This window comes from Nerophis ophidion, linkage group LG22 (genome assembly GCF_033978795.1).
Source record: "Nerophis ophidion isolate RoL-2023_Sa linkage group LG22, RoL_Noph_v1.0, whole genome shotgun sequence".
NCBI classification, from domain to species: Eukaryota; Metazoa; Chordata; class Actinopteri; order Syngnathiformes; family Syngnathidae; genus Nerophis; species Nerophis ophidion.
This window is the reverse complement of record NC_084632.1, coordinates 32,184,569-32,328,747: the sequence shown is the minus strand read 5'-3', so window position 1 is coordinate 32,328,747 and position 144,179 is coordinate 32,184,569. Positions and strand designations below refer to the sequence as shown.

The following is a 144,179-nucleotide window of genomic DNA, read 5'->3' as shown; positions in this document are numbered from 1 at the left end:
GGATACGTCCAAGGTGACTGAGGTGTCCGACACCTGCTCACCCAGACAAGACACCGCAAAGCCTCTCCGTCCCAGCGCTCAGTGCTAGCTCCACAGTCCTGTCCCCTCATCCGCATCTCCTCCAGTACATCCAAACCGACTCCGGTGTGGCAGAGACCCAGCAGCTGGTCTCCATGGCCAAAAGGCTCCCGGGAGGCAGATCCAGAAGTCCACAAAAAAAGCACCACAGAGGTCACGAAAGTACCACCCCTTGTCACACAGTCCCAAAGGGTCCCGGACCAAAAGGCAGAAAAATATAATAACACATGAAAACAAGAGGGAAACACAAAAGGATGATACAAGAGCACAGAGCTCCTGCCTACAGCAGCCACTACAGCAGCGCCATCTTGGAAAAAAAAACATGTATGTATGTGTGTTGTGAAAACTGAGCCTTCATCATAATTTCTTTATGAGTGCGGTACAAACAGCAAATACACAGAGCTAACTTGCAGTTGGGTAAATATCGCGATGATTCGCCCGCTGATGGCATTATATAGCGTCAAAAATAAAATGCGTCCTCATCACTTCCCCTCAGGTTTTCACACATCACCATGTGGAACATGTTCAGTCACCACATTCTTGTTTTGGTGCCCCCTGTGAGAAATTCAACTTCCTCATCTGACAAGAAAATGCATCTGATTGGCTCTACTTCATAGATAACCCCCGCCCTCTCTCATGGTTATGGAAATGGTAAATGGGTTACACTTGTAAAGTGCTTTTCTATCTTTTTTTTAAGGAACTCAAAGCGCTTTGACACTATTTCCACATTCACCCATTCACACACTGATGGCGGGATCGGCCATGCAAGGCGCTAACCAGGACCCATCAGGAGCAAGGGTGAAGTGTCTTGCTCAAGGCCACGACGGACGTGACAAGTATGGTAGAAGGTGGGAATTGAACCAGGAACCCTCAGGTTGCTGGCACAGCCACTCTCCTGACTTCGCCACGCCGTCCTGGGTTGACGCTAATAGAGAACTGTGATTGGATATATACCCAACTTGACCCACCCATCTACAAGATGATATCAAATAAGATTGGATTTAGTTTCTCTCAAGAGTTTAGTCTCGTTTTCATTCGCCGACACAGGTTTACTGGGGGCCGAGGGAAGGAGCGTGTGTGTCCGTGTGTGCGCGGACTCGCAGAGTCCGACAGCCGAGGCCAGGGACAGAGATGAGGGAAGATGAAACTAGTGTGTCGTGTCATTCAAACCTGATACTTTGTGCTTCATTCAAGCAAACTGTAGTAACGAGCCACTTCACATCTCAGTAAGAACAACCGCGTTGCAACGATGGAAACAGTAATTCATTAGATTACTCGTTACTGAAAAAAATTACGCTGTTCGTAACGTCGTTATATATTTTTTCCAAGATGGCGCTGCTGTAGTGGCTGCTGTTGGCAGGAGCTCTGTGCTCTTGTGTCATCCTTTTGTGTTTCCCTCTTGTTTTCATGTGTTATTATATTTTTCTGCCTTTTGGTCCGGGACCCTTTGGGACTGTGTGACAAGGGGTGGTACTTTCGTGACCTCTGTGGTGCTTTTTTTGTGGACTTCTGGATCTGCCTCCCGGGAGCCTTTTGGCCATGGAGACCAGCTGCCGGGTTTCTGCCACACCGGAGTCGGTTTGGAGGGACTGGAGGAGATGCGGATGAGGGGACAGGGCTGCGGAGCTAGCACTGAGCGCTGGGACGAAGAGGCTTCGCGGTGTCTTGGCTGGGTGAGCAAATGTCGGACACCTCAGTCACCGTTGACGTATCCTCGCTCATCCATTCGGACTGGACACTGGCCGAGAGTGGTGTCGGCTCTCTTGGTTGCTTTGTTGGGTCTGCTCCTGTCTCTGGCCATGCTCCCTCCACCCCAGCGGACGATGGCGTGGAACACCGCAGAGGCCACCACAGTGGATATGTTTCTTTTACTTTTTATTCATAGCTGTATGTAGAAGTGTCTGCTTGTATCTGATGCTTTAATGTCTTTAATGTCCTCTGTGTTCTTTGATGTTTGATGTTTCCCTCTTACACACAGGTAAGAGGGATGTGTACTATGGCTATGAGTTGTTTTTTTCCCTTGGCCTCAGTCTGCACCCCCTCTCCAGGGCCCGGGCTTAGACCGATTTATTCATTTTATTTTAATCTTGTATTTTTTTCTCCCGTTCCCCCCACCCCCTTGTTTACCTGTATCTCATCTTAGGAGCATTTAAGTCTCACCTTAAAACTCATTTGTATACTCTAGCCTTTAAATAGACTCCATTTTTAGACCAGTTGATCTGCCGTTTCTTTTCTTTTTCTTCTATGTCCCACTCTCCCTTGTGGAGGGGGTCCGGTCCGATCCGATGGCCATGTACTGCTTGCCTGTGTATCAGCTGGGGACATCTCTGCGCTGCTGATCCGCCTCCGCTTGGGATGGTTTCCTGCTGGCTCCGCTGTGAACGGGACTCTCGCTGCTGTGTTGGACCCGCTTTGGACTGGATTCTCGCGACTGTGTTGGATCCATCATGGATTGAACTTTCACAGTATCATGTTAGACCCGCTCGACATCCATTGCTTTCCTCCTCTCCAAGGTTCTCATAGTCATCATTGTCACCGACATCCCACTGGGTGTGAGTTTTCCTTGCCCTTATGTGGGCCTACCGAGGATGTCGTAGTGGTTTGTGCAGCCTTTTGAGACACTAGTGATTTAGGGCTATATAAGTAAACATTGATTGATTGATTGATTTTTTTTGAAGGAGCGCTGGAAGCCGGCAGACCCGTCAGCGATCAAGTTCTGTCTCCCTGTAATGTTTGTCTGATCTTGAATGGGATTGTGCTGAAAATTTTAATTTTCCTGAAGGAACTCTCCTGACGGAATAAATAAAGTACAATCTAATCTAATTCAATCTAATCTATTAACGCTGTTATTACCAACACTGCTCTCTAAAACCTTATGAGCTTGCGCTGGAGTTGACAACAAGAACACACCGGGTTGAGACTAGTGGTATCCAAAATGGGTCCAAAATTGCCCGCTAAGTCGTTTCGTTTGGCTCTCCAAAGAGTGGCTTCCCAAATTTAATACACATTCAAGCTTCCACAATCATTGATGACAGATCCATAAAAATAACTACTGTAATTTCTGTACTACTCGCTAATGTTACCATATTTGAGTTATTGTGCAGAAATATGGGGAAAAAATACAAATGTGCGCTACATTCGTTAACCGTGTTACAAAAAAGATCAATTAGACGGATACATAATGTTTGATATAGAGAACATCCATCCATCCATCCATCCATCATCTTCCGCTTATCCGAGGTCGGGTCGCGGGGGCAACAGCCTAAGCAGGGAAACCCAGACTTCCCTCTCCCCAGCCACTTCGTCTAGCTCTTCCCGGGGGATCCCGAGGCGTTCCCAGGCCAGCCGGGAGACATAGTCTTCCCAACGTGTCCTGGGTCTTCCCCGTGGCCTCCTACCGGTCGGACGTGCCCTAAACACCTCCCTAGGGAGGCGTTCGGGTGGCATCCTGACCAGATGCCCGAACCACCTCATCTGGCTCCTCTCGATGTGAAGGAGCAGCGGCTTTACTTTGAGTTCCTCCCGGATGGCAGAGCTTCTCACCCTATCTCTAAGGGAGAGCCCCGCCACACGGCGGAGGAAACTCATTTCGGCCGCTTGTACCCGTGATCTTATCCGTTCGGTCATGACCCAAAGCTCATGACCATAGGTGAGGATGGGAACGTAGATCCACCGGTAAATTGAGAGCTTTGCCTTCTGGCTCAGCTCCTTCTTCACCACAACGGACCGGTACAACGTCCGCATTACTGAAGACGCCGCACCGATCCGCCTGTCGATCTCACGATCCACTCTTCCCTCACTCGTGAACAAGACTCCTAGGTATTTGAACTCCTCCACTTGGGGCAGGGTCTCCTCCCCAACCCGGAGATGGCATTTCACCCTTTTCCGGGCGAGAACCATGGACTCGGACTTGGAGGTGCTGATTCTCATTCCGGTCGCTTTACACTCGACTGCGAACCGATCCAGCGAGAGCTGAAGATCCCGGTCAGATGAAGCCATCAGGACCACATCATCTGCAAAAAGCAGAGACCTAATCCCGTGGTCACCAAACCGGAACCCCTCAACGCCTTGACTGCGCCTAGAAATTCTGTCCATAAAAGTTATGAACAGAATCGGTGACAAAGGACAGCCTTGGCGGAGTCCAACCCTCACTGGAAACGTGTCCGACTTACTGCCAGCAATGCGGACCAAGCTCTGGCACTGATCGTACAGGGAACGGACCGCCACAATAAGACAGTCCGATACCCCATACTCTCTGAGCACTCTCCACAGGACTTCCCGAGGGACACGGTCGAATGCCTTCTCCAAGTCCACAAAGCACATGTAGACTGGTTGGGCAAACTCCCATGCACCCCGAAGAACCCTGCCGAGAGTACAGAGCTGGTCCACAGTTCCACGACCAGGACGAAAACCACACTGTTCCTCCCGAATCCGAGGCTCGACCATCCGACGCAGCCTCCTCTCCAGTACACCTGAACAAACCATTGAGTCAAAAATATTAAAGTTTGAACAAGCTAAAATTATGTACAAAGCAAACTATAACCTGCTACCAATTAATGTACAATAATTCTTCTCAACTAAAAGGACAAATATAACCTTAGAGGAAAATCTAATTTAAAACATTTTTATGCATGTACAACACTTAGAACAGTGGTTCTTAACCTGGATTCGATCGAACCCTAGGGGTTTGCTGAGTCGGCCTCAGGGGTTCGGCGGACCCTCCGCCACAAAGGTAAAGACACATCCGACTTATTGTGTAAATAAAAACTTCTCCCTATCAGCGTATTATGGATACCCCCAAACAATGTTCCCTCTAATTTTCCATCTGATTTGCAGCTTGTTTGATTGATCGATTGAAACCTTTACTAGCATATTGCAAAGGAAGAGAATACATCATATGAAACAGTACATTTTGCACAGTACAGTACATATTGCGTACAATTGACCACTAAATGGTAACACCCCGATAAGTTTTTCAACTTGTTTAAGTTGGGGTGTACGTTAATCAAATCATGGTAATGTGTGTAAGGTGTGTAATTTGTTGTGAGTTCATGCACTGTTAGTTTTGTTCTTTGAACAAGGTGATGTTTATGCACGGTTAATTTTGTGAATCAGTAAAAAAACAGCCGGAGTGGGTCGCACTTGTTGTGGGAGTTGTTGGTTTACTTATGGGCGTCACCATTTCTGTGCTTATTTTCTATTTCGTGCTGCATCGGAAAAGACAAACTAAGAGAGCGGTAGAGTATGCGGTAGAAACAAAAACCGCAGCACTTTGAGACTTGTTTTTTTTATTTTTATTGATTTGAATGTTTTGTGTATTTTCTACAAAAAACACACACAATTTGGTTCAGTAAAAGGAAAAGAGCATTTGTTGCTATACGAGTTGTAAATGCAAAATGTTAAGTTATTTGATATCATAAATTTTCATACAAACATGATAAATTTATAGCATCCAGCAACGTTGATTATTACAATAGAGCCCATGACTTTCATAACAATAATAATAGATTTAATTTGTAAAAGCACTTAACATTGAAAAAACAACCTCAAAGTGCTACATTTAAAAAAAAAAAAATCCCAAAATTCCCCCCAAAACTCCAAATTCTAACCCTTGGCAACATTAAATGGTCCCTAGTGTGTGAATGTGAGTGTGAATGTTGTCTGGCTATCTGTGTTGGCCCTGTGATGAGGTGGCGACTTGTCCAGGGTGTACCCCGCCTTCCGCCTGATTGTAGCTGAGATAGGCACCAGCGCCCCCCGCCACCCCAAAAGGGAATAAGCGGAAGAAAATGGATAGATGGATGGACTTTTTCCTGAATTTGAAAGAACAGTTCTGTGAATGCGCATATAAAACTGGTGGGGTTTGTTACCTCCAACAAGGTTAAGAACCAATGACTTAGAACCTTTTCATATCAGTATGTGAAGTGAATTGAATTACATTTATATAGCGCTTTTCTCTAGTGACTCAAAGCGCTTTGCATAGTGAAACCCAATATCTAAGTTACATTTAAACCAGTGTGGGTGGCACTGGGAGCAGGTGGGTAAAGTGTCTTGCCCAAGGACACAACGGCAGTGACTAGGATGACGGAAGCGGGAATCAAACCTGCAACCCTCAAGTTGCTGGCACGGCCGCTCTACCAACCGAGCTATGCCGCCCCAGTTTGTGGAATTAAGTTATGGAATGGATTAAGTAGAGAAGTTAAACATTGTACTGATAAGATCCTGTTTAAGAGGTTGTTCAGATTAATAGTGCTTACAAAGTTCAAAGAAGAAGAACTATGAGAAATACTTTCAACCCTATTAAAAATAAGATATTGTTCACGTCAGACTGACCTAACTTATAACATTTTACAAAACTTTTGTATTGCTCATTCACGGATGTCATTTTACTATGAAATGGTCAGTAAATGAATGTATATATTTGTAAAGGCTCTGAAGTGGGAAAGTGTTAGGATTAAATCCGCCTTGCTTCTTCCTACTCCTTTTTGGACATGATGTAAATAGAAATGATATGAAATTGTGTGATGTATTATGCTGTAAGTGTGTTCATGTTCGAAATAAACTAAAGGAAACAAAAGAAAGAAAGAATTTCCGCACTATAGAGCGCACCTTAATATCAGCCGCACCACCTCATTTTGGGAGGAATTATATTTTGTACATAAACTAGTGTTTGAATGTGAGTGTGAATGTTGTCTGTCTATCTGTGTTGGCCCTGCGATGAGGTGGCGACTTGTCCAGGGTGTACCCCGCCTTCCGCCCGATTGTAGCTGAAATAGGCGCCAGCACCCCCCGCGACCCTAAAAGGGAATAAGCGGTAGGAAATGGATGGATGGATGGACATAAATAGGCCGCACACGTATTGAAACATGAAACTTTTTGCACAGGTACTTTTGTGTTCGTTCACTATTTTGACAAAAGACATCGCCTGTAACGCGGCATACAGTAGCGCTGTCTTCATTGGCTCCGGAGCCGCTGAGGTCGCCTTCTTCAGTATCGGAGATGAAAAGACTCAAAATTGCTTCGTCCGACATTTTCGCAGCCTCGTTCTCACTTTCGTCTCGAGGCGAATTTGCCTCTGAATTTGTGGCGTCTTCTTCACACGCAGCAGTCCAACTTTTCGAAACATACTGGTGATATTGTATGTCCGTTCTGTGCAACGACTATTTCTTTTTTCGATTGCCAGGCAAGTCACTTTCAACTTGAAAGCCGCATTCTTTGCATTTACAGTAGTCATGTCTGCTCCACCTCATCTGGCTCCTCTGAGGTGGTTCGGGCATCTGGTCAGGATGCCACCCGAACGCCTCCCTAGGGAGGTGTTTAGGGCACGTCCAACCGGTAGGAGGCCACGGGGAAGACCCAGGACACGTTGGGAAGACTATGTCTCCCGGCTGGCCTGGGAACGCCTCGGGATCCCCCGGGAAGAGCTAGACGAAGTGGCTGGGGAGAGGGCAGTCTGGGTTTCCCTGCTTAGGCTGTTGCCCCCGCGACCCGACCTCGGATAAGCGGAAGATGATGGATGGATGGATGGATGTCTGCTCCATGGTGAGGGTGAGTCCACAAAGCGCTATAGTCAATGGCTGACTAAATGATTGGGTAAGTGTGTTTGATATGTGAACAACTTCATTGGTCCACTGTGACACGTTAGGCAATTTCATTGGTCTGATGTGACAAAGCTAAAGTAATTGGCGGCATGTGAAGCTTGTAACTCGGAAAAATCCATATTTTAACCGCAGCATTGTACACACCACAGGGTTCAGAGCGGGGTTACAGTCCAGATATTAGAGTAGTTGCCATTAATCGAATGTGACAATATTCACTACCTTCTATATAGCCAATTTGTGCAGCTTGGCTTTTGGAGGCAAAAAGTGTGTGCAAAGATGGACAAAGTTGGTTTGCCTTGTTCCCTCTGTCGCATCTTTACATAAACAAAGATTCATCACTCAAGCATCTTTGAACAGTCATTGTTTAGTTCTGACGCATGCACAATTTGAATAAAGCCAAAAAGAGCCTTGAGATGTGACTACGGCAAACTCCCCCAACATTGAATGTTAAAGACAGACAAGAAGTTTGGATGGGAGCAAAATCATGATTTCAGAGGAGACTTGACAGTTCTACAAAAGGACGGAAAAGGTTGGCACGAAAAGATGTTTCCTCAAACAAACAAAGTAAACAACTATGGACGGCAACTTGACTATTGTTTAAAAAGTAAAGTTAGACAGGCTATTCAATTATAACAAGTTAGCAAGATGCACTCACCTGTTGTTCAGAAGCAGAGCGAGAAACATAAAGTTGTCCATCGGGTAGTAGTCCAGATCTGAAACTGTCAACATGAGTCCAACAGCCTGAACACTATAAGCAGAGTGTGTGTGTCTCTGGGTATAGTGAGCTATTTTTGTTCGACGGTGTTAGAATACGCACCAGTCGCCCCACAAATAGCACACCAACCATAATGTGCATTCGTGTGTTTGCACTGGTCTTTGTGTGTAGTTGGCACGGGCAGAAAGCTATTTTTCTATCATGCACACAGAGTGGATGTCACATTAACTAACAGCTGTGGGCACTGAACAGATAAATGACAGCTTAATGCAAAGCTCATCTTTTGTGCCAGTCACCTGTCTTTAGAGTTTTCCTTGTTTCTGAGTGTATTAGAAAGTGTGCACTAAATGTGCTTACTGATATTTGAGATGCACTCTGACTCACACCGAGAGGAGGTGCCTTTGACCTGCAATGCCAGGCAACTCGCTGCCCTCCCTCACCCCTGTTAATGCAGACCAGTGCAAGCATTGGAAGGTAAGGCAGCTGTCAGGCTTTGTGGAAAGATGGGCACAAATATAGAAGGGAGAAGGAAAAAGCACAGGCAGAAAACTCAAAATGTCTTGACGGAAAAACCAGATTGAATCGTTCAATGGGAGTGCAAAGAACAATGGGGTCCTGTGAAGAAGAATTTATTCATTGAAGTAATTTTAATATTCCTGCACTGACTGAGATGGCACGAGATTTGAGTAGTGACCAAAAAGGATAAGCATCCGAAATGAGCTGCTGCCACAAAAAATGTCTGGAGCAGGGGCGCTCACACTTTTTCTGCAGGCGAGCTACTTTTCAACCGACCAAGTCGAGGAGATCTACCTCATTCCTATTTATAATTTATATTTATTTATTTATGAAAGAGACATTTTTGTTAACAAGTTAATGGTGTTTAATGATAATACAAACATGTTTAACACACATAGATTCCTTTCTTTCATGAAGACAAGAATATAAGTTGGTGTATTTGATTCTGATGACTTGCATTGATTGGAATTAGACAGTGGTGCTGATAAAGTCCGCATTTTCAAATGGAGGAAAAAAAAGTCCTCCTTTCTGTCCAATACCACATGAAAGTGGTTGGATTTGGCATCTCATTTGTCCAACTTGCATACTCGTTTTTAAACACTTTGTTATGAGAGTAGCATATTTGTGTGGCCCTTTAATGTCTGGCAGCAGGTGAGTGACGTCAGTGACTGTGCGGGTGGGCAAGCAAGTGAGAAAGCGGTCGCTGAGGGCGGGGGAGAAATACATTAGCATCAAACTCCGTAGCTTGCTAGCTTGTGCACGCTAGCTTTCTGAGACTCTTATTTTGTTAGCACAGGCAGGATGAAACAGGTCTTTTATGGTGAAGACAGGAACTGTGCTGTCGGTCTTTAGAGTTTTGACAGTAGGTACAGAGTCTCTAGAAATAAAATGTGTTTCTCTGCGTCCGCCCTGTTAGTGATTTTCTTCTTAAATATGAGCTTGCAGCAGCCAGCGTCATCTCACAAGATCCTCGGGTGCCGAGAATGTCAAACAACTGACGAAAGTGAAGTCTTGGTATGATTGATGATTGCTCATTTTTATGTCTATTTTTTAATGCCTGGCTTGAGATCGACTGACACACCCTCCGAGATCGACCAGTCGATCGCGATCAACGTAATGGGCACCCCTGGTCTGGAGCATAAACCATGAATTGATTAACGTGAAAAACGTATTCGTGTGTTACCATTCAGTGGTCAATTGAACGGAATATGTACTGTACTGTGCAATGTACTAATAAAAGTTTCAATCAATCAATCAAAAAAAATTGTAAAATAATTGTTAACTGCACCAGAGGAAAAAGATGAATTTGGCTTACTCGCCTTCAAAACCTGAATAAAACCTCCAAAAGAACCAAAACTATCAAAAAAGAAAAACATGAATACAAAACAAAAATAAACTTGTCTGCCCAATGATGATGCTTCTTTCAGCTGGGCTGTAACACTCGCTCATGGGACCAAAGCTAAAGAAACAATAGCTCCTCCTTGGACTACCAATCTGCGGTAGATGTGTGCAAACCGTGAACGAGCCAGTTTAATTTTTTTTCGGAGTCAGGACTCTCGGGCATTTGTCTGCGTTTACACTAAAAATTGACCCTAGTGTGTGAATGTGAGTGTGAATGTTAGACTAGACTTAGACTTCCTTTTTATTGTCATTCAAATTTGAACTTTATAGTACAAATAAGAACTAAATTTTGTTGCATTAGCCCTTGGTAGTGCAGGATTTAAAAAAAAAAGCAATAAGGTGCCGATATAGATAGATGTATTACTGTACAGATAAATACATTGCACTTTTCCACATGCGTCCATGTTTATGGATGTATGTTTTATTGTCTTTTTTATTCCAGCGAGTTAATCCATTTTGGGGGGAGTTGAGGGGATAATTTAATTATGAAGCGTTCAAGAGTCTTACAGCCGGAGGGAAAAAGCTGTTACAGAACCTGGTGGTTCTGCTTCGGAGGCTCCGGAACCTCTTCCTAGAGTCCAGCAGTGAAAACAGTACTTGGTAGGGGTGAGTGGAGTCTTTGCAGATTTTCTGAGCCCTGGTCAGGCAGCGGCGTTTTGCGATCTCCTGGATAGGTGGAAGAGGAGTCCTGATAATCTTTTCTGCCGTCCTCACCACTCTCCGGAGAGACTTCCAGTCTGAGGCATTGCAGGCTCCAGTTCAGACAGAGATGTTCTCTATAGTGCCTCTGTAGAATGTGGTGAGAATGGGGGGGGGAGCTGTGCTCTTTTCATCCGACGCAAAAAGTGCATGCGCTGCTGAGCTCTTTTTACAAGTTGTCTGTCTACGTATCTGTGTTGGCCCTGCGGTGAGGTGGCGACTTGTCCAGGGTGTACCCCACCTTCCGCCCAAATGCAGCTGAGATAGGCTCCAGCACCCTAAAAGGAACAAGTGGTAGAAAATGGATGGATAGAACTTGTGCACTTACTCACGCCTGCTCCCGCTAGCTGAATTAAACAAAAAAACAGGTTGCATGTCAGTAATTATGCAACTGTTACTTTCAGTGTAGAAACATGAGCGCTCGGGGAAAAAAAGCCGCAAATGTGGTTCTTGCCTCAATGCTCAACATAACGAAAGATTTACTCACTTAGTCTACAAGTTTTGTTGACCACCGGTTGCTTTAAGATTCTAGTCTCGCGGGGGAACGTTGCGTGTGCGAATGTGCCACGTATACAATTCAGTGATAATTGTACAAACATTGGGTTGACAAAATGAATCCAGTTTGCCATCACTAACATGTGGAGGAAGAAGCTACCCCTGTGCACTGCGGCTCATGTTTGACATCATCATGCAGTTACGTGAAGTTAAGTGTAAAGTGTATCGGAGCAGACTGGGTGTCATGATCTGAGGCAGCCCAAAGCCTCGTTGGTGTCTCCTCTAGTTCCTGTTAAGTACTCCTGCCATGGAAACACATGACCTGTAGTTACACAACTCCAGCCCTTTCTTGGCCAAGTACCATTGGCAGTCTGTACTGCGCTGGCCTTGTCGTCCTGACTTTCCTAAAGTGTTCCCTCCTTGCTGTTTGTGGTTGGCAAAGATACTTTTTATATTGGCTCCAAGGCCTCCCTCCACCCACTGTTTTTTTTAAATTTTGGACATTATCTTGCTTCTGGACTTTGGGACGTCTGGAATCTGTCCCTTGGGGGGAGGATACTGTCATGATCTGTTTCTGGTTGTCTTGTGTTTTGTTACCTCTGACCATTGTTTTTTTTCTAATCTGTATTATCCTTCCTTTTGTGTCTATCCATCCATCCATATATTTGCTAACGCTTGTTCCTTCTTTGGGGTCGGGCGGAAGGCGGGGTACAGCCTGGACAAGTCGCCACCTCATCACAGGGCCAACAAAGATAGACAGACAACATTCACACTCACATTCACACACTAGGGCCCATTTAGTGTTGCCAATCAACCTATCCCCAGGTGCATGTCTTTGGAGGTGGGAGGAAACCGGAGTAGTCCAAATATATTTCATCCATCCATTTTTTACCGCTTGTCCCTTTTGGGGGATTGGGGGTCGCTGGAGCCTATCTCAGCTGCATTCAGGCGGATGCTCCCAGATATATTGAGTTGTCTAATTAGTCTATATATGTGTATTTAGTTGTCAGTTTGCTATCTTGTTTACAGTCATCAAATGTTGTTTGTGGTGAGTCCTACTCCAAGCTGGTCAATAGTTTCATGCTGTTACTTTCTCTCTTTTTTTTTTTTGGTATTTTAGACTTTCCTGTCACTTTATTTGTGGTACTCTGGAAGAAATGTTTCTCCCCATAGACTAGGGCTACAAAAACAGCCTTGAACCATTTGACCCGGACTAACCCCATGCTTACACCACGGGATAACCATTTGGCATTCAGCAAATTAAGAACAGCAGGTGGGAACAATTTGGCCGTTTAAGAACACGTCATGAATTTAACGGGACTCCTCTTAGGAAATCACTTAGGAAGAAAGATAAGAGGAAAAGTTAGGAACTTATTGCTGAATGGGGCCCATTGAGATTTGAGTACCTGTAGGATCCAACGTGTTTTAAGAGCATATAAACTGTAGTAAAACGCTTATTGTCAAAGTTTGTTGATGACGAACCCTAAGATGAAGAGACGGAAGCAGGCATTGAGCAGGAAAACATAATTTAATTTAAAACAATAAGACAAAAACAAACAAAGCGTACAAACAAAAAGCACGCAATTGGGCGGATAACAAAGTAAGGGAGCTAGCATGGGAGCTAGAAAACAAAAAGGAACTTAGCATGGAAACTAGAAAAAACAACACCGAGAACAGAAGTCGTTACATGAAATATGAAAACAAACTTGGAAGCAGGGAACAAAAGGCAGTAAGCTAAAAACCGCAATCAAACATAGCTTACCACAACGCTGCATAGACAAGACTAGATACGACAGGTAGCAACGACAAGAGCGACATGTGGCAACGACAATAATCCAGCACCTGACTGGAGGACAAAAACAGGCTCAAATAGAAGTGGGCTGATTGACATCAGGTGTGGCCAGGTGCCAATCAGCCGCAGCTGAGGGAAACCAGCGCACAGGGAAAAAAACAGGAAACAGACAAAATAAGAGCGCTGACAGGAACTAAAAACAGAAAATACTTAACACAGAGGAAACCAAGACAAATGCAGAGGAAAAAAACTAAGACACAAACAAACTGTTAGTGGCAAGCCTGACACTTATACAGCCATATTGAATATAATATTCATTGGCTGCTTACCCAAAACATTTGATGTAAAATACTTAGGAGTCAAGTTGCATGAAGCAGGTTCCATCAGATCCCATGTAAAAATGTTTAAAATGCTCGCAATTGTTATTATTAAGGTTCTATTGTTATTTTCCACCGCAGCTGCAGTTAGCTCGTAGCCACGAGAAATGGAACGTAAAAGGATTCCTATTTTTAAACTTCCAGTAACCTTCTCCTGACCACAGCACATATGACCTGCAAGCTGAGCTAAATAGTTGTAAATTTAGACTAAGTTGCTGTTATGATAACCTTAGAGCACAAGGCTTACTGTCAAATAAAAACAGATATCTGTATATTGTATGGATCATGCAGAGTTGTGGCATGCAGAATAACAACATCCATGCACAGAGACACTGAAAAAAGAAATGAACTTGTGTTTCATCGTAATATTCAGGTTTCTTCTCTTTTACTGTTCTGCATGAAGAGTTCAGATGTCAGTGCCTGTTCGTTGGGGAGTGTAAACAGAGCGCAATGTCATGAAGGCCATATCAGCCAAAAAGTACTTTTAGTACTACGTTCCTGTTTCCAAAATAGAACTGATAATCCCAATAAAAATAATTGCATGGGATACTTAAAGAGAAAACATTTTGATGCTTCATGGTGAACATTCATTCATGCAGTGTTTTTGTTTAGGTGAAATACTGTATGCAATAAAATCGTCCAACTGGTTTCTGGCCTGACCATAGGCAGCACTGTTGCCAATCTCAAAAAAAGAGAAGCTTTTTTTTTTTTTAAGTTGCTGGAAGTTCATCATCAGTCATTAGTGGTTGCTTCGCTTAGCTTGGCACTGCGGGAAACGCGGCAGTTGATGGCGACTCTCCAGCACCCACTGACCATGATTTGGTCAACCGTCGTAGATGTAGCGCATGTGTTGCAGTACCAGGTGGCGTGTTGGGATTTGAGTAACCTAGTGCTGTGGCAAGAAGTACAGCATAGCTTGCCATGCAAATGTGCAAAGAACAGAACACATCCTTGGATTGGTCATCTGTGACGTTCATGGGGCAATCGTTTCCAGGTGCTGCTGGAAGCCAAATGGGTATGGGTGCTCTGGATCAAAAAACTCACAGATCGGATAATTTTTCGAATGAGCAAAACAAAACAAAACAAAAAAAGACAAGACAAATAAACAGAAGTTTTTGTCACATGGGAAACACATTGTGATGCGCGTTTTGTTCAACCCCAGGATGCAACGGGCCAGTCGGACAGGACTTGCAGGTAAGAGCTAGATTTAATACAAAAATATAACCACACTGGGCTTCACGGTGGCAGAGGGGTTAGTGCGTCTGCCTCACAATACAAAGTTCCTGCAGTCCTGGGTTCAAATCCAGGCTCGGGATCTTTCTGTGTGGAGCTTGCATGTTCTCCCCGTGAATGCGTGGGTTCCCTCCGGGTACTCCGGCTTCCTCACACTTCCAAAGACATGCACCTGGGGATAGGTTGATTGGCAACACTAAATTGGCCCTAGTGTGTGAATGTGAGTGTGAATGTTGTCTGTCTATCTGTGTTGGCCCTGCGATGAGGTGGCGACTTGTCCAGGGTGTACCCCGCCTTCCGCCCGATTGTAGCTGAGATAGGCGCCAGCGCCCCCCGCGACCCCGTAAGGGACAAGCGGTAGAAAACGGATGGATGGATGGATAACCACACTGGTACAAAATTGACAAAAATAAACAAAAGAAAACACGTGCCCAACGCACGGGAAGCTAAAGCTAAAACTTAGCACGGAGTCGAGAAGTCCAAGGCCAACGTGCCGAGCGCACGGGAAGCTAAGGAGCTACTTAGCAAAGAGACAAGACTTAGGAAACATCGAAGTGAGTGTAGGTGCGCGTCAAAAGCAAGTAGCAGGTGGAACAAATCAGAAACCATGGTAACAGAACAAAACTAGGAAGTGCAACCAGGAACCCAAAGAGTCTAAGACAAACAGAAAACACAAAAGGACTCAAAAACCAAAATCAAAATGTGATCCGGGCAGCGGATCACAACAGTTTTGTATTTTTCCAATCGATCGATATTTACTTATATAGCCCTAAATCACTAGTGTCTCAAAGGGCTGCACAAGCCACAACGACATCCTCCTCTTAGATCCCACATCAGAGCAAGGAAAAACTCAACCCAATGGGACAATGAAACCACCTAAACCCCCCCTCCATCTCCAGAATTCGGAGGTCTCAAGGTTGGCAAGTCTGGTCGTAACGTGGCTCAAGCACTTTCAGCATGTGTTTCAAACCCTCGTTTTGCACAACGGAGTCTGCACCTATAAACACACCGATTATAGGCCTACTGAAATGAGATTTTCTTATTTAAACGGGAATAGCAGGTCCATTCTATGTGTCATACTTGATCATTTTGCGATATTGCCATATTTTTTGCTAAAAGGATTTAGTAGAGAACATCCACGATAAAGTTCGCAACTTTCGGTGCTAAGAGAAAAGCCCTGCCTTTACCGGAAGTCACAGACGATGACGTCACATGTTGATGGCTCCTCACATATTCACATTGATTTTAATGGGAGCCTCCAACAAAAACAGCTATTCGGACCAAGAAAACGACAATTTCCCCATTAATTTGAGCGAGGATGAAAGATTTGTGTTTGAGGATATTGATAGCGACGGACTAGAAAAAAGAAAAAAAAACGCGATTGCATTGGGACATATTCAGATGTTTGTAGACACATTTACTAGGATAATTCTGGGAAATCCCTTATCTTTCTATTGTGTTGCTAGTGTTTTAGTGAGTTTAACAGTACCTGATAGTCGGAGGGGTGTCTCCACGGGTGTCTTGACGCCAGTGTCTCAGGGAAGTCGACGACAGCTTTATGGGCGGCACAAGCTCAGCTAATCTCCAGTAAGAAACGACTTTTTACCACAATTTTCTCACCGAAACGCTGCTGGTTGGCATTTGGTCGGGATCCATGTTTGCTGTGATCCATAGTAAAGTTTCACTTCCGGAAATTTTAAACAAGGAATCACCGTGTGTTTGTGTGGCTAAAGGCTAAAGCTTCGCAACTCCATCTTTCTACTTCTTCAATATTAATTGAACAAATTGCAAAACATTCAGCAACACAGATGTCCAAAATACTGTGTAATTATGCGGTTAAGGCAGACGACTTTTAGCTGTGTGTGTGCGTAGCGCTCATATTTCCTTACAGCCCGTGACGTCACGCGTACACGTCATCATTACGCAACGTTTTCAAGAAAAAACTCAGGGGGAATTTAAAATTGCAATTTAGTAAACTAAAAAGGCCGTATTGGCATGTGTTGCAATGTTAATATTTCATCATTTATATATAAACTATCAGACTGCGTGGTGGGTAGTAGTGGGTTTCAGTAGGCCTTTAGATAGCGCGGGATGTTCAAGCCCCTCCATTACTCTGCTCGCCATGACCATGCTGTGTGTGGACTGAGCGTGCGAACAACTTTTTTTTTTTTTTTTCATAAATCAAACCGTGGACCACGTGTGTGCTGAACCGAAGATACTGATCTGAACGGATCAATGTTCGGATCAGGGGCGGTTTAGCTCGGTTGGTAGAGTGGCCGTGCCAGCAACTTGAGGGTTGCAGGTTCAATTCCCGCTTCTGCCATCCTAGTCACTGCCGTTGTGTCCTTGGGCAAGACACTTTACCCACCTGCACCGAGTGCCACCCACGCTGGTTTGAATGTAACTTGGATATTGGGTTTCACTATGTAAAGCGCTTTGAGTCACTAGAGAAAAAGCGCTATATATATATAATTCACTTCACAATGTTGATCTGTTGCACCACTACACACGGGTGTGGTGGACATTGTTGCTTTCACATGATGTCGTAGTCGCCCATCGTAAGAATGATGGCAATATATACAGTGGGGCAAAAAAGTATTTAGTCGGCCACCAATTGTGCAAGTTCTCCCACTTAAAATGATGAAAGAGGTCTGTAATTTTCATCATAGGTACACTTCAACTGTGAGAGACAGAATGGGAAAAAAAAATCCAGGAACTCACATTGTAGGAATTTTAAAGAATATATTTGTAAATTATGGTGGAAAATAAGTATTTGGTCAACCATTCAAAGCTCTCACTGATGGAAGGAGGTTTTGGCTCAAACTCTCACGATACATGGCCCCATTCATTCTTTCCTTAACACGGATCAATCGTCCTGTCCCCTTAGCAGAAAAACAGCCCCAAAGCATGATGTTTCCACCCCCATGCTTCACAGTAGGTATGGTGTTCTTGGGATGCAACTCAGTATTCTTCTTCCTCCAAACACGACGAGTTGAGTTTATACCAAAAAGTTCCAATATTGGTTTCATCTGACCACAAGACATTCTCCCAATCCTCTGCTGTATCATCCATGTGCATTCTGGCAAACTTCAAATGGGCGTGGACATGCACTGGCTTAAGCATGGGGACACGTCTGGCACTGCAGGATTTGGTTCCCTGTTGGCGTAGTGTGTTACTGATGGTAACCTTTGTTACTTTGGTCCCAGCTCTCTGCAGGTCCCAGCTGTCTGAGGTCATTCACCAGGTCTATTGTAGATTCACTCTTCCCAGTCTGGTGCAGGTTTTCAATTCTTTTCCTGGTGTCCTTCGACAGCTCTTTGGTCTTGGCCATAGTGGAGTTTGGAGTCCGACCATTTGAGGCGGTGGACAGGTGTCTTTTATACAGATAACGAGTTCAAACAAGTAACGAGGTAACGAGTGGAGGACAGAAAAGCTTCTTAAAGAAGTTACAGGTCTGTGAGAGCCAGACATCTTCCTTGTTTGAAGTGACCAAATACTTATTTTCCACCATAATTTACAAATAAATTCTTTAAAATTCCTACAATGTGAATTCCTGGATTTTTTTTTTTCACATTCTGTCTCTCACAGTTGAAGTGTACCTATGATGAAAATTACAGACCTCTGTCATCATTTTAAGAGGGAGAACTTTCACAATCGGTGGCTGACTAAATACTTTTTTGCCCCACTGTGTATGAAGAGTCTGTGTTGATTTAAAACCAATATTTTCCAGGTGTCGACTACTGAATATTGTGAGATGCTTGCTCCAGGCGGAATGCTTTATAATCTGTTGACGACCAACTGGAATTATGAAAATGAACCAAAACAAACCATGTTGTTGTGCACAGAGGAGTTGTGTGTAATGGTGTATAGTGCAATGAAAACAAAAAAAACATCCTCTACTACTGCTTTTCATCCATCATCACTTCTAAGGAAGTGCGTCAGCAGTGTTTTGCTCTGGGAAAAAACAGAAAATGGCTTGCAGAAAGCCTGTGATTCATCGATTGACAAGGTGGTATTGACGATTACCCCAAATTTCCTTTTGGATGCTCAGCACTGCCTTGATTGCACACACTTTTGCCCCGAAGGCAAATGTGATGCGCCCTCGTCTTAAGTGGACCCACATGAGGACACACGGACAACATCAGTGCTCCATCTTGGAGTCTCACTGGTTGACGTCAATTCAGCAAACAAGGTTGGCAATACGTGTGGCGGGTCAACGTGGTTCACATGGAAAATGTTCCGATGCTAGGACTGTTCAATATGCTGCATGCAATATTGGACCACCTGGTCACATTTCAAGTGGTTTCCAGGACCCAGTCAGCAATATTTTACTGAAGAGTATTCAGTCCCAAATGTGTTCACAAGTCAATCAATCAATCAAAGTTTACTTGTATAGCCCTAAATCATGAGTGTCTCAAAGGGCTGCACAAGCCACAACGACATTCTCGGCTCAGATCCCACATCAGGGCCAGAAAAAACTCAACACAATGGGATGACAATGAGAAACCTTGGAGGGTACCGCAGATGTGGGGGACCCCACCTTGGGTGACCGGTGCAATGGACTTCGAGTGGATTTAGCATATTATTGTGAGAGTCCAGTCCATAGTGGATCTAACATAATAGTGTGAGAGTCCAGTCCATAGTGGATCTAACATAATAGTGTGAGAGTCCAGTCCATAGTGGTACTAACATAATAGTGTGGGACTCCAGTCCATGGTGGATCTAACATAATAGTGTGAGTCTAGTCCATAGTGGATCCAAAACATAGTAGTGTGAGAGTCCAGTCAATAGTGGATCTAAAACATAATAGTGTGAGTCCAGTCCATAGTGGATCCAACATAATGTGAGAGTTCAATCCATAGTGGATCTAACATAATATTGTGAGAGTTCAGTCCATAGTGGATCTAACATAATAGTGTGAGAGTCCAGTCCATAGTGGATCTAACATAATAGTGTGAGAGTCCAGTCCATAGTGGATATAACATAGTAGTGTGAGAGTCCAGTCCATAGTGGATCTAACATAATATTGTGAGAGTTCAGTCCATAGTGGATCTAACATAATATTGTGAGAGTCCAGTCCATAGTGGATCTAACATAATATTGTGAGAGTTCAGTCCATAGTGGATCTAACATAATATTGTGAGAGTTCAGTCCATAGTGGATCTAACATAATATTGTGAGAGTTCAGTCCATAGTGGATCTAACATAATATTGTGAGAGTTCAGTCCATAGTGGATCTAACATAATATTGTGAGAGTCCAGTCCATAGTGGATCTAACATAATATTGTGAGAGTTCAGTCCATAGTGGATCTAATTTAATAGTGTGAGAGTCCAGTCCATAGAGGATCTAACATAATAGTGTGGGACTCCAGTCCATAGTGGATCTAACATAATAGTGTGAGTCTAGTCCATAGTGGATCTAAAACATAGTAGTGTGAGAGTCCAGTCAATAGTGGATCTAAAACATAATAGTGTGAGTCCAGTCCATAGTGGATCTAACATAATGTGAGAGTTCAATCCATAGTGGATCTAACATAATATTGTGAGAGTTCAGTCCATAGTGGATCTAACATAATAGTGTGAGAGTCCAGTCCATAGTGGATCTAACATAATAGTGTGAGAGTCCAGTCCATAGTGGATATAACATAGTAGTGTGAGAGTCCAGTCCATAGTGGATCTAACATAATATTGTGAGAGTTCAGTCCATAGTGGATCTAACATAATAGTGTGAGAGTCCAGTCCATAGTGGATCTAACATAATAGTGTGAGAGTCCAGTCCATAGTGGATATAACATAGTAGTGTGAGAGTCCAGTCCATAGTGGATCTAACATAATATTGTGAGAGTTCAGTCCATAGTGGATCTAACATAATATTGTGAGAGTCCAGTCCATAGTGGATCTAACATAATATTGTGAGAGTTCAGTCCATAGTGGATCTAACATAATATTGTGAGAGTTCAGTCCATAGTGGATCTAACATAATATTGTGAGAGTTCAGTCCATAGTGGATCTAACATAATATTGTGAGAGTTCAGTCCATAGTGGATCTAACATAATATTGTGAGAGTCCAGTCCATAGTGGATCTAACATAATATTGTGAGAGTTCAGTCCATAGTGGATCTAATTTAATAGTGTGAGAGTCCAGTCCATAGAGGATCTAACATAATAGTGTGGGACTCCAGTCCATAGTGGATCTAACATAATAGTGTGAGTCTAGTCCATAGTGGATCTAAAACATAGTAGTGTGAGAGTCCAGTCCATAGTGGATCTAAAACATAATAGTGTGAGTCCAGTCCATAGTGGATCTAACATAATGTGAGAGTTCAATCCATAGTGGATCTAACATAATATTGTGAGAGTTCAGTCCATAGTGGAACTAACATAATATTGTGAGAGTCCAGTCCATAGTGGATCTAACATAATGTGAGAGTTCAGTCCATAGTGGATCTAACATAATATTGTGAGAGTCCAGTCCATAGTGGATCTAACATAATATTGTGAGAGTCCAGTCCATAGTGGATCTAAAATAATAGTGTGAGAGTCCAGTCCATAGTGGATATAACATAATATTGTGAGAGTCCAGTCCATAGTGGATCTAACATAATATTGTGTGAGTCCAGTCCATAGTGGATCTAAAATAATAGTGTGAGAGTCCAGTCCATAGGGGATCTAACATAATATTGTGAGAGTCCAGTCCATAGTGGATCTAACATAATATTGTGAGAGTCCAGTCCATAGTGGATCTAAAATAATATTGTGAGAGTCCAGTCCATAGTGGATATAACATAAGAGTGTGAGAGTCCAGTCCATAGTGGATCTAACATAATAGTGTGAGTCTAGTCCATAGTGGATCTAAAACATAGTAGTGTGAGAGTCCAGTCCATAGTGGAACTAACATAATATTGTGAGAGTCCAGTCCATAGTGGATCTAACATAATAGTGTGAGAGTCTTGTCCATAGTGGATCTAACATAATGTGAGAGTTCAGTCCATAGTGGATCTAACATAATATTGTGAGAGTTCAGTCCATAGTGGATCTAACATAATATTGTGAGAGTTCAGTCCATAGTGGAACTAACATAATATTGTGAGAGTCCAGTCCATAGTGGATCTAACATAATAGTGTGAGATTCCAGTCCATAGTGGATCTAACATAATAGTGTGAGAGTCCAGTCCATAGTGGATCTAACATAATAGTGTGAGTCTAGTCCATAGTGGATCTAAAAGATAGTAGTTTGAGAGTCCAGTCCATAGTGGATCTAACATAATGTGAGAGTTCAGTCCATAGTGGATCTAACATAATAGTGTGAGTCTAGTCCATAGTGGATCTAAAACATAGTAGTGTGAGAGTCCAGTCCATAGTGGATCCAAAACATAGTAGTGTGAGAGTCCAGTCCATAGTGGATCTAACATAATATTGTGAGAGTTCAGTCCATAGTGGATCTAACATAATAGTGTGAGATTCCAGTCCATAGTGGATCTAAAACATAATAGTGTGAGTCCAGTCCATAGTGGATCTAACATAATAGTGTGAGAGTCCAGTCCATAGTGGATCTAACATAATATTGTGAGAGTCCAGTCCATAGTGGATCTAACATAATAGTGTGAGAGTCCAGTCCATAGTGGATCCAACATAATAGTGTGAGTCTAGTCCATAGTGGATCTAAAACATAGTAGTGTGAGAGTCCAGTCCATAGTGGATCTAAAACATAATAGTGTGAGTCCAGTCCATAGTGGATCTAACATAATGTGAGAGTTCAGTCCATAGTGGATCTAACATAATAGTGTGAGAGTCCAGTCCATAGTGGATTTAACATAATAGTGTGAGTCTAGTCCATAGTGGATCTAAAACATAGTAGTGTGAGAGTCCAGTCCATAGTGGATCTAAAACATAATAGTGTAAGTCCAGTCCATAGTGGATCTAACATAATGTGAGAGTTCAGTCCATAGTGGATCTAACATAATATTGTGAGAGTTCAGTCCATAGTGGATCTAACATAATATTGTGAGAGTCCAGTCCATAGTGGATCTAACATAATATTGTGACAGTCCAGTCCATAGTGGATCTAACATAATATTGTGACAGTCCAGTCCACAGTGGATCTAACATAATAGTGTGGGACTCCAGTCCATAGTGGATCTAACATAATAGTGTGAGTCTAGTCCATAGTGGATCTAAAACATAGTAGTGTGAGAGTCCAGTCAATAGTGGATCTAAAACATAATAGTGTGAGTCCAGTCCATAGTGGATCTAACATAATGTCAGAGTTCAGTCCATAGTGGATCTAACATAATATTGTGAGATTTCAGTCCATAGTGGATCTAACATAATAGTGTGAGAGTCCAGTCCATAGTGGATCTAACATAATATTGTGAGAGTCCAGTCCATAGTGGATCTAACATAATAGTGTGAGAGTCCAGTCCATAGTGGATCTAACATAATAGTGAGAGTCTAGTCCATAGTGGATCAGACATAATAGTGTGAGTCCAGTCCATAGTGGATCTAAAACATAATAGTGTGAGAGTCCAGTCCATAGTATATCGTACATAATAGTGTGAGAGTCCAGTCCATAGTGGATTTAACATAATAGTGTGAGTCTAGTCCATAGTGGATCTAAAACATAGTAGTGTGAGAGTCCAGTCCATAGTGGATTTAAAACATAATAGTGTGAGTCCAGTCCATAGTGGATCTAACATAATGTGAGAGTTCAGTCCATAGTGGATCTAACATAATATTGTGAGAGTTCAGTCCATAGTGGATCTAACATAATATTGTGAGAGTCCAGTCCATAGTGGATCTAACATAATATTGTGACAGTCCAGTCCATAGTGGATCTAACATAATATTGTGACAGTCCAGTCCATAGTGGATCTAACATAATATTGTGAGAGTCCAGTCCACAGTGGATCTAACATAATAGTGTGGGACTCCAGTCCATAGTGGATCTAACATAATAGTGTGAGTCTAGTCCATAGTGGATCTAAAACATAATATTGTGAGAGTCCAGTCCATAGTGGATATAACATAATAGTGTGAGAGTCCAGTCCATAGTGGATCTAACATAATAGTGTGAGTCTAGTCCATAGTGGATCTAAAACATAATAGTGTGAGAGTCCAGTCCATAGTGGAACTAACATAATATTGTGAGAGTCCAGTCCATAGTGGATCTAACATAATAGTGTGAGATTCCAGTCCATAGTGGATCTAACATAATAGTGTGAGAGTCCAGTCCATAGTGGATCTAACATAATAGTGTGAGTCTAGTCCATAGTGGATCTAAAAGATAGTAGTTTGAGAGTCCAGTCCATAGTGGATCTAAAACATAATAGTGTGAGTCCAGTCCGTAGTGGATCTAACATAATGTGAGAGTTCAGTCCATAGTGGATCTAACATAATATTGTGAGAGTTCAGTCCATAGTGGATCTAACATAATATTGTGAGAGTTCAGTCCATAGTGAAACTAACATAATATTGTGAGAGTTCAGTCCATAGTGGATCTAACATAATAGTGTGAGATTCCAGTCCATAGTGGATCTAACATAATAGTGATAGAGTCCAGTCCATAGTGGATCTAACATAATAGTGTGAGTCTAGTCCATAGTGGATCTAAAAGATAGTAGTTTGAGAGTCCAGTCCATAGTGGGTCTAAAAGATAGTAGTTTGAGAGTCCAGTCCATAGTGGATCTAAAACATAATAGTGTGAGTCCAGTCCATAGTGGATCTAACATAATGTGAGAGTTCAGTCCATAGTGGATCTAACATAATAGTGTGAGTCTAGTCCATAGTGGATCTAAAACATAGTAGTGTGAGAGTCTAGTCCATAGTGGATCTAAAAGATAGTAGTTTGAGAGTCCAGTCCATAGTGGATCTAAAACATAATAGTGTGAGTCCAGTCCATAGTGGATCTAACATAATGTGAGAGTTCAGTCCATAGTGGATCTAACATAATAGTGTGAGTCTAGTCCATAGTGGATCTAAAACATAGTAGTGTGAGAGTCCAGTCCATAGTGGATCTAACATAATATTGTGAGAGTTCAGTCCATAGTGGATCTAACATAATAGTGTGAGATTCCAGTCCATAGTGGATCTAAAACATAATAGTGTGAGTCCAGTCCATAGTGGATCTAACATAATAGTGTGAGAGTCCAGTCCATAGTGGATCTAACATAATATTGTGAGAGTCCAGTCCATAGTGGATCTAACATAATAGTGTGAGAGTCCAGTCCATAGTGGATCTAACATAATAGTGTGAGTCTAGTCCATAGTGGATCTAAAACATAGTAGTGTGAGAGTCCAGTCCATAGTGGATCTAAAACATAATAGTGTGAGTCCAGTCCATAGTGGATCTAACATAATGTGAGAGTTCAGTCCATAGTGGATCTAACATAATAGTGTGAGAGTCCAGTCCATAGTGGATCTAACATAATATTGTGAGAGTCCAGTCCATAGTGGATCTAAAATAATAGTGTGAGAGTCCAGTCCATAGTGGATATAACATAATAGTGTGAGAGTCCAGTCCATAGTGGATCTAACATAATAGTGTGAGTCTAGTCCATAGTGGATCTAAAACATAGTAGTGTGAGAGTCCAGTCCATAGTGGAACTAACATAATATTGTGAGAGTCCAGTCCATAGTGGATCTAACATAATGTGAGAGTTCAGTCCATAGTGGATCTAACATAATATTGTGAGAGTCCAGTCCATAGTGGATCTAACATAATATTGTGAGAGTCCAGTCCATAGTGGATCTAAAATAATAGTGTGAGAGTCCAGTCCATATTGGATATAACATAATATTGTGAGAGTCCAGTCCATAGTGGATCTAACATAATATTGTGAGAGTCCAGTCCATAGTGGATCTAAAATAATAGTGTGAGAGTCCAGTCCATAGGGGATCTAACATAATATTGTGAGAGTCCAGTCCATAGTGGATCTAACATAATATTGTGAGAGTCCAGTCCATAGTGGATCTAAAATAATAGTGTGAGAGTCCAGTCCATAGTGGATATAACATAAGAGTGTGAGAGTCCAGTCCATAGTGGATCTAACATAATAGTGTGAGTCTAGTCCATAGTGGATCTAAAACATAGTAGTGTGAGAGTCCAGTCCATAGTGGAACTAACATAATATTGTGAGAGTCCAGTCCATAGTGGATCTAACATAATAGTGTGAGAGTCCAGTCCATAGTGGATCTAACATAATGTGAGAGTTCAGTCCATAGTGGATCTAACATAATATTGTGAGAGTTCAGTCCATAGTGGATCTAACATAATATTGTGAGAGTTCAGTCCATAGTGGAACTAACATAATATTGTGAGAGTCCAGTCCATAGTGGATCTAACATAATAGTGTGAGATTCCAGTCCATAGTGGATCTAACATAATAGTGTGAGAGTCCAGTCCATAGTGGATCTAACATAATAGTGTGAGTCTAGTCCATAGTGGATCTAAAAGATAGTAGTTTGAGAGTCCAGTCCATAGTGGATCTAACATAATGTGAGAGTTCAGTCCATAGTGGATCTAACATAATAGTGTGAGTCTAGTCCATAGTGGATCTAAAACATAGTAGTGTGAGAGTCCAGTCCATAGTGGATCTAACATAATATTGTGAGAGTTCAGTCCATAGTGGATCTAACATAATAGTGTGAGATTCCAGTCCATAGTGGATCTAAAACATAGTAGTGTGAGTCCAGTCCATAGTGGATCTAACATAATAGTGTGAGAGTCCAGTCCATAGTGGATCTAACATAATATTGTGAGAGTCCAGTCCATAGTGGATCTAACATAATAGTGTGAGAGTCCAGTCCATAGTGGATCCAACATAATAGTGTGAGTCTAGTCCATAGTGGATCTAAAACATAGTAGTGTGAGAGTCCAGTCCATAGTGGATCTAAAACATAATAGTGTGAGTCCAGTCCATAGTGGATCTAACATAATGTGAGAGTTCAGTCCATAGTGGATCTAACATAACAGTGTGAGAGTCCAGTCCATAGTGGATTTAACATAATAGTGTGAGTCTAGTCCATAGTGGATCTAAAACATAGTAGTGTGAGAGTCCAGTCCATAGTGGATCTAAAACATAATAGTGTAAGTCCAGTCCATAGTGGATCTAACATAATGTGAGAGTTCAGTCCATAGTGGATCTAACATAATATTGTGAGAGTTCAGTCCATAGTGGATCTAACATAATATTGTGAGAGTCCAGTCCATAGTGGATCTAATATAATATTGTGACAGTCCAGTCCATAGTGGATCTAACATAATATTGTGACAGTCCAGTCCATAGTGGATCTAACATAATATTGTGAGAGTGGATCTAACATAATAGTCTAGTCCATAGTGGATCTAAAAGATAGTAGTTTGAGAGTCCAGTCCATGGTGGATCTAAAAGATAGTAGTTTGAGAGTCCAGTCCATAGTGGATCTAACATAATAGTGTGGGACTCCAGTCCATAGTGGATCTAACATAATAGTGTGAGTCTAGTCCATAGTGGATCTCAAACATAGTAGTGTGAGAGTCCAGTCAATAGTGGATCTAAAACATAATAGTGTGAGTCCAGTCCATAGTGGATCTAACATAATGTCAGAGTTCAGTCCATAGTGGATCTAACATAATATTGTGAGAGTTCAGTCCATAGTGGATCTAACATAATAGTGTGAGAGTCCAGTCCATAGTGGATCTAACATAATATTGTGAGAGTCCAGTCCATAGTGGATCTAACATAATAGTGTGAGAGTCCAGTCCATAGTGGATCTAACATAATAGTGAGAGTCTAGTCCATAGTGGATCAGACATAATAGTGTGAGTCCAGTCCATAGTGGATCTAAAACATAATAGTGTGAGAGTCCAGTCCATAGTAGATCGTACATAATAGTGTGAGAGTCCAGTCCATAGTGGATTTAACATAATAGTGTGAGTCTAGTCCATAGTGGATCTAAAACATAGTAGTGTGAGAGTCCAGTCCATAGTGGATTTAAAACATAATAGTGTGAGTCCAGTCCATAGTGGATCTAACATAATGTGAGAGTTCAGTCCATAGTGGATCTAACATAATATTGTGAGAGTTCAGTCCATAGTGGATCTAACATAATATTGTGAGAGTCCAGTCCATAGTGGATCTAACATAATATTGTGACAGTCCAGTCCATAGTGGATCTAACATAATATTGTGACAGTCCAGTCCATAGTGGATCTAACATAATATTGTGAGAGTCCAGTCCACAGTGGATCTAACATAATAGTGTGGGACTCCAGTCCATAGTGGATCTAACATAATAGTGTGAGTCTAGTCCATAGTGGATCTAAAACATAATATTGTGAGAGTCCAGTCCATAGTGGATATAACATAATAGTGTGAGAGTCCAGTCCATAGTGGATCTAACATAATAGTGTGAGTCTAGTCCATAGTGGATCTAAAACATAGTAGTGTGAGAGTCCAGTCCATAGTGGAACTAACATAATATTGTGAGAGTCCAGTCCATAGTGGATCTAACATAATAGTGTGAGATTCCAGTCCATAGTGGATCTAACATAATAGTGTGAGAGTCCAGTCCATAGTGGATCTAACATAATAGTGTGAGTCTAGTCCATAGTGGATCTAAAAGATAGTAGTTTGAGAGTCCAGTCCATAGTGGATCTAAAACATAATAGTGTGAGTCCAGTCCGTAGTGGATCTAACATAATGTGAGAGTTCAGTCCATAGTGGATCTAACATAATATTGTGAGAGTTCAGTCCAGAGTGGATCTAACATAATATTGTGAGAGTTCAGTCCATAGTGAAACTAACATAATATTGTGAGAGTTCAGTCCATAGTGGATCTAACATAATAGTGTGAGATTCCAGTCCATAGTGGATCTAACATAATAGTGATAGAGTCCAGTCCATAGTGGATCTAACATAATAGTGTGAGTCTAGTCCATAGTGGATCTAAAAGATAGTAGTTTGAGAGTCCAGTCCATAGTGGATCTAAAAGATAGTAGTTTGAGAATCCAGTCCATAGTGGATCTAAAACATAATAGTGTGAGTCCAGTCCATAGTGGATCTAACATAATGTGAGAGTTCAGTCCATAGTGGATCTAACATAATAGTGTGAGTCTAGTCCATAGTGGATCTAAAACATAGTAGTGTGAGAGTCTAGTCCATAGTGGATCTAAAAGATAGTAGTTTGAGAGTCCAGTCCATAGTGGATCTAAAACATAATAGTGTGAGTCCAGTCCATAGTGGATCTAACATAATGTGAGAGTTCAGTCCATAGTGGATCTAACATAATAGTGTGAGTCTAGTCCATAGTGGATCTAAAACATAGTAGTGTGAGAGTCCAGTCCATAGTGGATCTAACATAATATTGTGAGAGTTCAGTCCATAGTGGATCTAACATAATAGTGTGAGATTCCAGTCCATAGTGGATCTAAAACATAATAGTGTGAGTCCAGTCCATAGTGGATCTAACATAATAGTGTGAGAGTCCAGTCCATAGTGGATCTAACATAATATTGTGAGAGTCCAGTCCATAGTGGATCTAACATAATAGTGTGAGAGTCCAGTCCATAGTGGATCTAACATAATAGTGTGAGTCTAGTCCATAGTGGATCTAAAACATAGTAGTGTGAGAGTCCAGTCCATAGTGGATCTAAAACATAATAGTGTGAGTCCAGTCCATAGTGGATCTAACATAATATTGTGAGAGTCCAGTCCATAGTGGATCTAACATAATATTGTGAGAGTCCAGTCCATAGTGGATCTAACATAATATTGTGACAGTCCAGTCCATAGTGGATCTAACATAATAGTGTGAGATTCCAGTCCATAGTGGATCTAAAACATAATAGTGTGAGTCCAGTCCATAGTGGATCTAACATAATAGTGTGAGAGTCCAGTCCATAGTGGATCTAACATAATATTGTGAGAGTCCAGTCCATAGTGGATCTAACATAATAGTGTGAGAGTCCAGTCCATAGTGGATCTAACATAATATTGTGAGTCTAGTCCATAGTGGATCTAAAACATAGTAGTGTGAGAGTCCAGTCCATAGTGGATCTAAAACATAATAGTGTGAGTCCAGTCCATAGTGGATCTAACATAATGTGAGAGTTCAGTCCATAGTGGATCTAACATAATAGTGTGAGAGTTCAGTCCATAGTGGATTTAACATAATAGTGTGAGTCTAGTCCATAGTGGATCTAAAACATAGTAGTGTGAGAGTCCAGTCCATAGTGGATCTAAAACATAATAGTGTGAGTCCAGTCCATAGTGGATCTAACATAATATTGTGAGAGTTCAGTCCAAAGTGGATCTAACATAATATTGTGAGAGTTCAGTCCATAGTGGATCTAACATAATATTGTGAGAGTCCAGTCCATAGTGGATCTAACATAATATTGTGACAGTCCAGTCCATAGTGGATCTAACATAATATTGTGAGAGTCCAGTCCACAGTGGATCTAACATAATAGTGTGGGACTCCAGTCCATAGTGGATCTAACATAATAGTGTGAGTCTAGTCCATAGTGGATCTAAAACATAGTAGTGTGAGAGTCCAGTCAATAGTGGATCTAAAACATAATAGTGTGAGTCCAGTCCATAGTGGATCTAACATAATGTGAGAGTTCAGTCCATAGTGGATCCAACATAATATTGTGAGGGTTCAGTCCATAGTGGATCTAACATAATAGTGTGAGAGTCCAGTCCATAGTGGATCTAAGATAATATTGTGAGAGTCCAGTCCATAGTGGATCTAACATAATAGTGAGAGTCTAGTCCATAGTGGATCAGACATAATAGTGTGAGTCCAGTCCATAGTGGATCTAAAACATAGTAGTGTGAGAGTCCAGTCCATAGTGGATCTAACATAATAGTGTGAGAGTCCAGTCCATAGTAGATCGTACATAATAGCGTGAGAGTCCAGTCCATAGTGGATCTAACATAATAGCGTGAGAGTCTAGTCCATAGTGGATCTAGAACATAGTAGTGTGAAAGTCCAGTCCAGAGTGGATCTAACATACCGTATTTTACGGACTATAAGTCGCAGTCTTCACCACAGTCCAGCGGGGGCTGAGACCCGGCCAAACAACAACAAACACAAAACAAAACAAAAACAAAAAATAAATAAATCAATATATATATATTTTTTTTACAGTTTGGCCAAGTCTCACCCCCGGCCAAACTACAAATAGTTTTACCGTATTTTTTGGACTTATAGTCCGAAAAATACGGTAAAAGTGTAATAGTGTGAGAGTCCAGTCCATAGTGGATCTAAAACATAATAGTGTGAGAGTCCAGTCCATGGTGGATCTAACATAATAGTGTGAGACTCCAGTCCATAGTGGATCTAACATAATACTGTGAGAGTCCAGTCCATAGTTGATCTGACATACTGTAATAGTGTGAGTCCAGTCCATAGTGGATCTAACATAATAGCGTGAGAGTCTAGTCCATAGTGGATCTAAAACATAGTAGTGTGAGAGTCTAGTCCAGAGTGGATCTAACATACCGTATTTTACGGACTATAAGTCGCAGTCTTCACCACAGTCCAGCGGGGGCTGAGACCCGGCCAAACAACAACAACAAACACAAAACAAAACAAAAACAAAAAATGAATAAATCTATATATATATATATATATATATATTTTTTTTTTTTTTAATAGTTTGGTCTAGTCTCACCCCCGGCCAAACTACAAATAGTTTTACCGTATTTTTCGGACTATAATAGTGTAATAGTGTGAGAGTCCAGTCCATAGTGGATCTAAAACATAATAGTGTGAGAGTCCAGTCCATGGTGGATCTAAAACATAATAGTGTGAGAGTCCAGTCCATGGTGGATCTAAAACATAATAGTCTGAGAGTCCAGTCCATAGTAGATCGTACATAATAGTGTGAGTCCAGTCCATAGTGGATCTGACATAATAGTGTGAGAGTGTAGTCCATAGTGGATCTAAAACATAGTAGTGTGAGAGTCCAGTCCATAGTGGATCTAAAACATAGTAGTGTGAGAGTCCAGTCCATAGTGGATCTAACATAATAGTGTGAGTCTAGTCTATAGTGGATCTAAAACATAGTAGTGTGAGAGTCCAGTCCATAGTGGATCTAACATAATAGTATGAGAGTCCAGTCCATAGTGGATCTGACATAATAGTGAGTCCAGTCCATAGTGGATCTAACATAATACTGTGAGGGTCCAGTCCATAGTGGATCTAACATAATAGTGTGAGAGTCCAGCCCATAGTGGATCTAACATAATAGTGTGAGAGTCCAGTCCATAGGGGATCTAACATAATATTGGGAGAGTCCAGTCCATAGTGGATCTAACATAATATTGTGAGAGTTCAGTCCATAGTGGATCTAACATAATAGTGTGAGAGTCCAGTCCATAGTGGATCTAACATAATATTGTGAGAGTCCAGTCCATAGTGGATCTAACATAATATTGTGAGAGTTCAGTCCATAGTGGATCTAACATAATAGTGTGAGAGTCCAGTCCATAGGGGATCTAACATAATATTGTGAGAGTCCAGTCCATAGGGGATCTAACATAATATTGGGAGAGTCCAGTCCATAGTGGATCTAACATAATATTGTGAGAGTTCAGTCCATAGTGGATCTAACATAATAGTGTGAGAGTCCAGTCCATAGGGGATCTAACATAATATTGTGAGAGTCCAGTCCATAGTGGATCTAACATAATATTGTGAGAGTCCAGTCCATAGTGGATCTAAAATAATAGTGTGAGAGTCCAGTCCATAGTGGATATAACATAATAGTGTGAGAGTCCAGTCCATAGTGGATCTAACATAATAGTGTGAGTCTAGTCCATAGTGGATCTAAAACATAGTAGTGTGAGAGTCCAGTCCATAGTGGAACTAACATAATATTGTGAGAGTCCAGTCCATAGTGGATCTAACATAATGTGAGAGTTCAGTCCATAGTGGATCTAACATAATATTGTGAGAGTCCAGTCCATAGTGGATCTAACATAATATTGTGAGAGTCCAGTCCATAGTGGATCTAAAATAATAGTGTGAGAGTCCAGTCCATAGTGGATATAACATAATATTGTGAGAGTCCAGTCCATAGTGGATCTAACATAATATTGTGAGAGTCCAGTCCATAGTGGATCTAAAATAATAGTGTGAGAGTCCAGTCCATAGGGGATCTAACATAATATTGTGAGAGTCCAGTCCATAGCGGATCTAACATAATATTGTGAGAGTCCAGTCCATAGTGGATCTAAAATAATAGTGTGAGAGTCCAGTCCATAGTGGATATAACATAATAGTGTGAGAGTCCAGTCCATAGTGGATCTAACATAATAGTGTGAGTCTAGTCCATAGTGGATCTAAAACATAGTAGTGTGAGAGTCCAGTCCATAGTGGAACTAACATAATATTGTGAGAGTCCAGTCCATAGTGGATCTAACATAATAGTGTGAGAGTCCAGTCCATAGTGGATCTAACATAATGTGAGAGTTCAGTCCATAGTGGATCTAACATAATATTGTGAGAGTTCAGTCCATAGTGGATCTAACATAATATTGTGAGAGTTCAGTCCATAGTGGAACTAACATAATATTGTGAGAGTCCAGTCCATAGTGGATCTAACATAATAGTGTGAGATTCCAGTCCATAGTGGATCTAACATAATAGTTTGAGAGTCCAGTCCATAGTGGATCTAACATAATAGTGTGAGTCTAGTCCATAGTGGATCTAAAAGATAGTAGTCTGAGAGTCCAGTCCATAGTGGATCTAAAACATAATAGTGTGAGTCCAGTCCATAGTGGATCTAACATAATGTGAGAGTTCAGTCCATAGTGGATCTAACATAATAGTGTGAGTCTAGTCCATAGTGGATCTAAAACATAGTAGTGTGAGAGTCCAGTCCATAGTGGATCCAAAACATAGTAGTGTGAGAGTCCAGTCCATAGTGGATCTAACATAATATTGTGAGAGTTCAGTCCATAGTGGATCTAACATAATAGTGTGAGATTCCAGTCCATAGTGGATCTAAAACATAATAGTGTGAGTCCAGTCCATAGTGGATCTAACATAATAGTGTGAGAGTCCAGTCCATAGTGGATCTAACATAATATTGTGAGAGTCCAGTCCATAGTGGATCTAACATAATAGAGTGAGAGTCCAGTCCATAGTGGATCCAACATAATAGTGTGAGTCTAGTCCATAGTGGATCTAAAACATAGTAGTGTGAGAGTCCAGTCCATAGTGGATATAAAACATAATAGTGTGAGTCCAGTCCATAGTGGATCTAACATAATGTGAGAGTTCAGTCCATAGTGGATCTAACATAATAGTGTGAGAGTCCAGTCCATAGTGGATTTAACATAATAGTGTGAGTCTAGTCCATAGTGGATCTAAAACATAGTAGTGTGAGAGTCCAGTCCATAGTGGATCTAAAACATAATAGTGTGAGTCCAGTCCATAGTGGATCTAACATAATGTGAGAGTTCAGTCCATAGTGGATCTAACATAATATTGTGAGAGTTCAGTCCATAGTGGATCTAACATAATATTGTGAGAGTCCAGTCCATAGTGGATCTAAAACATAATAGTGTGAGTCCAGTCCATAGTGGATCTAACATAATGTCAGAGTTCAGTCCATAGTGGATCTAACATAATATTGTGAGAGTTCAGTCCATAGTGGATCTAACATAATAGTGTGAGAGTCCAGTCCATAGTGGATCTAACATAATATTGTGAGAGTCCAGTCCATAGTGAATCTAACATAATAGTGTGAGAGTCCAGTCCATAGTGGATCTAACATAATAGTGAGAGTCTAGTCCATAGTGGATCAGACATAATAGTGTGAGTCCAGTCCATAGTGGATCTAAAACATAATAGTGTGAGAGTCCAGTCCATAGTGGATTTAACATAATAGTGTGAGTCTAGTCCATAGTGGATCTAAAACATAGTAGTGTGAGAGTCCAGTCCATAGTGGATTTAAAACATAATAGTGTGAGTCCAGTCCATAGTGGATCTAACATAATGTGAGAGTTCAGTCCATAGTGGATCTAACATAATATTGTGAGAGTTCAGTCCATAGTGGATCTAACATAATATTGTGAGAGTCCAGTCCATAGTGGATCTAACATAATATTGTGACAGTCCAGTCCATAGTGGATCTAACATAATATTGTGACAGTCCAGTCCATAGTGGATCTAACATAATATTGTGAGAGTCCAGTCCACAGTGGATCTAACATAATAGTGTGGGACTCCAGTCCATAGTGGATCTAACATAATAGTGTGAGTCTAGTCCATAGTGGATCTAAAACATAATATTGTGAGAGTCCAGTCCATAGTGGATATAACATAATAGTGTGAGAGTCCAGTCCATAGTGGATCTAACATAATAGTGTGAGTCTAGTCCATAGTGGATCCAAAACATAGTAGTGTGAGAGTCCAGTCCATAGTGGAACTACCATATTATTGTGAGAGTCCAGTCCATAGTGGATCTAACATAAAAGTGTGAGATTCCAGTCCATAGTGGATCTAACATAATAGTGTGAGAGTCCAGTCCATAGTGGATCTAACATAATAGTGTGAGTCTAGTCCATAGTGGATCTAAAAAATAGTAGTTTGAGAGTCCAGTCCATAGTGGATCTAAAACATAATAGTGTGAGTCCAGTCCGTAGTGGATCTAACATAATGTGAGAGTTCAGTCCATAGTGGATCTAACATAATATTGTGAGAGTTCAGTCCATAGTGGAACTAACATAATATTGTGAGAGTCCAGTCCATAGTGGATCTAACATAATAGTGTGAGATTCCAGTCCATAGTGGATCTAACATAATAGTGATAGAGTCCAGTCCATAGTGGATCTAACATAATAGTGTGAGTCTAGTCCATAGTGGATCTAAAAGATAGTAGTTTGAGAGTCCAGTCCATAGTGGATCTAAAAGATAGTAGTTTGAGAGTCCAGTCCATAGTGGATCTAAAACATAATAGTGTGAGTCCAGTCCATAGTGGATCTAACATAATGTGAGAGTTCAGTCCATAGTGGATCTAACATAATAGTGTGAGTCTAGTCCATAGTGGATCTAAAACATAGTAGTGTGAGAGTCTAGTCCATAGTGGATCTAAAAGATAGTAGTTTGAGAGTCCAGTCCATAGTGGATCTAAAACATAATAGTGTGAGTCCAGTCCATAGTGGATCTAACATAATGTGAGAGTTCAGTCCATGGTGGATCTAACATAATAGTGTGAGTCTAGTCCATAGTGGATCTAAAACATAGTAGTGTGAGAGTCCAGTCCATAGTGGATCTAACATAATATTGTGAGAGTTCAGTCCATAGTGGATCTAACATAATAGTGTGAGATTCCAGTCCATAGTGGATCTAAAACATAATAGTGTGAGTCCAGTCCATAGTGGATCTAACATAATAGTGTGAGAGTCCAGTCCATAGTGGATCTAACATAATATTGTGAGAGTCCAGTCCATAGTGGATCTAACATAATAGTGTGAGAGTCCAGTCCATAGTGGATCTAACATAATAGTGTGAGTCTAGTCCATAGTGGATCTAAAACATAGTAGTGTGAGAGTCCAGTCCATAGTGGATCTAAAACATAATAGTGTGAGTCCAGTCCATAGTGGATCTAACATAATGTGAGAGTTCAGTCCATAGTGGATCTAACATAATAGTGTGAGAGTTCAGTCCATAGTGGATTTAACATAATAGTGTGAGTCTAGTCCATAGTGGATCTAACATAATAGTGTGAGATTCCAGTCCATAGTGGATCTAAAACATAATAGTGTGAGTCCAGTCCATAGTGGATCTAACATAATAGTGTGAGAGTCCAGTCCATAGTGGATCTAACATAATATTGTGAGAGTCCAGTCCATAGTGGATCTAACATAATAGTGTGAGAGTCCAGTCCATAGTGGATCTAACATAATAGTGTGAGTCTAGTCCATAGTGGATCTAAAACATAGTAGTGTGAGAGTCCAGTCCATAGTGGATCTAAAACATAATAGTGTGAGTCCAGTCCATAGTGGATCTAACATAATGTGAGAGTTCAGTCCATAGTGGATCTAACATAATAGTGTGAGAGTCCAGTCCATAGTGGATCTAACATAATATTGTGAGAGTCCAGTCCATAGTGGATCTAACATGATATTGTGACAGTCCAGTCCATAGTGGATCTAACATAATAGTGTGAGATTCCAGTCCATAGTGGATCTAAAACATAATAGTGTGAGTCCAGTCCATAGTGGATCTAACATAATAGTGTGAGAGTCCAGTCCATAGTGGATCTAACATAATATTGTGAGAGTCCAGTCCATAGTGGATCTAACATAATAGTATGAGAGTCCAGTCCATAGTGGATCTAACATAATAGTGTGAGTCTAGTCCATAGTGGATCTAAAACATAGTAGTGTGAGAGTCCAGTCCATAGTGGATCTAAAACATAATAGTGGGAGTCCAGTCCATAGTGGATCTAACATAATGTGAGAGTTCAGTCCATAGTGGATCTAACATAATAGTGTGAGAGTTCAGTCCATAGTGGATTTAACATAATAGTGTGAGTCTAGTCCATAGTGGATCTAAAACATAGTAGTGTGAGAGTCCAGTCCATAGTGGATCTAAAACATAATAGTGTGAGTCCAGTCCATAGTGGATCTAACATAATATTGTGAGAGTTCAGTCCATAGTGGATCTAACATAATATTGTGAGAGTTCACTCCATAGTGGATCTAACATAATATTGTGAGAGTCCAGTCCATAGTGGATCTAACATAATATTGTGACAGTCCAGTCCATAGTGGATCTAACATAATATTGTGAGAGTCCAGTCCACAGTGGATCTAACATAATAGTGTGGGACTCCAGTCCATAGTGGATCTAACATAATAGTGTGAGTCTAGTCCATAGTGGATCTAAAACATAGTAGTGTGAGAGTCCAGTCAATAGTGGATCTAAAACATAATAGTGTGAGTCCGGTCCATAGTGGATCTAACATAATGTGAGAGTTCAGTCCATAGTGGATCTAACATAATATTGTGAGGGTTCAGTCCATAGTGGATCTAACATAATAGTGTGAGAGTCCAGTCCATAGTGGATCTAAGATAATATTGTGAGAGTCCAGTCCATAGTGGATCTAACATAATAGTGAGAGTCTAGTCCATAGTGGATCAGACATAATAGTGTGAGTCCAGTCCATAGTGGATCTAAAACATAGTAGTGTGAGAGTCAAGTCCATAGTGGATCTAACATAATAGTGTGAGAGTCCAGTCCATAGTAGATCGTACATAATAGCGTGAGAGTCCAGTCCATAGTGGATCTAACATAATAGCGTGAGAGTCTAGTCCATAGTGGATCTAGAACATAGTAGTGTGAAAGTCCAGTCCAGAGTGGATCTAACATACCCTATTTTACGGACTATAAGTCGCAGTCTTCACCACAGTCCAGCGGGGGCTGAGACCCGGCCAAACAACAACAAACACAAAACAAAACAAAAACAAAAAATAAATAAATCAATATATATATATTTTTTCTACAGTTTGGCCAAGTCTCACCCCCGGCCAAACTACAAATAGTTTTACCGTATTTTTTGGACTTATAGTCCGAAAAATACGGTAAAAGTGTAATAGTGTGAGAGTCCAGTCCATAGTGGATCTAAAACATAATAGTGTGAGAGTCCAGTCCATGGTGGATCTAACATAATAGTGTGAGACTCCAGTCCATAGTGGATCTAACATAATACTGTGAGAGTCCAGTCCATAGTTGATCTGACATACTGTAATAGTGTGAGTCCAGTCCATAGTGGATCTAACATAATAGCGTGAGAGTCTAGTCCATAGTGGATCTAAAACATAGTAGTGTGAGAGTCTAGTCCAGAGTGGATCTAACATACCGTATTTTACGGACTATAAGTCGCAGTCTTCACCACAGTCCAGCGGGGGCTGAGACCCGGCCAAACAACAACAACAAACACAAAACAAAACAAAAACAAAAAATGAATAAATCTATATATATATATATATATATTTTTTTTTTTTTAATAGTTTGGCCTAGTCTCACCCCCGGCCAAACTACAAATAGTTTTACCGTATTTTTCGGACTATAATAGTGTAATAGTGTGAGAGTCTAGTCCATAGTGGATCTAAAACATAATAGTGTGAGAGTCCAGTCCATGGTGGATCTAAAACATAATAGTGTGAGAGTCCAGTCCATGGTGGATCTAAAACATAATAGTGTGAGAGTCCAGTCCATAGTAGATCGTACATAATAGTGTGAGTCCAGTCCATAGTGGATCTGACATAATAGTGTGAGAGTGTAGTCCATAGTGGATCTAAAACATAGTAGTGTGAGAGTCCAGTCCATAGTGGATCTAAAACATAGTAGTGTGAGAGTCCAGTCCATAGTGGATCTAACATAATAGTGTGAGTCTAGTCTATAGTGGATCTAAAACATAGTAGTGTGAGAGTCCAGTCCATAGTGGATCTAACATAATAGTATGAGAGTCCAGTCCATAGTGGATCTGACATAATAGTGAGTCCAGTCCATAGTGGATCTAACATAATACTGTGAGAGTCCAGTCCATAGTGGATCTGACATAATAGTGTGAGTCCAGTCCATAGTGGATCTAACATAATACTGTGAGAGTCCAGTCCATAGTGGATCTGACATAATAGTGTGAGAGTCCAGTCCATAGTGGATCTGACATAATAGTGTGAGAGTCCAGTCCATAGTGGATCAGACATGATAGTGTGAGTCCAGTCCATTGTGGATCTAACACAATAGTGTGAGAGTCCAGTCCATAGTGGATCTAAAACATAATAGTGTGAGAGTCCAGTCTGTAGTGGATCTAACATAATATTTTGAAATTCCAGTCCGTAGTGGATCTAACAGACAGCTCAGCAGCGCAGAGACGTCCCCAACTGATGCACAGACGAGTGGTCCACCCTCAGTTTCGACTTTGGACAGCCAGCGCCTTATATGTGGTCACCGAATCTGTGCCCCCCCTCTCCACAAAGGAGAGGCGGGCAGAGCAGAAAAGAAACGGCAGATCAACTGGTCTAAAAGGGGGGTCTATTTAAAGGCTAGAGTTTACAAATGAGTTTTAAGATGGGACTTAAATGCTTCTACTGAGGTCGCATCTCTAACATTCCAGAGTACTTGAGCCCGAATAGAAAACACTCTGTAGCCCGCAGATTTTTTCTGGGCTCTGGAATCACTAATAAGACGGAGTTCTTTGAGCGCAGATTGGTTCAATCTGCACACTGTGATGATATTTTACTTGGAAAAAAGAACTGGCTTTGGTGATGGCAGTGATCAAAACAACATATTTCTCACCAATGAACTTGTTGTTGACGTCATTGATGTGACGCACAACCACAAAGTTTCTATCTTTTTATTTTAATCACTTGCTAGTAGACATTTTAACCCCATTCTAATGTTCTTGACTTCAATTCTGTCATTTCACGTTATAGCTAACATAACAACATGCAGAAGCAAGCACCAAAAGGTGGCAACAAGCTCTTTGAGATTCTTGAAGACCGGCAAAGTTTACAGTTTCTTTGTAATATTAAAACACAGGAACGGTCTGTTTGAGCTCTTGATGATATAGCAGCACTCATTTTATGCACATTTGTAAATAAAATACTGCATATTTTCAGTGGATTTAGGGTGTATATTATTGTTTACGTTTCGTGTCACAGTAGCGTTGGTGGATGCAGAGACGGCCGGCAAAGTGCAGGTAAAATGTATCTAGTAAGAAAACTAATGTGAATAAAAAGAGAAAGCAGTCACGGGAAGCATAGGGAAAGTGATGCAAAATGGAGGTACAAAGCACTAAAACCCTCCTGAGTGGAAACCAAAAACATGTTTGTTCTGATTGCCAGTCAGAGACAGGTGAGGGAGCCAACGATCAGACAGTAAAAGATGTAAATACTTAAAAAGAGGCAAACATTCATAACAGGAGACAAGGGGAAACTTGAGGCTTTCTAGTTTTCCAGCATCCGCCATCATAGCTGCTGTCTTTGTGTCCTTGGCCAAGACACTTCACCTTTCTGGAGGTTGGCACAACGGTGGAAAAGTGCTTTTATGAAAAAATCTAATCCATTAATTCAAATAAAACAAAATAAAATAAACTAGTAATTGTCATGAGGGATCAGGACCATATGTATTAGATTCTAAACGTTGAAGGATTATCTTTACTTTTAGCAACAATGAGCTTTCAGAATCAGAGTATTTTATGATCCGTACTCTGCTACACCCTAGTGATCAAAAAGAGAAACAGCCTCTTGAAAAGTCAAATTGAGGTATATTCATCAAAACCTCTCCCAAGGCCAAATAATCTAATCTGACATACTTCAGGACCTCATCCAGGCAAACAAACAGCATTTTTGAAACATCAGATTTTTGACGAGTGCTGTCAAAAGAGAAACTATCAGCTGCAGCCAATCATGTGAATTATATATTTGTGAATTATATTTATATAGCGCTTTACTCTAGTGACTCAAAGCGCTTTACATAGTGAAACCCAATATCTAAGTTACATTTAAACCAGTGTGGGTGGCACTGGGAGCAGGTGGGTAAAGTGTCTTGCCCAAGGACACAACGGCAGTGACTAGGATGACTGAAGCGGGAATCGAACCTGCAACCCTCAAGTTGCTGGCACGGCCGCTCTACCAACCGAGCTATGCCGCCCCAGTAATGAGAAGTTATGTCTTTATTAAACCTTTTAGATAAGTCTATATATTGATGATGACTTTGTATATTCCCAACTGCCTCTTGGAACACTTTGTTTTTAATCACTGGAGTAATGGAGGCATGATGTCTTTGCGTGTGTGTGTGTGTGTGTGTGTGTGCGTGTGTGTGTGTGTGTGTGTGTTGTCTTTCGAGTGTGAGACATCAACAAGGAAAAGTTCCATAAGAGGACCCGTGATCAAGTTAGAACATAAATCATGGTCCCAATATGGAAAACATGCATCTGATACAGAATGTCACATTTGCGCCCCTGGTGGTGAAATCTCTCAAAATGAGGGTGGTTCCAAAAAGGAGGGATTTTTCAAAATGACCGCATGTCGGTTTTAAAAGTGTTTCCCCTCTGGTCAACATATGACATAACAAGTGTGTGTAAAAATTTGAAGGGCTCCCCCTCTAGCCAACATATGTAATAACAGGTGTGTGTAACAATCTGAAATGCGCCCCTTTTGGCCACAATTTATATGAAAAGAAAAAAACCCTGGTTTTAATTGTTTAGTCCACCGAATTCATACAGTTTAGCTTCCAGTGTAGGTAATTATTCTAAGAGTGGCTTGAAAAGTGATGTTCACTGACCTTATAGAAGTAGGAAAAAACAAAAGCCAGGGAAACACCCACTGTAGCGGCAGAGAGATGACATCATTCACTGATATTATATCATCTGGATCAATACAAGTATGACATCATCCTTGAGGTATGTAATATTGGTATGACAATGCAAAGCTTTTCTTTCAATTTTTAATGAAGGGAGTATGGTATTCATATAAGATACACCTCAGGAAAGCAGCGATGTATTTCTCCTTTTTGAGTTGTTGACCTTTTTTCGGTGATTGCTTTAAATGTACAATAATAACTTAAAACTGGTGAAATACGTAACCCAGGGGAGTCCAAAGTGTAGCCTTTTTTGTATGGTCAAGTGGCACGTTGTACAAAACCCAAAACCAGTAAAGTTGGCATGTGGTGTAAATGGTAAATAAAAATAAAATACAATGATTTGCAAATCCTTTTCAACTTATATTCAATTGTATGGACTGCAAAAACGGCTTCACGGTGACAGAGGGGTTAGTGCGTCTGCCTCACAATACGAAGTTCCTGCAGTCCTGGGTTCAAATCCAGGCTCGGGATCTTCCTGTGTGGAGTTTGCATGTTCTCCCCGTGAATGCGTGGGTTCCCTCCGGGTACTCCGGCTTCCTCCCACTTCCAAAGACATGCACCTGGGGATAGGTTGATTGGCAACACTAAATTGGCCCTAGTGTGTGAATGTGAGTGTGAATGTTGTCTGTCTATCTGTGTTGGCCCTGCGATGAGTTGGCGACTTGTCCAGGGTGTACCCCGCCTTCCGCCCGATTGTAGCTGAGATAGGCGCCAGCGCCCCCCGCGACCCCAAAAGGGAATAAGCGGTAGAAAATGGATGGACTGCAAAAACAAGATATTTAATGTTCGAACTGAGAAACTCAATTTTTTTTTAGCAAATAATCATTAACTTTGAATTTAATGACAGCAACACATTGCAAAAAGGTTGGCACGGGGACATTTTTACCACTGTGTTACATGACCTTTCCTTTTAACAACACTCAGTAAACAATTGGGAACTGAGGATACCAATTTTTGAAGCTTTTCAGGTGGAATTATTTTCCATTCTTGCTTGATGTACACCTTAAGTTGCTCAACAGTCCGGGGTCTCAGTTGTTGTGTTTTAGGCTTCATATTGCTCAACACATTTTCAATGGAAGGCAGGTCTGGACTACCGGCAGGGCAGTCTAGTACCCACAATCTTACCATGAAGCCACGCTGTTGTAACACGTGGCTTGAAATTGTCTTGCTGAAATAAGCAGAGGTGATGTTGCTCCAAAACCTGTATATACCTTTCAGCATTAATAGTGCCTTCACAAATTTTTAAGTTACCCATGCCTTGGGCACTAATGTACCCCCATACCATTACAGATGCTGGCTTTTGAACTTTGCGCCTGTAACATTTCGGATGGTTCTTTTCCTTTTTGGTCCGGAGGACACAATGTCCACAGTTTCCAAAAACAATTTGAAATGTCGACTACAGAACACTTTTTCGCTTTGCATCGGTCCATCTTAGATGAGCTCGGGCGCAGCGAAGCCAGCGGCGTTTCTGGGTGTTGTTGATAAATGGCTTTCGCTTTGCATAGTAGAGTTTTAACTACCACTTACAGATAGAGCAACAAACTATTACTGACAGTGGTTTTCTTAAGTGTTATTGAGCCCATGTGGTGATATCCTTTACACACTGATGTCGGTTTTTGATGCGGTACCGTCTGAGGGATCCAAGGTCACGGGCATTCAATGTTACGTGTAGTGATTTCTCCAGATTCTCTGAGCCTTTTGATGACATTACAGACCGTAGATGGTGAAATCCCTAAAGTCCTTGCAATAGCTTGTTGAGAAATGTGGTTCTTAAACTGCTTGACAATTTTTTTTCCCAGTTCGAACGTTAAGTATCTTGTCTTTGCAGTCTATTCAATTGAATATAGGTTGAAAGGGATTTGCAAATCATTGTTTTTATTTACCCTTTACACAACGTAACAAGCTTCACTAGTTTTGGGGTAGAAAAATATAAAGTAGTGTTTTGAGACACATGCTTTCTCTCGGCTTAAGTTGCCAGCAATTTTGAGTTATGCGCCTCATTGAAACGAGTTGAGGCATGGTAAATGGTAAAAGTGTGGTGCTGTGGGGGTGGTGGGGGGGGGGGTCACTATTTAAAATTACTTTGATCTATTTCAGTAGGATTTGAAATACACATGTTTTGAGATAAGTGCTCCATCATGGAACCAATTGAGGTTCTACTTAGTGTAAATATGAAAATTGAGTAAAGAGAAACAGTGGAAATAAATAATCACAAAACATTTGTCGATCTATGCCTCCCCCTACTACGCACAACGCAAATAGATTGCAGTCTCGTGCGACACACGTACAACTGCACATCCCGGGACAGTGAACTGAAGTGTTCAATTATATTTATATAGCGCTTTTCTCCTGTGACTCAAAGCGCTTTTACATAGTGAAACCCAATATCGAAGTTACATTTAAACCAGTGTGGGCGGGGTGGGTAAAGTGTATTGCCCAAGGACACAACGGCAGTGATTAGGGATGGCAGAAGCGGGGATCGAACCGGGAACCCTCAAGTTGCTGGCACGTCCACTCTACCAACCTGAGCTATACCGCCCAGAAAACAAAGGATTGTGAATAGTAAAATGCAATTAAAGCAAACAAAGGGTATTTTACAGTTTAGTAATACTTTAACAGCAGACAGGCAAATACACAAAACATACAATAGTCCAAATCACTTCCATACGATCTACACACATCCACTGAGTACAACACAGGGGTTATTATTGTTTTTAGCCTACTTGTAAGACAGTAGCTGGATATTTCAGTCAGCAAAGGAGCGTATGAGGGCTTTTTTCTCCATGTGTACATACTGTAGGTCCTCAGTAGAGCACAGAAGCACACACAGTGCACTTCCTCGGTCTGCAATATTTCACAGTTTTAATTATTTCCAAGTGTCTTAACTGCTGTCTTGTTGAGTGTCCACTGTACTTATAAGTATTCGAACCATTTCTGATCCTAGCATTTTCATCGATTTCAGTCATGTAGCGTCTCGCAAAACTTTCAAATCCAACAAATGAAAGACATTTTGTAAAGGTGAACTCCTTCAGCTATATAGACACGGCAATAGTTGAAGTGTTGATTTCCTTTAAAATGACAGCAGGAGTCAAATGAACCAAGGGCGGTCGCTATTATTTCGCATAATTTACATATCAAAATAAAATCAGCATCTGCAAAATATACAGCTGCTGAAATAATTGGATATGACGCGGTGCCGCTATTGCTCTGTGACTATTGTTAAAAAAAAATAAAAATAAAAGTGTCAGTGCTGTGATTAAAATGGTCTTACAAACTCATGGCATCAAGTAATAAACGTGGAAATACATATCATTACATTGTTTACAGTACCGTGTGACTTACATTAAACAAAAACATAAGTATGATATAATTACTTTTAAAATGATAAACCATTAAAAATACATTTGTATTGCATTAAATAGAACCACATTGGGGGAACAACATATAATAAGATGATCTTTGCTGCTGTATAATTTGGGGATTTCTGTAGTTTGAGAACTATTCGGCACACACAAATGCTGTCTTAGTTCGGGTCGTCTCAGAGATCTGAAGTATTTTCAATAAATAAATGAGCCGAAGCCATACTTGCCAACCCTCCCGGATTTTCCTGGAGACTCCCGAAATTCAGCGCCTCTCCCGAAAAACTCCCGGGACAACTTTTCTCCCGAAAATCTCCCAAAATTCAGGCGGAGCTGGCCACGCCCCCTCCAGCTCTAGACCTGTTGTGACCCTCTTAAACAGGACAATACTGCCATCTACTGTACATAGAAAAGAATGTAAATATATTCTACATTTAAGTGCAGTCAAGGAACATGCACTAGGGAGTCTGTTCTGAAGCCCACAGTAAAGAGACGTAACTTCATCTCATCGCCTGGTTATTGCCTCCAACCCAATATATTACACCGTCGACGAGCAAAATGAAGAAATACACTTGTAAGTTCCAGAACGAATGGAAACAAGAATTTCAGTTTATCCAGGAGAGTTCGAAGGGGAAGGGGTATGCTGCCCGTAAATTTTGTAGAATAGACTTCTCCATTGAACACGGCGGCCGAACGGATATACTCAGCCATGAACGGTCAGCGAAGCACAAAGCGTCCGCAGCGCAGCATCGTTCACAACCCAGTATTATGGCCCACCTCGCAAAATGGAGACTCGATGGTGTATCTTATGCTGAGACAAAGATGGCTATGCTGATAGCTGGAAGCAACATCCCGTTCTCATTTGCGGATGTCTACAACAAATCCGTGAAGGATGTTACCGGATTTGGAGATCACTCGCTAATACGCAAATGGCAGAACAAACGTTACTCAAATAGTGAAAGGTAAGTGTTGTTGTTTTTATTAGTAACCAGCAAGCACAGTACAGTTAGTAGAACTGTGTTTTTATTACTGTGTATTTGATAGGTGCCGTCAGAAATTCAACTATTTCTTTTATTTCTATATATAATAAAATAAATATATTTAGCTAGAATTCGCTGAAAGTCAAGTATTTCATATATATATATATATATATATATATATATATACACTGTATATATGAAATATATATGAAATACTCGAGTTGGTGAATTATACGCCACCCCTCATAACCACACCCCCCCCACACCCCACCTCCCGAAATCTGAGGTCTCAAGGTTGGCAAGTATGGCCGAAGCAGCAGTTAAATTAGTGGTGAATAAAATGAATTTATGAATGAATAAAGGCCTTTCTTAAGAGCTGCACAGTTTGTATGCTTAAAAAAATCGATTTACATCAGAATCAAGATTTGTGTTTATTTTGATTTTAAAACGATTTTTTATTTTAAACAATCACATGTTTAATTATTATTTTAATAATATATTTCTCAAAAGGTTTTTTTAGGCCAGCTCCGTGCTTACTCATTGTCAAACATCAAGCAGCCAATAGGAGCTTTCGGAACCTCTTTTTAAAATATTTTATTATAATCCTGAAAACAAATAATATATTGCAAGTAATGGTTTGAATCGTCAATTTGGAATGAAATTCTCACGCCAAGAATTTGAATCTAATCGAATCGGGAGTAATTGTAAAATATTCATCCCGACTGCACTGATTCAGATTTGTGCTTAACCAAACATTTCCTTAGGTACCCTTGAAAATCTATTTAATTATGTTAATTATTATACAGAATGAGGCCTCAAGGTGCTTCTTGTGTGTCCTCCCAAGAACCAGCATCCTCTGCAGTAGACATTTGTTTTTGGTCTATTTCTTTTGTCAAAAGTTTTGAAAAAAAATGCAAAACACAAATATTAACTGCAAAGGACGTTGGCTCTCAGGATTTGTTCATCTTTTAAAGCCAACATGTAAAAGCACAATGCTTAGGTGTATATGTTAAAATGATGTCAAATTGTGGACTTATTGACCTGATGTTATTGTACTATTTTCTTTTTTTGTCAACTCATACAGTCAATTTAAAGATGGGAAACGTTGGCTTGAGAGTCAATAATAACTGAATAAGGAGAATGTAGCACACATGGTACTAAGTCCCCAGCAGCTAACTTGATCTCTTATTCTTGTTCAGTTCATTCATGCGTTTTTCTCTTATATTATCTTGTGTGTCTTCTTCTGGATTGATGTCTTCACTTCGAATCACCCCCAGACGTCCCATTGCGTGTGCTTTGACGGGTGAGTTTGTTCAGAGCCACAAGGAGGAAGAATGAAGATATTGCACCAAAACATACAGTAAGAGGCTATACTCAGTTGGTCCGGACGCTGCCGTCTCAACATGGCTGTAAGAATGTTGACCAGAGTGGTGACATGTCGGGGTCTTCTCATCGCTGGCTTCTCTTTTCAGTAGAGAGCTTTTTGTCCTTGACTTTCAAATTCAGACCAGGCGTCATTTAGTTCCATGAAAATCATCTTGGCGTATTGTTCATAGGGCTGTCCTGTTGCCTGTGAGGGGGGGGGGGGGAGTAAAAGCACAATATAAATCGGTGAGGGAAAAACTTAGTTGCTGCCTTGACATTATTTCAGTGAAATGATGTGCAAATCATGACCGAATAGAGAGGTTAGGAGAGGGTTGTCACACTCATTTTTAGCTCAGGGGCCACATGGAGGAAAATCTATTCCCACATCGGCCGGATGGGTAAAATCATGGTATAATAAATTAAAAATACAACAACGACAACTTCAGATTGTTTTCTTTGTTTTACCTTGGCCAAAAATAGAACAAGGACATTCTGAAAATGTTCAAACACAAGAAAAAAAATACAAAAATGAGGGGTATTTTATTTGAACTAAGCAAAATTATCTGCCAATAGAACAAGAAAATTCGGCTTGTCAAGATTTTCCAAAACAAGTAAAATTAGCTAACTTCAATGAACCCAAAAATACTTTAAAATAATTATATTCTCACTAATAACAAGTGCGCTTTTCTTGGTAGAAAAAAAGAGACATTTTTGCTCATCCATCCATCCATCCATTTTCTACCGCTTATTCCCTTTCGGGGTCGCGGGGGGCGCTGGCGCCTATCTCAGCTACAATCGGGCGGAAGGCAGGGTACACCCTGGACAAGTCGCCACCTCATCGCAGGGCTAACATAGATAGACAGACAACATTCACACTCACATTCACACACTAGGGCCAATTTAGTGTTGCCAATCAACCTATCCCCAGGTGCATGTCTTTGGAAGTGGGAGGAAGCCGGAGTACCCGGAGGGAACCCACGCATTCACGGGGAGAACATGCAAACTCCACACAGAAAGATCCCGAGCCTGGATTTGAACCCAGGACTGCAGGAACTTCGTATTGTGAGGCAGACGCACTAACCCCTCTGCCACCGTGAAGCCCAATATGTTGAAAAATATTCTTAAATTAAGTAACTGCTAGTGCCATTATCTTGACATAATGATATGCGCTCGGCATAAGTTTTTTTTTTCCATGCTTGAAGTAAGAACTTGTTACTTTAAAAAAGTAGTTTTATACTTGTGAGTGTTAATGACACAGCTTTGCATCAGTTGATATTCGAGTTTCAAGCATGTTTTACTCAATATAGGCAATAAAATCTCAGCTACAAGCTGTAATATCTTACTGAGATAATTTAGGACCAAAACCCTTAGAAGAAGTAAAATACTCTAACATAACATCTGCTTAGTGAGAATAATTATCTTATCAGATAAATTATAGAGCAAATATCACCCTTATTTGAGATACTTAATCTTACTTAGATTTCAGTTTTTGCAGTGCACATATTAGAAATAATCCTGTGGACACAACATTTCAAGTTATTAAAAAAGTCTGGGGAAGAAAATTGATGAAGATTCAAAAACACCATTAAAAACAAAATGAAATTAGACGTAATCTCGGTGTTTCTACAAACCAACTAAACTTTAAGTCACAGCCCATCCACCAAAACTAAATGAAACATAAATAAAAGCTCTTCTATGTATCAGCTATCTCATTTGTCATTTCCATTGTTGACTTTCTTTAAATTTGCACATAAGAAAATAATTTTCACAGAACTATATCAATGCAGAATTTTAAGTGAGGTTACCAATTGTTTATTTTACTCCTGTTTGCTTTACATTGGGTTGAGGGGGAGGAGTCACAGCCCCGCTCTACCATGCTTGGTATACTCGCTGGCCCCAATATAAACTATTTGCTTGCATAACAGTATTGCTATTGTGACACCCAATGGACACTTTTAGAACAGCAGTTTTTTTTTTTTTTTTTTTTAAATGAAGCTCAATTTTACACTTAGCAAGCTCAACTCGTGGGCCGAATTGAACCTGTTCGCGGGCCTGATCTGGCCCGTGTTTTTTACATCCCTGGGTTAGGACAAAAGAGGATTCTATCTAGAAGTGGCATGGGTCAGTTCAGAATCCACAACATTTTCAACTGAAGAATGGGGAGAGGTGTGGATTTTTCCCTGATTGTATTGACATTATTCTAAATTGGCTATGATTAAGATTTACCATACCATACCAACTTTATTTATAAAGCCCTTTAAAAACAACCACAGTTGAAGTACAAAGGGCTGTACACCACAAAGAAATAAAGGCAAAGGACGGACTAAAAAAAAAAAAACACATTGAAATAGCAAACAAAAATTACCCTAAGAACAATGTGTTAGATAAAAAGCAGTTAAAACGTTAAAAACAGTTAAAAAAGTTAAGTTAAAAACAGTTTAAAGTCTCATGCTGGGTTAAAAGCCAATGAATAAAAATGGGTTTTAAGAAGGGTCTTAAAAATAGCCAAAGAAGGGGCCTGTCTCACATGGAGAGGGAGATCGTTCCAGAGTTTGGGACCCGCAATAGAGAAGGCTCTGTCCCCTCTGAGCTTGCGCTTTGATTTGGGTACCTCCAGGATCAGCTGATGAGCTGACCTGAGGGACCAGGTGGGGGCATAGAGGCGGAGCAGCTCAGAGAGGTAAGGTGGGGCAAGACCATGTAAGGATTTAAAAACGAGTAAGATCATTTTAAAATGGACTCTAAAAGACACGGGCAGCCAGGGGAGCGAGGCTAAAACAGGAGTATTGTGCTCTCTTTTTCTTGTGTTTGTTAAAAGTCGGGCAAATGCATTTTGGGCCAGCTGCAGACGTGAGAGAGAGGATTAATTAATACCAAAATACAAAGAGTTACAGTAAAACAGCCGAGATGTAATGAAGGCATGGATTACTGTCTCAAACTGTTGCCTAGAAAGGTTTTTAAGCTAGGCCAGCTGACGTAAATAATTTGAACCGCAATGCAAAAATTCAGACTAATAAGCCCAATTAGAATTATTAAGTATTGTCGAGAGAAAAAGAAGGTAAGCTGCGAGTATTCTATTTTGCGTCCTCTTCTACTGAGGTTTTCCTTGAGGTACTTTGGGAAATGCTCAAAGAGTATTAGGAAACAGGCAATGGAGTCTATGAACAAGCACGGATACCTGGAAATGATGATTTTTGTTAAATTGTTTTAGCTTCTTAACTATATCAATTTTGAAGTTATTATGGACCAGGACGACAAACAAAAAGGTGATCAAAATAATAGTTTTACATGCCTTTATCCACACTGTATAAGGGTGCTCCAGTCTGGCAAAAGACTAAGTTAGTTATCTACCATCTATCCATCCATTTTCTACCGCTTATTCCCTTTGGGGTTGCTGGTGCCTATCTCAGCTACAATCAGGCGGAAGGCGGAGTACACCCCGGACAAGTCGCCACCTCATCGCAGGGCCAACACAAATAGACAGACAACATTCACACTCACATTCACACACTAGGGCCAATTTAGTGTTGCCAATCAACCTATCCCCAGGTGCATGTCTTTGGAGGTGGGAGGAAGCCGGAGTACCCGGAGGGAACCCATGCAGTCACGGGGAGAACATGCAAATTCCACACAGAAAGATCCCGAGCCCGGGATTGAACACAGGACTACTCAGGACCTTCGTATTGTGAGGCAGACACACTAACCCCTCTACCACCGTGCTGCCCAGTTAGCTACCAATTACTTGAAAAAATATTAATAAGTAATGACTGTCTGATTCATTTTCAGGAGCAAAAATTACATAAAAAGAATTTCCATCCATCCTTTTTTTACCGCTTGTCCCTTTCGGGGTGGCGGGGGGTGCTGGAGCCTATGAATTTGTTAGTGAAATGTCAGTCTTTTGGATGCTATGGCTAAACGAATCAACAGCACCTCTGCTGTTTTCAATTTGGTAGATTACCCACCACCCTGCCACTTATAGCATGCACCATTTTAAAGTTGCACACACCATTTAGTAAATAACAAACTAAGCATCTAAGCCAGGACTCTGCAACCCGCCTCTGTGCCTCCTTGTTGCGGCTCCCTTAGCTTTTTTTTTTAAACCGCGGAGTGAGAAAAGTCTGCATTTTTAAAATGAGTTCTGTCATTTCCGACTGTCTTTGAGGCTGTGAATGTGCACAGGCTGAGTCCTGAGGCGCAAGGAAGGCAAGTAAAAGAAACTGGAAGCCTGTGTGTTCAGTTCAGCTTCTTGAGTTTTCAACCCTTTGGATAAGCTAGAAAAGGAAAAATGTTTAATTTCATATGAACTGATAGTTTCTGCTGTAAAATATAAAAAAAAAAAATTAAAAAAAAGATGAAAACATGTATGTTTTGTGGTTCTATACTATTTTTTTTTTTTCAGTGGAAGAGGTGGGAAACATGTCTATTTGAAAGTAAAGGTTGCAGACCTTTGCTTTAAGCAAATATTATTTCACCCTTTGGAGAGTTACTCAATATCAGGTAGCTCATGAGCTACTTGTTGTGAGACCCCTGCTCTATACAATATAGTAGTTGTGCTTTCTTCTTGCAACATGGTATCATCTTCTAGGATCTAGGTCAGTGCTGATGAGCAAACTACTCACTATAAAACACATTGACTCCTACTGAACTTTGGTCAAAGATTGTCAAAAACAGGCTTTCAACCACTGGCAGAAACACTCTTCTGTCTGATGCTGCAGCCAGCCATGAAACAGTGTCAACAAACAGAGATTCTTGACACATGACTGAAGAGTCAAATGGAAAGAGACCAGATTACTAAAAGACAGTCTTATGCAAACAAGTCAATTTGACACATGATTGCACAACTGGCTCAAGCCAGTTTCCACTTGATTGGTTAGAAAATGTTCTTAAACATCTCACCAAACTCTAAATTAATCCAGCAAACTAGTCTGAATACCATGTTTTTATGATTGGAATCATTGCATCTTAAATTGATTGATTACTGGCTATTGATTTGTGAAACAGACACACCCCAGTAACATTCAGGGGTGTGTCTATGTTGATAAGAGAGGATAAATAGAGGGCGAAGGACACCATTTTCTACTACTCCATCACTCTTTTTCAATCATCTCACCAGTTCCGAGTCTTACATTTTTTGACTGCTGACCTGATGGTGGTGGTCTTCTTTTCTGAAGGACCATTTCAACAAGAGTTCTTTCCGATCCTTGACTTCAGTCGCAAGAATGCTCATGCTTATTCTGATTCTAGTGGAGTCCATCCTGGCAGCCCCGCAGGTAATGAAATCCAGCAACGTAATAGTAGACGATATCAACATTTTCCTGACCATGGCTTGGCAAGTGGCTCAGCACATACAGCCTAATTCCAGCTGTTACGTCTGTGGTTTTATGCCCTACACTGCTGGAGAAGGCTTACCTCTGATGGCCCTGCCCGCCTCTGACTGCGACACCTGCCATCTACTGCATATCCCATTTGCTCAGTCTTACTCCCACCCCGAATGCCGTCCCCTCTCAAAAATGAGACCTCTTAACTGTTCTGGACCACACGTGAATTGCAACAGGTGCGTGAAAGCCCCCACACCTGTTCCGGTACTGCTCATTCCTCAGAAATTCGCCTGGTGCCTTGAGAATGATGGAACATCACCTGTAGGAGAATCAGACTGCCTACACACATATAAATGGGACCCGAGAAAACCAAACGGCGAGTTTCAGGTTCTGAAATCAGCTCCCCAGCAGTGCTTAGAGACTGCAGGCCCAACTCGGCTTAATGCACTCGCTCACCACACTGCCAGCTGCTCCATATCCTCTCCGATAGGAATGTACTGGGTGTGTGGAAACCTGGCTTACCCCTATCTTCCAGTGGATTACACGGGACGCTGTGGTTTAGCATATGTCATCCCAGCTATGAGAGTGACTCAGTCTTTGCCGACGAAACCTTCTCTTCACAGAATGAGACGTGGCGTTTCTGACGCGTTCTGGACACATCATCAATCTCCATTCAAAAACGCAATTGGTTCTCTTCTGCCTTTTTATGGAGTTATGTCGGCTTTAGATCAAATTGCTGATCTGTCCCATGCAATAGAAACGATCGCTAATGACACCGCCCGGGCACTCATGCTTATGTCGAGTGAACTCGCCTCTGTTAGACTGCTAGCTTTGCAGAACCGAGCAGCTTTGGATTTTCTTTTAGCGGCCCAAGGGGGTACCTGTGCTGTGATAGGATCTGAATGTTGTACCTTTGTGCCGGACTATAACGTCACCATTGGTAATATAATTCATCACCTCCAAGATACTGCAACTTCTTTCCATCAGGACAACAGTTCTTTATTTGACTGGCTAAGGCCCACCTTTGGCTCTTTGACTTTTCACATTGTTGAGGGGGTGATCATTTTTCTGCTTGCATGTTTCATATTGTCGCTGTTTATATCACTTATCAAAAGGTTACTGTCCAAAGTTTGTTAAAGTACTACAATCATTTGATGATTTGCCTCATAACTAATAGGAGTGTCCAATACAACTTTTTCACTTCTGATGCAGTACTGATATTGAAGCGATGAGTGTTGGCCGATACTAATAATATTTCGATATGATATCTAGCAGGAATTATAGTACATAATTGTATTATGTTGTAGCGTGAATTATTAGAAAAGGTTTGACCAAGTGAAATTATTAAATTATTTAAAGAACTTTATGAAAGATTTATGCTTTTGAAGTGGGGTATGCATTTCTGTTTTGGCAACACCGAGTGGTCATAATTCATTAAGGTCACCCATTCCATGCATTTTCTACCACTTGTCCCCCTCTGGGTTACGGGGGCAGGGGGGCTGGAGCCTATCCCAGCTGCGCACAGGTGCAAGGGAACTTCATTGCAGGCCCAACAGACACAGATCATTTCCAAAAGGTTTCTGCCATTTAAACTTTGTATCTGTAAGTAATATACAACTATGATTACGTGATACGTGTTTATATTGACAAATTTTCATGTTTTAGACCTCAATATTGTTCAATTAAGGACACTTATTACATATGTGTAGCACGTGCGCTATTGTGTGCTTAGCTGTTGTGTAGCTGCTATCTCCTAGTAGCCTATAGCCTAGGCATGTTCCCTTTTTTTAAAAGACTTCAATAAAATACAAGAAAATAGCAACTTTGTGTGCTTATTGGAGGACATTTAGGTATTAACTGGTTGTCCAGCTGTGCAAAGGTAAACACACTGCAGGGCTGTTTATATTCAGACCTTATATCTGAGATTTTACATGCAAGCCAGTACCATCCAGTACATGTTTTTTTTATCTGTAATCAGTCTGAATTTCAGAGCGGGACACCCCTAATCCCTACTTTGACATACTTTTAGTCTCATTCAGTAAGTTAAAGCCATTTAATTAAACTTACACTCTATGTGAATGTATATTATACTGGTGAATCATTGCTAAACTAGTTTGATAACACTCGAAAAGGGTAGTAGTTTGGTTGTGGGCATATCTATATAAATGTTTATAACATTGATACCAAGGTGGGTATGTGTATCAGATTGATACTAGCATCATGGGGTTGATACTTTTGCTGAAGTTTCTATTTTTTACGCAAAGTAAATTACTCTATATTCCTGAGTTTATGCAACCATGGCATCTCTCCTAGTCTGTCTTTGCAAACAACACATTTCTTTCTTTCTGCAAACGTGACTCCTCCCATTTGTACTCTGCTGACATTCATTTTTACCAATAAGCTCCTGCAGTGAAAGTTATTTTTTATTTTCCTGTTGGCATTTGTATAATTATGTTTTCACAATGTTGATAGTTTGTCCAAAATAATTGTGTAGTTGAACATAGTAAGGGAGCTATTTTGAATAATGTTATACTGTTACACTGTTTCATATTGTTGCATTTAGTCCAAAAACATTGTTTTGTATAAAATATTAGGTGTTATAATAATCATATCAACTAATTAGAGTTGATTCAATATTCATGACATTTAAGTCAAGAGTATTGGTATCCTTGTACAGTCTTACATTTACAAATCCCAGTATCACACAACCCTAGTAGTGAGCACTTGCGGTAATTCTATTGTATTGTAAGTGAATCTTTATATTAGATATTGTTTTAATAACATTAACTTCCTTCTCATCTCAGAAAGGTTGTGTCTTATCCTTCTCACCTTATCTGGGTGCACGACGAGGACGGCTTTGCGGTAGACCTTTTTGACCTGATCTGGAGTGACCAGGTCAGCCATGCTTACAGGCTTCCAACGTGTTTCTCCTTCCCACAACACTGTATGCATAGTGGAAAGGAGGGCTCGGATGTTCCGCTCCTTCCCCTCAATCCAATCCAGAATCTGGAAAGCAAACAGGGAAGAAAGGGCTGTGATTAACCAGTAATCTCCACATTTGAAAATTATGTTGCCGCTTGGTTTGAATGTGAAACCAAATACAAAGTTAAGCAAGAAATAAAGTAACCCCTAACATACATTTTCAGGGGAATCTGTTTTAGTATTATTGATCTGCAATTATTGACTTCAAACTTGAATACCCTTTTAAATGCAGTTGTCAAAATACAAACATACTTAATACAGTCCTCAATAAACGCTAATTTATAAAAATAAATACATCTCAGTATCTAACTTGCTTGTGCAAAATTATGAATTGAATTGAGAATGTTTCCCTAATTTTGATTTAATTCTATTAATTTGAATTGAAGAAGTACAACAGGAAATAGAATTCTAATTGGTATTAAAGGACATATAATTTAAATTCTATGAACTTCCAGGTTATAATATTGTTGTATTGCAGAGTCACGCTTGCCACTATATGCCATACATTACCTTTTGTCATATTTCATAGAAATATTATTTCTATGAACCCAGTATGCATAACTAAATGACAGCATATGTGCTCATCAACAACTACGAATAAAACTGTCGTCTATTGTCCATCCTGCAACCATTTTCTGCAACCAGACAACATTCACACTCACATTCACACACTAGGGCCAATTTAGTGTTGCCAATCAACCTATCCCCAAGTGCATGTTTTTGGACGGTCATCTATTCAACAGATTATTTAATTTGATGTATTATAACTGGGAAATGTAATGTTTTCCACCATAAATTTGACAGAATATTGAAAATGGAGGGGAATTTGCATTTACTGGTAATTTTAGTGTTTGTAAACGTGACATGTTCTTCCTGTTACTTGACTTAACTGCCATTAATTGAATTCAACTTCCTGTCAATCCAATTCAAATTGCAGTTCAACAACATGTTGGGTGCACATTTAGTAAAAATGTCAAATCTTCAGATGAATTAAATTCAAATTCAAAATTCTGAATTTTTCACAAGCCTGGTATCCATCATCTATTCTATATATATGCCTTTTATTCTGCAACACATCCCATGTGACCTAGGTGGTACCTCTCCATTAAATCGCATCGCACTCACAATCACATCTATGGACAACTTAGACACTTCAATTAGTCTTATCAGTGCTCATCAGGTCTGAGCCAAAAGTTACAGTGTTCCCTGAATGTCAGCCTCCTACTTTGGTAAAATGCACCAGCATATATTCACACTACAAATACTGTACCCTATTTCATTAATACCTACCTTTATTTTCTCAGGGTCCATCTCTTTGGCCATTTCCTCCTTTCTCATTTCTGCTATAGTCCTAGGTCCTTTCTTGTCTTTGGCCCCTGCAAAGCCTTGACCAGACAGCAGGTCATCAAAGTTGGTATCAGAGGCCTTGGGCTTATTAGGGCCTGCGATAGAGGATAAAGAAAGAGATTAAAAACCAGTCCTGTGTTGTCCGATTTTTAAAAAGGCAAAGCAATCGGTTTATATCTTACCAATTCCTGTCTGTGCTTTAGCCCCTGCACTGGGTGACCCACCCCCCATCGGAGAGAAGCTAATGTTGTAGTTGGGTCGGTTCTGTGGGGAAGTGTGAGACATGGGCGTATGGCTGGGGCTGGGCTTCGGCTGTGGAGTGGGGCTTTGTCCTTGCGCTTGCCATCCTCCAGCACCAGCGTTAGGCTGCCATGATGGGAAACCCGCTCCTGATTGGGGCTGCCACCCTGGCGCATGCTGTGGAGATGGAGGCGGCCGGGACGGGGAACCCATGGGAGGAAAGGAAGGGGTCGTCCCAGTTGGTGTTGTGGGCTTGCTGGAGAATCCAGAACCTCCTAAAACACATTCAGTCAACAAAGTGGTGGTCAACCAAACCAATATGGCTACTGTGCAGCAAAGAGTGAGCAAACAAAGTACGCAAGAGGTCTAGATGTTAGAGTTAAAAGCAGATAAAAGCAGAAAAACTAACAATGCCATGGAATCGATTCATATACTTTCTCAAAATAAGTATTGTCGAGTGATAAAGGATTATCCTTCCGTCGCGTTCCAAGACATGTCGAACTATCTGGTGTTCCAGACGTCATGCTATACGGCAAAACAGATGAAAACTTGGCAAAGCATGAAGTTATACAGCTTCTTTGTGTATGGCTGGGACAAGGAATTTGGTATCAATATTCTTCCAGAGAAATGATGGATCTTTTTTGCTAGGGTAAGATCGCATTTCATGATTACAGTAGTATTTTGCGAGGACGCGTCCTTGTAAACAAACTGCGAGCAGCACTCGAATTACTGTTGTTTTTCATTTTCCCATTTGGTTATCCACTCAGAGAGAACATTAAGAATGAGAAAATACTAAAGGTTAAAAGTATATCAAACAAAACTTTTAACGAAGTGGTCACTGAAAACTTGTCCATTCTCAACTCTGCTACCTTGGACTGGAGTTCTAATTTCAAGAACCCCTTTTTTCGTCATCGTGTCATAAAATCTTGAACTTGTTTGCCCTTCTTCATTACCTCTTGAGGAACTGTGAATAAACTTTTATCCTTTTCGCGATTTGAACGGTGCAACAGCCTACCTAAAACAACACAAGCATAGGGCATTTTTATTTGGGAAAGGCCAAATGACGCTTTGACAACAGATGGTTACTTGACCACCACTTCTGAGTCATCCATATTTAATGAGCCGGACGTGACGTCAGGTAAATACAAAGAGTAGCATAATTATAACCAAAAATGTAACACTACCAAGAACTTACCTCTAAGGCTTCCTCCGAGGTTGCCTATGTCAGCAAAAGGGTCCAGCGTATTTGGCTTGGTTTGATGGGTGGGTGTGTTGTGGACTGAACTTGTTGGGCTTGTAGTGGCTGATCGACTGCCCATTCCCAAACCTCCTCCTCCTCCAAAAAAAAATACATTAAAAACATCTATTTTGAGTTCAACTCAGCATTTTTAAAATGTAAAACCGTCTTACTCAGTTTACATTTTGTAATACAGGCTTCTGCTCTAAGCGAACACAGAAGGAAAAAGCTGTTGTCGATTCCACTAAGCATACCTGTGTTTGTGGTAACGGTTCTGTTCCATTCCCAACCCCCCATGACATTTTGCTGCTGAATGTTGACAGCTGGGGTGCCAGTATGTACTGGGGAACTCCGACCTGTCCAAGCACATGAGATTTGCCACAATGCACATTGAAAATGTAAGCGAGCAATGTGGGGTCACCCAATACAAACAAAACAGGTCCAATAACAGATGGATGGATGCAACAATGCATACAGCAAGTACACATTAGCTGTGGTGGCTTGAAGGAATCATTCAAATATATATCCTAGTTCAGGTTCACGAGTTTCATTGTTCATGAAAAACATACAGCCTTATCTACTAATGGTTTTTGTACACTAAAATGATAGCACACGCAAAGCTGATCTACTAAATTTTTGCACTGAAGATTGCGTCTGTTCAATATGCAAAATAAAGAGTGCAATCCATGTAGATGCAGAATACATGCTGATTATTACAACGCCCACAATACTGGAAGGAGAAGACGCAAATATAATAATTTAGTGCTCGCAATGTGATTTATCAAGACAAAAACTGTTTTGCGACTGCGCCTATATTTAATATTGAATTCTGCGCGCAAACTGGCACATTTGTGCACAAATGGCTGGGAGAAAGGAGGCGCTCGTGCTGCACGAGAGAAACAATGTGGGTCTGCTTGCGTGTCAATACAGTTGGATATTAATTGGGGCGGTATGGCGTAGAGGGGAGAGCGGCCGTGCCGGAAACCTGAGGGTTGCAGGTTCGCTCCCCGCCCCTTGACATCCTTGTCGCTGCCGTTGTGTCCTTGGGCAGAACACTTCACCCTTGCCCCCGGTGCCGCTCACACTGGTGAATGAATGATGAATGAATGATAGGTGGAGGTCGGAGGGGCTGTAGGGGCAAACTGGCAGCCTCGCTTCCGTCAGTCTACCCCAGGCCAGCTGTGGCTAGAATGTAGCTTACCACCACCAGGTGTGAATGAATGATGGGTTCCCACGTCTCTGTGAGCGCTTTGAGTATCTAATAATAGAAAAGCGCGATATCAAATCTAATCCATTATTATTTATTGTTATCTCAGAAACAAAAAAAAACTCAGCAATGACATTTAATAATTTCATTATTATAGCTGTGGAATGACTTAAGGGACTTATTATAACAAATTTTATTGATTCTTTTTGGTGTCTGCTGGCATTTTTTTGTTTTTATAAATTGTGTTTGTTTTTTCATATAACAATGTAAACAAATCTTGCAATATGCATTTCCTGCATCTGGATTATTCCAGACGCACCATAACAACACCGCACCGCCTCCCAAAACGCAAATTTAGAGTGCTAAAAATAGTTAGTTGTTTAGATTAAGCTTTAATATAGTCCAGAAGGGGTAGGTATTGTTACATTTGTGTTAATATCAACAACATGACAACCATATGATGCCATAAATTTGGAGGGAAATGAGTGTCTCTATGGTGACAGTTGGTATACATGCAAACACCTCAATAAAATAGGGGCACCTGCACCACTTTTGCACGTGTTATCAATTGTAAACGCAGTCTTAGTAGAATACCTGCAACACGCCTACTAATAGTATACATTTTATGTTTGCACACGCTATTTAGCACTTATTTGGGATCTTAATAGATTACGGCCTTTACAGTAAGAACTTAAAGGCCTACTGAAACCCACTACTACCGACCACGCAGTCTGATAGTTTATATATCAATGATGAAATATTAACATTGCAACACATGCCAATACGGCCTGTTTAATTTATTAAATTGCAATTTTAAAATTTCCCACGGAGTTTCATGTTGAAAACGTCGCAGAATGATTACGTGTGCGCGTGACGTCACGGACTGTCAGGAAATATTAGCTTAGCACAACTTACGGCTAAAAGTCGTCTCTTTTCATCGCATAATTACACAGTAATTTGGACATCTGTGTTGCTGAATTTGCTGAATCTTTTGTAATTTGTTCAATTAATAATGGAGACTATAAAAAACAATGCTGTTGGTGGAAAGCGGTGTATTGCAGCTGTCTTTAGCACCGAGACACAGCGAGTGTTTCTTTGTTTTTAACACAGAGCGGTCAAGCGAACATGTTTCTCTACGTCAACCAGCATGTTTTTGGAAGGGAAAATTGTGATATATATCTTACCAGAGACATCAATGGATTATTCATCCTCCTGCAGTAGCTGTTTAAAAGGCAGCTGTTCACCGCAGCCATCCGACCTCGAGGTATGTCTTTACAATCTCACTAAAACGCCATTAAACAATAAGCAGATAAGAGATCTTCCAGAATTATCCTTATAAATGTGTCTGATTACATCTGAAACGCTCACACTCCCGCCGTCCGGAGCCGTCGCTTTTTATTTTATTTTATTTTTTTATTTTTTCTAGTCCTTCGCTATCAATATCATCATCCACGAATCTTTCATCCTCGCTGAAATTAATGGGGAAATTGTCGTTTTCTCGGTCCGAATAGCTCTTGCAGCTGGAGGCTCCCATTAAAAACAATGTGAGGACGTGACGAGCCCTCACCCTTGTGACGTCATCGTCTGCGACTTCCGGTAAAGGCGAAGCTTTTTTATCAGCACCAAAAGTTGCAAACTTTATCGTCGATGTTCTCTACTAAATCCTTTCAGCAAAAATATGGCAATATCGCAAAATGATCAAGTATGACACATAGAATGGACCTGCTATCCCCGTTTAAATAAGAAAATCTCATTTCAGTAGGCCTTTAGAAAAACTGTATTCTCATATGCACTATTCTTAGCGAATGCTCAATGACAATCATAAATGTCTTAAAGTGTACAGATGCAATACAACATGCTTTTCATGTGGAGAGGACAACAGAAAAGTTGTAATATTGTCCGAAATCAGCACATAGCGGAGCAAAAGAGACATGCCTTACCAAAGCTTGTGGGCTGAAGGGTGGGGGATGGAGAGCGAGCAGCATGCAGGAAGGGGTCTGGCTGCCCCATGTTACCTGGTCCGAGGAATGAACCCATCATTTCCTGAGGCTTCGGCATGGAACCGGTCTTAAAAGGGTCAAACACTGGGAAGACACATATGATAGCAAGCCGTTTGAGAATCTGTTTAATATGCTATCCGTTGCACTTCTTATTCTACGTGTATTCACGTGTGCATGCGCAGTATTTTGCATAAGGGGTGTCCCATTACAACTTTCAATCCGATGCAATATCAGCAGAAAATCATACACATGTTTAATATTTTGTAGTGTGGGATGTTATAAAAGGTTGAAAAACACTGTCCTAATCTATGCTTAGCTGTTGTGTATTTCCTAGCTCCTAGTAGCATATAGCCTACATTTTTACGTTTTGTAATTGTTGTCACTTAAATACAAGTAATTTAGTAAAGGCCAACAACCTTGTGTGTTTATTGCAGGACATTTAGATTATAACCGGCTGTTCAGCTTTGCACAAGTACATGTGCTCCAGTATTGCTGTTTATTTCTGTGATTTCAGATCAATTCCAATTGGTTTAATTCGATAAAATCTGATATCGGACCAATATCAGTATCGGATTGGGATACCCAAATCCAAATTAGAACAATCTTAAAACCAAAGGGGTGTAGCTGAATAAATAATTAAATCAAGTCAGGTTAATAAAATGTTATATTTAACATTCTCTCTGTATGCTACTACTTTAAATGACTCCATTGTAGAATGAATAAAGGCATATTATATTCTCTGACAATCTTTTCACTGAGAAGATTTACCAGTAATCCATCCATCCATCCATTTCTACCGCTTGTTCCCTTTTGGGGTCGCGGGAGGCGCTGGCGCCTATCTCAGCTACAATCGGGCGGAAGGCGGGGTACACCCTGAACAAGTCGCCACCTCATCGCAGGGCCAACACAGATAGACAGACAACATTCACACTCACATTCAAACACTAGTAATATCTCATAATTTTGACTGCAGAAGTCCCCGTTTTTCTGCTTGGCATTGTTGCACCTTGCTTTGTATGGATTTTTAAGTACCTCAAAAAGATCAGTATGTAGGGTAATGCAAATTTTAAGTCAATATACTTCAATCATAAATCTTTCCTCACCTGGTGGGGCAGGGGAAGGACAAGGCGAGGCAGAGCAGGGCACTACTTTATGTGGGGTGGAGTGGGCAGATGAAGGCCCGCTTGTGGGCTGGGGTGGACCCCCAAACAAGTCCCCCAGGAGGTCGGTGGTTGCACCTGCAGAGGATAGAGGCTGGGACTGAGGACATGGCTGCTTGACCTCCTCCCCATCCAGACCTAGAAGATCCACTTCCGCAGACGAAGTGTCGGGGGCCGTGGGCATTGAAGCAGGCGGCTCCGGTTTGTGGAGGGCTGTGCTGGTGCTGCTTTGCTGACTGGAGAGCGAAAGCATCTCATCATCAGAGGGCTCGCTCTCCTCGCCACGGCCTCGGCCATCAGGGCCTCCGTGCGGCCTGCTTGGCTCTGTTGGACAATTTAAAGACGATAGAAAGAAAACATATAAGAGAGGAGACAGTAAATGTGATGGGACAAAATATACACTGGAGAAATTGACAAGGTAAACAGAACGTGTACAAGGTAGAAGGATATACAAGGCAACTAAATCTACAAGCATCTATTGTAAGTCAGCACTTGAAATATACTAACATAATACTTATTAAAATATACTTTTTTTAACATAACAATTGACTGTACATTTCGTAAAACCAGTCCCCTTTGTAAACATAATGGACAGCTGAAAACTACTGCCTTGAATATAGTAAAACTAAGTTTACCTGTACAGCACATGTATGTCTCACTGGAAAACAATGAGGCTCAGTTCAATTCAATCAATGCAAATTTTTGCAAAATTTGACAAATATGCTTTTATTAATTTAACCAGTAATTATGAAATTATATCACGTATGATCGAATTGAAGAGGCTTTGTCCTGCTTAACTAAAGTGGAAGTATTGGAAAGTTCAACGTTACTCTGCTGCCTTACCCTCCAAATCCAAGCCCTCCATCTCATCTTGTAGGAGCAAAAATAAAACAGGTTATTTTGTTAATATTACGATTGATATTACGGTTATTGAAAGCACAGTTCTATTTGTGTTGAATCAGTTATGGACACGACATGTTCTGTACTATTTAATTCATGGATGAGGTTAATGCAGTCCTTCTCAAATAGTGGCACACCCTTTTTGAGGGGGCACGATGCGATGCCCCTTGGGGAACATGCTTATTTTCACCGTACTAGAATATGCCTAAGTGTACTGTATGTAGGGCTCGGCTTCACTGTGACTATGATGGGAGACGAAGAAATACCAGTGGGTGGGTGTTTTTTTCATGTTAATAAAGTTAAAGTACCAATGATTGTCACACACACACTAGCTGTGGTGAAATTTGTCCTCTGCATTTGACCCATCACCCTTGTTCACCCCTTGGGAGGTGAGGGAAGCCGTGAGCAGCAGCGGTAGCTGCGCCCGGGAATCATTTTGGTGATTTAACCCCCAATTCCAACCCTTGATGATGAGTGCCAAGCAGGGAGGTGATGGGTCCCATTTGTATAGTCTTTGGTATGACTTGGCCGGGGTTTGAACTCATGACCTACCAATCTCAGGGCATACACTCTAACCACTAGGCCACCTGCTCAGTGGTTCTCAAACTTTTTTCAGTGATGTACCCCCGTGAACATTTTTTTAAATTCCAGTACCCCCTAATCAGAACAAAGCATTTTTGGTTGCAAAAAAGAGATAAAGAAGTAAAATACAGCACTATGTCATCAGTTTCTGATTTATTAAATTGTATAACAGTGCAAAATATTGCTAATTTGTAGTGGTCTTTCTTGAAGTGTTTGGAAAAAAAGAAAAATAAATAGAAACTTGTTGAAAAATAATCAAGTGATTCAATTATAAATAAAGATTTCTACACATAGAAGTAATAATCAACTTAAAGTGCCTTTTTGGGGAGTGTAATACAGATCCATCTGGATTCATGAACTTAATTCTAAACGTTTCTTCACAAAAAAAGAAATCTTTAACATAAATATTTATGGAACATGTTCACAAAGAAATCTAGCTGTCTACACTAAAATGTTGCATTTCTTTTCACAGTTTATGAACTTACATTCTTATTTTGTAAAAGTATTATTCAATAAATATATTTATAAAGGATTTTTGAATCGTTGCTATTTTTAGAATATTTTAAAAAAATCTCACGTACCCCTTGGCATACCTTCAAGTACCCCCAGGGGTACGCGTACCCCCATTTGAGAACCACTGGCCTAGTGGTTAGCGTGTCCGCCCAGAGGATACAATAATATGCAGTACAATAAGGATACAATGATATGCAGAGGTGTACATCTAACGATTTTATAGACAAATAATACTATTTATAGTTGCGATGGATATAATATATATATATAATATGTGTGGGATGGCGCAATATATTTTCTTTTTCCTGAGCGTGCTTAACAGACAAAAGTTTGAGAAGCCTTGGGTTATTCATGTTAGTAGAGACATGTGAGGCTATTTCCAATTCTAGTGAAGAATTGCATAATTTGGCCTAATAAGATTTAATTTTTTTATTTATTTTTTCCAAACATAACCGTGTAAAATAAAATGTACATTTAAATATGATTTTTCAGTGGGATGTCTGTTTGAACATAAAACTACTTGATAAAAGGCAACATTTACACATAGAATGTGCATTAAAAATCTAAATAAAATTATTACATTTATAATAGACATACCTATATAATACATTTCATTGCCTTCACTGACAGACTGGGAGCACCGTCTATATATTTTTTTCAAATATTCCTATATATTTTAAATTTTGAACAAACATCCTCTGCAGTAGATACATAATTCTACTTCTTTTGGTTTCAAGTGCAAAGCAAAATACAAATGTCCACTGCAGAAGACAATGGTTCTCAGGAGCAAAATATGTTTAAGTAAATGTATGTTTTTTAACCTACTATCCAACCCTGGTGACAGTAGGTGCAGCAATACACTGCTAGTCTGCTACACTACAGTAGTATAAGTACCGGCAATGGCGAGTGCGTCCTGATGCTCCTGATGGCAGGAGAAGAGCACATTGGCACTCAGGTCTTTGGATGGGAACTGCTCCCAAGGTGGTGTCAGGTCTTTCTGCTTGTCTTGCCCTTCCACCTCCAAGTCCAGTATGACATGAAATAGCTGTGGGTACTTATCTGGAGAGTCACATGCATCCAGCTCGGGTCTGAGAAGAGAGGTATGTTAAAATGTGAGCGTGGATAGGGTAACATTACCTATAAACTGTATTTTAATTATTGTTAACAAATTTCAGAAATCACTGTATTTTCTGGAGGTTGGCTAAGGTGTAGTAATACTGACGCTAATGTCGATTCAAGCACATGGGCAATAGGGGGCACCACAAGGGTGATGGGAAGAAAAAATATTATTCATTTGTGCTCAGTCCAAAGGCCCTGGGGACATCTTTGTCCATGTAAACAAAGAAGTTAAAAAGACATATTTGACTCAATGGCAACAACACAAAAGAAAAATGCGAGCAGACATAAAAACTAAATAATTTAAAAAACCCTTTTAGTCATCCAGTAGCTATAAAATTACCATGAAAAAGTCACCCTGGACATACTCATTTCCCTCCACATTCGTGGCATCATGTGCTCCAACCTGTGGCATTTTGTTGTGTCGTTGACATGCAACACACAAATATCATGATATTTAAGAAGACCAATAATATAATATGAACCACATTTTTCAGGCTATTTTGAAGCGCGACCGAGACAACAGAACCTGCTTTTAGCACATGAAAGTGTACTCTGGGAGGCGCTGCAATGTTGTTTTTGGTGGAATGATCCAAGCGCAGGAAAATGCATATTGCTGTTGTTTTTTTCATAAAGGAGATTTATTATTATAATATAAAACAAACACCTTTAAAGGCCTACTGAAATGCGATTTTCTTATTTAAGCGAGGATAGCAGGTCCATTCTATGTGTCATACTTGATCATTTAGAAGTGGTGTTATTCCTCAAATCCTCTGTGCGATGCAATGTTTTTTTGTTTGTTTTTGGTGTGTTATTGTCAATAGTGCTGGGTTTGTGAGTGTGTGTGTGCGCGTGTGTGTGTGTGCATGCGTTTTCTTCACTTATTTTTTGTGCAATAATTTGTGTTTGAAACTCACCTGTGCATGAAAAGTGCTTTATAAAGCAAATTTGATTTGATTACAAAAACAAAAAAATGTCATAAACAATGGTTATATTTGAATCTCCAGTATTGTGGGAATTTGGCTGATCATCATATATTCTGCGTATTCACGCAGACAGACACGCTAAATGGATTGCACTCTCTATTTTGCTCAAACAAAAAAAGCAATCCTCTGCGCACTAGTTTAGTAGATCAACTTTGCGTGTGCTATCAAACTTGCGCATGTTTTAATACATGCAAAACTTTAAGGATCAGGCCTTAAGTTTGGAGTGCAGAAAATTCGACGCCCCTGGAGGGGAGGTGGTCTTAAACTGTGTTAGCCACTGACTGATGGTGCAAAGCACAAATATGTTTATGCTCCAGGGCCCCCCCTACTGTTAGATATAATACATCCTGAAGTCACTTTAATGAATACAAACGCAATCGTTGTCAGAAGCTAAAGAAACCATTCTAATTTTAATTTTAACATCTTGATGCCATTGCATTAGGACAATAGAAAAGGTGCCCTGGCTTTGGCCCACTAATATATCAGAAAGCAAGTCCTCTGTGGTAACCATGGCAATGCAGCGGAACAATTATTTACCAGCTAGTGCACAATCCTTCTCATTTTGAAGCTAATATTGAAAATGTGAAAATATTTATTATTTAATACCAATTATAAACAAAAGGGACTTACTTGTTAAATTTTAACATGGTCGTTCCGGGGGAAATGAAGCCAGTGTGGAACTGGATCTGGAAAATTTGTGTGTTGGACACCTAAAGATTCAGAAACATGTTTGAGAGTACAGAATTAGTTCTTTTGATCAGCTACCGTCAAATTAATTTTCACAAAGTTATCACATCACAAAAGGCTGTTTTACACTTTAAATTACAGTAAAAAAAAGATGGACTGAATTGACAATGAAAGGGTACCTTGGCTTGCAGACGTCCTCCAATTGTGGACCGCATGTGATAGACCGAAACAACCACATCTCCTTGAACGCTGACGCCAAGAGGAAAGACAACTTTCCCTTCTTGAATTCTGTGCTCTCTGGACACACGCAAACAGAACAAATACGTTGTACAAAGTGACACATAAGAACATTCTTCATGTCTCAAATCATTATTTGTTGCATTAATACATACAGCATGTTTGCAAAAGCTGTGAACCGAGTGGGTGTGTACCTCATTCTCTCATACTCCTGCGCCGTGGTAAAGATTTTGGTCTCTCCAATGAGGACGTCGCAGAAGGGCCGACAGCCACTGCGCTGCTTGTTGAAACAAGGAACCGGGCTGATGGTGAGAGCCTTGATCGTCAGAGGTTTTGTGTGGGGGAGACTGGGCTTGTCTGACACCATGCTACAGACATAGCCAATGTACCTACAGTACAACAGGACATTTTCTTACTGCATACAGTAATGATCTAGCTTTCTATCTCTTAGCTTTCCTCAGTGAGCGACCCACCATGAATAAATACACACAACATACAGTCGTACCTCAACTTAGGAGTGCCCCGACTTAAAGGCCTACTGAAATGAGATTTTCTTATTTAAACAGGGATAGCAGGTCCATTCTATGTGTCATACTTGATCATTTCGCGATATTGCCATATTTTTGCTGAAAGGATTTAGTAGAGAACATCCAAGATAAAGTTCGCAACTTTTGGTCGCTAATAAAAAACCCTTCCATGTACCGGAAGTAGCAGCTGTTTGTGCGCATGCCGTCACGGGTTGTGGAGCTCCTCACATCCTCATATTGTTTACAATAATGCCCACCAGCAGCGAGAGCGATTTGGACTGAAAAAGCGACGATTTCCCCGTTAATATTAGGAAGGATGAAAGATTTGTGGATGAGGATAGTGAGAGTGAGGGACTAGAAAAAAATATTTAAAAAAAGGCGAGGGCAGTGGGAGCTTATTGTGTTACTAGTGTTTTAGTGAGATTATATGGTACCTGAAAGTCGGAGGGGTGTGGCCAAGGGTGTGGTGACTGCCAGTGTCTCCGGTGGGAGGAGGTAAGACAGTCCGCAGCTGCAGGAGGACACAAGCTCCGCTCATGTTTACGGTAAGAGCCGACTCATTACCACAATTTTCTCACCGAAACCTGCCGGTTGACATGTGGTCGGGAACCATTTTCGCTTGACCGCTCTGTTCCATAGTAAAGCTTCACCTTCGGGAATGTAAACAAGGAAACACCGGCTGTGTTTGTGTTGTTAAAGGCCGCTGCAATACACCGCTTCCCACCTGCTGTTTTCTTCTTTGACTTCTCTATTATTAATTGAACAAATTACAAAAGATTCAGCAACACAGGTCTCCAGAATACTGTGTAATTATGCGATTAAAGCAGACTACTTATAGCTTGGATCGGGCTGGAAAAAAATGTCCGCTACAATCCGAGACGTCATGCGCACATGTCATCATACCGACGTTTTCAACAGGATACTTTGCGCGAAATTTAAAATTGCAATTTAGTAAACTAAAAAGTTGCAATGTTAAGATTTCATCATTGATATATAAACTATCAGACTGCGTGGTCGGTAGTAATGGGTTTCAGTAGGCCATTAAGAGTGTTTTGAGATAAGCCCTTATCCTTTAAGTCAGTGTTTTTCAACCACTGTGCAAATCAATACTTAGAATCTGCAAGTAATGTGCCGTTGCATAGTGTCTGTGCTGTGTAAAACTCGGCAGGGTAACCACAAAGTACTCCAAGTCAGTAGGTGGCAGCAGGTAGTTATTTGCTTTGTAAAAGTCAGAATGTGGCGGGTGAGACAAAGGAGGGTTTGTTGTGATTCCAATGTGCAGACCTCAGTGGGAGACAGTGTGCAGGTAAAAAGGTATGCAATGCTTAAACCAAAAATGAACAAACAGGAAAGGAAAAGGCAATGGCAATGCAAAACGAAATTAAAACTGAACTGGGTACAAAGTAAACACAAACAGAATGCTGGACGACAGCAAAAACTTACGGCGTAGACAAAGTACATCCATACATGACATATCAATCAACAATGGCCACACAAAGAAGGATAGCAGCAACTTAAATAGCCCTGCTTGCTAACACAAAGCAGGTGCGGGGAATAACGCTCAAAGGAAGATATGAAACTGCTACAGGAAAACACCAACAAAACAGGAAGGGTCCCCAAAATAACAGCGCAAGTCAATAACTAAAGCACAGGAAAACACCAACAAACTAAAAACAAGGCAACACGACCTGGTGGAGTATAATTTTTTAACCTTTTCTGCTGGTGGTGTGCTTCTGGATTTTTAACTGAAAAAAATGTGCCTTGCCTCAAAAAAGGTTGAAAAACACTGCTTTAAGTTGCATGCAAAAATGTGAGTTAATTAAATCCCCACCATTACTTGGTGTAGCAAATGCCACAGTGAAACCCGTAAGAGACACCCAAAACATCTGGCCATACTCGCTAGCTTTAGCTTATAGCTAGATAGTTTGGACCATATTGTTTGCACCAAAGACATGCACCTGGGGATAGGTTGATTGGCAACACTAAATTGGCTCTAGTGTGTGAATGTGAGTGTGAATGTTGTCTGTCTATCTGTGTGGGCCCTGTGATGAGGTGGCGACTTGTCCAGGGTGTACCCCGCCTACCGCCCGAATGCAGCAGAGACTGGCTCCAGCACACCCCGTGACCCCGAAAGGGACAAGCGATAGAAAATGGATGGATGAATGGATGGATGGATGGATGGATGGATGGATACACCAAACCGAAGCAGAAATGAGTCTAATGCCAGCCAAGAACGCTCATATGATATCTAACTGACAGATATTTTTCCATGAAAATATGGGAAAGCTGCTGATGGTGTGTTTGACTAACAAGCAGGTAGAGGGAGATAATTGGTAAATGCTGGACATTATTACATGACTTCATAAAAATTACTGTAGTTGTTAGTATTACATTTTATCATATTCTTTTTATACAATATTCATTATCTTAAAGTTAGTTCTTCTGCAATGAGGTGGCGATGTGTCCAGGGTGTACCCCGCCTACCGCCCAAATGCAGCTGAAGTAGGCTCCGGCACCCCCCGTTACCCCGAAAGGGACAAGCGGTAGAAAATGGATGGATGGATGGATGCACCATACTCAAGCAGAATGGAGTCTAACGCAAGCCAAGGATGCTCAAATAGTATCTAACTGACAGATATTTATCAATGAAAATATGGAAAAGCTGCTGATGGTGTGTTTGACTGACAAGCAGTTGGAGGGAGATACTAGGTAAAGGCTGGACATTATTACATAATTTCATAAAAACTACTGTAGCTGTTAGTAGTACATTTTATCGCATTAGTTTTATACAATATTTATTATCTTAAAGTTTGTTTTTCTGCGATGAGGAGACGACTTGTCCATGGTGTACACCGCCTTCCGCCCCAATGCCGCTAACATAGGCTCCAGCACCCCCAGCTACCCCGAAAGGGACAAGCGGTAGAAAATGGATGGATGGAAGTTTGTTCTTTGAAAAGGCATGCTGCTGTTTTGAGGGCATCTGGGATGTTGATTTGAGACGCAAGTGTTTGAAAAGTTTGTTAGTCTTTTAAGTTGAGGTACTTCTGTTTATGATAAACACATTATAATGGGGCTGTCTGTAAATATGTATACTGTATAAGAAGACGTGACAGGAGGGATTAGTGTTGCAAACTTGGCAACTTTGGTGCTATATTTAGTCAGTAGCGACACATTTTTGTACTGTACTCTTTTGGATTTCAGAAGTGGCGGAAACAAATATGACTTGTGTACAGGAGGCGTGGTTTGAAGGTATTAAGATGCATGTTTTGGAGTAATATGAATGGGAAACAAGTTGTTTTATAATGTACAAACGTTTGTAGTTTTTGTACAAAGTAACAAAATAAAATAACTTTAATTGGGCTTTTCAAGATTGTGTTATGATTTGGTTTAATGTTTCGTTATGAATCGTACCATGGCCAACGGGGCAAACAGCTGATCAATCAATCAATCAATGTTTATTTATATAGCCCCAAATCACAAATGTCTCAAAGGACTGCACAAATCATTACGACTACAACATCCTCGGAAGAACCCACAAAAGGGCAAGGAAAACTCACACCCAGTGGGCAGGGAGAATTCACATCCAGTGATACTAAAGCCATTACACTACCAGGAATCAGGAAAGCTAAACTTCTCGTTTGGATTTTTCATTTGTTTGTAGTTTATATTTTCGGGTGGGGGCTAACTCGCTCTTATCTTACATCTACCCACTGATTGGTCAGCTGCTGGGTGTTGTCAATCATTGTCACCTTGGCAAGGAAGCAACCCTAGAAAGCCAATCAATGGGCTTGTGGGCCGTCTGAAGGGACAAACTTCAGTCTTAGCTGCCGTTTTAAACCTAATGCTGTTTGACTTGTCTCTATTTAATAGTGACATTGTTTTTGGATGTTGAAATGTAAAAACAGCCTTTTAAAAAATGCAGGGGGCATGTTCCGCAAAATTCCGACCAAGAGTTGGAGAATGTGGCAAATGAGTTTGCAGTCCAAGAGAAGCAGCGAACAATTTGCAGTCGTGTCTTAATATAGAATAGACATTCAATGACATCTAATACTAAACATCCAAATCGTTATCATTAGCTAACAACACCCAAAGCTAATGCGCGTGCATGTGTTATGTACATAGTCTAGTCATTAAGTCCTACAAGCCAGCAGGAAGAGAGCGGGATATTATGCTTTAAATACATTGGAAAGTTAATAAGGTTTCTCATTGTATCCCATTGGGTTGAGTTTTTTCTTGCACTGATGTGGGATCTGAGCCGAGAATGTCGTTGTGGTTTGTGCAGCCCTTTGAGACACCTGTGATTAAAGGCCTACTGAAATGAGATTTTCTTATTTAAACGGGGATAGCAGGTCAATTCTATGTGTCATACTTGATCATTTCGCGATACTGCCATATTTTTGCTGAAAGGATTTAGTAGAGAACATCGACTATAAAGTTCGCAACTTTTGGTCGCTAATAAAAAAGCCTTGCCTTTACCGGAAGTAGCAGACGATGTGCGCGTGACATCACGGGTTGTAGGGCTCCTCACATCCTCACATTGTTTATAATGTGAGCCTCCAGCAGCAAGAGCTATTCGGACCGAGAAAGCGACAATTTCCACATTAATGTGAGCGAGGATGAAAGATTCGTGGAAGAGGAAAGTTACAGTAAAGCACAAAAAAAAAGCGACAGCTCCAGGCGGCGGCACTGGGACCGTTTCAGATGTAATTAGATACATTTACTAGGATAATTCTGGAAGATCCTTTATCTGCTTATTGTTTTAATAGTGTTTTAGTGAGCTTGTAAACTCATACCTTAAAGTCGGATGGCTGCGGTGAAAGAAGCCAATGGAGGAGCCAAGATCACAGCTGCCTTTTTGAGCTGCAGGAGGAAGTCCTATAATCCACTGAAGTTTCCGGCAAGAGCCGACTTAATATCACAATTTTCCCATCCAAAAACTTGCTGGTTGACGTAGAGAAACATGTTCGCTTGACAGCTCTGTGTTAAAGCTTCACAACAAACAAAGCTGTGTTTCGGTGCTAAAGGCAGCTGCAATCCACCGTTTTCCATCAACAGCATTCTTATTTGACGTCTCCATTATGAATCGAACAAATTGCAAAAGATTCAGCAACACAGATGTCCAAAATACTGTGTAATTATGCGATTAAAGCAGACGACTTTTAGCCGTGAGTGATGCTGGGATAAAATGTCCACTCCAACCAATAACGTCACAAGCAAGTGTCAACATAAGCGTCATCATTCCGCGACATTTTCAACAGGACACTTCACGGGAAATTTAAAATTGCAATTTAGTATCGGCACATGTTGCAATGTTAATATTTCATCATTGATATATAAACTATCAGACTGCGTGGTCGGTAGTAGTGGGTTTCAGTAGGCCTTTAAGGGCTGTATAAATACACTTTGATTGATTGATGATTAAAAGTTAGAGCCCTCTAGGCATCTGTGTAAATGTTGCAAAGAGCCTAATATTCAACAACAAAAATGCTTAGGTAAAGACAGCCCTATTAGAATGTTTTTTTTTCTCTCCCTCACAATACACTTTGTACATCTGGTGTCAAGTTGACATTTTCACGTCAGGATTGCAAACCTGCGGTGTGAAGGCCACAGGCCCGAGCCTGGTCTCTTGGCGCTGAGGAGGTGCATGGCAGGAACTGGATGACTGAAGAGGTGGCAGAAGCAAAACATGGCACAAACTAACACTCCTGAAAGAGCACGGCCATCCTAAAAAAGGACACAAAGCAGAATAATGAAACCTAAAATAGGTTGATAAATAAGCACTCAGCAGTATTACTGAATAAAATATAACCATGCACATTTAAAGTTATTTACGGTACTTAGAAAAAGTGACGTAAACTTTGTCACTTCAGAGTTCATGTTAGGTCATGTTAGGTGACCAAGAGGCACATTTGGGCACTTGTGGGTTTCAGGCGATGGTCTAGAGCAGGGGTTCTCAACCTGATGTACCCCCTGTGAACATTGTTTTTAATTCAAGTACCCCCTAATCAGAGCCAAGCATTTTTGGTTGAAAAAAAGAGATAAAGAAGTAAAATACAGCACTATGTCGTCTGTTTTTCATTTATTAAATTGTATTACAGTGCAAAATATTGCTCATTTGTAGTGGTCTTTCTTGAACTATTTGGAAAAAAATATATAAAAATAACTAAAAACTTGTTGAAAAATAAACAAGTGATTCAGTTATACATTACTTCTACACATAGAAGTAATCATCAACTTAAAGTGCCCTCTTTGGGGATTGTAATAGAGATCCATCTGGATTCATCAACTTAATTCTAAACATTTCTTCACAAAAAAGAAATCTTTAACATCAATATTTATGGAACATGTCCACAAAAAAATCTAGCTGTCAGCACTGAATACTGCATTGTTGCATTTCTTTTCACAGTTTGTAACTTACATTCATATTGTGTTGAAGTATTATTCAATAAATATATTTATAAAGGATTTTTGAATTGTTGCTATTTTTAGAATATTTAAAAAAAATCTCACGTACCCCTTGGCATACCTTCAAGTACCCCCAGGGGTACGTGGACCCCGATTTGAGAACCACTGGTCTAGAGTCCCATTAGACTACTGTCTGTTTACCTGAATCAGTGCAGCTTTGGGCGTATTTTGAAAGGTTTAGAGGCAATTATAAAAGTGATTATGAAAAATATATTTCAAATGGGATGGTGTGGATTTTTACTTCTTTAAGAAAAATACATTTTTTTAAAGATTTAAACCATTTATCATCACCAAAAGGTTACTGCTCGCTACAACCTCACTTCATTTGACACTTTAGAGAAGAAAAGATTGAAGGCACATCATGTCTTTACATCTGAAGGGTACACAAATTACACATAGTTGGACTTAATTGCAAATTGCTAAGTTCCGTATTTGATTGACATAAGTGCCGTGCTGCTGTGACCGTGATGCAAATGAAAAAAAAGGATAAGTTTGTTTTCAGTTGATTTCCTGCCACAAATGTTAGTCCCATCTACAATTCATGTCAGCAGTTGTTTTTATAGTGTAAAGTTTACATTTTGTCTCATTATTTAGCAATAGGTGTCCCTGTTGTTCAGCATGAATATTTATTAGCAATATCAAGATTTAGTATATGCTGTTGAGCCTTCGAGAAATTTATTGATCTAGTTTATTAATACTATTAAGAATATTTTCTTGATCCTAATGAAAATAGGGCTCAAATTTAATCACAGCAAATGCGGCAAGTGCCGCGACCGCCCTTGTCATTTGCCATAATGGCCTAAAAAATTGACCAGCAAGAACATGCTGTGACCGCCCTTGACTCTTTACTTGTTAATGGACAAGGGATGTAACAGTAAACAATATAATGATAATTCGCGATAGCATTAGTAATACCATCTACTTTATTAATCACCGAAAAAACGTCATTTATTAATACCATTAAGGCAACACGAAGTAAGGCGCATGCGCACTAGCGTCGTTTTGCTTGATTATGACGCAGCAGACCAACTACAAAGACTTTGCTCTGGAGATTTCCCCTCAGAGCATTTTGTTAGTTTTAAAAAATTTAGATTTTTATATATATATATTGGTTGATTGAGAAGTTTATTGACATCTTAAAGAATTGAATCCATGAAAGGCTTTAAAAAGGCAAATGGATGGCACAAAAAGCCAAAAGGCTTGTTTCAATACACACACATGCATGCATGCTTTGGAGCCCCTGCCTCAAAAGAAAATAACATTTGCCTTGGTGCCCTGAAATATTAGCCCTCTTTTAAGGCAACACTTGCCTTAACCTTAAAAAGTTAAAATTCGAGGCCTGACTAATGACGCAATAATGTTGTAATACGTGTAGAATAAAGTAGCATAATTTCCTGCACAAAAACTAGGCTTTTAGTTTTTGTTATGAAAATCAAGAAAACAAATAATATGGATTGGACTAACAATTAAAATATTTATTACTAGAACTTAACATCGCGATAGTTTATTTGCACAACTAGGTAGTTATATTTAGGCATAGCATCCACAAAAGAACACAAACTAATGCCATCTATTGTCATTTCTTTACGTTTAGTTCTGGTCTCAAACACTATTAATATAGTAGAGATTAAACTCGATTGCATCACAGAAAGTTTTTCAAACAAATTAAATGTCAGGACAAACATTTTACAAAGTGATCACTGCAGACACAAGCGTATTCTAAAAGATGATGAAAGTGATTATTGTTAAGAGCCATTTCATTCGACGCACTTTCGTTTTTTCCCCTGACTTAATTACCTTTATGAGCCACTTCTTTCATGACTCTATGAAAGATCTTTCCTATCTGTCTATGTGAACAATTTGAACACCTAAGAACAGAACAGCAATACAGCATTTTCTGCTCAAACTCTACACTCACTCTCACTCGTTACAATGCTACGCTCAAGCTACTTTACCTTTGTGTGAATTAAGCCACAAAGGAGTCATATGCAACCCAGCTATAGCGTAATAGCATTTATCTTGACACATACAGATAGATACATGAATAAACATTCACTTCAGGGTTGGGGGCGTGAAAAAAGTATGTCCCCTAGAAAAAAATAGCTGAAAATAAGTTCCAAACAGTCCCTTTAATGAAGTGCTTCTTAAATAGTGGGGCGGGAAAGCTAGGATTGAAAAACCGTAATAGCATAGAGTGAACAACATACTAGTCGGCAATGGTGAATGAGCTATAAGAAAACCAACATACCTAAAATGCCAACAGTCACATTAGGCAAACAGAGAAAGTAACATTCGTCAAGGAACCGTGCAGAGTGAAGGGCGATACGGGTATATAAAGTAAGTGTGATTAGTAGGGAATAAGTGGGGACACTAATTAGTAAACAGAAAGTGGTGTATTAAGCTAAGTAGTCCTAGCAACAAGAAAGTAAACAAGGAAGGAATACAAGCGCTGGCAAAATAAATATACCCTAAAGCTAGAAAAACTGTAACCAACACAAAACAAGACATGACCTGTCTCCTCAGGTCATGTTATAGGTCATGTCTTGTTTGACACCTGTTCCACATGTTTTCTGGTTACTGCGCCCCTAGTTGACTTGGCATACCCCCAAACACACGCAGGCAAACGGCGCATGCGCAACTCTGCCAGAGCCCAGACTGATAGAGAAAAAAGTGGCAAGAGAGTGAGAATTAGTGGCAGAATCAGTTGGGAAAACCTATTAAAAAATATATATATTTCATAATAAAGGACACTAAAGGACTGGATTCGACCTCAGATGAAAATGGTTTGCATTTGTGTGTGCGTGTCCATTTTGTGATAAACTGTTTAAAAAAGCATAATGTGAAATAAAATAAAAACATTTGTATAAATCAAACAAATTGTCTTGTTCCATATTGGGTGTACATTTGAATAAAGAACACTTACTGAAGATAAAAAAATATATATATTTGCCATTAATTGTGATTAATTATGAGTGAACAATGGACAAAATGAGATAAATTGCGATTAAATTAATCTGCAACATATTTATAATTATTGTAAAACAAAATTGGACAATTATATGCCGGCAGTTTGTAATTGTTTGTTTCATTAAAAAAAAAAAATTTAATCTTAAAACTAAACAGTTGTATTTTTTGCCTTACATTACCGTACCATTCCGAAAATTAACCAAAACTGAGGTATGGACCGAACTGTTGTTTGTGGAATATTATTAAACCCTTAGTAATAGTGCATGATGGTAAAGATTAGAGTAAAGCTTTTTCAGTTATGAACTTGACTTAGAGGAATCATGCGAAATAAGTCATCTTACCGAGCAGGTGATGACACACACATTCTTGGGGTTCTGTTTGAGCCAGTTGTGCATGTTCTTACACACGGCGAACAGGTTGTGCAGGCTGGGAGCCTGGCGAGAAGGCCAATTACACTCTGAAACCTGGAGAGAATATGAAGAATGGAGCAAGGGAAAGAAGGAGAACAGACAGGGCAAAATATGCAGTTAGACAAATGGGATGGGACAAAGAGAGGGAAGGGAGGCAAAAGGCAAAGGATAAAGCAGAGCAAGCACAACACACAAGCTGCCATGATGAGTCATCTGTGAAGAAACGCTAACTTCCACAGGCAGCTATCTAGGCCATGTTAACTCCATAACTGCCTTGCAGGTAGCTGTTAAGTAGCTATTCCTTTTTTGTTGAATGTGGTATCTTACAGGGAGGGCAGTTTAAAAAAAAAGGCCAGATACACATTACTGTGCAAAGAGGGCTTTGAGAATGACGAACAAATCTATGGGGTACAATTTTTTCTAGAACCAGTAACTTCGTCATTTACCTTATGTGCATTAAAATTACTTCACAAGTAGGAATGAGTATTGTTTGCATTTAAACCAATACAAGTATCAAACTGGTAATTATTAAACCAGTACTTAAATGAAAACAATTCAATGTTGTTGTTAAAAATAATGTATTTTTATTGTTTGACTTTATTCCTATGGAACATTGTGGCATTCAAGTTGAACCGACTAGTAATTTAATTAGCATATTTCAATAATATATAGTAAATATATATATATATATATATATATATATATATAGTAATTTGGACAAATATTATTTTGTACATATATTGGCCGCACAAGTCTACAACCCTTAAGTCGTATTTGTTGCGTCAAGCAGCCCTTTCGGAGCTCATTACTGGTGGTGAATTTCCGTTCCGTGCCACAGTTTTTTCCCTTTTTGATGGCCAGGTCTTTGTTGTGTGCATTTCGTAAATTTTTCTACAAGACGACGGGGATTCCACAACAGGTTAAATGGCTGACTGAATGATCGTATGAGTGCGTTTGATTAAAGGCCTACTGAAACCCACTACTACCCACCACGCAGTCTGATAGTTTGTATATCAATGATGAAATATTAACATTGCAACACATGCCAATACCGCCTTTTTAGTTTACTAAATTGCAATTTTAAATTTCCCGGGAGTTTTTTCTTGAAAACGTTGCATAACGATGAAGTGTACGCTTGACGTAACACGGGTTTTAAGGAAATATGAGCGCTGCGCACACACACAGCTAAAAGTCGTCTGCTTTAACGGCATAATTACACAGTATTTTGGAGATCTGTGTTGCTGAATCTTTTGCAATTTGTTCAATTAATATTGGAGGAGTCAAAGTAGAAAGATGGAGTTGGGAAGCTTTAGCCTTTAGCCACACAAACACATGGTGATTCCTTGTTTAAACTTCACAGAGGTGAAACTGTACTATGGATCCCAGCGGACATGGATCCCAACCGAATGTCAACCAGCAGGTTTCGGTGAGAAAATTGCGGTTAAAAAGTCGCTTCTTACCGGATATCAGCTGAGCTTGTGCCGCCCATAAAGCTGCCGCCGACTTCCCTGAAACACTGCGCGTCAACACCCGGCCGTGGACGTACACTTCCGAGTATCAGGTACTGTTAAACTCACTAAAACATTAGCAACACAATAGAAAGATAAGGGATTTCCCAGAATTATCCTAGTAGATGTCTCTAAAAACATATGAATCCGTCTCAATGCAATCGCGTTTTTTTTTTCTACTTTTTTTTCTTTTGTTTCGTTTTTTTCCTAGTTCGTCGCTATCAATATCCTCACACACGAATCTTTCATCCTCGCTCAAATTAATGGGGAATTTGTCGTTTTCTCGGTCTGAATAGCTGTTTTTGTTGGAGGCTCTCATTAAAATAAATGTGAATATGTGAGGAGCCATCAACATGTGAAGTCATCGTCTGCGACTTCCGGTAAAGGCAGGGCTTTTGTCTTAGCACCGAAAGTTGCGAACTTTATCGTCGATGTTCTCTACTAAATCCTTTCAGCAAAAATATGGCAATATCGCAAAATGATCAAGTATGACACATAGAATGGACCTGCTATCCCCGTTTAAATAAGAAAATCTCATTTCAGTAGGCCTTTAAACTTAAACTATTCCATTGGTCCACTGTGACCTGTTTGGCAATTTCATTGTTCTGATATAATGAGGCTAAATGTATCGGGGGAATGTGAAGCTTGTGAACCCAAAAAATCCATAAATGACAAAAGCGTGTAGTGGCTTAAAGACCGTAAATTACCGTAAATAAAATGTTAATTAGGTAATATGTTAAAAAATAAGAAATTAAACAAACAACACATTGTCATCATTACTGCAGAAAAACAGCAACAATGGAGAAAACAATGTGCATTAAAATAACTTGTTTGACTGTTGTAATATTAATTCTCATATTTCTGGTGTTTGTTTATGCACTTCGCTCGCCATGACCGGTTGGGTGCAAAATGAGGTAGTGTGGTGTTGTTGTGCGCTGTGACTAGCTGTGTTGTACCTGGTGTTGACGCGAAAAGGGTGACTATAAAGTTCAAAAAGAGATTCAGACTCTCTGTGCTTCAGTCTGGACAGCTACATTACTTACAAGAAAATGAGTTGAACAATATCACCATCCAGCTCTTGTTGTAGGTAGCTGAGACGGCATTGGAATTGGGAGTTAAATCACCAAAATGCTTCCCGAGCGTGGCCACCGCTGCTGCTCACTGCTCCCCTCAACTCCCAGAGGATGGGTCAAATGCAGAGGGTAATGTCACCACACCTAGTGTGTGTGTGACTATCCATCCATCCATTTTTCTACCGCTTATTCCCTTTGGGGTCACGGTTGGCGCTGGTGCCTATCTCAGCTACAATCGGGCGGAAGGCAGTGTACACCCTGGACAAGTCACCACCTCATTGCAGGGCTGTGTGTGACTATTAGTGTTACTTTTTCATTTATTTAGCACCAATAAAAACATTTTTTTATAATGTTGGCACCAGTGCCATTATGGAACTCAATTTCGGTGCCCATCCCTAGTCATAAGGCAGTGCTTTACCCACCCTGTTGGAAAATTTGGCGCCACGGTAGTTGCGCTGTGACAGGTTGAAGACAGTGTAGTGGTCAGCATGGCGACTGTCAAGGAACGATCGGATGTCTTCCACGTGGTTTTGGTAGCCAATCTGCACAGACTCTGCTGGGTAAGTCATCACTGAAAAATAACATAATTGAGAGGATAGTTTACAGCAAAACAAATAACAAAGCATTGTTGTTTTCTTCTAGTAGAGGGAATTGAAAATGTGAAATTATAAAATAAGGAGGTTCCTAAATGAACCCTAATTGTTCCCAAAAGCCTAAAGAGGGATATTGTTGTCTCACTGACTATGTCCTCTGAAGGACATGGTGCTGCTCCACACTGCGGAGCGTGTAATGCTGACGGCTATTTAAGACTGAGGGAGTTATTCTATTTATGGATATGCCTATGTTTTATTGCAATGTTAGACATACAATCGCTATGCATTATATTACTACACATATACAGTATATACTCATATATATGCCAATTTCAATTCCACACTGAATTCAACAAATATTAAGGATTTTTTTAATTTGGCTTTGAAGGAAATGTAAATAATAATTATTTAAATACAGTTTGGAAACAGATTATTAATATCCTGGCTAATTATTATTATACTACTCAGGAAGAGCATTTGGTGTAAAAACTAAACGTACTATATGTGGCAGAATGTAAAATATATTATTACAAACCCTGTTTCCGTATGAATTGGGAAATTGTGTTAAATGTAAATAAAAACGGAATACAATGATTTGCATATCATTTTCAACCCTTATTAAGTTGAATACGCTACAAAGACAACATATTTGATGTTCAAACTGATATATATATATATTTTTTTTTTTTTGTGCAAATAATCATTAACTTTATAATTTAATGCCAGCAACACGTGACAAAGAAGTTGGGAAAGGTGGCAATAAATACTGATAAAGTTGAGAAATTCTCATCAAACACTTATTTGGAACATCCCATAGGTGTGCAGGCTAATTGGGAACAGGTGGGTGCCATTATTGGGTATAAAAGCAGCTTCCATGAAATGCTAAGTAATTCACAAACAAGGATGGGGTGAGGGTCACCACTTTGTAAGCAAACTGTCAAACAGTTTTAGAACAACATTTCTCAACGAGCTATTGCAAGGAATTTAGGGATTTTACCATCTACGGTCTGTAAAATCATCAAAAGGTTCAGAGAATCTGGAGAAATCACTGCACGTAAGCGATGATATTACGTACCTTTGATCCCTCAGGCGGTACTGCATCAAATACCTACATCAGTGTGTAAAGGATATCACCACGTGGGCTCAGGAACACTTCGTAAAACCACTGTCAGTAACTGCAGTTGGCTGCTACATCTGTAAGTGCAAGTTAAAACTCTACTATGCAAAGCCAAACCCATTTATCAACAATATCCTTAAACGCCGCCGGCTTGGCTGGGCCCGAGCTCACCTAAGATGGACTGATGCAAAATGTAAAGGTGTTCTGTGGTCTGACGAGTCCACATTTCAAATTATATTTGGAAACAGAGGACGTGGTGTCCTCCAGAACAAAGACAAAAATAACCATCTGAATTGTTATAGGCGCAAAGTTCAAAAGCCAGCATCTGTGATGGTATGGGGGTGTATTAGTGCCCAAGGCATGGGTAACTTACACATCTGTGAAGGCAAAATTAATGCTGAATGGTCCATACAGGTTTTGTCATCCAAGCAACGTTATCATGGATGCCCCTGCGTATTTCAGCAAGACAATGCCGAGCCACGTGTTACAACAACGTGGCTTTGTAAAAAAAGAGTGTGGGTACTTTCCTGGCCCGCGTGCAGTCCAGACCTGTCTCCCATCGAAAATGTGTGGCGTATTATGAAGCGTAAAATACGACAGAGGAGACCCCAGACTGTTGAACGACTGAAGCTCTACATAAAACAAGAATGGGAAAGAATTCCACTTTCAAAGCTTCAACAATTAGTTTCCGCAGTTCCCAAACGTTTGTTGAGTGTTGTTAAAAGAAAAGGTGATGTAACACAGTGGTGAACATGCCCTTTCCCAAGTACTTTGGCACGTGTTGCAGCCATGAAATTCTAAGTTAATTATTATTTGCAAAAAAAATTAAGTTTATGAGTTTGAACATCAAATATCTTGTCTTTGTAGTGCATTCAATTGAATATGGGTTGAAAAGGATTTGCAAACCATTGTATTTCTCTTATATTTACATCTAACACAATTTCCCAACTCATATGAAAACGTGGTTTGTATATTTTTCAGCAATATTCCAAACACAACTACAAAAAGTATATTCAAGTAAAAAGTTTACCAGTGTGTGAATAATAGAGTGCCAGACATTACCTAGATAAGATGCTTCATGCAGGGAGTTGTCAAACTTGTGGTTCTGTTTACCTATGATTCGTGACGTGATGTAGGCAATGTCCAGTTCCCCTTTCGTGTACCTGTAACATAAAAAGTTCCCTCTCTTCAGGAATATTTTTACAGTATTTCTAAATTCCACTTTTTGTTGGGCCATTGTACTTTCTAAAAATAACAAAAATTATTAATAAAGAATATATTATGGATTTTAATATTTGTGTGTATTAAAAATGTAATAAAACACACACAAAGCTGATCTACAAAGCTTGTTCGCCGAAGATTGGTTCTCTTACATGACCATAAAACAAAGCGCAATCCATTTAGCGTGTTTGCCCACAATACTGGGAGGAGGCGATGCAAATTAACTTGCGCTCACAATGTGATTTATCAAGCCTGAAAATGTTTGCGGCCACTCTTTTTGCGTGTGTATTCAGCATGGCATGTTTGGAAGGTACAGTACATACAAACTGGCACAGTTATGCATAAAATGTGATTATAGTCGCGTGTTGCATGTTTCACAACATAGCAAAACATCACAGGTTAGAGCATGACGCCATGGATTTGGAGATAAATGAGTGTCTCCGTGGTGACAGCCAGTAGTATACGCAAAGTCTGCACTTGTTATCAATCGCGCAGTCTTAGTAGAACACCCGCAACACACACACACAAATAATACAAGCAATTTTATCATTTGCACACGCTATTTAGCACGTGTTATTTGGGATGTTACCATCTCAGGCCGTCATGTGTTGCTTCGTCAACAACAACACAAAGCTAAGATGCCAAAATTTTCTTAAATTAACTTTTAATCGTATCAATCCGTTGTGGTGAAGAAGGAGCTGAGCTGGAAGGCAAAGCTCTCAATTTACCGCTCAATCTACGTTCCCATCCTCACCTGTGGTAATGAGCTTTGGGTTATGACCGAAAGGACAAGATCACGGGTACAAGCGGCCGAAATGAGCTTCCTCCGCCGGGTGGCGGGGCTCTCCCTGAGAGATAGGTTGAGAGGCTCTGGCATCCGGGAGGAGTGCTCTTCCATCGAGAGGAGCCAGATGAGGTGGCTCGGGCATCTGGTCAGGATGCCACCTGAGCGCCTCCCGAAGGAGGTGTTTAGGGCACGTCCGACCGGTAGGAGGCCACGGGGAAGACCCAGGACACGTTAGGAACGCCTCGGGATCCCCCGGGAGGAACTGGACGAAGTGGCTGGGGAGAGGGAAGTCTGGGCTTTCTTGCTTAGGCTGCTGACCCCTCGACCCAACCTCAAATAAGAGGAAGAAGATGGATGGATGGATAATTTTTAATTGGATGTTTCTGTACCCAGCCTTCTGCGGGAAAACAAGTTTGGACACGCCTGCTATTTTGTGTCAGTCAATGAGTACCCCGTACCAGGCTTTATTTTGCATCAGTGACACGTTTAACGCCAACCGATTTGTTTCGCTAATGAAATGCTTAATCTCATACAGTTGGAGCAATGTGGTTATCTGGATTTAATAAGTATTACTTTGATTGAAGTATATTACCGTATTTACTATAAATTACATGTCATCTATTTGCCAATACAGTTTAGAAAATGGGTGGTTGAATGGAGCTTTCCAAGTGCTCGTTGTCTTTGCAGGATTTATTGCCGGTTGGTATAGCGCTGTACCGCCCTCATTGTCCAGACCTCCTACACGCGTGCTGTATATACATTGAACAGACATGCAATACACACAGGAGCAATGAAATGAAACCTTCCTTACTTAGCAGTGCACCAACCATTTGGCACAATAAGCTACTATGAATAATTCAGCCTTGAGGAGGAGCGACATATAGTGAACCGGCGAGCAACACAGCTGAAAACAACAAGAAACAAGCTAGAAGACAGGGGAATGCAGGTTTCAAAGGGGGAGACGCGAGGAAGGAATAATCATCAGACTTGCTGAGTCAACAGCAAGAGGAAATGTGGGTGCGTGATTCAAACAACAGAGCCCTCTTTGTGGTCCCAGTGCACAAACACACGGACTGGACCGAGCTGTGCCAGACTCTGGTACCCCTGATCCAAACTGATGTGGTTCACATCTATAACCATTGAGTCTGTATTAAAACACTCAAAGAATGACACCAAAATTATGATATTCTTTTTGTTAGTCAGTTGACATGGGTAGTACATTTTCTGGCAGGTTTAATTCAAAAGAGAGGGATAAGATATCAACAAAAAATCCAGAAAGGTGCATTATTAGATAAACATGTTTTTGATTGAGTGAAGTGAATGAAGTATTGAATCCCTTACCATCCAGCAAGACTCACACAGACTTGTTATGCGCCCATGAAGCAACCAAATTAGTCATGTGCCTTCAGCAAAAGCTTAGTGATAATGAGACCATTGTTGGCTCAATAACTTGAAAAGCTCTGTGGGGTAAGGACGATTCTGATAAAAGTTAGGGGATCGGCCCAGAAAGACATGGCTGGTTCATGATCACAAGGGATTTGTGACCCAAGAAAATCATTAGAAACACATTTCACCGCAATGGATTTAGATCCTGTTATCCCCTGTTACATCATAATACTTCAGAGATGTTATGTGGTCAAATGAGAAAAAACACAATCCTTATTGTCAAACATGGAGGTTGTCTCACTCCTAAGATTACAGGAAAACTTGACCACTGAACGGGACCATGTACCGTGGAATCGTACGTACAAATCTCTCAGAGCGTGACAATGAACGCCAAGGCAACAAAGAAGAAGCGAGTCAATTTCCTGGAGTGTACTAGACAGTCTCCAAACCAGAATCTTATTCAATGAGAGCTGGAACTTTGAGTCAAGAAGTGTCAGCTTTACAACTTTCAGGTTTTGGAGAGTACAATAGTACCTCAATTTACGAGCACATTGCATTCCATGACAAAGCTTGTAACACTATCTCTAGTCAGCCCCTGATCATTGAAATAAGTTGAAATCAATTTATACTGTGTTTTGCCCTCCCGAAACACCACAATTTTCACATGTATAACTCTTTTAAAAAAACTAACAACTTTTAGATGGGAAATATTGTTTGAAATCCATTACAATAGCATATACTACAAACAACTACAGTATTTTCACAAAGTAATGTAATAACATTACCTTGGTGGGCAGACTTTTGTAAGAGTCTCCTACGGGCTGCTCCTCTGTCGTGTAACAATAACAAATAAGAAATCGTTGTTTATGTCGCATATGGACGTATTTGAGTGACTGAACAGAGAGGTCAGAGTTGACAGCAAGCTGTGTTTGTGTACAAAAAAATCAAATTGTTGGTCATCCAGTTTGTTGAGTCAGGAGACAGAACGAACTGAAAAATGTCTAGTAGAGCCTTTTTCATATTTTTATGGCTAAAAATGTCCTTGTGATGTGACTCGCCGCCATGACTGCTAACTGATAGGACAAGTTTTAAATGGTTTGTTTCTCTGATTTGGTCAGCCACATCTTCTCCTTTGAACTTACTTTCCAAGCTCTGGTTGTAGGAGGGCAGCATTGTGTCAATCTTTTGTTGTGGGCTGTGGACGAATACTATTCAATTTACGGCGGATTGGACTCCTAACTCAAGTTATGCTTGCAACATAAAGTATCACAAAAAATACTGTGTCTGTAAAAAGGAGTGGACTGGCATGCCTCTCGAAATGTGTGCAACCCTGGTGACCCAACATATGACCTAAGTCACAGTTTGCTCAGGTATCAAACAGTTATTTCACTCAACAAAGTTGATTTTTAACCTCTTATTAACTGTTCTTCTTTCGGGATAGTTTGTTGATATTCTGTATCAACAAAGTTTGTTGATACAGAAAAGGGTTGAACTTAAATCAGTAGGTGATCTAATCAGTATTTCTTTCCCGCAGCGTATGTATGTGCAGATGGGACTTACGTAGCAACCTGATGCATGACCTTGGTGGAAGTGTCTTTTAGCGTGTCCTTGAGGTTGTCTTTGAAGTTACTGAAGAACTTTCCAGCTCCGCCCTTCACCATATCCAACAGTCCTCCGCCATAATTGGCATCCATATCTGGAGAAAGAAAAGGTTAAGCAAATCAGTATCCAAAACTAAAAGAAAGTTACAGGTTTCACAAAAACATGGCATTTACCATGAGGCGCCTTCACTTTCAGTAGCTTAGATTTGTTTGGAAAATTGATATAGTCGTAAATATAACCACATTTTACCATTCAGTTAAATCTATCTGCCTTTAAAAAGCATTGGACACTAGCAAAATACATACTCATGATAAAATCACAAACACTTTTAAAGGTGAAATTTCAAGTGTTGGTTTGATATTTATATGAGTAATAAATGGGGTGTAAAAAAGTAGTTTGTGGTAGGGTTGTACGGTATACCAGTACTAATAAAGTACCATAATACTAATTCATTAAAATCGGTACTATACTACCTTTGAAAAATAACGGTACCGTTCTTTCATCCGAATGCCGCTGTGCGACAGTAACTACAGAACCGAGGCGCATACAAACAATAAAATCTTGGAAAGGAAGAATGGCAAAAAAACACATTTCTACTGATAAGGGTACATGAAGCGTTATATGGAGGTATTTAGGCTTTGAAACTATCAATAGAAGTAACGCTTTAAACAGGGAGGCGCAACTCTGCAAGGTGGAGATTAGTATTACCACCTTTGCTTAAAACGTAGGTAAACATTTAAATAATAAGCATTCAAATCTGCACAAGGAGTTATAAAGAGCGACAGGTAATAATGTTGGCCATAGTCGAGGAGCACAGGGCAGACGGTATAGTTCGGTTGGTAGAGCAGCCGTGCCAACAACTCGAGGGTTCCAGGTTCGATCCCCGCTTCCGCCATCCTAGTCACTGCCGTTGTGTCCTTGGGCAAGACACTTTACCCACCTGCTCCCGGTGCCACCCACACTGGTTTAAATGTAACTTAGACATTGGGTTTCACTATGTAAAGCGCTTTGAGTCACTAGAGAAAAACGCTATATAAATATAATTCACTTCACTTCACTTCCTTCCAGGGCGGATGTTTTCGTCAGGGGTAACACCCTTCTCTTTACCCGGCAATGAGTCTACTAAGTTCCGCTTTCCGGTTATAATTCGAGGCCTGCGATTCAAGACAATCTGGTTGCTATCATTAGTTTTGCAGGACACAACCAGACTCGTTCATCACTCTACTGCACAGTGCACACGCTACCTCTCTCTGTCTTTACTGCCCCACTCACTCACTGACGTCACTCAGCCAACACGTTGCCATTCTCGCAAACACACTTACACTACTCTCATGAGTTAACCAGCGCCCCTGTTATGCACATGTACCGTAATTTTCGGACTATAAGTCGCAGTTTTTTTTATAGTTTGGCCGGGGGTGCGACTTATACTCAGGAGCGACTTATGTGTGAAATTATTAACACGTTACCGTAAAATATCAAATAATATTATTTAGCTCATTCACGTAAGAGACTAGACGTATAAGATTTCATTGGATTTAGCAATTAGGAGTGACAGATTGTTTGGTAAACGTATAGCCTGTTCTATAAGTTATAGTTATTTGAATGACTCTTACCATAATATGTTACGTTAACATACCAGGCACCTTCTCAGTTGGTTATTTATGCGTCATATAACGTACACTTATTCAGCCTGTTGTTCACTATTCTTTAAAGTGTCTATTCTTGGTGTTGGGTTTTATCAAATAAATTTCCTCAAAAAATGCGACTTATACATGTTTTTTTCCTTCTTTATTATGCACTTTCGGCAGGTGCGACTTATACTCCGAAAAATACGGTAGATACGTTGACATGTATACTTGGCTGGCTTAGCAAAGTTAAAACCGCCCAATTCGCGTCAACGAATGTAAGTGAAATAACTACACCGGTCCATCCATTTACTACCTGCTTGTCCTTAACGGGGTCACGGGGGTGTGGGGCCCTGGAGCCTATCTCAGCTGTTTTCGGGCGGAAGGCGGGGGTACATTTTGTAATAAATTCCTACAAATTGTGTTTTATCTTGGCTGTGTACACTTATCCATAGTTGTGTTTTTAGTACTTACTAATAATTGCATTTTTCTTAAAGCACAGGCCTGGATCGGATCTGTTGGTTTTTGACTTTCTACTGTTCACACTGATGTAAAACAGTCTGATACATGAAAAAATAGGAAATGATTAGCAGTATGAACATAGCCATAGACTTTTGGGAGGCAACAGCTAATCAAGCTTTCTCGTCTTTGAATGTTACGAGTTGTGTGTACTTTATTGTGAAACCTGAAATTGTACAACAGATGTGTTTTGTGTTTGTAGTCTACCAGAAATGTCTTTGCTTCTTTCTACTGGCTGCTCCTAGTCGAGGACTGGACAGCAACCAAAGGTCACTTTAGAGCACAGCATTTGTGGTCAAAACAACAACATGCAACTGCAAACTAAACAGAAACAAATTAAGCGCTTTTCTTTAAGCAAGATTCAAAGCTTATTTTGCAAAATACGTTTTATCATCACACACGTTGTCTATCAAGTGAATTGTGCTTTTGGTCCGGTATACTTCACGCTACACAGGTGAACGACTATTAGAGGGAGACACTCACATTTACTCATGCATGCAGACAGACCCAGCTCACATTACTGCACATACACAGACACACAAACCGATGGGTGGGTTAAGTGTATTTTCTGCTCAGGAAGCCATTCAGTCTACATTGTATCTTTGCGCAGGGATTTCATTTGTACCAGATTCTGAAGGAGCAGTTGCACAGTTTGCTGTGTGTACAAGTCATAACACTTCACAAGCAGAAGCCATGCCCATGCAAGCCATTTTGGAAATTAGCTGACAGAATATCTATTAAGAAGAGTGTGCAGCAGAGATGTAGGCCTAAGACACAGATGTAGACATTTACATAAAGGACAAACTCTCATCTTTTTACTACAAATTAAAGCTTTCTCAGATTTTTCTATCGGTCAGAAAAGTTCAAGGACTGTTAATACCATTCTTCAAAATGAGGGGCATCATCTATTGCGATTTCTTGACACAATCAACCCGCACGTCTCCAAAACAAAATCATGCGTCCTTTGCTTCATTCAGATTGACAAGAAGAGGCGACAGTTGCGGCAGGACGACTCATGGCTGCGTCACCATGACAACGAAAAAAACATCCAGACCATCACCATCCCGACCTGGCGAGGACTGATTTCAAAAAAGTCATCTCGGACAGGAGGTCTTAACCTTTTTGGCCTTGGGGCATGACTTTTCCACTCAAATATTGACACTGAATTAGTAATCTTACTCTTGGTTTTAATCATATTCAATAATTATATCTAACCTACTAAATATACAGCAAACAAAGGGATTCATCAATAACTGACAAAAAAAAAGCTTCACCACTTGAGTCATATTTTTGACGCTTGAGAAACTTGAGTTTATTTGCAGACTTCTTCTTTTTCTTTGAGATTGTCATTATTGCCTAAAGTGGTGGAAAAGTGTATTACAACTGAGAATCCATGTGGCCCATACAGACCACAGCTGAGAAACATATATATTTCGGCGGCCCTTTAGGGGGCGCTCGCAGCCCAACAATGGGCCCTACGGTTAAGAAACACTGATATCAGGCGGGGGTGGCGACTTGTCCGGGGTGTACCCCGCCTTCCGCCCAATTGTATCTGAGATAGGCACCAGCACCCCCCGCGACCGCAAAGGGAATAAGCGGTAGAAAATTGATGGATGGATGGATGATCTCGGGCGATTTAAAGATGTAAAATACTTTAAGTTGGCCGTGAAAATGGAGCTGCGTAGGTCTCCAGAAAGTTTCCATCATAAAGTGCACAAATGAAGGATGCAGAGAAGGCTAGGGAAGTGTGTTAAGACTCCAGGAGGACAACTTTTCAAAGAAAACAATTTGGATTTGAAACATTTCATCAGTGACACTGGCCAAGAAACTTTTCTGCCAGAACTTGTACATAAAGAGAGCTAAGGGTTAACTAGCCAATGCCTATAAAAAAAAAAAAGAACTTGCCCAAAAGAAATACATTCTGTTTGCACTTTCATACTTAGTGACAACCATTGCTTGCATCAAAATCTGTTTCTCCAGATTCAGATACCAAATCATAACATCTTAAAGATTAGCATGATGCTGTGTGAGAGTACATTTAAGCTCACTCACAAGTTAAAAAACAAATAATGACAGTGTGCTTTGCCTTGTTAAGTCAAGGACCACAGTGACGTCAACATTTTGACACAAATACAATTATAACATAATTTACCCTTTGCAAATAAATTTGTTTTACATTATTGCTGTCAAACGATTACATGTTTTAATAAAATGAACTACACTTTCTGTTTGGTATTAATTGTGATTAAGCACAGTCAATTACATGCATGCATAATTTCAAATAACTTCAAAAATACCTTAATATTTAAACACATATGTAATGTTATTGTCAGAATGTCATACACAAATGTTTATTAAATGTGTTACGTAAATGCACTACATTTATTTATTCAAAAGTTGTTAATAGCTTTATCTAAAGTACCATCAAGGTGCATTTTGAAGTAAATTATGCACTTTCAGGAAACCATTTGTGGTTAAGGTAAAGGAGCATGTGCAGTAAAAATAAATTGCACAATTAGGGTCTGATTTACTAAGATCCAAATACCATGCCCTAAACAGTGTGTGCAAGCAATAAAATTGCATGTACTATTCAAAGGTGTGTTGCGTCGGATTTTCCTAAGACTGCATGCGCAATTGAGAAGTGGGGCAGACCACCTTATTTAAATGAGATTTTTGCGTGTATTATACAGGGCTTTCACTACGGAAACACTATCATTTACTGCGCAATGTGCACATTCATCTTATTATGATCCAACCTGTGGCGTTTTGCTATGTTTTCAAACATGTACTACTTTCTTGAGGCATTTTAAAAGAAGTCCTGCTGTGCATCTACATTGTATTTTTGTTTTTTTGCACACAATGGTGCGCTCATGGGAGAGGCTGTGGCACTAACTCCAAATGTGAAAAAGAAAATGCACAATGAAATATTTTTTTTTTTTCACATTAGAAATATGTTAATATTTCCACTAGGTGAAAAAAGTAACGTAATTTTAGAGCAGACACAAAACAAATCAATCAACCTCTTAAGTCATCCAGCAGCTGTAAAATTATATTGCTGAATAGACAATATATATATATATATATATATATATATATATATATATATATATATATATATATATATATTTGTTTTGTTTTTTTGACAGTCCATATATCAGAGCTATTCAACTGCATAATGAAGAGAGCCACAGTTTCAAAAGCCCAAGGGCTTAGGAGCCCTATATCGAAATGTGGATGCTTTGTCAGAAAGAGTCTCTGCAGGTTATATTCCTATGAGACCGTGTTTACTTAATTACAAAACAAACACATATATATCGGTATAGCTCGGTTGGTAGACTGGCCGTGCCAGCAACTTGAGGGTTCCAGGTTTGATCCCCGCTTCTGCCATCCTAGTTACTGCCGTTTTGTCCTTGGGCAAGACACTTTACCCACCTGCTCCCAGTGCCACCCACACTGGTTCAAATGTAACTTAGATAATGGGTTTCACTATGTAAAGTGCTTTGAGTTACTAGAGAAAAGCGCTATATAAATATAATTCACTTCACTTCACATCGGCTTTCACACTGCACTGTCAATTAAAGGCCTACTGAAACCCACTACTACAGACCACACAGTCTGATAGTTTATATATCAATGTTGAAATATTAACATTGCAACACATGCCAATACGGCCTTTTTAGTTTACTAAATTGCAATTTTAAATTTCCCGCGAGTGTCTTGTTGAAAACGTCGCGGAATGATGACGCGTACGAGTGACGTCACGGACTGTCAGGAAATATTAGCAGCTGCAGCACTCGCGGCTAAAAGTCGTCTGCTTTAACCGCATAATTCCACTGTATTTTGGACATCTGTGTTGCTGAATCTTTTGCGATTTGTTCATTTAATAATGGAGACTATAAAGAACAATGCTGTTGGTGGAAAGCGGTGGATTGCAGCTGTCTTTAGCACTGAAACACAGCCGGTGTTTCTTTGTTTGTTGTGAAGCTTTAACACAGACCGGTCAAGCGAACATGTTTTCTCTACGTCAACCAGCATGTTTTTGGATGGGGAAATTGTCATATATATCTTACCGGAGAAATCATTGGATTATTCGTCGTCCTGCAGCAGCTGTTTAAAAGGCAGCAGTGAGCTTGGCTCCTCGGCTTCTCTCTGAGACACTTTGTGTTCACCGCAGCCATCCGACCTCGAGGTATGTCTTTACAATCTTTAAAATCTCACTAAAACACTATTAAAACAATAAGCAGATAAGGGATCTTCCAGAATTATACTAGTATATGTGTCTAATTACATCTGAAACGCTCACACTGCCGCCGCCCGGAGCCGTCGCTTTTTTTTTCTTTTTTTCCAGTTCTTCACTATCAATATCCTAATTCACGAATCTTTCACCCTCGCTCATATTAATGGGGAAATTGTCGCTTTCTCGGTCCGAATTGCTCTTACTGCTGGTGGCTCCCATTATAAACAATGTGAATATGTGTGGAGCCCTGCAACTCGTGACGTCACGCGCACATACTTCCGGCAAAGGCAGGGCTTTTCTATTAGCGACCAAAAGTTGCGAACTTTATTGCCGATGTTCTCTACTAAATCCTTTCAGCAAAAATATGGCGATATCGCAAAATGATCAAGTATGACACATAGAATGGACCTGCTATTCCCGTTTGAATAAGAAAATCTCATTTCAGTAGGCCTTTAATTAATTATTCTGCCCTCGCTACTCGTTTCCAGTGTGTACAGATAGTTAACAGCATGAAGAAACAGAAGCTCCAGAAGTTTTGTTTAGGACTGATGTTTCTCCTTCCTTAGTTGTATTTCTTTACACTTCTACCTTAATTTAGATTTGTATGACTGAAATATAAACATTAAATTAACATTACAAAACTATAATGTCCATTGAGTATTTTACATAATTAAAACAGAAAGTTTAGTGTTAATACATTCACACAATAAAATACAGATGTTTACACATATACAAATTAGACAACATCCACATCAAACATTGGACACGTGGCTCATCCCAATTAAACCTATGATGTAGTTTTATCACCCTCTACTGGTCACATGTAAAAATGGTCAAAAGTTTGCACTAACTTTTCAGACGTGCTAAATAAATAGCGTTCGCAGTTGAGTTGTATTCTTAATAAATCAAACTGCGTGTGCTGAATGACTCTCCCAGTAATATAGATCAGCATATATCCTGCATATTCATGAAGACAAACACGGTAAATGGATCGTGCCCCTTATTTTGCTGACCAAAGAGACGCAATCCTCTGTGGACATGTTTATTAGATCAGCTTTGCATGTGGTATCACTTTGCATGTGCTTTATTACACGCAAACCTTTATTAGATTAGGTCGGGGTCAGCAACCTGCGGCTCTCGAGCCGCATGCGGCTTTTTAGTGCCGCCATAGTGGGTCCCTAAATCATTTTTAAAAAATAATTGAAAAAAGAAAAAGATAAAGAATTTTTTTTTTATTTATTTAGTATGTTTTTTGTTTGAGGACAAACATGACACAAACGTTACCAATTGTTAGAAAACCCACCGTTTAATATGTGTGTGTGTATGCTTCACTGATGAGAGTTTTTGGTGAACATCGTTTTGTCCTACTCATTTCGGCAGTTCTTGAACTCACCATAGTGTGGACTGTGATGCAACAGTTTGTTTACATGTAAAATCTTTCACTCCTTATTTGTCTCATTTTGTCCACCAAACCTTCTATGCTGTGCCTGAATGCATGAAGGTGAGCTTCGTTGATGTTATTGACTTGTTGGAATGCCAATCAGGCATATCTGGTCAGTGCAGGACTGCAACCTAATCAATGCTAAAATGTTAAATAGGCTATCTGTATTCACATATTGCATCATTATGCCTAATTTGTAGCTTTATTGGAGCTCATGTAATATCATTTACTTTGATCCTCTTTGTGTATAATTTAGTTTTGCATGTCTCATGACACATTATCTGTATGTAATATTGGCTGCATTGGAGATAGTTGTTTGTGTGCAATGTTGCTCCAGACCACAGCAAACATTATCTAGTTTGCCAAAGACTGTAATAAATCTACAAACCCCGTTTCCATATGAGTTGGGAAATTGTGTTAGATGTAAATATAATCAGAATACAATGATTTGCATATCCTTTTCAACCCATATTCAATTGAATGTACTACAAAGACAATATATTTGATGTTCAAACTCATAAACTTTTGGGTTTTTTTTTGCAAATAATAATTAACTTAGAATTTCATGGCTGCAACACGTGCCAAAGAAGTTGAGAAAGGGCATGTTCACCACTGTATTACATCACTTTTTTTTTTAACAACACTCAATAAACGTTTGTGAACTGAGGAAACTAATTGTTGTAGCTTTGAAAGTGGAATTCTTTCCCATTCTTGTTTTATGCAGAGTTTTAGTCATTGAACAGTCCGGGGTCTACACTGTCGTATATTATTCTTCATAATGCGCCACACATTTTCGATGGGAGACATTTCTGAACTGCAGGCGGGCCAGGAAAGTAACCGCACTTTTTTACTACAAAGCCACGCTGTTGTAACACGTGGCTTGGCATTGTTTTGCTGAAATAAGCAGGGGGGTCCATGATAACGTTGCTTGGATGACAACATATGTTGCTCCAAAACCTGCATGGACCATTCACCATTAATGGTGCCTTCACAGATGTGTGTAAGTTACCCATGCCTAGGGCACTAATACACCCCCATTCGATCACAGATGCTGGCCTTTGAACTTTGCGCCTATAACAATCCGGATGGTTATTTTCCTCTTTGTTCCGGAGGACACCACGCCCACAGTTTCCAAATATAATTTGAAATGTGGACTCGTCAGACCACAGAACACTTTTCCACTTTGCATCAGTCCATATTGGATGAGTTCAGGCCCAGAGAAGCCGGCGGCGTTCCTGGGTGTTGTTGATGAATGGCTTTCGCTTTGCATAGTAGAGTTTTAACTTGCACTTACAGATGTAGCGACCAACTTTAGTTACTGGAAGTGGTTTTATTAAGTGTTCCTGAGCCCATGTGGTGATATCCTTTACACACTGATGTCGGTTTTTGATGCAGTACCACCTGAGGGATCAAAAGTCCGTAATATCATTGCTTACATGCTGTGATTTCTCCAGATTCTCTGAAACTTTTGATGATTTTACGGACCGTAGATGGTAAAATCCCTAAATTCCTTGCAATAGCTCGTTGAGGAATGTTGTTCTAAAACCGTTCGACAATTTGCTTACAAATTGGTGATCCTCGCCCCATCCTTGTTTGTGAATTAATTAGCATTTCATGGAAGCTGCTTTTATACCCAATCATGTAGGGGTGTAACGGTACACAAAAATTTCGGTTCGGTACGTACCTCGGTTTAGAGGTCACGGTTCGGTTCATTTTCGGTACAGTAAGAAATCAACAAAATGTAAATGTTTTGGTTATTCATTTACCGAATTTGTAAACAATGGCTTTATCCTTTTAACATTGGGAACACTATAATAATTCTGCCCACGTTAATCCACATTAAACTGCCTCAAGTTGTTTCTTTGATTAAATAAAATGAAAAAACCTTTCTTCTACATATAAAAAGTTTAACATTAAACAGTTTCCACTGAAACTGTTTAATGTCAACTCATCATGCTTAATTTATTACAGCATTTGGGAAGCCTGTAGTTGACTTTTATTATGTAAATGTTGTATTTTTATCAACATGTGATAGCAGGGACCCTGCTATTCAAAACTAGGCTGCTACATTATTAATGAATAATGTAACTATTGCTGAAAAAATAGTACAATTGCAATAGGAGAGACTATTCATCCCTAAACACAATGGAGTTCAATGAAATAACAGACAGACAGGGCTATGCTGCCGCTAAAACAAGCACATGCACGCACGCACACACTTACACACACACACAGAAAAAATAGCTAACGTTACGCTAATTAGCCTTCATCTCAAGCCTATACTGTGAGCGAGCTGAGCTGCAGTTTAAGTTTCTAGAAGGTCAACGGGCTCATAGTGATGTTTGTAATAGTTGTGACTGGGAAGTGTTTCGTATAATTTGGGTAGAGTCCGCTCCTCCCCTGCTAGACGAATATCTGCTTGACTCTAAAGCATGGACTACATCGTTCTGAAGTCTGAATACGCACTGCTGATTGGCTGTTACATCACTCTGAATACGCACTGCTGATTGGCCTTGTATGTAACCAATCAGTTGGTTGTGTGGGCGGGACAATGAGGCAGAGACAGAGACAGAAAGCAAAGCAGCTTGTGAAGATTTCTGCTTCCGAACTTGTTCGGTACGCCCGCGTGCCGAACCGAAACCCCCGTACCGAAACGGTTCGATACAAATACACATACCGTTACACCCCTACAATCATGGCACCCACCTGTTCCCAATTAGCCTGCACACCTGTGGGATGTTCCAAATAAGTGTTTGATGAGCATTCCTCAACTTTATCAGTATTTATTGCCATCTCCACCAACTTCTTTGTCACGTGTTGCTGGCATCACATTCTAAAGTTAATGATTATTTGCAAAAAAAAACAATGTTTATCAGTTTGAACATCAAATAGATAGATAGATAGATAGATAGATAGATAGTACTTTATTGATTCCTTCAGGAGAGTTCCTTTAGGAAAATATGTTGTCTTTGTAGCATATTCAACTGAATATGGGTTGAAAATTATTTGCAAATCATTGTATTCCATTTATTTTTACATTTAAGACAATTTTCCAACTCATATGGAAACGGGGTTTGTATTAAAAGAAGACAGCCGGTTGAACACACACATCTATACCTTTGGCCATTGAAAGCCAGTAATTTTCAGGAGTTATCTTACCTTCTGAGTAGCCTCTGATTTACTATTTCAGTCTAATGTTGTAAAAATATGTAGAATAAATATTAAAATTTCAACATTTCTGTCAACGAAGATTTGCTTCAGCCTGCGACACAGTCTTTTTGATCGTAGGATGTTATAGCTAACATTGACACTTAAATCATGCGTTGCCTTTATTCTAACACTTATATACAGTTTTTTTTACTTTTTGCGGCTCCAGACAAATTTGTTTTTTTGTATTATTGGTCCAATATGGCTCCTTCAACATTTTTGGTTGCCGACCCCTGGATTAGGCCCTAAATTTTTGTTTAGACATGATTAATACAGGGCTTCACGGTGGCAGAGGGGTTAGTGCGTCTGCCTCACAATACGAAGGTCCTGCAGTCCTGGGTTCAAATCCAGGCTTGGGATCTTTCTGTGTGGAGTTTGCATGTTCTCCCCGTGAACGCGTGGGTTCCCTCCGGGTACTCCGGCTTCCTCCCACTTCCAAAGACATGCACCTGGGGATAGGTTGATTGGCAACACTAAATTGGCCCTAGTGTGTGAATGTTGTCTGTCTAGCTGTGTTGGCCCTGTGATGAGGTGGCGACTTGTCCAGGGTGTACCCTGCCTTCCGCCCGATTGTAGCTGAGATAGGCGCCAGCGCCCCCCGCGACCCCAAAAAAGGGAACAAGCGGTAGAAAATGGATGGATGGATGATTAATACAATAATGTATTGTGATTAATCGCATGAGTTAAAATGTTAACTTTCACCATTAGATCTGACAATCTCTGTTCCAGTCCATCCAAGCCATGTTCCTCCACATCACACCCATCTAATCGTTCCTTTGCCAGATTGTAGTATTTTGTGCACTGGGCCACATGTGCTGAAAAGGAAAAGGGCCTGGTCCAAACTGCCCTCACACTGTTAAAAGGATAGAATTGCCCCAATTGTCTGCATACCGTATCTCCCTGTGTAGTCCAGATGGATGCGGCAATATGTGGTGTTCACACTAAGTACAGCCTGTTTGGTAAGCCTGGCTAGCACGACAGACATCTGACACCAAGAAGATCCCCCCCACCCCCACTCATGTCAGTCCCGATCCGACAACCTCGTTCATTGTGCGCCTTGTGCTCCACATGAACATTCATCCAAGAACACAGGCTGACTCCACTGCAAGGTTTTTACGCCTGACAGAACTAGTCACATCTCACATGGTAGAATATTATTTTGGAAGGTTCTTTGAGTTAGTTGTATTGTGTCAAGTTCTGATCTAAAATCATTTTTGAAATATCGCATATACTACATTCTCGATTTATGAACCACAGACCGAATAAAAATATGCTGTGTATTACAAACCTTGTCTTAGTGTAAAAACGTTTCATCCATCAATTCGTACCATGAATTGACTAACATGGACCCCGACTTTAACAAGTTGAAAAACTTATTCGGGTGTTACCATTTAGTGGTCAATTGTACGGAATATGTACTGAACTGTGCAATCTACTAATAAAAGTATCAATCAATCAATCATTTTGTGCTCGGCAGCACATCCATTGTGAGCGAGCTTATCGATCTACGGTACTTATTCAGCCAGAATAGCAGTTCTGCTCCTAGCTACTGTGCTAAGTGATCCTTAGTGTGCCTTTTAAGTGTTAAATAGCATTTTTACAATTTTTTTCTAGTTTTCCTCGCTCAATGAGTGTAAAGAAAGCAATGCACAAGCAATGTGTGATTTGAAAAATTCCGCATCCACAGCTTTGTCGACACTGCTTTCCTACTCTCCCTTTCTTCAGCTGCAAGCAAAGAAAATAAACCAACAATAAGGTAGATTGTATTTTTTAATTCCTAATCATTGTAGCCACCTGGCTTTTAAAGTTGAGGATTGTTGTGATTTCAAACTGAGAGCACCACGGAGCTAGTGACAGTGTGTGTGCATGTCGGCAGTTGTTTTACGTTTGTTATTAAATAGAAAGTTTGTCCATCTCCCATTTGTTATGTTTGTTTACTATACAGTACTGAATATCACTTAATGTTGTGTTCAAAGTGTACAAACTTTTACCAAATTATGGACTTTTGTCGACGCTGGAAGATATTGTTTATATTTACATTGTTTCGTATGGAGAAGTTTGCTTCGATATACAAGCTTCTCTATTAACGAACCCTGCTCGAAAACCTGTTAAGTTTATAAATCGAAGTTCCAGATGATGTTGGATATACAGATCATACAAACCCTTTATTTATTGAATCAATAATATTGAAATTCAACAATGTGGTGCATTTGCAAACTGCTAAAATTATGTACAAAGCAAACTACAACCTGCTACCCAAGAATGTACAACAGTTTTTCTCGACAAAAGAGGAGAAATATAACCTTGGAGGAAAATCAAATGTAAAACATTTGCATGCATGTACAAAACTTAAAACCTTTAGCATATCTGTATGTGGAATTAAATTATGGAACGGATTACCCAAAGAAATCAAACAAAGCACCAATATGATTCAGTTTAAGAGACTGTTCAAACTACAAGTGTTCACAAAGTACACATAACAATAATTATGATGAACATCTTGAACCCTTTTTTTCTTTTGAGATAAAGATTGTTTAAATTACAGTCCAGACAACAGAACTTTCCTCCGGAAGGTCTTATCTTTGTCCATGTAATGTCCGATGAAACAAAAATTTTGCTGTTTGGCCACAATACCCAGCAATTGGTTTGGAGGACAAAAGTTGAGGCCTTTAATCCCAAAAACACCAATCCCTACCGTCAAGCATGGTGGCAGTAGTATTATGCTCTGAGCCTGTTTTGCTGCCAATGGAACTGGTGCTTTACAGAGAGTAAATGGGACAATGAAAAAGGAGGATTACCTCCAAATTTTTCAGGACAACCTAAAATCATCAGCTCGGAGGTTGGGTCTTGGGAGTAGTTGGGTGTTCCATCAGGACAATGACCCCAAACACACGTCAAAAGTGGTAAAGGAATGGCTAAATCAGGCTAGAATTAAGGTTTTAGAATGGCCTTCCCGAAGTCCTGACTTAAACGTGTGGACAATGCTGAAGAAACAAGTGCATGTCAGAAAACCAAGAAATTTAGCTGAAGTGCACCAATTTTATAAAGAGGAGTGGTCAAATATTAAACAAGAAGCTTGTCAGAAGCTTGTGGATGGCTACCAAAAGCGCTTTATTGCAGTGAAAAATGCCAAGGGACATGTAACCAAATATTAACATTGCTGTATGTATACTTTTGACCCAGCAGATTTGGTCACATTTTCAGTCGACCCATAATACACACATAAAATAACCAAACTTCTTGAACGTTTTTGTGACCAAAAAGTATGTGCTCCAATCACTCTATCACAAAAAATAAGAGTTGTAGAAATGATTGGAAACTCATTATGACATTATGACATGTTCTTTACAAGTGTATGTAAACTTTTGACCACGACTGTATGTATTTAATATTTGTTTACTATGGTATATTATTCATTTGTAATTTATGTATTCACTGTTCTGTTACAGAGAACAAGGAAATGGGATAAAATTGTTATGGAATGAAAAGTGGTAGGATTAAATAAGCTCTGCTTCTTCCTACTCATTTTTGGACGTGCTGTAATGAAACTACTGGAATTATGTGACGCATTACATTGTATCGTATGCATGTTCGACATAAACTGAAACTGAACTCTATACCCTTTTGCAAAAGGATAGTTTTAGTGTATCTGTTTCATTTTTATAAATATATATGGATGTCATTGACATTATATTCAAGAATCAAAGATAGCACGTGTCCTAATGAGATGAACATTTTCTTAAAATAACGTACTGATTACATTTTATTCATTGGACTTGTCCCGATGACGATTGATTAATAATATGTATAATGTTGGTGGGACATACTTAAAAATTATACAACAATATAAATACTATAATACTTTATATAATTTGTATTGTCTCATTATTAGGACATGAGTGCAATATTGAAACGTGCAAGTTTATACCATCATCATGTATCTTTTGATGTTTACTACATACCCTGTATCCATATGAGTTTGGAAATTGGGTTAGATGTAAATATAAATGGAATACAATGATTTGCAAATCATTTTCAACCCATATTCAGTTGAGTATGCTACAAAGACAACATATTTGATGTTAAAACTGATTTAAAAAAAAGTTTTTGCAAATAATCATTAACTTTAGAATTTAATGCCAGCAACACATGACAAAAAGTTGGGAAAGGTGGCAGTAAACTCTGACAACATTGCGGAATGCTCATCAAACCCACAGGTGTGGAGGCTAATTGGGAACAGGTGGGTGCCATGAATGGGTGTAAAAGCAGCTTCCATGAAATGCTAAGTCATTCACAAACAAGGATGGGGTGAGGGTCACCACTTTGTAAGCAAATTGTCAAACAGTTTTAGAACAACATTTCTCAACGAGCTATTGCAAAGAATTTAGTGATTTTACCTTCTACGGTCCGTAAAATCATCAAAAGGTTCAGAGAATCTGGAGAAATCACTGCACGTAAGCGATGATATTACGGACCTTTGATCCCTCAGGCGGTACTGCATCAAAAACTGACATCAGTGTGTAAATGATATCACCACATGGGCTCAGGAACACTTCATAAAACCACTGTCAGTAACTACAGTTGGTTGCTACATCTGTAAGTGCAAGATAAAACTATACTAAGCAAAGCAAAAGCCATTTATCAACAACACCCAGGAACGCCGCCGGCTTCGCTGGGCCTGAGCGCATCTAAGATGGACTGATGCAAAGTGGAAAGGTGTTCTGTGGTCTGACGAGTCCACATTTCAAATTACATTTGGAAACAGAGGACGTGGTGTCCTCCAGAACAAAGACAAAAATAACCATCCGAATTGTTATAGGCGCAAAGTTCAAAAGCCAGCATCTGTGATGGTATGGGGGTGCATTAGTGCCCAAGACATGGGTAACTTACACATTTGTGAAGGCACCATTGATGCTGAATGGTCCATACAGGTTTTGGAGCAACATATGTTGTCATCCAAGCAACGTTATCATGGACGCCTCTGCTTATTTAAGCAAAACAATGCCAAGCCACGTATTACAACAGCGTGGCTTTGTAGTAAAAGAGTGCGGGTACTTTCCTGGCCCGCCTGCAGTACTTTCCTGGCCCGCCTGCAGTCCAGACATGTCTCCCATCGAAAATGTGTGGCGCATTATGAAGCGTAAAATACGACAGCGTGGACCCCGGACTGTTGAACAACTAAAGCTGTATATCAAGCAAGAATGGTAAATAATTCCACTTTCAAAGCTTCAACAAATAGTTTCCTCATTTTCCAAACGTTTATTGAGTGTTGTTAAAAGAAAAGGTGATGTAACACAGTGGTGAACATGCCCTTTCCCAACTACTTTGGCATGTGTTACAGCCATGAAATTCGAAGTTAATTATTATTTGCAAAAAAAAAATAAAGTTTATGAGTTTAAACATCAAATATATTGTCTTTGTAGTGCATTCAATTGATTATGGGTTGAAAAGGATTTGCAAATCATTCCGTTTATATTTACTTCTAGCACAATTTCCCAACTCATATGGAAACGGGGTTTGCATGTGCATGGTCGTTGATACATGTGTGCACACATAAAGGGGGTACAGTAGGTGGGGCTTGGGGATGACTGGGAGCACTAGAAGGGATTTCACGGTCCCATCTGCCACCTTATGATGGACGACCACTAACCTGCTCCCCCGCCATGATGAGAGTGACCGGAAACTCTTACCTGAGCTGTCCATGGTGCTGCAGTCCTCCTCTCTCCTCTGCGGGCTCGCCTTCGGTCCGAGGGGAGCCGCTACCGGGCCTCCGAATGTGCTGCTTCCGCCTCCTCTTCCGCCGGTGCCGAAGCTATCTCTGCCGCTATCGACCAGCTGCAAAGATTCGTAGCCATCGTAACTGCTCTTTTTCTTGTAGGCGCCAAGCAAGCTCATCACCAAATGACATAAAATTGGGATTTTTTTATTTTTTTTTTAATTAATAGGACGTTGAGACCGATGTGACAGGCTGTGCCTTCGCCTCCACAGCCGCCGATACTTGTGCTACTGAAGCTAGATGTAACACATGTTCATGGAGGAGAAAATACTAACTCTCTCCCTCTCTCTAGCTGTCGCTCTCTTTCACACGCACACACTCCCTCTCTCTCTCTCTCTCTCTCTCTCTCTCTCGGTGCCGCAGTGATGTACTAGTCAGAGCCATTACAGGGCCGGCCCTAGGCTTCTTGTGGCCAGATTTATTTTAATACTAATACGTAAGGGCAGAGGTCTTCAGCCATGCGTCTTTAACAATGGAGCGAAGGACAGTGGACCCCCTATATATAAATATATACACACACACACATATACATATATATATATATATATATATATATATATATATATATATATATATATATATGTATATATATATATATATATATATATATATGTATATATATATACACACAGTGGGGCAAAAAAGTATTTAGTCAGCCACCGATTGTGCAAGTTCTCCCACTTAAAATGATGACAGAGGTCTGTAATTTTCATCATCCGTACACTTCAACTGCGAGAGACAGAATGTGAAAAAAATACAGAAATTCACCTTGTCCATCCTTCCATCCATTTCCTACCGCTTATCCCTTTTGGGGTCGTGGGGGGCGCTGGCGCTTATCTCAGCTACAATCGGGCGGAAGGCGGTGTACACCCTGGACAAGTCGCGACCTCATCGCAGGGCCAACACAGATAGACAGACAACATTCACACTCACATTCACACACTAGGGCCAATTTAGTGTTGCCAATCAACCTATCCCCAGGTGCATGTCTTTGGAAGTGGGAGGAAGCCGGAGTACCCGGAGGGAACCCATGCATTCACGGGGAAACCATGCAAACTCCACACAGAAAGATCCCGAGCCCGGATTTGAACCCAGGACTGCAGGACCTTCGTATTGTGAGGCAGACGCACTAACCCCTCTGCCACCGTGAAGAATTCACATTGTAGGAATTTCAAAAAAATATTTGTAAATTATGGTGGAAAATAAGTATTTGGTCAACCATTCAAAGCTCTCACTGATGGAAGGAGGTTTTGGCTCAAAATGTCACGATACATGGCCCCATTCATTCTTTCCTTAACACGCATCATCCGTCCTGTCCCCTTAGCAGAAAAAAAGCCCCAAAGCATGATGTTTCCACCCCCATGCTTCACAGTAGGTGTGGTGTTCTTGGGATGCAACTCAGTATTCTTCTTCCTCCAAACACGACGAGTTGAGGTTATACCAAAATGGATACATGGATGATACAGCAGAGGATTGGGAGAATGTCATGTGGCCAGATGAAACCAAAATGTAACTTTTTGGTATATATATATATATATATATATATATATATATATATATATAGCCCTGCGATGAGGTGGCGACTTGTCCAGGGTGTACCCCGCCTTCCGCCCGATTGTAGCTGAGATAGGCGCCAGCGCCCCCCGCGACCCCGAAAGGGAATAAGCGGTAGAAAATGGATGGATGGATATATATATATATATATATATATATATATGTATATATATATATATATACATATATATATATATATATATATATTTATATATATATATATGTACATATATATATACACACACACACACATACATTTATATATATACACACACACATATATACACACACACATATATAGAGACGCTATTATTCACTTGGATGACTGCCGGCAGTCAACCAGATACTAAATATTAGTGCGTGCTATGAAGCCAATGGCTTTGTCGCCTTCTACAACATGTACATTCTAATTGTCAGTCCAGCATCATGTTGTGTGTGGCTTCTGCGTCACAACGCACACGACTGCAAGGCATACTGGGTGACACAGAGTACACTAATGGTTGTGATACAAACAATTTTAACACTCTTAGTAATATGCGCCACGCTTTGAAGCCACACCAATTAAGAACGACAAACACATTTCGGGAGAATATCCTCACAGTAACACAACATAAACGCAACACAATAAATACCCATAATCCTTTGTATTCATGACACTTCCTGACTATTTTATATACCCCAAAAAAAGAACAATAGTGTCACAGTGGCTAAAACTTGCATCGCATCTCATAAGCTTGTCAACACACTGTGTCCAATATTTTCACAAAGATAAAATAAGTGATATTTTTGGTTCATTTAATAGTTAAAACAATCTAAATCATAGATCCCATATTCCAATACATGACTCATTATTATCTCAACTAAATGCAGTTTTTGACATTTTCAAATAAACAGAAAAGAGTGCAAGTCGAAACTGTACAATTTTCCATCCATTCATTTTCTACTGCTTGTCCCTTTTGGGGTCGCTGGAGCCTATCTTGGCTGCATTCGGGTGGTAGGCGGGGTACACCCTGGACAAGTCGCCACCTCATCGCAGGGCACAGTACAATTTTAAAGTCAGTAAATTCTTCACTCAGCTTCCCTTGAGACCCAAAACACCCCCCCACCCTCCCACCTCACTCAGGTCAAACCAACAAGGGACATATGGCACAAACATACAACAAGTAAGACAACAAAAATATACACATTCACACACACACGCACGCACACACAGACTCATACAAAGTCAGAGACAGACATTAGAGGCTGAAAGAGAAAAATAAAACATATATATATATTTAAAAAATAAATAACAGGGTCAAGAGGAGATTTTTCCTCATCTGCGTCTGGGGATAAGTCAAGAGAGCTGACATACAGCAAGAAAGGACTCCATGAACTTTGAAACGCTTGAGAAGAGCCTTTTAGCAAAAACCTATGTTTTTCCAGTTTTAGATTGTACAGAACCTCTCTAATCCAACGGCCATGTGATGGGGGGCTAGTCAGCTTCCAATTAACAAGATCAATCGCCCGGCCAGCAAAGTCGTAAAAGCAACAACGCGTTTGTTTTAGTGGTACAGGGCACGTGTTATCAGGGCATGTGCCGAAAATGGCTGATAATATGTTGGGGGAAATGTTTTGACCGTATGCCTTTCCGACTGTGTCAAAAATGTCCTCCCAAAAGGAGCATAGTTTAAAGCAGGACAAGAACATATGGATAAGATCATTTACGGTGATAATTTTTTTTACGTGCGTTATTGACCCTCTGCCCGTCCAATAGTTTGGGGAAATGTGTAATAATGTCTAGTTCACGGGTGTTAAATTCAAGGCCCGGGAGACAGATTTGGCCTGCCATATTATTTAAATATTTTTAACTTTATGATTCTGGAGGGAGGCGTGGTCAGTGCTTTTTGCGGGAGCGGTGGTCGCCATCGCTGTCCAAGGTGCTTGGGACAGCACGCTGGCAGACTGGGGCGTGTCACGGCCGGCTTCAAAACACAGCTGACAGGTGATTAGATTTCCCAAGTGGTACGAGTTGTCTAATCACCTGTTATCTTTAACAGTCGCGGTTGCTAACAGCAGGAAAAAGAGGGCTTGGAGAGTTTGGAGAGGAATGACACGGACTGAAAAGTCGAATATTGAAATTATTGATGGTGAATAAAACCTTGTTCAACTCTGAACGCCGGACTCCTGTGGACGTGTTTGATCAGCGGAACCCGCTCGCAAGCGACTTCTACATCTGGCGCTCAATTAAAAACGGACAATGACAACACCGAGCCCACTAGCTGCGCTGGGGTAGCTCATACCTGAGATGTCCATGGGGAACCACCAACAGATAGAGGTGATGCAAGCACAGTCCTGCGAGCGCTGACTGAGCGATACGGGATAGGGTTAGGGGTTTGGACTAAGGCTAGGTTCAACTTTTAAGTATCTTCTCTTTGCAAATCATTGTATTTTGTTTTTATTTACGATTTACACAACGTCCCAACTTCACTGGGTTTGAGGTTATATATACACACAAACCCCGTTTTCATGAGTTGGGAAATTCTGTTAGATGTAAAAATAAACAGAATACAATGATTTGCAAATCATTTTTAACCGATATTCAATTGAATGCACTACAAAGACAAAATATTTGCTGATCAAACTCTTGAATTTTTATTTTTTTTCTGCAATTAACAATTAACTTAGAATTTCATGGCTGCAACACGTGCCAAAGTACTTGGGAAAGGGCATGTTCACCACTGTGTTACATCACCTTTTCTTTTAACAACACTCAATAAATGTTTGGGAACTGAGGAAACTAAATGTTGAAGCTTTGAAAGTGGAATTCTTTCCCATTCTTGTTTTATGTAGAGCTTCAGTTGTTCAACAGTCCGAAGTCTCCGCTGTCGTATTTTACGCTTTAATAATGCGCCACACATTTTCTATAGGAGACAGGTCTGGACTGCAGGCGGGCCAGGAAAGTACCCGCACTCTTTTTTTACGAAGCCACGCTGTTGTAACACGTGCTGAATGTGGCTTGGCATTGTCTTGCTGAAATAAGCAGGGGAGTCCATGAAAAAGACGGCGCTTAGATGGCAGCATAATGTTGTTCCAAAACCTGCATGTACCTTTCGGCATTAATGGTGTCTTCACAGATGTGTAAGTTACCCATGCCTTGGGCACTAATGCACCCCCATACCATCACAGATGCTGGCTTTTGAACTTTGCATTGGATAACAGTCTGGCTGGTTCGCTTCCCCTTTGGTCCGGATGACACGATGTCAAATATTTCCAAAAACAATTTGAAATGTGGACTCGTCAGACCACAGAACACTTTTCCACTTTGAATCAGTCCATCTTAGATGATCTCGGGCCCAGAGAAGCCGGCGGCGTTTCTGGATGTTGTTGATAAATGGCTTTCGCTTTGCATAGTACAGCTTTAACTTACAGATGTAGCGACGAACTGTATTTAGTGACAGTGGTTTTCTGAAGTGTTCTATAGCCCATGTGGTGATATAGTTGAGAGATTGATGTCGGTTTTTGATACAGTGCCGTCTGAGGGATCGAAGGTCACAGTCATTCAATGTTGGTTTCCGGCCATGCCGCTTACGTGGAGTGATTTCTACAGATTCTCTAAATCTATTGATGTTATGGACCGTAGATGGTAAAATCCCAAAATTTCTTGCAATTGCTCTTTGAGAAACGTTGTTCTTAAACTGTTTGACTATTTGCTCACGCAGTTGTGGACAAAGGGGTGTACCTCGCCCCATCCTTTCTTGTGAAAGACTGAGCATTTTTTGGGAAGCTGTTTTTATACCCAATCATGGCATCCACCTGTTCCCAATTAGCCTGCACACCTGTGGGATGTTCCAAATAAATGGTTGATGAGCATTCTTCAACTTTATCAGTATTTATTGCCACCTTTCCCAACTTCTTTGTCACGTGTTGCTGGCATCAAATTCTAAAGTTAATGATTATTTGCACACAAAAAAAAATAGGTTTATCAGTTTGAACATCAAATATGTTGTCTCTGTAGCACATTCATCTGAATATGGGTTGAAAATGATTTTCAAATCATTGTATTCTGTTTATATTTACATCTAACACAATGTCCCAACTCATATGGAAACGGGGTTTGTGTGTATATATATATATATATATATATATATATATATATATATATATATATATATATATATATATATATATATATATATATATATATATATATATATATATATATATATATATATATACATATACACTCACACACACACATATACACACAAATATTTATAAACGTATACACACATATATATACACCTACACACACATATACATGCATACATATAGACATACATATATACATATATATATGTATATATACACACACACATATACACAAATATTTATAAACATGTACACACATATATATACACCTACACACACATATACATACATATATATACATACATACATATATATACACATATACATACATAAATATATACATACATATATATACAAACTATATATGTAAATACATATATATGTATATACACACACATATATATGTATATATACACAGACTTATATACACATATATATGTATATATACACATATATATATACAGATATATATATATATATATATATACACACATATATATATATACACACACATATATATATATATATATATATATATATATATATATATATATATATATATATAATTTACAAATATTTTTGGGGAAATTCCTACAATGTGAATTCTTCACGGTGGCAGAGGGGTTAGTGCGTCTGCTTCACAATACCAAGGTCCTGCAGTCCTGGGTTCAAATCCAGGCTCGGGATCTTTCTGTGTGGAGTTTGCATGTTCTCCCCGTGAATGCGTGGGTTCCCTCCGGGTACTCCGGCTTCCTCCCACTTCCAAAGACATGCACCTGGGGATAGGTTGATTGGCAACACTAAATTGGCCCTAGTGTGTGAATGTGAGTGTGAATGTTGTCTGTCTATCTGTGTTGGCACTGCGATGAGGTGGCGACTTGTCCAGGGTGTACCCTGCCTTCCGCCCGATTGTAGCTGAGATAGGCGCCAGCGCCCCCCGCGACCCCACAAGGGAATAAGCGGTAGAAAATGGATAGATGGATATATATGTATATATTTATTAGGGGTGTGAGAAAAATCGATTCGAATTTGAATCACGATTCTCACGTTGTGCGATTCAGAATCGATTCTCATTTTCTAAAAATGGATTTATTTTTTTTAATCAATCCAACAAAACAATACACAGCAATACCATAACAATGCAATCCAGTTCCAAAACCAAACCTGAACCAGCAACACTCAGAACTGCAATAAACAGAGCAATTGAGAGGAGACACAAACACGACACAGAACAAACCAAAAGTAGTGAAACAAAAATGAATATTATCAACAACAGTATCAATATTAGTTATAATTTCAGCATAGCAGTGATAAAAATCCCTCATTGAAATGATCATTAGACATTTATAAAAAGAACAATAGTGTCACAGTGGCTTACACTTGCATCGCATCTCATAAGCTTGACAACACACTGTGTCCAATATTTTCACAAAGATAAAATAAGTAAAATGTTTGGTTTGTTTAATAGTTAAAACAAATTGACATTATTGCAATCAGTTGATAAAACATTGTCCTTTACAATTATAAAAGTTTTTTCTTCTAAATCTACTACTCTGCTAGCATGTCAGCAGACTGGGGTAGATCCTGCTGAAATCCCATGTATTGAATAAATACGGAATCGTTTTGAATCGGAAAAATATCGTTTTTGAATCGAGAATCACGTTGAATTAAAAAAAAAATCGATATATGATCGAATCACGACCCTAAGAATCGATATTGAATCAAAACGTGGGACACCCAAAGATTCGCAGCCCTAACATATACATATATATATATATATATCCATCCATCCATTTTCTACCGCTTATTCCCTTTCGGGGTCACGAGGGGCGCTGGCGCCTATCTCAGCTACAATCGGGCGGAAGGCGGGGTACACCCTGGACAAGTCGCCACCTCATCGCAGGGCCAACACAGATAGACCGACAACATTTACACTCACATACACACACTAGGGCCAATTTAGTGTTGGTAATCAACTTATCCCCAGGTGCATGTTTTTGGCGGTGGGAGGAAGCCGGAGTACCCGTAGAGAACCCACGCAGTCACGGGGAGAACATGCAAACTCCACACAGAAGGATCCCGGGCCCGGGATTGAACCAGGGACTACTCAGGACCTTCGTATTGTGAGGCAGACGCACTAACCCCTATTTCCACAGGGGTTATATATAAAACAGGGTTTCCCGCAGCGCTTTGTTGTTAAGGCGGCCGCCTTGACAACAAAGAGCCACCGCCTAAACTAAGGTCTTAAACAAAATATAAATAAAAAGTTTAAAATTATTTTGTTTTTATATTTTTTTTGTCCTGTCCAGCTTCTCAGGCAAATCATATAGCTAATGTAGATGCCCTGTTCAGATTTACTTTACAAAAGAGAAGTGTAGGAAGCTTATCTTGTTGCCTTATTTGTATTTGACTTTATTAAATGTATTTATATTATCATTTGGTGCTAAAGTCTTAACACGCTGCTACGCTTCGTACTGCCTCTGCCTCTGTCAGTACATCTCTGCAGCACCTAGCATTGTCCCACCCACACAACCATCTGATTGGTTACACGCAGAGCGGTAACAGCCAATCAGCAGTGCGTATTCAGAGCGCATCTAACAGCCAATCAGCAGTGCGTATTGAGAGCGCATCTAACAGCCAATCAGCAGTGAGTAATCAGAGCGTATGGAGTCAGTGCTCACAGCAGAGACAGGCAGAGAGAAGAGACGGTGCAGGTTAGCAGAAAGGTGTTCAGCAGGTGAGCATAATGCAGCGGACTCTCCCCAAATTATAATAAACACCTCCCAGTCAATTACTAGTAACATCACTATGAGCTCGTTGACATTCTAGAAATATAAGCGGCAGCTCAGCTCGTTCGCAGTCCTTAAAGTGAAGGCTAATTAGCTTTTAGTGTAACTGATTTTGCGGTGTGTGCATGCGTGCGTGTGTTGCGGACAGTCAAGACCTGTCTGTCTGAGAGAAAGACAAACATTATTGACCTCCAGTTAACAACTAAGTTATTTCACTTTACCTTTTTCTGTGTTGAAGCAGCAAAAAAGGACATTATGTTAAATGAAGAGTTTCTGTCTCTGATAGTAGGTATTATAATGTAAATGCATCATAAAGCCTACATGAAATCTATGGTGTTCAGTAGGGGTGTGGGGAAAAAATCGATTCGAATACAAATCGAATCGAATGCGTTGTGCGATTCAGAATCGCTTCTTTTTTTTTTTAATCGCTTTTTTAAATTTAATTTTTATTTATTTATTCTTTTTTTTTTTTAATCAATCCAACAAACCATTACACAGTAATACCATAACAATGCAATTCAATTCCAAAACCCAACCTGACCCAGCAATACTCAGTCTTGCAGTAAACAGAGCAATTGAGAGGAGACACAAACACGACACAGAGCAAACCAAAAGTAATGAAACAAAAATGAAAATTATCAACAACAGTATCAATATTAGTTATCATTTCAGCATAGCAGTGATTAAAAATCCCTCATTTACATTATCATTAGACATTTATAAAAAAAAAAAAATTTTTTTTAAAGAACAATAGTGTCACAGTGGCTTACACTTGCATCGCATCTCATAAGCTTGACAACACACTGTGTCCAATATTTTCACAGATAAAATAAGTCAAATTTGTGGTTCGCTTAATAATTAAAACAAATTTACATTATTGCAATCAGTTGATAAAACAATTTCCTTTATAATTATAAAAGCTTTTTTTCAAAAATCTACTACTCTGCTAGCATGTCAGCAGACTGGGGTAGATCCTGCTGAAATCCGATGTATTGAATGAATACAGAATCTTTTTGAATCGGAAAAATATCGTTTTTGAATCGAGAATCGCGTTGAATCGAAAAAATCGATATAGTATCGAATCGCGACCCCAATAATCGATATTGAATCGAATCGTGGGACACCCAAAGATTCGCAGGTTATTGTATTAGGACTGTTTTTGTGTGTGTGTGTGTGTGTGTGTGTGTGTGTGTGTGTGTCTGTGTGTGTGTTATTATCCTCTTCTACTTCTAGATGTCCTCTACTTCTAGTAGAGGATAATAAACAACAACTGCGTTAACTATTAACATGTACTGTATTTATTAAATCAACATAAAAAACACAATATACACTTACAAATAGTGCACCAACTACAAAAATCTCCATTTTTCATGACAAAGAACAAAAAAAAAAAGAAAAAAAAGGACAACACCCCCCCACCCCACCCCCAATCCGCGGGACAAATTATTAAGCGTTGACCGGTCCGCGGATACAAAAATGTTGGGGACCACTGCTGTAACCCACCTGGTCCAGCCACTAACATACATCCAGGGGATCAAACCTATGTTGCTTTGATTTTGCTATACAGTCACTTTTATAACCTACTTTCTGCATATGTCTGCAAGACGTTCGTTTGTGGCAGCGTTCCCAGACTACAAATGTAACCGCGCATAGGTGCCGATCCCGTGGTAGGCCCAAGCACCCACGGACAATGCCGAGCACCCACTTAGGATTGGTGGCAACTTTCGATATATTAAAAACTAATGTTTTAATTATTGTTGTTGTTAATTTTGTGGCGTGCTTGGTCAGTTTTGCAGTATAAAGAAGTCATACATCATATAGCCTCTAGTTAACAAAGTCTAACCAAGATCTCATTGTGCCTGGTAATGAACTAATGACCCAATCATCTTAAGGTAGAGCATACTGCACACTAATGAATGAGGGGCATACTTACTCAACAGCCATACATGTCACACTAAGGGTGGCAGTATGAACAATGCCAACGCTGTCATAAACATGTGCCATATAGTGAAACCACACTAAATAACGACAAACACTTTTGGAAAAATATTCGCACCGCAACAGAACATAAACACTACAAAACAAATCCAAGAATTCCTTGCAGCACCAACTCTTCCGGGACACTACAATATAAACAAACACCATTGGTGGATCCGCACCTAACATTCACTAGTACTGATACCAAGTAGAATAGCGTATCTGGTCGATACTATTATGATTACATCAATATTTTTTAACATCACAAAATCTTTCGTTTTTTTTTTAAATGTATATTACGTTTATAAATATACAAATATGTCCCTGGACACATGAGGACTTTGAATATGACCAATGTATGAACCTGTAACTACTTGGTATCGGATCGATACCCAAATTTGTGGTATCATCCAAAACAAATGTAAAGTATCAAACAACAGAAGAATAAGTGATTATTACATTTTGACAGAAGTTTAGCTAGAACATGTTGAAACAAAAAGTAAGCAGATATTAACAGTAAATGAACAAGTAGATTAATAATTAATTTTCTATTGCTTGTCCCTCATAATTTTGACAAAATAATAGAATGATAAATGACACAATATGTTACTGCATATGTCAGCAGTTAAATTAGGAACCTTTGTTGGTTTACTTACTAATAAAAGACAAGTTGTCTTCTATATTCACTGTTTTATTTTATTTAAGGAAACACTTGCAATAAGACACATTTGTTTAATTTTTGTTAAAATAAAGCCAATAATGACATTTTTTGTGGTACCCTTTATTTAGAAAAGTACCCAAAAACTTTTTGTGCGAGTACCAAAATATCGGTATCGGGACAACACTAATAGACATACACCACTGGCAGAAATGTAGATCGGCGCCTATGTAACCACACCCCGGCCTATCCAAAAGTATCCTAATTCATCTTTTAAAAATGTACACTGGGGAGGAGGCTGGCCGACAACACATGATTACATCTGTCAATTTGTGATGTCACAAATGGCCCACTATTGAAAAGACAAAGTACCAAACACATCGTTACGAGACATATCTGACTGCATGCAAGCCGAGTGGTTCGCATTCACACTAAAATAAGAAATTCAGTAGCGTACCGCAAATGGGCGGCGAGTTTAAAACCCCTGCCTCAAGTCTGTGCTGAGCAATACACGGACCAGGGATGCTTCCTTCTTTTGCCTTGTCCCCTGGCAACACTCGCATGCTTCTGAAAAGTGGACATGAGCCTGGGAAACTCTCTTTCTGGAGCAGACGGAAGCACAGAGCACAGCGGGAACGGAATGTCCAAAAGGAAGGAGCGATACCCCCTCCATAGCCCGGACCCAGTGCACTGCCGCTTCATTGTTGCTGCTGGGCTTCCTCTAACCACTCTAGGCTGGAAATGAATGTGGAGAACCTGCAACCACGTTACATCTCTGTGACATTACATTAGCCCATGGTCCATTGTAAAAATTGCTTTAATAATAATTATAATTCCAAAATGTTCAGATGTGATTGTTATATTTTACAGTCCTGTGCAAAAGTTTTGGGTCAGATTTGTTACAATATGAAAATATATGAAGCTAAACAGACGGACAGTGTTGTTTTGATTCCAGTACCTGGACAGTTACATGACGCCATACTAACCTCCATCCATCCATCCATTTTCTACCGCTTGTCCCTTTTGGGATCGTGGCGGGTGCTGGAGCCTATCTCAGCTGCATTCGGGCGTAAGGCGGGTTACACCCTGGACAAGTCGCCACCTCATTGCAGGGCCAACACAGACAGAAAGACAACATTCACACTCACATTCACACACTAGGGCCAATTTAGTGTTGCCAATCAACCTATCCCCAGGTGCATGTCGTTGGAGGTGGGAGGAAGCCGGAGTACCCGGAGGGAACCCACGCAGTCACGGGGAGAACATGCAAACTCCACACAGAAAAATCCAGAGCTCGGGATTGAACGCAGGACTACTCAGGACCTTCGTATTGTGAGGCAGATGCACTAACCCAGGGGTCACCAACCTTTTTGAAACCAAGAGCTACTTCTTGGGTACTGATTAATGCGAAGGGTTACCAGTTTGATACACACTTAAATAAATTGCAAGATATAGCCAATTTGCTCAATTTACCTTTAATAAATAAATATATATACCGGTATATATAAAAAATGGGTATTTCTGTCTGTCATTCCGGTGTACATTTTTTTTCCTTTTACGGAAGGTTTTTCGTCGAGAATAAATGATGGAAAAAACACTTAATTGAACGGTTTAAAAGAGGAGAAAACATGAAAAAAATTAAAATTTAATTTTGAAACATAGTTTATCTTCAATAAAACAATTGGGGCTGATTTTTTTGTGAGGAAGTTAGGATGAATAGCAACAATAATTTACAAAAAAGATATCCAACACATCTATACTTTTAAACAGTTTCTCAACACATTGTTATGGGTTGTGCTAAGGATATCTGTAGCAGTCATGCAGCAATTGCTGCATGTACGAAAGCTAATCAAAATACCACAGTGAGTAGCAGACCAATAACTTATGCAGATGGGATGTTTTGCATTACAATACAAGCATTCTGCGTGTCCTTGATCTTTAACATGTTAACAATACTGAGTTTAAGTACCTCTGCTTACTAGATTTACTACTTGTTGTTGCACAACCTGCACTGCATTATGGACAACATGCTGACAAGTGGGCAATAAAGTCCCACTATGACACTCTGAAGCACAGGCAGAATTACGTGTAAAAAACCAAAACAATACAAAAGTGACAATAAAACAGGTCCGAAATGAAGCAAAAGAAGACCAATGTGCAAACTTCATGAACGACATGTTGCATTTTACACTGCTTTTCTATTCCGTGCAATTTCAAAAAGTTTTTTTACGCTAAAGCAAAAAAAGAGAAAAAAACAGCTTTTTGCTAAAATTAACATGATGTTAAATGTAATAAACATCCATCCATCCACCTTCTTCCGCTTATCCGAGGTTGCATCGCGGGGGCAGCAGCCTAAGCAGGGAAGCCCAGAATTCCCTCTCCCCAGCCACTTGGTCAAAGTTCTCCCGGGGGATCCCGAGGCGTTCCCAGGCCAGCCGGGAGACATAGTCTTCCCAACGTGTCCTGGGTCTTCCCTGTGGCCTCCTACCTGTCAGACGTGCCCGAAACACCTCCCTAGGGAGGCGTTCGGGTGGCATCCTGACCAGATGTCCGAACCACCTCATCTGGCTCCTCTCCATGTGGAGGAGCAGCGGCTTTAGTTTGAGCTCCTCCCGGATTACAGACCTTCTCACCCTGAGGGAGAGCCCCGCCACACGGCGGAGGAAACTCATTTCGGTTGCTTGTACCCGTGATCTTGTACTTTCGGTCATAACCCAAAGCTCATGACCATAGGTGAGGATGGAAACGCAGATCGACCGGTAAATTGAGAGCTATGCCTTCTGGCTCAGCTCCTTCTTCACCACAACAGATCGATATAACGTCCACATTACTGAAGACGCTGCACCGATCTGCCTGTCGATCTCACGATCCACTCTTCCCTCACTCGTGAACAAGACTCCGGGGTACTTGAACTCCTCCACTTGGGGCAAGATCTCCTCCCCAACCCGGAGATGGCACGCCACCTTTTTCCGGTCGAGAACCATAGACTCGGACTTGGAGGTGCTGATTCCCATTCCAGTCACTTCACATTCGGGTGCGAGATCCTGGCCAGATGAAGCCATCAGGACCATATCATCTGCAAAAAGCAGACACCTAATCCTGCAGCCACCAAACCAGATACCCTCAACGCCCTGACTGCGCCTAGAAATTCTGTTCATAAAAGTTATGAACAGAATCGGTGACAAAGGGCAGCCTTGGCGGAGTCCAACCCCCACTGGAAAGGGGTTCGACTTACTGCCGACAATGCGGACCAAGCTCTTGACACTGATCATACAGGGAGATATGTATTTTTTATGTATGTCGCTCTGGATAAAAGCGTCTGCCAAATACTTAAACATAAACATATATAAACACCTGAAAGTCTTTATATCTACAAAGTCGATTATGGAACTGCGGCCTAGGGTGTCCTGGTGCCAAGTGTACAAAATGAGAATCAGCACCTCCAAGTCCGAGTCCATGGCTCTCGCACGGAAAAGGGTGGAGTGCCATCTCCGGGTTGGGGAGGAGTTCAAGTACCTAGGAATCTTGTTCACGAGTGAGGGAAGAGTGGATCATGAGATCGACAGGCGGATCGGTGCGGCGTCTTCAGTAATGCGGACGTTGTACCGATCCGTTGTGGTGAAGAAGGAGCTGAGCCGGAAGGCAAAGCTCTAAATTTACCGGTCGATCTACGTTCCCATCCTCACCTATGGTCATGAGCTTTGGGTCATGACCGAAAGGATAAGATCACGGGTACAAGCGGCCGAAATTAGTTTCCTCCGCCGTGTGGCGGGGCTCTCCCTTAGAGATAGGGTGAGAAGCTCTGCCATCGGAGAGGAGCTCAAAGTAAAGCCGCTGCTCCTCCACATCGAGAGGAGCCAGATGAGGTGGCTCGGGCATCTGGTCAGGATGCCACCCGAACGCCTCCCTAGGGAGGTGTTTAGGGCACGTCCAACCGGTAGGAGGCCACGGGGAAGACCCAGGACACGTTGGGAAGACTATGTCTCCCAGCTGGCCTGGGAACGCCTCAGGATCCCCCGGGAAGAGCTAGACGAAGTGGCTGGGGAGAGGGAAGTCTGGGCTTCCCTGCTTAGGCTGCTGCCCCCGTGACCTGACCTCGGATAAGCGAAAGAAGATGGATGGATGGATGGATGGATGGAAGTCTTTATATCAGCTAAAACCACCAATGTGGCTTTTACAATCTTTATCTTCATCATTTATTTAACCTTTATATTATTCAAATATGACATTTTAAATGTAATTAATTTCATTGACAAGCAATTCAATTAAGGTCATACTCTTGTTTGCTAGCGGGTACGATTTCAGTACTATTGAAGGTCTTTGCTCTTCAACTCTGTGGTAATATTGTTTTCACAAAATACAACCAATAGTACGTTAATGTTAAAAATTACTTGTGAAAACTAACCCCCCCGATTCCTATTTTTAACAGTCCACTCATTAGAGCAGGAAAATGCTGACCAACAGCCCGGCATCTTTCTTTTCTACCTGTCAACTGTCAGTTAAAGCTGCTCGCCGGCTCCTCATCACCACTTCAAGATGGCGGCCAAATTTCTCGCATCACAGCAGCCAATGCTACGTCTACTTATAAGAGATCTATGATTGAAAGTACATTAACTGCAACGGCGCCACACATTACAGGTAAGTTAAACATACATAGCGGAACAATAACATTTGCAAAAAGTGCTACAAGGCATGCCGGGTACGTACAAGTACACGTGGACTCCAAACATAAACATAAACACCAGCAGGTTGTCATCATGTAAAGCAGTGTGGACCTATGGAATGGTGGTGGAAATGAACCCCCCGATTCCTATTTTCAACAGTCCGCTCATTTGAGCAGGAAAACGCTGAATAACAGCCCGGCATCTTTGTTTTCTACCTGTCAACTGTCTGTTAAGGCTGCTCGCCGGTGTTGTAAGCACAATACCAATGGGTGCAATTTGCAAAATGCGCAACCGCATTTTGCAAATTTAATGTCAAATCAAATCAAATGGGGCTTCACGGTGGAAGAGGGGTTAGTGCATCTGCCTCACAATACAAAGGTCCTGAAGTCCTGGGTTCAAATCCAGGGTCGGGATCTTTCTGTGTGGCGTTTGCATGTTCTCCCCGTAAATGCGTGGGTTCCCTCCGGGTACTCGGGCTTCCTCCCACCACCAAAGACATCCACCTGGGGATAGGATGATTGGCAACACTAAATTGGCCCTAGTGTGTGAATGTGAGTGTGAATGTTGTTTGTCTATCTATGTTGGCCCTGCGATGAGGTGGCGACTTGTCCAGGGTGTACCCCGCCTTCCGCCCGATTGTAGCTGAGATAGGCGCCAGCGCCTCCCGCGACCCCAAAAGGGAATAAGCAGTAGCAAATGGATGGATGGATCAAATCAAATGTTTATTGGATTCATCACTGTACAGTGTACATCCACGACTAAACTACTGACTAAACTACTACCACAACTTGGTTTACTATTTATAAAATATAATAATGTTGGGTTACCTGGAACTTAAAATAGGCCACCCGGCCTGAATCCATACTTCCCTTAGTAAACCAAGTTGTGGTAGTAGTTTAGTCAGTAGTTTAGTCGTGGATGTACACTGTATAGGGATGAATCCAATAAACATTTGATTTGATTTGACATTAAATTTGCAAAATGTGGTTGTGCATTTTGCAAATTGCGCCCATTGGTATTGTGCTTACAACACCGGCTCCTCATCACCACTTCAAGATGGCGGCCGAATCTCTCGCGTCACAGCAACCAATGCGTACTGGGAAGCCAGAACAAACACCCAGTGGCGTAATACAGTGTATTACTTTGTAGGTACTTTCTTATCAAAAATACTTTTTAACTTTTATAGCGAATTTAAAGCTCACCGCATGCTGAAATCCCTCAACGCATCTCCTTCGCGCGCAAAGGTCTGTCTCCGTTTCACTGCGCAGGCGCAACAACACTTCCACAATCTCTACCAATCACCTTTAAGGTAGGGTACGTCCACGAACACGGGGAGTCCTAACATAAAACATAAACACCAGCAGGTTGTTATCATGTAAAGCAGTGTGGACCTGTGGAATGGCGGTGGAAATTAACCCCTCGATTCCTATTTTCAACAGTCGGCTCATTTGAGCAGGAAAACGCTGACCAGGCATCTTTCTTTTCTACCTGTCAACTGTCAGTTTAGGCTGCTCGCCGGCTCCTCATCACCACTTCAAGATGGCGGCCGAATTTCTCGCGTCACAGCAACCAATGCGTACTGGGAAGCCAGAACAAACACTCATCGGCGTAATACAGTGTATTACTTTGTAGGTACTTTCTTATCAAAAATACTTTTTAACTTTTAAAGCGAATTTTAAGCTCACCGCATGCTGAAATCCCTCAACGCATCTCCTTCGCGCGCAAAGGTCTGTCTCCGTTTCACTGCGCAGGCGCAAGAACACTTCCGCAATCTATACCAATCACCTTTAAGGTAGGGTACGTCCATGAACACGGGGAGTCCTAACATAAACATAAACACCAGCAGGTTGTTATCATGTAAAGCAGTGTGGGCCTGTGGAATGGCGGTGGAAATTAACCCACCGATTCCTATTTTCAACAGTCGGCTCATTTGAGCAGGAAAACGCTGACCACCAGCCAGGGATCTTTCTTTTCTACCTGTCAACTGTCAGTTTAGGATGCTCGCCGGCTCCTCATCACCACTTCAAGATGGCGGCCGAATTTCTCGCGTCACAGCAACCAATGCGTACTGGGAAGCCAGAACAAACACCCAGTGGCGTAATACAGTGTATTACTTTGTAGGTACTTTCTTATCAAAAATACTTTTTAACTTTTATAGCGAATTTAAAGCTCACCGCATGCTGAAATCCCTCAACGCATCTCCTTCGCGCGCAAAGGTCTGTCTCCGTTTCACTGCGCAGGCGCAACAACACTTCCACAATCTCTACCAATCACCTTTAAGGTAGGGTACGTCCACGAACACGGGGAGTCCTAACATAAACATAAACACCAGCAGGTTGTTATCATGTAAAGCAGTGTGGACCTGTGGAATGGCGGTGGAAATTAACCCCCCGATTCCTATTTTCAACAGTCGGCTCATTTGAGCAGGAAAACGCTGACCAGGCATCTTTCTTTTCTACCTGTCAACTGTCAGTTTAGGCTGCTCGCCGGCTCCTCATCACCACTTCAAGATGGCGGCCGAATTTCTCGCGTCACAGCAACCAATGCGTACTGGGAAGCCAGAACAAACACTCATCGGCGTAATACAGTGTATTACTTTGTAGGTACTTTCTTATCAAAAATACTTTCTAACTTTTAAAGCGAATTTTAAGCTCACCGCATGCTGAAATCCCTCAACGCATCTCCTTCGCGCGCAAAGGTCTGTCTCCGTTTCACTGCGCAGGCGCAAGAACACTTCCGCAATCTATACCAATCACCTTTAAGGTAGGGTACGTCCACGAACACGGGGAGTCCTAACATAAACATAAACACCAGCAGGTTGTTATCATGTAAAGCAGTGTGGGCCTGTGGAATGGCGGTGGAAATTAACCCACCGATTCCTATTTTCAACAGTCGGCTCATTTGAGCAGGAAAACGCTGACCACCAGCCAGGCATCTTTCTTTTCTACCTGTCAACTGTCAGTTTAGGATGCTCGCCGGCTCCTCATCACCACTTCAAGATGGCGGCCGAATTTCTCGCGTCACAGCAACCAATGCGTACTGGGAAGCCAGAACAAACACCCTGCGGCGTAACACAGTGTATTACTTTGTAGGTACTTTCTTATCAAAAATACTTTTTAACTTTTAAAGCGAATTTTAAGCTCACCGCATGCTGAAATGCCTCAACGCATCTCCTTCGCGCGCAAAGGTCTGTGTCCCTTTCACTGCGCAGGCGCAAGAACACTTCCGCAATATCTACCAATCACCTTTAAGGTAGGGTACGTCCACGAACACGGGGAGTCCTAACATAAACATAAACACCAGCAGGTTGTTATCATGTAAAGCAGTGTGGACCTGTGGAATGGCGGTGGAAATTAACCCCCCGATTCCTATTTTCAACAGTCGGCTCATTTGAGCAGGAAAACGCTGACCACCAGCCAGGCATCTTTCTTTTCTACCTGTCAACTGTCAGTTTAGGCTGCTCGCCGGCTCCTCATCACCACTTCAAGATGGCGGCCGAATTTCTCGCGTCACAGCAACCAATGCGTACTGGGAAGCCAGAACAAACACCCGGCGGCGTAATACAGTGTATTACTTTGTGGGTACTTTCTTATCAAAAATAGTCTTTAACTTTTAAAGCAAATTTTAAGCTCACCGCATGCTGAAATCCCTCAACGCATCTCCTTCGCGCGCAAAGGTCTGTCTCCGTTTCACTGCGCAGGCGCAAGAACACTTCCGCAATCTCTACCAATCACCTTTAACATAAACATAAACACCAGCAGGTTGTTATCATATGAAGCAGTGTAGACTTATGGAATGGCGGTGACCTAATTGCAATATTAGTCAACAAAACAACGGGTGTATATTTCTGACCTTTAATAGTTGAGAGGTATAAGCTCGGGAGGGAGCGTGAACCCCGCTAAGCCGCTCACGTGACGCGCGTGACGTCACTGCAGTGTTGCCGCCAGATAAACCTGCTCTTGACTTATCACTGTTGCACATGAAAAAAAAACCGCATAAATGTTATTATTACCACACAAACCACTAGCGTGGAGTTTATAATGTAGGTCCGTGCCGTGGGAAATATCACGTGATTATTAGGAGATACGTCCCATAATTCAAATAACAACATGAAGTACGTGTTATTTATGTCATTTTGCAGCAATACACAATGCAAGGTGCTCCCCGGGATCAAGTCCACGATGACGTCGCCGTTAGTGTTCAAAATGTCATCCCACACATTATGTAACCACCCGGATTGCATCATTTGATAACATCACACCGCATGCACCGAATCACGATAGCACGAGTAAATGCGATTAGATGTTGCTTTACCTTTCAGGATAGATTCAGGCATTCTCCCCGGAGTACTATATAGTCTTCCAACTGCAGAGATGCGCTCGATCCTCTCCGCGTCTGACAGCGGCGACCTTTGTGTTGTCATTCGTTGCAAGTCAAAAGATCAAAGCGTTTCATGTTGCACGATAACATGCATGCAAGAGAGCAGCGCACACCTTGCCGTGGAAGCAACACGCTGCATCCCATCAAGGCTTGGTGGTAAATCCCTATATAGAAGATGCAGCTTGGTGTGCTGAAGTGCGCCCCTCAGCGCATCATGTCTGAGCTGCCATGACTGGAGCAGCTTTGTAAAACCTGGACTGGAGTATCACGTGGGCACTGCAGTGTCACGCATCTGCAATTGAAGAAAACTCCAGAAAACCAAAAAGGTAAGGTAATGCAGTGATTTTCAACCACTGTGCACGGCACGTGCCGTGAGATATTGTCTGGTGTGCCGTGGAAATCTAAAGGCCTACTGAAACCCACTACAACCCACCACGCAGTCTAAAAGTTTATCAATCAATCAATCAATCAATGTTTACTTATATAGCCCTAAATCACTAGTGTCTCAAAGGGCTGCACAAACCACCACGACATCCTCGGTAGGCCCACATAAGGGCAAGGAAAACTCACACCCAGTGGGACATCGGTGACAATAATGACCCAGTGGGACGTCGGTGACAATGATGACTATGAGAACCTTGGAGAGGAGGAAAGCAATGGATGTCGAGCGGGTCTAACATGATACTGTGAAAGTTCAATCCATAATGGATCCAACACAGTCGCGAGAGTCCAGTCCAAAGCGGATCCAACACAGCAGCGAGAGTCCCGTTCACAGCGGAGCCAGCAGGAAACCATCCCAAGCGGAGGCGGATCAGCAGCGCAGAGATGTCCCCAGCCGATACACAGGCAAGCAGTACACAGGCCACTGGATCGGACCGGACCCCCTCCACAAGGGAGAGTGGGACATAAAAGAAAAAGAAAGGAAACGGCAGATCAACTGGTCTAAAAAGAGAGTCTATTTAAAGGCTAGAGTATACAAATGAGTTTTAAGGTGAGACTTAAATGTTTCTACTGAGGTGGCATCTCGAACTGTTACCGGGAGGGCATTCCAGAGTACTGGAGCCCGAAATGAAAAAGCTCTATAGCCCGCAGACTTTTTTGGGGCTTTGGGAATCACTAATAAGCCGGAGTCCTTTGAACGCAGATTTCTTGCCGGAAATATCAACATTGAAACACATGCCAATACGGCCTTTTTAGTTTACTAAATTACAATTTAAAATTTCCCCGGGAGTTTCGTCTTGAAAACGTTGTGTAATGATGACGTGCACGCAAGACGTCACGGGTTTTTAGGAAGTATGAGCACTACGCACACACACAGCTAAATGTCGTCTGCTTTAACGGCATAATTACACAGTATTTTGGAGAACTGTGTTGCTGAATCTTTTGCAATTTGTTCAATTAATATTGAAGAAGTCAAAGTAGCAAGATGGAGTTGGGAAGCTTTAGCCTTTAGCCACACAAACACATTGTGATTCCTTGTTTAAAATTCCTGGAGGTGAAAATTTACTATGGATCAGAGCGCGGTCAAGCGAACATGAAACACGACGGAATGTCAACCAGCAGGTTTCGGTGAGAAAATTGTGGTTGAAAAGTCGCATCTTACCGGAGAAAAGCTGAGCTTGCCCCGTCCACAGCTGCCGTCGACTCCCCTGAGACACTGCGCGTCATTTAAGACACCCGTGGACACACACCTCCGACTATCAGGATCTATTTAACTCACTAAAACACTAGCAACACAATAGAAAGATAAGGGATTTCCCATAATTATCCTACGTAATTTGTCTAAAAAGTACTATCCAATCTAATCAAAAAACATCAGAATCGCGTTTTGTTCATTTTTAACTTCTTTTGTTTTTTAGTACCTCGCTATCAATATCCTCAAACACGAATCTTTCATCCTCGCTCAAATTAATGGGGAAATTGTCGTTTTCTCAGTCCGAATAGCAATTTTTGTTGGAGGCTCCCATTATAAACAATGTGAATATGTGAGGAGCCCCCACACTTGCGACGTCATCGTCTGCGACTTCCGGTAGAGGCAGGGCTTTTGTCTTAGCACCGACAGTTGCAAACTTTATCGTGGATGTTCTCTACTAAAGCCTTTCAGCAAAAATATGGCAATATCGCGAAATGATCAAGTATGACACATAGAATGGACCTGATATCCCCGTTTGAATAGGAAAATCTAATTTCAGTAGGCCTTTATGCAACTTAACCTAATTGCTCCCAAAAATATTTTTTGCAAATCAATAATCATAATAATGTGCCGTTATCTAGTGCCTGTGCTGTGTAGAGCTTGGCACGGTAATCTTGTTAAACTCCAAATCAGTAGGTGGCAGCAGGTAGTTAATTGCTTTGTAGAAGTCGGAACGCGTCGAGGATGGTTTGTCGTGATCCCAACATGCAGAGCAAAGCGGGAGACAGAGTGCAGGTAAAAAGGTATGTAACGCTTAAAGGGGAACAATATCACCAGACCTATGTAAGCGTCAATATATACCTTGATGTTGCAGAAAAAAAGACCATATATTTTTTTAACCGATTTCCGAACTCTAAATGGGTGAATTTTGGCAAATTAAACTCCTTTCTATTTAGCGCTCTCGGAGCGATGACGTCAGAACGTGACGTCACATAGGTAGTCAACCGCCATTTTCTCAAACACATTACAAACACCGGGTCTCAGCTCTGTTATTTTCCATTTTTTCGACTGTTTTACGTACCTTGGAGACGTCATGCCTCGTCGTTGTGTTGTCGAAGGGTGTAACAACACTAACAGGGAGGGATTTAGGTTGCACCACCGGCCCAAAGATGCGAAAGTGGCAAGAAATTGGACGAAATGTGTTCAAAATACGAGGGTGTGGGGAAAGCCGACGAAATGGTCCGCACACTTTTCCGACGAAAGCTATGCTACTACAGAGATGGCAAGATTGTGTGGATATCCTGCGACACTCAAAGCGGATGCATTTCCAACGATAAAGTCAAAGAAATCTGCCGCCAGACCCCCATTGAATGTGCCGGAGTGTCTGCACATTTTACTGGCGATGCTAAGGCAGACATGGCACAGAGATGTATGGATAACCTGCAGATGCGTTTCCAACGATAAAGTCAACGAAATCACAAAGGTGAGTTTTGTTGATGTTATTGACTTATGTGCTAATCAGACATATTTGGTCGCGGCATGACTGCCAGCTAATCGATGCTAACATGCTATTTAGGCTAGCTGTATGTACATTTGTAGCTATATTTGCATCCAGCGTTTCCCTCCACCCACATTTAATGCCAAACAAACATTTACCAATCGACAGATTTTAGTTGATCCAGTGGTCAAAAGATGCGAAAGTCCTGATCGTTTGGTCCGCACATTTTACCGGCGATGCTAAGGCAGACATGGCCGAATAGCGTCAATAGCTATTTGCTCAACAGCTTCAGTTTCTTCTTCAATTTCGTTTTCGCTATCTGCCTCCATACTCCAACCATCCGTTTCAATACATGCGTAATCTGTTGAATTGCTTAAGCCGCTGAAATCCGAGTCTAAATCCGAGCTAATGTCGCTATATCTTGCTGTGCTATCTGCCATTTGTTTGTATTGGCATCACTGGGTGACGTCACAGGAAAATGGACGGTGGCTTCACAGATAGCGAAAATCAGGCACTTTAGAAGCCTTTTTTCGGGATATTCCGGGATGGGTAAAATTTTGAAAAAAAACTTTGAAAAATAAAATAAGCCACTGGGAACTGATTTTTATTGGTTTTAACCCTTCTGAAATTGTGATAATTTTCCCCTTTAAACCAAAAATTTACAAAAGGCAAGTCCCGCTAGGAAAAGGCACTGAAGCATAGTGATGGCTATGTAAAACAAAAGTAAAACTGAACTGGCTACAAAGTCAACAAAAACAGAATGCTGGACGACAGCAAAAACTTACAGCGTGTGGAGTAAAGACGGCGTTCACACATCCGTACATGACATGACAATCAACAATGTCCCCACAAAGAAGGATCGGGTACGCACAACTTTAATAGTCTTGATTGGGAAAACAAATCAGTTGCGGGAATAGCACTCAAAGGAGGGTGTGAAGCTGCTACTGGAGAACACCAACAAAACAGGAAAAGTCACCAAAATAACAGCGCAAGACAGTAACTAAAGCTCTACACACAGGAAACAGCAACAAACTCAAAATAAGGCATGACAACCTGGTGGAGTTAAATTTTTTAAACATTTTCTGCTGGTGGTGTGCCTCTGTATTTTTATTATGAAAAATATGTGCCTTGACTCAAAAAAGGTTGAAAAACACTGACGTAAGGTACACTATATTGCCGAAAGTATTTGGCCACCCATCCAGATGATCTGAATCAGGTGTCCTAATCACTTGGCCCGGCCACAGGTGTATAAAATCGAGCACTTAGGCAAGGAGACTGTTTCTACAAACATTTGTGAAAGAATGTGCCTCTCTCAGGATTTCCAGCGTGGAACTGTCATAAGATGCCACCTGTGCAACAAATCCAGTCGTGAAATTTCCTCGCTTCTATATATTTCTAAGTCAACTTTATTATAAGAAAATGGAAGAGTTTGGGAACAACAGCAACTCAACCATGTAAACTGACAGAGAAGGGTCAGCGGATGCTGAAGCACAGTGCAAAAAGATTGTCGACTTTCTGCACAGTCAGTTGCTACAGAGCTCCAAACTTCATCTGCCCTTCCAATTAGCCCACGTACAGTACGCAGAGAGTTTCATGGAATGGGTTTCCATGGCCGAGCAGCTGCATCTAAGCCATACATCAGCAAAGTGTGGGATGCAGTGGTGTAGAGCACGTCGCCACTGGACTCTAAAGCAGTAGAGACGTGTTCTCTGGAGTGATGAATCGCGCTTTCATCTGCCAATCTGATGGACGAGTCTGGGTTTGGAGGCTGCCAGGAGAACGGTACATCTCTTACTGCATTGTGTAGACTGTGAAATTTGGTGGAGGAGGAATTATGGTGTGGGGTTGTCTTTCAGGATTAGGGCTTGGCCCCTTAGTTCCAGTGAAAGGAGCTTTCCAAAACATTTGACGATTACATGCTCCCAATCTTGTGGGAAAAGTTGGAAACGGGCCCCTTCTTCTTCAAACATGACTGTGCACCAGTGCACAAAGCAAGGTCCATAAAGACATGGATGACATAGTCTGGTGTGGACGAACTTCACTGGCCTGCACAGAGTCCTGACCTGAAGCCGATTAAACACCTTTGGGATGAATTATAACGGAGACTGAGAGCCTGGCCTTCTCGACCAACATCAGTGTGTGACCTCACCAATGAGCTTTTGGAAAAATGGTGGAAAATTCCTATTAACACACTCCGTAACCTTGTGGACAGCCTTCCCAGAAGAGTTGAAGCTGTAGTAGCTGCAAAAGGTGGACCGACATCATATTGAACCCTATGGGTTAGGAATGGGATCTGCTGACATTTTAAATATTAAATTAAATTCCATCAGATAGTACAATGAAGATTCAAATACATCAATGCATGTCATAGAAACCCCTAGGACAGGGGTAGGGAACCTAAGGCTCTAGAGCCAGATCTGGCTCTTTTGATGACTGCATCTGGCTCTCAGATTAATGTTAGCTGACATTGCTTAACACGATAAGTCATGAATAATTCCGCTGGTAATCACAGTGTTAAAAATAACGTTCAAATTATACAACATTCTCATGCATTTTAATCCAACCATCTATTTTCTTTCGCACCTGTTCAAGAAGTCGCATTATTGGTAAGAAGTGTTATATATTTATTATTGGTTAGCTTTAATAACAAAGTTATTAAAACGAATAAGAGACTTATTATACCATATTTTTTGGACTATAAATCACAGTTTTTTTCATAGTTTGGCTAGGGGTGCGACTTATACTCAGGAGTGATTTATGTGTGAAATTATTAACACATTACCGTAAATTATCAAATAATATTATTTAGCTCATTCACGTAAGAGACTACATGTATAAGATTTCATGGGATTAATCGATTAGGAGTGACAGATTATTTGGTAAACTTATAGCACGTTCTATATGTTATAGTTATTTGAATGACTCTTACCATAATATGCGGGCTATAGAGCTTTTTCATTTCGGGCTCCAGTACTCTGGAAGGCCCTCCCGGTAACAGTTCGAGATGCCACCACAGTAGAAGCATTTAAGTCTCACCTTAAAACTCATTTGTATACTCTAGCCTTTAAATAGACTCCCTTTTTAGACCAGTTGATCTGCCGTTTCTTTTCTTTTTCTCCTATGTCCCACTCTCCCTTGTGGAGGGGGTCCGGTCCGATCCGGTGGCCATGTACTGCTTGCCTGTGTATCGGCTGGGGACATCTCTGCGCTGCTGATCCGCCTCCGCTTGGGATGGTTTCCTGCTGGCTCCGCTGTGAACGGGACTCTCGCTGCTGTGTTGGATCCGCTTTGGACTGGACTCTCGCGACTGTGTTGGATCCATTATGGATTGAACTTTCACAGTATCATGTTAGACCCGCTCGACATCCATTGCTTTCCTCCTCTCCAAGGTTCTCATAGTCATCATTGTCACCGACGTCCCACTGGGTCATTATTGTCACCGATGTCCCACTGGGTGTGAGTTTTCCTTGCCCTTATGTGGGCCTACCAAGGATGTCGTAGTGGTTTGTGCAGCCCTTTGAGACACTAGTGATTTAGGGCTATATAAGTAAACATTGATTGATTGATTGATGTTACGTTAACATACCAGGCACCTTCTCAGTTGGTTATTTATGCCTCATATAACGGACACTTATTCAGCCTGTTGTTCACTACTCTTTACTTATTTTTAAATTGCCTTTCAAATGTCTATTCTTGGTGTTGGGTTTTATCAAATAAATGTCCCCAAAAATGCGACTAATACTCCAGTGCGACATATATATGTTGTTGTTTTTTTCTTCTTTATTATGCATTTTTGGCTGGTGCGATTTATACTCCGGAGCGACTTATACTCCGAAAAATACGGTACTCTAAAAATGTTGGTCTTAAAAATGCACACATTTAGTTTTATTCAGTGTTAAAAAATTATTATATGGCTCTCACGGAAATACATTTTGGAATATTTGGCTTTCATGGCTCTCTCACCCAAAAAGGTTCCCGACCCCTGCCCTAGAGATACTGCACTATAGTGTGATTCTCACACTGTGTAACAGGCTCCCTCTAGTGGTACGCCAAATAATCACTGTTCAAACTGTGTGTACTGTGTAGTATTTTAGTGGCTCATAATGATAAATATACTTGTTAAATACAACATCGGCCTTGTTTTTAATGAATATTTGGGCTTACTGCACGACTGTATTTTATTTTTGGTCATCTTGGTGGTACTTGGAAGGCAAGGTTTTTTTTCTGAGCTGGTACATAGTTGGAGAACCGCTGGACTACAGCATCATAACTTTCCTGCATTCAGTCATCTTGCCTTTTAATGTTTTTTTTTCCACAAGTTTACAAAAAAAGTTAACAGAAAGTCTGATACATGATTTAACATTTGCATAAGGAATATAAGCCAAGTCATGGTTCATTAATGCGAGTGTAAGGATTATAATATTCCACATTCTATACAGCAACTTTTCTATTATCTTCTTTTCTGACTTATTAAACAGGCATGTGCACAGGTACCTTAGGGGACAGGTGCTTAAACCACACACACTCCAAAAAAATCACCATCACACATATTATTCATAAAATTATTAAAATAAAAATTACAATTTTCAATGTATAGTAACCAAAACAAACTCAAATTTATACAATTTAATTGACAAATGTTATTGTACACACCTATTTTTTTTAACATATTGCGTGCAATACACCTATTTATCAAATAAATGTATTGTCCAAATATTTATAAAATAAATATTCATTTTAAAAAGAATCATTACATTTTAAAAAGATTATTTCATAAAAAATTAAAAATAATTGTATTTATAAAACAAATGTGTACAATACACATATTTAGATAATGAATGTGTATTGTACACATTCATTAATAAAAATAAATACACATTTATTTTTATAAATGTGTGTATTGTACATCTTCGTTTTATTTGAACTGTCAAATTAGTTTTTATAAAAATAAGTATAAGAATTCATTTTTATACACACAATAAACACTGTTTTATAAATACGTTTATAGTGAATGTGTTAGTGAATGTGTGTATTGTTTACACATTTACTTGTGTATTTTATGCATTTATTTGATTAATGTTACACATAATAAGAAAAACAAATGTGCACAATACATACATTTAGAAAAATAAATATGTGAATTTTACACATTTTATGAATCTTACACATTCTATCAATAATAAAAGTACATCTATTTCATAAAAGTTTGTATTGTACATTTATTTTACAAATGTTACAGATTTTATTAATAAGAAAAGCAAAAGTGTACAATTGTGACATTTGTTTTATGAATGTTACACATTTTATCAATAAGAAAAATGCAGGAATTTATAAATGTATTAATTAATATAGAAAAGAATCATTACATAAATAAAATCATAAAATGTGTATATTACAAACATTTTTAAAATAATTGTATTTTTAAAACAAATGTGTACAATACAGATTTATATAATTAATCTGTATTGTACACATTTTATAAATATGTACAATACACATTTATTTTTCTAAATGTGTATATTGTACATCTTTGTTTTATTTAAAAATATATCAAATTAGTTTAAAAAAATAAGTATAGGCATTCATTTTTATACACACAATAAACACTTTGTTTTACAAGTACATGCATTGTGAATGTGTGTATTGTTTACACATTTACTTGTGTATTGTATCCATTTATTTTATAAATGTTACACATATTAGTAAGAAAAACAAATGTGTACAATACACACATTTATAAAAATAAATGTGTGCATTTTACACATTTTATGAATTTTACACATTCTGTCAACAATAAAAATGCATGTATTTTATAAATGTGTGAATTGTACACATTTTACAAATGTTACACATTTTATTAATAAGAAGAGCAAAAATGTACAATTGTGACATTTGTTTTATGAATGTTACACATTTTATCAATAAGAAAAAAGCATGTATTTTATAAATGTGTGTATTAATTCATTTTTAAAAGAATTATTACATTTTTTTAAAATTAATAAAATGTGTATAGTATATTACAAACATTTTTAAAATAATTGAATTTATAAAACAAATGTGTACAAAACAGATTTATATAATGAATCTTTATTGTACACATTTATTTTATAAATATGTACAATACACATTTATTTTTCTAAATGTGTATATTGTACAACTTTGTTTTATTTAAAAATATATCAAATTAGTTTTATAAAAATAAGTATAGGTATTCATTTTTATACACACAATAGACACTTTGTTTTACAAGTACATGTATTGTTAATGTGTGTATTTTTTACACATTTACTTCTGTATTGTATGCATTTATTTTTATAAATGTTACACATATTAGTAAGAAAAACAAATGTGTACAATACACACATTTATAAAAATAAATGTGTGCATTTTACACATTTTATGAATGTTACACATTCTGTCAACAATAGAAATACATGTATTTTATAAATGTGTGAATTGTACACATTTTACAAATGTTACACATTTTATCAATAAGAAGAGCAAAAATGTACAATTGTGACATTTGTTTTATGAATGTTGCACATTTTATCAATAAGAAAAAAAGCATGTATTTTATAAATGTGTGTATTAATTCATTTTTAAAAGAATCATTACATTTTAAAAAAATTCATAAAATGTGTACAGAATATTACAAACATTTTTAAAATAATTGAATTTATAAAACAAATGTGTACAAAACAGATTTATATAATGAATCTTTATTGTACACATTTATTTTATAAATATGTACAAAACACATTTATTTTTCTAAATGTGTATATTGTACAACTTTGTTTTATTTAAAAATATATCAAATTAGTTTTATAAAAATAAGTATAGGTATTCATTTTTATACACACAATAGACACTTTGTTTTACAAGTACATGTATTGTGAATGTGTGTATTTTTTACACATTTACTTGTGTATTGTATGCATTTATTTTTATAAATGTTACACATATTAGTAAGAAAAACAAATGTGTACAATACACACATTTATAAAACTAAGTGTGCATTTTACACATTTTATGAATGTTACACATTCTATTAACAACAAAAATACATTTATTTTATAAATGTGTGTATTGTACACATTTATTTTACATATGTTACATATTTTATCAATAAGAAAAACAAAAGTGTACAATTGTGACATTTGTTTTATGAATGTTACACATTTTATCAGTAAAAAAAATACATGTATTTTATAAATGTGTGTAAAAAGACACATTAATTTTAATTTAAAAAATCTCTGCAACACCCACATTTTAATGTGTATTGTACATTTATTTTAATAAAAACATCTGTTACAATGCTTACATTTTTTTTAAATGAATGTGTATATTGTACACATTTATTTCTATACAATGTACCCCTTTTTTAGGTTTTTGACCAAGCAGAGCATCACACTAATAACATACAACAAATGTATATTTCATTTCATTGTCTTAGCTCAAATTAAGATCCACCTTTCATCTTAATAATTAGGCCTTTAAGTGAAACAGAATTAGTTAACTTGTTAAATTTTTCTTTGATGATTTGTGATAAAAATGACATTTCCTTGTTTTTCTCATTTCCATTGCACATTTCCTATTTATTGAAATGCAAATGTTGACAGGTATGTCTTCTCTCCCTTCATTAAACATGAAGTCAATAACCACATGGACAAGGCTTTGAGCTGTTTTTCTATTTTGCGTAGGAAACGGATTAGTACTGACATAATGTTTTAGTGGCGCTAATCTTCATTTTGCAGAGGATTTTCAAAAACATTGTTATAACCTGTCCGTCTGATGCTGCGTGTCAGAGGAGACATAATTATAATGCAGGCTCAGCGCGAGCAATTTGGTGAGGTCAAACTGTGCATGAGATGTAAAATATTCCTCCAAGACTGATAGTCAGACACACTGGCGTGGGGAAATTACTCTCTGCATTTGACCAATCCCCTTGTTCCACCCCCTGGGAGGTGAGGGGAACAGTGAGCAGCAGCAGTGGCCACGCTCAGGAATCATTTTGGTAATTTAACCCCCAATTCCGACCATTGATGCTGAGTGTCAACCAAGGAGGTAATGGGTCCCATTTTTATAGTCTTTGGTATGACTCGGCCGGGGTTTGAACTCACAAACCAACAATCTCAGTTCGGACACTCTAACCACAAGGCCACTGAGTAGGCTTGTCGAACAAAGGCCGCATGCAGAAAAAAATAAAGGTTGTAGGTTCTTTTAAATGAGATCGACAGGCGGATCGGTGCGGCGTCTTCAGTAATGTGGACGTTGTACCGATCCGTTGTGGTGAAGAAGGAGCTGAGCCGGAAGGCAAAGCTCTCAATTTACCGGTCGATCTACGTTCCCATCCTCACCTATGGTCATGAGCTTTGGGTCATGACCGAAAGGATAAGATCACGGGTACAAGCGGCCGAAATGAGTTTCCTCCGCCGTGTGGCGGGGCTCTCCCTTAGAGATAGGGTGAGAAGCTCTGCCATCCGGGAGGAACTCAAAGTAAAGCCGCAGCTCCTTCACATCGAGAGGAGCCAGATGAGGTGGTTCGGGCATCTGGTCAGGATGCCACCCGAACGCCTCCCTAGGGAGGTGTTTAGGGCACGTCCAACCGGTAGGAGGCCACGGGGAAGACCCAGGACACGTTGGGAAGACTATGTCTCCCGGCTGGCCTGGGAACGCCTCGGGATCCCCCGGGAAGAGCTAGACGAAGTGGCTGGGGAAAGGGAAGTCTGGGTTTCCCTGCTTAGGCTGTTGCCCCCGCGACCCGACCTCGGATAAGCGGAAGATGATGGATGGATGATGATGGATGGATGGTCCTTTTAAATATTTGTCACCTTTTGTTTACATGCTAAAACCTAAATCAAGGTAGAGTCGAAACAGGTCAATGAAAAGAAAAGAAAAATACTTTGGACACACCTGTCTGAGTTGATTTAAAGGGATTAACCTCATCACATTCAGACGATAAGTCCGGCATGGGGGAAAAATATGTTTTTATTGTGTTGGGAATGTAAGAAGATCAATATAATTCCTATTAAAACAGCAAAACTAACAAGAGCCAATTCTTACACAAGAGCAGCGTGGCATGATCATGAACATTGTGATATCTTTCGACCCCGCCCAATCATTCAGTCTTCTGCCCATAACCACACGCACATGCTTTAATGATTCAAACTCTCAGGTGTGGTCACATTCAGTCTTCCACACAAAAAAAAATCTTAACTCCCAAAAGAGAGTCACATCTGTTGACCTTTTGCATAGACATTAAAGTATTCTGAACAGAGGAAAAAAACAACAACATTCTCAGCAGCTATGGTCAGTAAATATGGATATTTTTTCTGCAACAATACTTAGATGTTTGTTTCTTAGAAGAGCTTACTAAATATGTGAGAAGGACTGCAATGCGGCATGTGAAATATCCATCCATCCATTTTTTACCGCTTATTCCCTTTTGGGGTTGCGGGGGGCGCTGGTGCCTATCTCAGCTACAATCGGGTGGAAGGCGGTGTACACCCTGGACAAGTCGCCACCTGATCGCAGGGCTTGTGAAATTAATACATTTAAATATACACAATCTTTGCTTTTGGCACCAGACTCTGCACATGGAGGCGAAATGTGATGAAACACCCTGTAATTAATTTTCACATGTGCGGATTAAAGATAATGAAGCGAAAACTGGCTAAGCAACATAGCTGTAGAGCAGGTGCAGTAGGGAAGGACCCAATCCTTGGTGAATCTTGGAGTTAATCTTTTTGCAATGCTGTCAGCGGAAAATGATGGAAAGCGCCACTCTACATAACAACTGACGCACTGGTCAAAGTTGGAGTTGCCACAAAACACATTTTAAAATGTTCAACACTCTACTGCCGTCTGGTGGCTAAAGTGAATAGTGCACCCCTCCCCCACAATTTGTCAGTAAACTGTGGCGAATAGGGTCATATGAATCCCCTTCCTACTGTAAATCCTTGCTGTAAGAAATGTTGTTTTTTTATGGTAACTTCAAATACAAAGTTAAATGTGATGGCACTATCTGCAGGGGGGGAAATAGTGATGCAGTGATCACTTGACATTTTCCAGCATCGAAAAATGCTTTGACAAGATGTGATGTTGTGTAACTGCACGTTTTGTAAGTACAAGTCTGTGTTGGGTTTCCTATAGTAAAATACGTTTTATATGTTTGAGATGATTATTAAATGATTTAGACAGAGCAAAGGTCTCCAACATGCATCACTATTAGAGCAGCTTTGACAATAAAAACGGCGAGGGGAGCTATTTGTGTTTTATTTATTTTTTTGTGGGAACCGTATTTCCTTGAATTGCCGCCGGGGCGCTAATTAATTTAAAACCTCTTCTCACTCCTGCGCTTACCAATGGCATGCGGTAAAAGTAAGCATGCGCTAATTATTTTAAAACCTCTTCTCACTCCGGCACTTACCAAAGGCTTGCAGTAAAAATTTGAGTGTGATGTAAGATTGGACCTTAAATCATACTGAATAACTCTTAATCTTCTTCCCTTTATGCGATTTCAAATTACCGGTATTGAAATCAGCCTCCTCCATTTTGAAAATGATGACAAGGGAAGTGTCACTCGTGACGTCACAAGTTTGTCCAACAAAGACCGCATGCAGAATAAAATAAAGGTTGTAGGTCCTTTTAAATGAGATCGACAGGTCGATCGGTGCGGCGTCTTCAGTAATGCGGACGTTGTATCGATCCGTTGTGGGGAAGAAGGAGCTGAGCCGGAAGGCAAAGCTCTCAATTTACCGGTCGATCTACGTTCCCATCCTCACCTATGGTAATGAGCTTTGGGTCATGACCGAAAGGATAAGATCACGGGTACAAGCGGCCGAAATGAGTTTCCTCCGCCGTGTGGCGGGGCTCTCCCTTAGAGATAGGGTGAGAAGCTCTGTCATCCGGGAGGAACTCAAAGTAAAGCCGCTGCTCCTTCACATCGAGAGGAGCCAGATGAGGTGGCATGCCCTAATTATTTTGGGAAGCGAGTTTGACCCGGCAGTAATTCCAGGCAGGCGCATACTATATGCCCTGTGTAAATTCAAGGAAATACGGTTGTTGTCATTACATAGTGGCATAATGTCTGAGTTGAACACTTATAAAATTGTTAAGGCTGTCAAATAAATAAATAAATGATAAATGGGTTGTACTTGTATAGCGCTTTTCTACCTTCAAGGTACTCAAAGCGCTTTGACACTACTTCCACATTTACCCATTCACACACACATTCACACACTGATGGAGGGCGCTGCCATGCAAGGCGCCAACCAGCAACCATCAGGAGCAAGGGTGAAGTGTCTTGCTCAGGACACAACGGACGTGACAAGGTTGGTTCTAGGTGGGATTTGAACCAGTGACCCTCGGGTTGCGCACGGCCACTCTCCCACTGCGCCACGCCGTCCCCAAAGTTAACGACATGCGAGTAATCATAACAAACATTGTAATAATCATGTCTGAACACATTAATCACAGTTTAAATGCACTGCACATGTCTTAACCGCGGACGGTTAAACGGTTTCGAGTAAAACATAAACAATGTTCACGTACAACATTCTGTTACTAATATTGGGATATTTTTTTAAGTTAGTTTAAAAATATGCAATCAAGTAATTCTCCGCAATTAATCGCAATTAATAAAAAGTGGGATTAATCTGATTTGAAGACATTGTTTGACAGCACTAAAAATACATTGAAATCATTCAATTTAATCCTATTGGGGCCAGAAGACAATTTTTTTCCCCTTTCAGTACCGTTTTACTTGTGTTCTTTTGTTGTGTTCTTCCATTGTACATGATTTTCACTAAGAGGGTTTTCTTTTTGGATCAATTAAAACATTGCAGTATACAAGTCTCTCACAGACGCATACAGTTATTCCACATTCCCACAAAACAAAACAGGACATAAAAGGCCTTCATTTTTTCAGAGGGCATAAAAACGTTCATGTTCATTCACGTTTTTGCTCAACTCTTTTCAATCATCTTTAACAAAAATACCAAAACAATTTTTTCAATCATTTTGATGAAATGATGTCATAGTTTTTAATAAGTATAATTAAGTGGGTTATAGAGCGCTGTTCTCTAGACTCAAAGCACTTTACATAGTGAAACCCATTATCTACATATTTAAGCTACAATTAAACCAGTTTGGGTGGCACTGGGAGCACGCGGGCAAAGTGTCTTGCCCAAGGACACAACGGCAGTGCGAGAATGGAAGAAGCGGGATCGAACCTGGGACCTTACGTTGCTGACACAGCTGCTCTATCAAGCAAGCCCCAATGCATTGTATATATATTTGCATAACAGTAATGTTATTTTACTCATATGTGACATTATCTGATCAAAAGGCCTTTATAACAGTGGTTCTCAAATGGGGGTACGCGTACCCCTGGGGGTACTTGAAGGTATGCCAAGGAGTACGTGAGATTTTTTAAAAATATTCTAAAAATAGCAACAATTCAATAATACTTTATAAATATATTTATTAAATAATACTTCAACAAAATATGAATGTAAGTTCACAAACTGTGAAAAAAAATGCAACAATGCAATATTCAGTTGACAGCTAGATTTTTTTGTGGACTTGTTCCATAAATATTGATGTTGAAATTCCTTTTTTTGTGAAGAAATGTTTTGGATCTCTATTACAATCCCCAAATAGGGTACTTTAAGTTTATGATTGTGTAGAAATATTTATTAATAATTGAATCACTTGTTTATTTTCCAACAAATTTTTTGTTATTTTTATATCTTTTTCCACAAATAGTTCAAGAAAGACCACTACAAATGAGCAATATTTTGCACTGTTATACAATTTAATAAATCAGAAACTGATGACATAATGCTGTATATTACAGCATTATGCTGTAAAATATAGCGGTATAGCTCGGTTGGTAGAGCGGCTGTGCCAGCAACTTAAGAGTTGCAGGTTCGATCCCCGCTTCTGCCATCCTAGTCACTGCCGTTGTGTCCTTAGGCAAGACACTGCTCCCAGTGCCACCCACACCGTGTTTAAAATAAAAAAAATGTAACCTAGATATTGGGTTTCACAATGTAAAGCACTTTGAGTCACTTGAGAAAAGCGCTATATAAATACAATTCACTTCCTTATCTCTTTTTTTCAACCAAAAATGCTTTGCTCTGATTAGGGGGTACTTGAATTTAAAAAAAATGTTCACAGGGGGTACATCACTGACAAAAGGTTGAAAACCACTGCTTTAAAGGGTCAAAATATATATATAAAAAACAATACATGTTTAATAGTTTTGCTAAGTACTGATACTTTAGTAAACTTTGAGCAAAAGTAAAAATAAAAAATACATGTTTTTACGCCCTTCAAAAACGTAAGTACTGTTGTTGTCCTGTTTCGCTTTGAAGATTATTCTAATCGAATGTCACAAAAGGTATTAAGCAAATATTGTTTGACTTGCATGAGCTACTCAAAATCAGGTGGTGGGATGTTAGATACCTGTTGGAGACCCCTGATTGGGAGTATATTTTTTTATTAAAAAGTTCACCATTTTTAGTATTTTTTGAATAGGTGTGTTCATTATTTGCATTTTGGGTTTTTTCGCCATTCGCTGGGTCATTGAACCCCCCCAAAAAATGATACTATTTTTTTAAGGGTAAACACACTGCCATTTCAAGAAGTAAAACATTGCAAGTATTCTAGGCGTAAGTAATCATTCTAGCCATGGGAGAGAGTCTTTTTAGTTGACGGTTTGCAGCATCCTAGCGCAAACATAAGAGGGATGTGTATTTCTTCTTCATGGATAAATACGCATGACCCTACTACTAAATCGGCTGAGAAAACAGTAACAAAAGAGTAACACGTAACATGATTCCACAGCATAATTACACAGCAGCTGCCTAGTGCACATAGCACATCATATACAGCAGATACCTGCACCTTTTGAAAAGTGACCCTTTCAACGGACACCGCAAATCAGGAGCGAGAAAGGAAAAGAGACCTGTTGCTACGCAGTGGAATTAATTTAAAACACCCTAAAGCAGAACAAATTTCTGCAAAATTTGCATCAACGGTTTGTGTTGTGGAAGAAGTAAGCATTTAAATGAGCATTGTAAGCATCTAAATGCTTAAATGAGTGTTTATGTGATAACACTACAGTTTATGTGATAACACTACAGCTGACAAAAGAGGAAAAGTGTGACAATGGTCACAGAACAGCAAACCTGTCTGCTACGCACCAAAAGTTTCCATTTTATTTTGATATGATTTTACGGTATAGTGGTGGGTTCATTGGTTTACACCACATATATATGACAGCTGTCTTTTAGACTGGGATTTATTCTGGAAGTGCTTATGTGAACTTTAACCTATTTCTAAAGCGGAAATGGATTGGCAACGTGAACTAATAGGTCTGTCTTCAAAACCTTAAGAGGTTCAGCGGTTTTAAATATACTAGTGCCGGGGTGCCCAAAGGGCCGCCGAGTCATTTAGTTTTGCCCGCCAAAGACCGGCTTCCCAAATTTAACACATGTTCATTCTGACCTTTTTCAAGCTCACACAAACATCGATGACTAACTAGTTGCTACCATGAATTCATTGACGTGGACCCCAACTTAAACAAGTTGAAAAACTTATTGGGGTGTTACCATTTAGTGCTCAATTATACGGAATATGTACTGTACTGTGCAATCTACTAATAAAAGTTTCAATCAATCAATCAATCAATGCTATCAAGCCAGATCTGCCCCTACCCAATACGCTCATCTTAGGCTGTGCATATCGACCTGTTAGGGGCCCCATTTTGCATAAATATCCATCCATCCATCCATCCATTTTCTACCGCTTATTCGACATATGTAAATTAATAACGATGACGAAAAGGATCAAATGGTAATCATTAGGGATGTAACGGTATTGTAAATACCGCAGTTTTGCGGTATCAAAATCCTCACAACAACGCCGTGTACGTGACCGTAAAAATTCAACTTGGTCAGTGGAGTTTTTTTCTGACATGTTTGAATTGGCCGGTCCTGAAAAGTAAACTACGCCTCCCAAAATTTCCTGTGTAGCGCAAATATGCGAGGTCTGTCTGTGAGAGGTCGTAAAAAGGAAGAGAAATAGGACATTTTCATCAAAATCTGTCCATAACTTTTTGAGTTATGTTACTAAACTGAGTTTTTCTTGGCCTTATGTGGGTTCTTCCGAGGATGTCGTAGTCGTAATGGTTTGTACAGTCCTTTGACACATTTGTGGATTAGGCCTATATAAATAAACATTGATTGATTGATTGATTGATTGACTAACAGACGGACAAACGAAACCTTGTTTTTCAGTAATACTGAATCAACTCATGGTTTAAATGGATTTTTTATCCATGTTTTAAGTAAGAAATACGCCACGGACATAAAAAAAACAGTTTGGTGACACTACACGTGAGGTGATAAGTAATATACGAAGCTACATGAAAAACCATCACCAGGAAAATGTATTTAATGTCAGCAAGGCCAAGCATCAATTTTCTTGGTATATACATTAGCGTTAAATTATTAATTAACTTTACTGAGAATCAGCATATTCCAAAGTGATTTAAAAAATATATATTACAGTGGACACTGTTTCTCTAAATTTAAGTTGAAAGACACTAATTATTGTTTTATTCTTGTTGCACTGGATGTTTATATCGTAAACATTGCAGCCATATCACTTTATACACTATGGAGTTTTTAAGTAAATATACCCCGGCCTCAATATCGTGAAAATATTGTACCTTGTGAAAAAAAAATCCAGGAATTCACATTGTAGGAATTTTAAAGAATTTATCTTTAAATTATGGTGGAATATAAGTATTTGGTCAACCATTCAAAGCTCTCACTGATGGAAGGAGGTTTTGGCTCAAAATCTCACGATACATGGCCCCATTCATTCTTTCCTTAACACGGATCAATCGTCCTGTCCCCTTAGCAGA

At 40.2% G+C, this 144,179-nt stretch overlaps 1 protein-coding gene across 11 annotated transcripts; it reads right to left on the bottom strand.

Moving 5' to 3' along the window:
- Window positions 1–44,873: 44,873 nt before the first annotated feature.
- On the bottom strand, window positions 44,874–125,356 carry dnajc6 (DnaJ (Hsp40) homolog, subfamily C, member 6). 11 transcript variants are annotated; one of them, XM_061883707.1, is made up of 20 exons: window positions 125,225–125,241; window positions 125,046–125,140; window positions 104,873–105,017; window positions 88,112–88,247; window positions 84,220–84,320; window positions 81,870–82,018; window positions 78,798–78,920; window positions 74,615–74,748; window positions 68,692–68,886; window positions 68,440–68,557; window positions 68,204–68,283; window positions 66,366–66,559; window positions 63,420–63,800; window positions 62,257–62,400; window positions 59,364–59,465; window positions 59,068–59,208; window positions 57,815–58,147; window positions 57,576–57,727; window positions 56,133–56,309; window positions 44,874–48,190 (listed from the first exon to the last, which is right to left on the bottom strand). In XM_061883707.1, exons 3-20 carry the CDS (start codon window positions 104,883–104,885, stop codon window positions 48,089–48,091), a joined length of 2,775 nt encoding a protein of 924 aa, XP_061739691.1. In that variant the 5' UTR covers window positions 104,886–105,017; window positions 125,046–125,140; window positions 125,225–125,241; the 3' UTR covers window positions 44,874–48,088. The 11 variants fall into 11 exon arrangements, with proteins under 11 accessions (XP_061739691.1, XP_061739692.1, XP_061739690.1 ...); XM_061883708.1 differs by lacking the exons at window positions 125,046–125,140; window positions 125,225–125,241 and adding exons at window positions 122,220–122,310; window positions 122,417–122,665; XM_061883706.1 differs by having other exon boundaries at window positions 125,046–125,356.
- Between the last annotated feature and the right edge of the window lie 18,823 nt (window positions 125,357–144,179).

Bases quoted from the DNA above. Each gene is read 5' to 3' on its own strand.
- dnajc6 (XM_061883700.1), bottom strand. From the start codon at position 105,077: ATGAGCTTGCTTGGCGCCTACAAGAAAAAGAGCAGTTACGATGGCTAC. The intron at 63,801-66,365 runs GTACTTATACTA...ATTGTCCAACAG, and splicing joins GGACGCACTCGCCATTGCCG to AGCCAAGCAGGCCGCACGGA. The intron at 58,148-59,067 runs GTAAGTTCTTGG...AATGTGTTTTAG, and splicing joins CCTCGGAGGAAGCCTTAGAG to GAGGTTCTGGATTCTCCAGC.